Source organism: Lipophrys pholis (genome assembly GCF_963383615.2).
Source record: "Lipophrys pholis genome assembly, chromosome: 11".
NCBI lineage: Eukaryota > Metazoa > Chordata > Actinopteri > Blenniiformes > Blenniidae > Lipophrys > Lipophrys pholis.
The window spans coordinates 11,593,612-11,695,540 of NC_137631.1; the positions used below are offsets into that span (position 1 = coordinate 11,593,612).

General features: G+C 42.0%; 3 protein-coding genes and 1 long non-coding RNA gene across 6 annotated transcripts; all 4 read right to left on the bottom strand.

The window, feature by feature from the left end:
* Nucleotides 1–2,265: 2,265 nt before the first annotated feature.
* On the bottom strand, nt 2,266–4,386 carry cdkn1bb (cyclin dependent kinase inhibitor 1Bb). Its single transcript, XM_080475882.1, has 3 exons — nt 3,862–4,386; nt 3,536–3,663; nt 2,266–2,438 (listed from the first exon to the last, which is right to left on the bottom strand). Exons 1-2 carry the CDS (start codon nt 4,304–4,306, stop codon nt 3,548–3,550), a joined length of 561 nt encoding a protein of 186 aa, XP_080332008.1. The 5' UTR covers nt 4,307–4,386; the 3' UTR covers nt 2,266–2,438; nt 3,536–3,547.
* Nucleotides 4,387–5,571: 1,185 nt separating this feature from the next.
* yars2 (tyrosyl-tRNA synthetase 2, mitochondrial) lies at nt 5,572–10,513 on the bottom strand. 2 transcript variants are annotated; one of them, XM_080474960.1, is made up of 6 exons: nt 9,712–10,513; nt 8,088–8,255; nt 7,837–7,992; nt 7,581–7,751; nt 6,499–6,705; nt 6,329–6,416 (listed from the first exon to the last, which is right to left on the bottom strand). In XM_080474960.1, exons 1-5 carry the CDS (start codon nt 10,491–10,493, stop codon nt 6,546–6,548), a joined length of 1,437 nt encoding a protein of 478 aa, XP_080331086.1. In that variant the 5' UTR covers nt 10,494–10,513; the 3' UTR covers nt 6,329–6,416; nt 6,499–6,545. The 2 variants fall into 2 exon arrangements, with proteins under 2 accessions (XP_080331085.1, XP_080331086.1); XM_080474959.1 differs by having other exon boundaries at nt 5,572–6,705.
* A 1,174-nt stretch (nt 10,514–11,687) lies between these two features.
* Nucleotides 11,688–41,145, bottom strand: pparab (peroxisome proliferator-activated receptor alpha b). Its single transcript, XM_080474962.1, has 7 exons — nt 40,913–41,145; nt 30,145–30,393; nt 27,330–27,493; nt 23,721–23,859; nt 18,437–18,636; nt 15,652–16,105; nt 11,688–15,522 (listed from the first exon to the last, which is right to left on the bottom strand). The coding sequence occupies exons 2-7, from the start codon at nt 30,350–30,352 to the stop codon at nt 15,278–15,280; spliced, it is 1,410 nt and encodes a 469-aa protein (XP_080331088.1). The 5' UTR covers nt 30,353–30,393; nt 40,913–41,145; the 3' UTR covers nt 11,688–15,277.
* Nucleotides 41,146–50,508: 9,363 nt separating this feature from the next.
* Nucleotides 50,509–89,476, bottom strand: LOC308116946. Of its 2 annotated transcripts, XR_013935807.1 has the most exons (4): nt 89,132–89,464; nt 66,100–66,179; nt 59,326–59,414; nt 50,512–52,442 (listed from the first exon to the last, which is right to left on the bottom strand). It is a non-coding gene; the product is annotated as an uncharacterized lncRNA (long non-coding RNA). The 2 variants fall into 2 exon arrangements; XR_013935806.1 differs by lacking the exon at nt 59,326–59,414 and having other exon boundaries at nt 50,509–52,442; nt 89,132–89,476.
* Between the last annotated feature and the right edge of the window lie 12,453 nt (nt 89,477–101,929).

Consider the following 101,929-nt stretch of genomic DNA (forward strand, 5'->3'; position numbering starts at 1 on the left):
ACTTTTTTTTTTTTTGTCACTTATTTTCTACACTCCACTTACAAACTGAAAAATTTCAATAATTTCTTCTAAAGCCTATTGGGAGAGTTAGTCTCTGTTTAAATGGAATAATAAACACGACATCTGATGAAATATTCTAAAATGGTTAGTGCATTTTGGATTTTCATGACTTACAAAGATAATTGATAAAAACAGGCGTGACATATTTCAGCTTGTGTGTGACCAATCAAAAATATATATATAGAGCTGTGAATTAAACAATTTTTTTTACATTTGCACTTCAGAAATAGAATTAGAGCCTTTTAGATTATTATAAAAATTAAACTGCAAAGTCAGTTTTCACCAGGTGATACGTGAAAAAATATCACAATTTAAATTTTGCACCAGTTAGGAATTTTAGGCTGCTCTATGGCACATGTAATTTAGTGAGGATAGTGAGAACACACTCCTGAGGTGGGTGCATTTTAAAAATATATATGTGTGTGTTTTTTGGGGTTTTTTCCCCCCATAAGTTACTGAGGTGGATTCCATTCCCTTCGCTCCTTGTGATTAAATGACCAAGGTGTCGCTCGTCAACTTGGGTCAATTCCCTGGAGGAATCCTACAGAAGGTTTCAGAATAACTTTCCGATAAGCCCAAAATATAAAGTTTCAAAAAGTAGTGTGTATGTATGATTGTGGGAATGCAGGAGATGTAAATAGCAGCCACAAGTCAGAGAGATTTAATTTTCCTCATTTAATTGATTGCAACACAATTGTTTGACCACACATTACAAAATGCACATCAACATTTTTTTTAACAGGCTCAGTTTGCAACCTTATAAGAAAAAAAAAAAAAAAAAAAAAAAAAAAAAACCTACCAAAAATATGCTTGTACAAAATAAAACAATTATAAGTAAATGCCACTTTGGATAACCGTAATAAAAAAAAAACTTTTTTTTTTATTCTACATAAAAAAGGCTTACATAAATAAGTTAGTATAATTTCTCAGTGTTTTTACAAAAAAAAAAAAAAATAATTATGTACATAAGTACATTGCAAAGATTTACACAAATACACAGGCATAGTGACTGCATTTCTACCGAGACCAGCTGTTTTCTGTCTCCATCCAGGTGCACTCACACACACACACACACTCTCTCACTCACACACACCCGGGTGAACATAAACCACACTTCAGGCAAATAAAGAGGGGAGCTTTTAGATGCTCACAGTTGCATCCTCAGCAGGCTAACACTTTTTTTTTTTTAATTAAAAAAAAAAAAAAAAAAAAAAAAAAAAAAAAAAAAGCACAAATATCTGTGATATCACAAAGAAATTCAATGTGAAGTCAATTAAAGAGCACAGGCACACGCTGCCATCTGCATTGAAGCCACCGTGGATTTTGGTATTGTAGGACATTCAACCCCTGTGCAGAAAAGAAGAAGAGGAAAAAAAAAAAAAGGAGAGCACCCGGGCTCATTGAAAACATGAGGAATTCAAAGGGGAACACAACCTGTGCAGTTTGTATATGATCTTTTTCCTTCAATAAATGAGTACCTCACAACACCGCTATGATCACCTTCCAGGAATTAACTCACACACACCCAAACACACACACACATACACACACCCCGCTTACAAAATAAATATTGGCTGACTTAAAAAGTCCAAACAGAAATGTTACACTTCTTCCCGTGCGGATTTTCCCCATGACACATGAACGTATAGGAGAACTTGGGCCGGGTCACACTGGGGGGGTGGGGGGGGGGGGGGGGGGGGGGTGAAATCGCAGAAGGATGAGCTACATTTGTACCGTTCTTCACTGCCGAGTGAGGAAGATGACGAAGTGAAGACACACACACTGCTGAGAAACTGTAGGAAGCCGTGAATTCTTTTGATTTAGATGTTGCAATTAGGGACTGTGACAACATCACGCTGCTTTTGAGAAGAGAAAATGAAACAAAAAAAAAATAAAAAATAAAAAACAGGAACAGCATTTTGGAAAACATGTCTCAAACTACACTGCAATTCTTCAAGTCAAATCAAAATTCACACTTTCTTTTACATAAAGGATTTGTTTTGTTTTTTTAAATCATGTTTTTATGTGCTACATATGGAGAGAAATATAATATATATATTTATATATATATTTATTTACACACAGGTAGTATAAAAAAAAGAAAAAAAAAAAAAAAGAAAAAGGAGCAAAAAAGGAAATCAAATAATTGCACACTGCTACATTGACTGCTTTTCGAGGCAGTAACTTTTAATTGAGTGCCACAACTTTAGTGTTTCTATTCAGTGCTTCAACAGCGTCCTCCCCAGTCTTCAGGAGAGTTGATATGTTTCTGATGCTGTGTGGATCCTCTTCCTCCAAATTCAGCCAACACTGAGGTCTTCTCCCCCCCATCATGGTAAGAAGAAGGGGTGGTGGTGGGGGGGGATTCATCTTCTGCTCTGTGGGATGTGCACATATAAAACAAAGAGGTTAGCAGAAATTTAAATCTGGAGAAAATTTTTTTAAAAATGAATGCTGCGGGTCATCTGATGAAAAAACAAAGCAGAATCAAAAGGTCTGCTGTGTTCCTTCTTATTTTGACCCGGACAGATGGCACACACCTGCCTCCCAAAATGGTTAAACAATAACAAAATTGTAGCCATTTAATTTGCAGTGGAGAAAACAACCAGCAGGCACCGTCTTGTAAGAAATCACAAAAAACTTTCTTCAACTTAAAATCAAGCAGAGCTTAATACATACAAGCATTCGGCTTGATAATTCAAATGCTATCAGGACTTCTCTCCTCCTCGGAGAGCTGCAGGCTCACACTTCACTGGAGGGACAAATGTATGTGTTGTAACCTTAGTGTGCAGTGTGACACACACACACACACACACACACACACACACACACACACACACACACACACACACACACACACACACACACACACACACACACACACACACACACACACACACACACACACACACACACACACACACACACACACACACACACACACACACACACACACACACACACACACACACACACACACACACACACACACACACACGGACCAGCCCCTTCCCGTCTGTGCTGTCTCCGTGGTGAGGGCAGTGGCTGCTGACGTGTTACTACTACACTGTTCACCGCTTGTTGTTTACACTTTTCAGACGGAAACTCGCAGCGGCTGCAAATACGCACAGCGCACTCCTAGTGTCCCCCTGTCCTCCCAAAGTCAATCCACCCAAGCGACATCGAGAGCGATCCGAGAGCAACATTGCGAGGGAAAAGCCCAGTTTACCCCGCTTTTACTCCCGAGACTAAATGAATGAGACTGACAGCACGACTCCGATGGGAACGCCTGTGGGTTTATTGCGCACAAAATTAAAAGGGGGTTGCTTGTTTAAAAATGTACAGCTGTCTGCTTTCTAACGCACAAGAAAGTAACGAGCTCTTAATTTGTAGCGTATAACCCGATAAGGGTAAACATCCTGGTGGTTACATAAGACAGAGTAGTGCAGAAAAAACAAAACAACCCTTTTCTTACCGTTTGGCGTCCTCACGTCGGTCTCTTGGGGCTGCTCTTTCTGGGTGTGTGTTCTGCCGAGTGGCTCAGGCTTGGACAGTTAATCTCATCCGAGCTGGTGTGTGACCTCTTACTTTGGGCCGAGAGGTCTGTGAAAGGACACATCATTTTACAACTAAATCCGACAGAGAATAAACACATCACCGCGAGCCGTCTGTGCGCAATAGTGCTCGAGCCCGTTTGTTAAAAATGCCACTAGTGTTGGGGCTGCTGCACGAGCTTTCAGTGAAGGAGAGCCGACAGAAAATTCGGCGAAAAAAGTGAGTTAGTGGTTGAAGGTTCGTTACCGTGACACGCAGGTCGTTTCCTCATCCCGGTGCACTGCTCCGTGCACTCCATCGGACCCTCGGACCTGTCGGCGTCTTCGCCCGGGGTCACCACCAGCACACAGCTATGATTCCCGTTTAGATCCACATTGTTATTCCCGGCGGAGCAGACGCCTTTCTCCCTCCGCGGCAGCCGGCTGTAGAAATCCGGGACGTCCTTGCAGTCCACTATTTCCCAGTCGAGCCTGCCGTTGTTTAGCGGCGTGTGATTGGCGAAGTCGAAGCCCCACTTGGCGGAAGCGGCGTCCTCCAGCTCCCGCAAGTGTCCCTTTAAATCCCTCTTTAACTCTTCATGATCCACCGAGCCGAAGAGGCTCCTGCAGGCTGACGGCTTCGGGTGCTCCGACACCCGGGGCTCCGTGCGCTCCAGCGTCGGGCTCCCGTTGGAAAGTCGAACATCTGACATTTTTCCCCTTCCGAAGAAAGACGCGATTTTCTCAAGCGGCCGGGAGCGTCCAGTTTTCACGAGAGATAAAGCCCCCAATACCACTTAAAAAAAAAACAACAACACAAATACCCCCCCCCCCCAAAAAAAAAGAAAAAAAAAAGAAAAGAAAAAAGCCTGAAGGAAAAGAACGGCTTTCTCCTCCTCGACGCGCGGATCCAAGACGAGCGTAAAACGGCTTTAAGCCATGCAGACGGTGCTTGGACACGCTAACGGCCGCGGCGCGCGACGGGGCGAGCGGAGTCTCCGCGGACCATCAAAACAAAGTGCTCGGGAACTGCAGCCGCTCTGTCACTTTGCTCCCGGAGTAAGAGAAACTGCGGACAAACCTGCTCAGTACCCAATATGGCGATTGAGAGATGTAGTGAGGATTGAGAGGGGAGGACGCCCGAGGAGGGGGGTGGGGGTGGGCAACATGATTGACACGCCGAGCTATTTAAACGCAGAGGAGGCCGCTCATTGGTCGGAACTCCTAAGGCCCGCCCACTTCTTAAGGTAGACCAGTTAAATAACAGCGGTCACCGTGGAGGGAATGGTCTTCAACAGGAACAAATTTATAGATATCATTGAAAAGTTTAGTCATTCCTTGCTACACTTATACAATATAAACTAAATCGATTTTTTTAACCTTAATACATCAGCAATATTTTATATACTGTATGCTTGGTTCTCATGATCTATAGACCGAGATATTGGAGTTTACATTTTAATTAGAACTATGGAGGGGAAATAACCGATTCAATTGTATTTAATTTTCCAATATGTACTCCTATGTAACTGTACACAGCTGGGTTTCACTTCTGATTAAATGTTTTGGATTTCTCAATTAATGAGCCCACTAAAACATTATGACTTAAACAAAGCCAATAAAAACAGGAAAAGATGCCGGTAAGACGATTACTAGCAGGTAATTAAATACGAAACTTGCATATATGAAAAGCAAATAAAACTATACGTGTGTGCTTCATTTAAAAGATCCTTCTTTTCCTAAATGAGTTTTCAAGCACAGTTTTAAGCAATTCTCTACACTTGTGTAGTCCATTTTTTCCTGCCAATTAAATTGAAATATATGTAATACATTTCTGATATAACATAATGGCATGAAATTTAGGAGTCAAATTACTGTAGAATATGCAAATGTAACATTTGTAAAAAAATAAGCAAGTGAAATGTTTACCTCAATTAAATTAATTAATGAACATTCCACCTTAAAAAAAATGACATTTCAGTGTCAAAACTATTTAATTTAAACATAAAGTAACAAACGTTGTCAATGTGGAAATTGCGTATTTTTCAATATAATGTTTCCACCAATAATGTGGAGCTGCAAATGACAGTGAAAGTGAGGACACAGAAGAACAGAAGCCATCCGAGCAAAAAGAGAGGGAAAAGATGTACTGAAGGAAGAAAACTACACATTTAAAGTGGAAAATTGCAAAAAACGACAACAAAAAGTTAAAAAGAACACGAATGAGCAATACCTTGCAGGCTGAAACTGTTGTAAGAATTCTATTTCACACCACAGGTAAAAGTTAAATTTTTCTCACACAAAAAAAAAAATAAAAATAAACTCAAGAACAAATCCCCCAAAACCGTTATACACCTTAACAATAGGCAATCAACCAGCAAAATGTGCGTGCCTTGGGATTTATTAAACATTCCTTTCTCCACTTTATCACACGGTTTACACTTTCCACCACTGTGACAGAAGAAATAAACGGCCAGATTAAAACAGATGTTGACCTCACAATGTCCTCGGACTGAAAGGAACACAATTTGCTTTAAATAGAACTATAACCTGTTTGCGAGAAATGATGCAATTTAATTTTACAGTGAGCAATTATTTACTCTCAGGGTCACAGCAGGCTACGTGCTGCAGCTGAGCCGGGCTGAACGATGGAGCGCAGCTTGGGGCAAGGCTGCCCTCTAGTGTTCACTCTGGAAACTGTAGCAGCAGGACAAAGTAAGCGGAAAAGCGTCTTTACATAGAAATCACTTTAATAGCCGATGAACAGCATATCTGTACATGTACACATTTTCCCCACAACAACCAGCGGCAGTTCAGGCTGTGCTGAAAAAAATAAATAAATACAAAAATCCAGCTAAACATCCGTTCATCAACTCTGGGAGCTTGCTGCGGTGAAGCGGCCTACCTTCCAGGTCCCGTCACAGTTCAGTCCCCCGGCGTGGTGGGACGGCATCAGAGACTGAGCCACTTGATTATGTAGAAGTTCTTCTTGCCCACTCGGAGCAGCGTGAGTCCATTGGAGAGGATGTGCAGTTTGGGGACGAGTACCTGCTCTGGTTTGTCCACCCGCCTGTGGTTGATCCACACCGCTCCGTCTGAAACCATCTGATATCTGCGCGCCGACATTTAACACCGTCAGTCAGCACAGAGGACGACTGCTCAGTGGAAACGGCAACGAAACCACATCACAAGCAAAGTGCGGTCCACTTCTGTATCATGCCATGTGTTGGTTTTCTCTCTGCTCATAGCTGTTCCTCAGTTTTCCGTCTTGTGTGTTATTTGTATCATTATGCGTGGATGTAAAATGCTATTAACAAGGGGGTTTCTCCCTCTAAAGTATCACTAACGCACTAATATCAAGAGCATTTCACATCTATCCATAGATATAGAGCGTAAGCTCACAACCAGCGGGGTCATCTCTCACACCTTTGGGCCTGGAAATTTGTGACAATATTTCTTTGCAAACAACTAATATATAAATGATCTGTCAGTGATGACAAGATGACCAAATATGACACTACGATCACCAGCGTGTTTTAATGTGCTTTTCTGTGGCGTGTTCCACCCAATAGTTATCCTTCACTTCCTTTTGCCTGCATAACCGTTGGAGCTGCGGGTTTTGAAGTCAGCGACAGGGAAACCGAAGGGCTCAGGGCTTCTACAAGCATCTTTGTTTGTTTGTTCTTAACTTAGTTCAGGCTCATTTACAGTACATGCTTTAAAGCACTGCTGATGTACATCTGACACAAATATTGTCATATATTTCTTGTATGTAATGTTGCTGGCTCCCGTTCGAACTCATACAAGCTTTAAACAATTCTCTTTATCACACTACTTCCTTTTTAAATCAATATTCCCGAGGAAAAAAACAACTATGTGACGGATTTGACCGGACTACACAGCTCCTTTAACTGTCTTTGCTGGATGTACTTATTAAATGCGACATGAACGTGTGATGCTGGTGAAAGCGACACGGTGGCGCCTTACCCTCGGGGCCCTGCAGGGATGGCGTTGATGGTGCGACAGGCATCGATCACACTGGTCCCCGGTTCCAGCAGCATTTCATGGAAGGGGGCCTCCCTGAAGAGCTCCTGCAGCTCCTCGTCGCTCATTTCCTCCAGGGCCCGCACGCTGCTGTGATACAGCGCCTCGGTACACCTGCAACCACGGTGGCAAATATCACGGGTAAAGCCAGGCGCTCCACTGTGGTGTTGAGGACTGCTCGGTTTGGCACTGTCCGGACCTCTTGGCGCTCTCGAGGCCCTCCTTCCCGTGCACCAGCTTGGTCACTTCAGCCGCCAGTCGCTTGTGCGCCAGTCGTTTACCCGGATCCTCGCGTTGCTGCTCCATCAGCCGCTCCACCTCCGCCAGAGGCAGGAAGGTGAAGAGTTTCAGGAACCTGCAACAGTGTCCACACGACACACACCGTGTGTATTTCTGTGTGTGGGCCAGCCGGGAGGCTGCCGAGACGGCCCGCTCGTCGTCACCACGTACCTCTCCACGCTGGCGTCGGGCTGCCTCAGAAAGAACTGGTAGAGCTCAAAGGGGGAGGTTCGGTCTCTGTTGAGCCACACGGCGTTGCCGGCCGTTTTCCCCAGTTTGTCCCCGGCGGAGCTGGTGACCAGGGGGACCGTCAGGCCGAACACCTCCTCGCCGCTCACTCTGGAGAGACAGGAGGAGTTCACGCTCACATCGCAGGGATGCATTAAAGCAAAACAAAACAGCCTGGTCCTGCTGAATACTAGGCAAATGTATTAAGTTGAGTTTGTGTGCTACATGTTTCAGGATACTTGCTTTTCAGTGAGAATGAGAATAACCTCACAAAACTAGTGGTCCCATTGTTTACCATTTTTTTTAAATCCCAACATGAAAACCAACTCAATAAAGAGCTGATTACCTCCATCCTGGAGTCGCATTAATACACAGGGAACACAACCAAGCAGACATGAAGGCCTTTGGCAGCTGAATTGTACCGTTTTCCCAGCAGGTCATCGCCATTCTTATGAGTTATTGCTGATAAATTGCAGGAAACATCGATGAGATTTTTTATCTTGTTAGAAGTGACATAATGTCACTTTAGCAAACATTACCCGATTCTTCAACCTGCACTTTAGGAATAGTTTTAAAACTGGTTCTTGATAAAAAAAAAAAAAACCTTACATGTAGTAGATTGCATTAGAGATGCAAACATTTATCATCGGATCTTTTCAGTCAGCTATCCCCCCCCCCAAAGAAAGTGAACTATTCCTTTGACGCTGTATATATTCACACAGGATAAAGGGACATTCTCAGATTTCTCAGTGAGGTCTGGAAAGTAAAATGTGATTCTTCAGACATTAGTTTTAATAAGTGTTGAGCAGACATTACTGATTGGCGTCACCATGCACAACACACAAAGTGTCTTAAAACTATTCAGAATATCTGATATGTGCATATTTGGAATAGTGGTTTGAGAGGATGAAGCCTCCCTCTCAAGCCTGTTGTTTGGACTGTCAAGCAGCCTTCTCAATATTCTTTCTTGTGTTTTCTTGGGATATTTTGGGCTCTTAGAATCCATGTACAATAAAAGAAGCATGACTCCTCTTGTATACTTGCTGTGTCTGGTAAGCTCTTCTGTTATATATGATCAAATAGGGATCCCCTTACAGTTACACATAAAAAAAAAAGACTTATTTTTATGCATGTCTAATACACCAACAGACAATAATAACGTTTGTTCTAACACAATAGTTTTAGTCTCTACTCTTTTTTTTTAAAGGAAATCCAAAGCTGGGACAATGTATTATTGATATCCAGATGTCTTTCTGCTGCGCCTCCAAGTGTGTAGATGTTTGATTGTATAGCGCCTTCATCATGTTTGTTAAAGTAGTCATCCTCTCCCTCCCCTCACTGGACTATGACACATAACCCATCCATAGGACTTTCTATTATTGTCTATTTAGGATTTATTCTCTATGAGTCTCTTCCTATCACCTTTTGCTTTTAATGCTGCCACTTTGGCCAGGCCTTACTTGTAAAACACATCATTTGATCTCAGTCAACCTTGTGTGGTGAGGGAATCCTCCCACATACAGGGGAGGAACCGCTGCAGTGCAGAACAAGCTGTCGGGACATTTACTTGTGAATGTACTCATGTCCAGACATCAGATTGCCCAGCTGGTCGGTGCCTCCGAGCTGGATCTTGCAGCCGTATATTTGGTGGAGGTGGTGGAAGTCATAAGCTTGGAAGAGCTGGTAGGTGAACTCGGTGAGGCTCATACCGTCCGCGCTCCTGAGCCGGGACTGCACGCTGTGGCGGCTCAGCATGGTGCCCATCCGGAGGTGCCTCCCCGCCTCGGACAGAAAGTCCACCACTCCCCAGCTCTTGTACCAGCTCAGGTTGTTCAGGACGGTCACCGTGCCCAGCCGCCTGGAGCCGTCGTGGAAGTTCAGCTCGTGGTTGGTGACGATCCTCTCGATGCTCTCCCGGATGCCGCGGGTGTTCGCCTCCGCGGTGTCCGCGCACAGCCGCTCCCGCTCGCTCGTCTTCCCGCTCGGGTCCCCGATCTGCGCCGTGGCGCCTCCGAGCAGAGCGATGACATCGTGCCCGGCGCTCCGGAAGTGCAGCAGGCCGATGAGGGCGAGCAGGTTGCCCACATGGAGGCTGTCGGCCGAGGGGTCGAAGCCGCAGTACACCGTCTGAGCGCCGGACAGGAGCAGCCGGGGGAGCCGGTCCTGCGCCGCGTCGTCCGGAAACGAGTCCTTCAGAATGCCGCGTTTGTTCAGAGAGAGGAGCAGTCCGCTCTGTGCAGGAGAAGAACTGTGGAACTCAGACGTGAGGTTAATATTCCTTCTCCTGAGAAGCCTAAGGAGTCCATGCCGCGAAGCACAGCGACATGTCCTCACCATGGACGCCGCCATGTTTGACAATGTGACCAGGCGGAGGAGGAGCCTGGGAGGCCGGCGGGGTCACAGCGCCCTCTGGCGATCACCAGTGGGGTCACAGCGGAGGTCCAGCTCGCTCTACGAGGTTTGAAGAGTCCCAGTTGGGTTACAGCGCCCCCCAGCGGCCTCTTGTGGGGTTACAGCGCCCTCTAGCGGGACAGCTCTCACTATGGCTGTTTTGCAGGCTCAACAGGAATAACAGGAAGCCAGGCTGAAGACATGTCCCAGAGGCCAGAGTCCTCGAAAAGCCAAATTTTGCCTCCTTATAATCTGCATTCTTTTAGAATATTGACCAGAGGCCTCAACTCAAGATCTAATAAGTGTTAAATATATGCTGGTTTGTATGAACAATCCTCCATGTGTTTGTACAAATGATGTCACAGTGCTGGCAGTTGTGTTGTTATTTCACAGCAACAATAGATTTAATCAAGTCATTTAAAGGTGGCAATATGTCCTCGAAGATAAATGTGCTTTTTTTGCGGCACAATATTAGGACAGGGTAACTTAAAGTGGCAATTAAAACTATAATAGTATTTCTAAGTGGCTTGTGACTTAATATTTGCAGTTACTATTGAAGTAACTAAACTACGTTTAAAATAATTAACTCGTGTGAGATCAATTACAAGGTTTTGAGTCCCTGAACGAATCATTACAGTGCTGACAGCTCAGCTTATGTGTCACCGTAATATTACAACAATAGCAGCCTGATGCAAGAGTTAAAAGTAGCACTCAAGGATTTCTTCCAACTAACTCCTGTAGTTGTTTAATTTTCAGTAACTAGTAATCTTTTGAAGACGTAGGCCTAATTAATAACTCCAATGGAGAGTTTTCACTTATAGACACAACATTTTCTATGAGGCATGTTGTGTCTACAAATAGTGCAATAATTTAGCCAATTAAATTCAAGTAAACAGTTGTTACCCAACTCAGAATATACCAGAGGTGAGTTTTAGGTTAACCATTTAACTGAAATGTAGATGTTTGTGGGACCTTGAGATTAAACCGGAATACATGGAAGAAACATGTATACTCTCAGAGAGAATATGCAAACTCCACACAGAAAGCCATCGAACCGGGGATCTTCTCGCAGTGAGGTGAGAATGGTAATCACCATTTCACCGTGTGGTTGTAACAAAATTCCAGACTAAAATGGGCCCAAAACGTGGATTTTAAAATAATTTTATTTTCAAATCCATTCAATGTCAATCTGTTTCATTCTTTAAATGACTAAATATACATTCATCAAACATTTACAGTATTGTTATCAAGCCACAGTACACATGAACAACATCCAAGGACAGTCTCTGCATCTTTGCATTACACTATAGCCACAAAAACAAATTCCCTAAATTTAGGAACGGGGAAAAACAAAAAAAAAAAATCAAATACCTATTTCCTATAACTGTTGCCCCTCCGGTAACACATTTCTGTGACTTCTGCAAAATGAAAATGAAACTCAAAATGAATTACTACCGTTGGTGTTTGTGTGCTGTAAGGCAGAACACTACAATCTCACTCCAGAGAGACGAGGATGGAGAAGGAAAAACAGTACTTCTCTATAATCCTGAGCTAGTTCAACAAAGGAAGACTAAGATTCCCTGATACAAGTTAAAAAGTCCCTTGTAAATTCACAAAACAGACACTCTTAAACAGTAAGTCACAAATTCACACGACTCCACTTCCAGCCTTGCACTACTGTTTAAACCCTTTTTAGTTTTGTTTTTTGCAGAGAAAAATCTGTCATTGGTGAAATGGTACTGGAGCTGCAATAGAAATCTTGAGCATTATTCTGTTCTTTACATAGGATATTTTCCTCAATCGGAACAGTAACACCATTTCATTTCTGTGGGACTGTAATGTGTCACAAGTCTCATTTGTTTTGTTTTTTTGAATCTCTGGTATTTTACAAGGCATTTCCACACAGTAAGGCACACAATGTTTGTGGTTCTCTCCCCCCCCCCCCCCCCCCCCAAGCAACTCCGGGCTCTCGGACACCCAGGAACTTGTGAGGCAAAAAAACAAAAAATAAAATTGAGCTGCGCCGGATGAGTTCTGCGGGCGGTTCCGACATTCAGTGACAAACAGAACAAGTAGAGGCAGCTCGAACGTCAGTAATCTACTCATGGCGTAAGAAATGTTTGGTGAGTTTTAGCAGCGAGTGAGAAGTGAAAGAGTTAAATTATGACAAAGTCAGGGTTACCAAAAAAATTATCAAAACTTACTGCATGTGCATTACTGCGTCAGCTTTACTCTAATAGCATGTGGTGGCAAATTGTAAGTGCATTTTGCCTAAATTAACTAACAAAGATGCATTGTGTATGCAAAAAACATCCTTATTGTGTTTGTTCAGTAAGATGAGGCAGCTATGGAACACGTTTCGATAACCATGATGAATCTCTATGCATATATTACCCTATTTATTTGTTTTCTAGTGTGACACCTGAGAGACGAGTATAATAAGAGGAGATCGGTATTGTATTGTCAGTGCTGGGCGATCACTTCTCATGTATTACATGCTTTTCATAGTATTCAAGGGTCACCGAGGTCAGGTGTTAATTAACCACCTGAAGTTGTGTGCCATTGCTGCCCGGCACACTGTGTGTATAGTTTGTTTAAATCACGAGAGCTTAATTTCAAAAACATCAGCGGAGTAACAGCTGAAAGTAAAGTGAGCGGATATTACAGCCTTGATCTTTCTCCATCTAAACAAAGCAGTCAAAGGAATGTCCCCAGTGGGATTTGGATGTATGGATATTCAGTTTGCCCTGTTACACCTTAAGTCTATTTACACAGCACTCGTCAACAGAACTGTGCCTTTTTAAAAAAACAAAAAAAAACAAAACAAAAAAAAATTTGATTTAGTCATACATATAGATTGTAGTATAAAAATATGATCCAATTCAATTTAAACAAGTGGTATTTAAGAAAAACACAGTAAATAACTACACATACCTCAAAACATGTTTAACATTTAAAGTATTTACCAAACTCAGGGATACAAAAGTTGATCATCATTAGTACCTTGTATACCTCAAAAGTTAAACATTGGGGCAAGCAGTCAAATGCATTGATTTCTGCTATATACAGGAACTACATTTATACAATGTAAGGTCAATATAAACACACACAACCCTTCGCTGAGAACTGACTCAATTATGCCATGATGATTTGAGGACATTTTGGTTGGATAAGATGGGAAATACATTCTTTCACACGTTCGCATGTTATCCAAGCTATTAGACATGAATGTTTCCATAAGTTCCTGATCAGGATTCCCTTACAGCAAGTCATCTGCTCAGCATGATCATTTTAATACAAAAGGCAGAGTGATTTTAAAAGAACGATGCAGGAGGGGCCTTTTCACACATCAAGTCATTTTCATTACCAGATGGAAAACAAGCAACAAAACAAAAATCCATAGAATGGAAATATATTTGATCTTACCCACCAGGCAGACTGAGGTAAAATTCCATTGGCTCATGTGATTTTTAAAGAAACTACCAGACCAAAACAGAACAATTCTTTACCCAAATAACAAAAGGTCACACACCACGGCTGCTTCGAGTGGGAAAAAAAACAAAAAACTGAACAAATCATTTGTCGCATTTGTTGTGCAGACTATGAAATTGACTAAATTGTTGATAAAACAGGACTGATGAGGAGAAAAAGAATCAGCTTGAGCCAATCTCAACAAATCGTCCTGTAGTGTGGCTTCGCTTGGTGTTACCTCCTGAATGTGAAACAGGACGGAGTGCCGAATATCTGTGCTCGTGTTGAAGAAGTGGGCCTTGGACAGAGGATGTAAAAGTGTCATACAAACAGAACGGGGTTGCTTGTGCTTCACATGTGCACTGTGGTTGTGGTTGAGTGTGTGTGTCTGTGTGTGTGTGTGAATGACAGAACTTCACCTGCAGTCGTTTCAGTCTTCGTATCAAGATACTGCAAACCTTTTTGTTCCACGTGTAAACGTACTATTGTCTTTACAATTTGTGGACAGATCACGTGCTAAGTGTTGATGAATTTGTTAGAAAAATAATATGAGCATTTTTTTTCCTGTATTGTTAAGAAATATGGCTTTGAAGATATATACAGTACAATTAAACGATATAGTTCAGGAGCCCGGAGACACCCCAGATGTGAAAAAAAATAAAAATAAAAAAAAGAGCTGGTGCATTGATAACATTGCCTGCAATCTTTAACTGAATTAGCAGAAGCTGCCTTGCTTTACAACGGTAGTTGCGGTGCTACCACTGAAGTCGTTCAGGTAATATGGCTCTTTGACTTCAGCATTATTAAAAAAAAAAAAAAAAAAGAAATCTAATCAAACATACAGCTGGAGTGGTAATTATCAAGCTCACTTTGCCTCCTCTTTTGAAGGTCAGGATGACCAGAGAGGTCGTCTCGGGAGCTTCAAATGAGCATTTAGAGTTTGGTCAGAGATTGCATACACTAGTGGCTGGACGGGGGCTTGATCAGCTGTATCATCACATTGGAGTATATGTGATTGGATTCTGGCTGGGAGGGTCCACACCACTGGGTGAAGAGCACTGTGTGTGTTAACCCGAGAAAACCTGTGGCGTCCTGCCACGGCCTCTTGTGCAGACGACAAGCCAAAGCTAACTCCTGGTGCATCTTGGGGGTCCCGTGGTTCACCCCTAGCTTATGGAGGCCAGGGACTTCTCCTCTTGTTGTGTCCCTGACAGAAAAAAAAAACCAGATGGGTTGAAGAGTCCCTCCCCTTGGTGATTGCTCCACATGTCTCAGTACATGTCTCTGTAGATCTCCTGCAGCAGCGGGTGCAGCGAGGTGTCCTCTGTCTTTTTGATCTCCTGCACCAGCTGTGCGTGCTCGGTGACAAGCTGCCTGAGGTCGGCCAGTTTCTGCAGCAGTTTGGGGAAGAGGAACGCGTCGTCGGGATAGTTGGCCAGCAGATGGAGCTGGAGGACCTGCACAATGTTCTCCTGCATGGCCTCAATATGTGCCACATTCACCAGGCCTGGTCGGTCTACTCACAGAGGAAACAAGGGCAAATAAAAAATAAAAATAGTTATGGCAATATCAACTCATGGCACCTTTAATGTAAAGATATTCACTGCAAAAAGTATAAATCATCATATTTTCCCGGCAACCTCACCTCCACAGCAGATGATGGCAGCTACGAACAGAGCCAGGTCACTGTCGTCCAGCTCCAGTGCATTAAACTTCATGGCGAACTGGAACTTGGGCTCCATCATGTCACTGAAGGGTCGCCGCAGGCTCTTGAGGAATTCCCGAGTGATGAAGCCGGCGCCGTACGCTACAAGAAGCCCGTCCTTGTTCATGCTGGAGGCCAGCATGGCGAAGAGGGCTTCATACACTCCGTATTTTAAAAGTGTCACCTGGTCGTTGAGGTCCAGACTGGAGAAGCCGGGGACGGACTTTGCGAACTCCGTGAGCTCCGTGACGGTTTCCACCGACGTGCACTGGCAGCAGTGGAAAATCCGAACTTCGGCCTCCCTGTCCTTCAGCATTCCCGCAGAACCGACCATCTTGGCCACCAGCGTCTGCTCTGCCAGCTGGAGGGTCTCCATGTCGTGGATGACAAAAGGCTATGGACAGCAGAGAGTAAAGACCGTCCTGTGAGCCCAAAGTGTCTGCTTAACAAAATATGTTTCCCAGTTGGGATGCAACACAGGCAGAAGAGTGTGTCCTGTGATGTGGGCCTACATAAATAAACTGGACCGCACTTCACGTGCATAAATATGGAAAAGCTGAATCAGCAAACCTCCTTATATAAATAACTGCTTGAGTTTGGTGTTTACGCCTCATCGTTGCGCAGAGAGAAGACTCAGGCTGAGGCTCTTATTGTCACCGGAATGGTTAAACACTGACACAGTCGCTCCACCTTGACAATGGTGCGACACAATCACGACTGTAAATCACAACACGACAGAATAAATCCAAGAGGAAATGACGGCTTCGGAGACAGGAAGGAAGAGGCCCATAAAAGCTAACTTGACAGAGACTCTTGGGCGTACACACAGAGGCACAAAGGAGAAGTTGGGTTTTAGCTGCGTCACTCTTCCCACTGTGGAGAAGGGACATGATGAGCAGATACACCTGCTGCTTCAAGTCATATGAGAGCTCTGACTCATGAGAGCTGCTCTAATTGTAGGCTGGAGATTTGAGCAGAGGAATGGGCGACACGACGCCGAGCCGTTTCATTCTGTACTTGTGCTTCAGTCTGAGGTAAAAGCGTCGAGAGAAGCACAAGGCGAGTCTGACCGTGACTAAAAGCAAAACTACCTTTGCATTCGAGCGCAGGGCGGCAAAATAACAGGCAGCCCACAGGAGAGTAAACTTCATTTACTCGAGGAACTTCGAATTTGCTGCACATCTGGTGACACCACAACAGTGTGGGTTCATGTCAGGCCACATTGTTTCCCTGGATAACAGCATTCCTTTTCCATTTACATTGGCAGCCGTTCCTCACTCTTGCTGTAAAACCAGTGAGGCAGCATTTTCATGTGATTTTACAGTTTTTTTTTTACTTTACATGTTGGAGTGATTTTTATTCTGATGCGACATTCCTGGACAGCAGATTTAAATAATAAAGTCACCAGCTACTAAAGGGAGTTAGTGTCTGTAGGTTTGTTACGTGACATAAATGAACATTTCCATTATATAGTTAAAAAAAAAGTAGTAATCCACAGTTTTTAGTCTTTGTTGCGGTTTGAGTCTTGTTCTTTGATATTTTCACTTTTTATGAGACATAACGTTTGCTTTGCTTGCTTCCATGTTTCAGTTTTGCTTTAGTTTTATAAATGTGTTTATTATTCCCATCATCAATACTAATATTAGATTTTGCATTTACTTTGCAAGCAAAAGTAAAGCCCCTTTTTTTATGTGCAGTTCAAATGAACTTGGTGTCCCCGTCTTCCCTTACTCATCATTATTCATGCCCCCCCCCCCCCCAGACAGAAAGACAAGAACTCTTATTGAAATAATTTTAAATAACTCTCCTCCAGTACCATCAAGCATGCCAAACCACCTGTTGCTCCGTCACAGAGTGTATCCGAGTATTGATGGGTTCTATTGATGCCTGCAGTGTGACAGCAGTGTTTAGTGGTTGGATATATTGGTAAGCAAGTTAAAGAATAAAAAATAGAAAAAAACCCACCATGTAGCTTCTTCGCCCCTTATTTTACCTTTCTAACCTATCAGAGTAAACCACATCACACTAAAAGTAAGAGGGAATCAAACTACATGTACATTTCCAAGTCAGCAATTTCCAGTGGTTGATAAAGACTTCCATCTTCAGAGACGAATCCACATTGAACATGGATTTGCACTTGGGCCGACCTGCCCCCTTTTGACCTTTTTCACACCTACACACATCCATCCGTGGAATTCACAACACCCTTGACCTTCCTCTCCTTGACCCCAGTTTTTTTTTTTTTTTTTTCCAACAGATGAAACGAAAGCACAAGGGACTCAACGGAGCGGGGACGCTTTTGGTGGGACTGGGGACGAGTGACGGAAAGAAAAGAGCAATGGAAGGAAACCGGCGGTGAGGGGAGGTGTGATGGGCTCACACACTGGCCCTTTATATCACTTTTGTGCAAACAGACGTTTCCTTGTCCTGCTTGTGTGTTGGCTTGTGCAGTGCTGATTGAGCAAGTTATTTCTGTCACGGGCTGGCTGCAAATAATCTGCAAAGTGCTGGCTGCCAGGTCATATTGAGACACTGGTCTGATTGCGCTTCTTAAATGTGTTTCGAATTGGATTAAAATCGGCCCTTTGGGAAGGAAGTCATTTCATAGTTGCAAGAAAATTAATGACTTTGGCCCGTGAGGAAACCGGTGATAAAAAGAGCCACACAAATGCAGTCCACACACAGCACCTTTCACTCACCAACCCACAACTCTTAGTCAACATACAGGGGTGCTGGTCTTGCCCGTGAGGACAGTTCGAGCCTTGGCCTTATTCATGCTGAAGTTCTTGAGGTAGGCCTCGTAAATCTGCCTGGCCAGGGTCTTCTGGTCTGCGACATGGGGATCCTCCACCTCTCGTTCCCCCGTCACCATCTCCGCCTTTAGCTTGAGCTTTTCAGACTGGGGCATCCTACCAAAGCGGATGGCTGTACAGAGGAGACAAAGAGTTCGATTGGTTACACTTTGTGATGGTTCAAAACTGTGGCTAGAGGATACAGACGGGTTTCAAACATCAAATCATCGATATCATTGTCACACACAACAGACAGGGACTCAACAAAGCATAAATAAAATAGCTCTTTGATGCCGTCTTCACATCTAATCAAGCAAAGGGGGCAGGACAACACACCAACACGTCTAAACAGGAGGAGCGTGTTTACACTGAGGGTTTGAAAAAACAAGTCAAGAACTCTAGAACTAGAGTCACCTTCTGCTCACACCTGACTATCATCTAGTTTATTCCATTTGAATTTAAGTGCCACTTTTGATCCCAGTGAACATGCCGGAAGGGCAGGTCTAGTTTTCAACCTCCTCTGCTCCTATTGGTCAAAGCAAACCAATTCTAAATAAATTCACACCGTGAATGTGTCAAAACGTCCTTATTTTGACTGAAACCCAAACAGAAAGAGGTGTCATGCTGTGGGGAACAGTCATGTAAGTAGCAGAAGTACGTTCTTGATGACATTTCCTGTTGCATTTCACTGTGTAATAAAGAGATCATGTATGCTCTCCAACAAACGCTTGCTTTACTTAAGCGTGGACAAGTAATCAGGATTAAACAGCAGCGCTAAGGACTGAATCGCTTCCTATTTGCTTTGGTTTTAGTAGCATTTGGCAAATAACCTTCTTAGGCCTTGTGGATTCTGGGGGTGAAGCTGACATCGATATTGTGACACAAATAGACTGTGGAGTGATACGCCCACACATCTAATGAAAACTAGAGTGAAGGTGTAGCCTGCAGACCGGAAGAGCACACTTAGTGAAGACACAATTTCAGTGCAATGAAAAATATAAAATAAGGAAAGGAGATGTTCCCAACAATATTAAGTAAACCATTCATAAAAAGCTTGTGCCAAGTGAAATATGCGAGAACAGAAGTGCAAAAAGTACTAAATGGGTTACACATCATTTTTCCCTGCTCACCGTCTTCCCACCCAAAGCTTATTTGTCTTGGTAAGACTTTGCTAAAGTATTTTGAATGACAAATCCTTAAATTCTTAATCAGGCAATATCAATCAATACCACATTGAGCACATTTAGTCTGTGCATGAACGTCTCACAACTGATCATATGCCGATATTAACATATATGGCATTACAAAGGAGACCAAAACGGAAAGGAGTGATGCGAGTTCATAGAACAGTCAACCCAACGTCAGATTTGCTTTTCAGCTTCTTTAAACTTTTGTTTCATGAACATGATTTAGTTACTCGGCCTTGCGTCATTCCTCAGACCATGAGACTCGAACTGAAAATAAATCTGCTGAGGATGATGCAAGAATGACCAGAAATTCAGTGCAATATCTTCTCAGCACACCTCCAGTTTTGTGATGCATCGTTGGCACTTTATCACCGTTTTAAATGTGTGCTTCTATACCTTTTATTGTGTGGCTTTATGCCTTTATTGTTCTTGTGTTTTTTTAAAAGCCTAAGTCAAGCCTTTTGCAGGAAGAGTTCATTCTTGTAGGGGCCTATGGGGTGTATTTCTGAATGAAAATAATACAATATCTAATCTATCTTTACAAAAAATAGAGGATTTGCCCACAAAATACAATCAGAACTGAACTATCACAATCTATAGCAGAGCAAATAATAAAGAACATCAGAAATACACACAAAGGTGTTTTTTTTTTTTTTTTAAAGTTGCTTTCAAGTTATGAAAATGCTGGAAATTTGTCTGGCAGTAAAAGCATTTTTTTTAAAAAACGAACCACATGGAAGAATAAACTCAAAATGAAGAAAACGCGAAAATAAACAGAATCTGTGTTCGACCATTTCCGAACAAGCCATTGGAGTGAAACGCTCTTCAACAATATACAAGAGTTGTTTTTCTACGAGAAGACGCTGGCATCTCCCAGACAGCCTGATCCCTTTTGACTAATGAGATTAGAAGTGAACTGTTTTTAACCCCGCCTCGCCAGTTAATATGGGAATAAGTGCTGCGCTTGCGGAGGCGCACGCATACATACACACCCGCCAAAGGTCTGCGGTAATGAGACCATAAAAGTATAAAAGAAAATGATTTCCCGTTTTGCAAGCAGCCACCCACTGATGAAACACTTCCAGCCACAGTGAGCAGGACTGTGCAGGGACGCAATCCGGAGCCAGCAGACAGCATGAGGGGCCTATTAGATTATTGCTCACAAAGTGGATGGATGATCTGAAGCTGGTAAAGCTCCACAGCGGGCGCCTGGGCAGAAGCCAAGTCTAATTAAGATGGAAGGAAGTGATTGATGGTAAGCTGAGGCATAAGTCCGATTCCAAAGAGCCGGCGTGAAGGGATAAAGTGTGTGACTCAAGTGGGGAAGGGAGCTAAAGGTGGGCAGGGGACAGTCCGTCGAATCATCTGAATCATTATATTTGTGGTTTGCTTTTAATGTCTGTAAAAGTATGAAAAGTGCTATATAAATAAACTTTGATTTGATCTGTCTACCAATGCTGTCCTCCAGATGCAACACTTACTTTTTAAAGGCTTTTGTCACCTTGTCCCAACTTTTTTTGAAATGCGTCAACCCCATCAAATGGTAAAAAAGCCATATACTTAGATGAAATGGTAAAAAAAAAAAATTACAAATCCAACTTTAAACATGTGATCAGTTTTTTATAATCTATTGTGAATCAAATAGGAGTCCGTGAAGATTTCCAGCATCCTCTTTTTGTTTGACACACTGTTGGACCCTTTTTGGAAAGAGGCTTACAATTAAGACTTAAATCTGGACTCTAAATGAAACTACAGGATTTAACTAAAACAATTCACAAACACATCTTCACATGGAAGACATACGATTACATGATCATATTAAACATGTTGGGACTGCTAAAGATTTACAGTGCGCTACGTAGTTGAAGTCCATTTACCATAAAGCTCAATGCTGAATGTAAGAAAATCTCCAAAAAACCATTTATGTTAGAAGCTTCAGGTTTGATTATTCTTTAAAATGGAAATCAATTATCAGTCGATACAAACAAAGGGGCGACTTCCCAAAACGAGCAGTGATATCTTATCCCACAGGATCTCAAACGATGAGGTTTCACGGCTCTCCGATGTCCTTCCTCCCGCTCTAGTTACATTTAGGTCCATGAAACTCAATCCATGCGTACTGTAAGAGGAAGGGCAGTGGACAGAAATGTGCCTACCAAAGTGCTTTAAGGTGATCATGGAAATCCAGGCTATGCCTTAAGGAAGCATTGGAGATGCTTTCAGATCGGTTCAGCCTCTACATCCACAAGTTCACCAACCAAAACCAAGCAGTGTCTGCACCGTGTGTACAGGCTCCAGGGAAACTCACCAACTGACCTTTCTGACCCCGCTGGCAGGAATACACTGACAGGTCACACACGGCCGTACACACATGCTGACAAGCATGTTATCTCCGTCTGTCAATCGGGGCACTGACCCTGGCCGACGGTCAGCGTGTCATGCTGTATATTTGCCCAACGAAAAGTCTTCATCCCGATCTCATACACGTCTCGGCCTCTCAAAGAAAGCCCGATTCAATTCAATGTCAGACTTTTTTTTGGAAGGTCTATCCCATGTGTGGCTAAATCTCATTGTCAGGCGAGTCTGTGAGAAACTGAAAAACAAGCATGTGTCGGTTTAATATTTTATATATGTTTTTTTTGACTTGGCTTCATGATCTACCTTAAGAAGGGGTGTCAGACAATAGACCACTTTATTCAGCCACAGCCAGAAGAAACCCAGAGTACCTCTCTGGGTGAGTGGATTGACAGTACTATGATCTGTGAAACTGCATTTTTGAACATGCTGCTATCTCAAGGTCAGCGGTCTTTCTCAAGTCTACATATTGTTTCTTCATGTTCATCTGTTATCACCTATTCTGGGCTGTGAACCTTGTCATGCCCGGATGATTAACCCGTGTGGACTGATTGGAGTGAAATGACAAGAGGAGAGCACAACAGTGGTCAACGCTCTCTGGTTTGTTATTAGTTTGAAAGAGGTGTAACATGGTCAGGCGCATAATTGCATTTTATCCATCCAAGCATAGGACAAAAATAGCTAAACTGATTATGCCAGAAGGAGAAGGCAGTCAACAAAATAGATCGGCTAAGAAAGAATCCTAAAAACAAAACTTGAGATTAAACAAATCACACAAATAATGAAGGAAATAAAACACATTATAAAAGGGCTTGGTTTTTGCTCAAATGATTTCTGTGCATGTGTGGATTTCTCCAGGTACTCCAGTTTTCCTCCATGATCCAAAAACATGCATTCAATTGTGAGGGTCGGCTCCTCTGCTTGCCCCGTGATGGGTGTGTCCTGCCTTCAAGCCCTGATCAGATCCAGTGCACTGAAGGTGCATAAAGCCATACAGAAGTTGGATGGCATAGTGAAGCTCAACCTTCTTACACCTTCCCCTCATCACTTTTACTGAAGCCTTCCAACTCGTACAATGCACACAAGGCTACACGTGTTGGCTTTGCCTTAAACATTACAACAAAGACACCCAAAAATTCTTAGCTAAAAATTATCATTGTTGCAGCTTCATGTGAATTATTTTGATCTTTAAATATGAGCCAGCCAGTATATCGGAGCTGCACATGCTGCAAACCATGAATACTAGTGAGCTGGAAACATAGTCAGGTGGACTGACCCACAGTGTCATGTGATTTATTTTCCTGTTCACATATCTGAATCAAATATGGGCGAGTGGGTTCATGACACAGAAACTGCCACTACACTGGTTACCGATACCGCTGACCTTTTTCCGTATGTATATTTCGATATGAATATTCAGTACATTTCGCCAATTGTATATTTTGGAGAAGACTTACGATCCGTGTTTCTTTGGTGACTTGTCTTAACATGCAACTTAAGTGACCAACTCTGATAAGGGGGCCTTTTTGTTCTAATGGTGTGTGTGTGTGTGTGTGTGTGTGTGTGTGTGTGTGTGTGTGTGTGTGTGTGTGTGTGTGTGTGTGTGTGTGTGTGTGTGTGTGTGTGTGTGTGTGTGGCATAGCCTGAACCTGCTGTGCTCTGTGGATGTACTCACCATTGTGGGACATTCCCACCGAGAGGCACTTCTGGAAGCGGCAGTATTGGCACTTGTTACGATTCTTTTTTTGGATTTTGCAGCGGCGCTCACACTTGTCGTACTCCAGTTTCAGACGAATGGTCCGCCGGAAAAAACCCTGGACAAGAGAAAAGGAAAAAAAATGAATTAGCCGTAATGTTTAGGAGGTTGGTTTATTACTTTCTATATCTGCACTCAGAAGAATTACAAGTATAGATACTTTCTCGCTAAGGACACTGTCAGGCCTCTTTACTTCATTCGCAGATTTTTTAAAATTTACCTCATATTTTAACATATGTGCCTTTCCTTGTCCCGAAATCAATGATTCTTTAGGAAATGTTGTGGCTTCAAAGCATTACAACAAATTTCATCCAAAATCAATGTGACAATTAGTGACTGGTGACTTGAACTGAAACGAGCACACAATTCAGACAATGTATTATATTTAAATTCTATTTGAGTAAAAATATATGCAAAGTAGTTCCATTTACTTTTTTCCACACATAAGTATCTGTCAGGTAATTTAAAATCTTTTAAATTATACATTTGATTAAAATATAAATTTTTAGAGTTGAATATATTGTAACTGCAATGAAGACACATTAAAGCCATGAATTAACCGGTAGTGCAAAGTCATAATAGTCCAATACCTTTTAAATTGCTGACAGATCCCCACAACCGTTAAGAACATTTTACTATAAACTTCTTAATTTGATTTCAACCAAAATATGAGACGAAATCTGTACAATCTTTGGTTTGATAGCAGGAGTTTCACTCTTGCTGAGTAACAGTAGATACTCATAAAAAGATCAAAAAGCCTCTCCCAAAAATCTGAAAGACACATTCAGAAAAAACCTACTGTTAAAGTAAATGGCAAATGGAAAAGGAGCTCTTGTTCATGCACATACAGATACACTGACTGATATCAGATACATGGTTTCACCATCAGATTCGGGTTGCTTGCTTGCTCAACCTTGACGAAAAAGAAACGTTGAACTTTATTGAGGGACAAACGGACCCGGTGGCCTGTCTGTGGCTGGCTGCAGGGTAGAAAATGATCCAGGGAATTGCCTAATAATGGCATTTAGCGAAAAGCCAAATTTATTTCTGGCCAAAACTTTCACCTCCTTTGCAGGAAAAAATAAATAAAATCATCCAAACAACCCAAATGTGAATCTGACAGGCACACTCTTATACAATGTCACATTAGATTGGACTGCAGACATGTTTCCACCATGTGAGTGTGTTAAGTAACTGTGGGGGACTTTCACCCACTAACCCCTCACCTGACAAGCATGAAACAAGGTTGACAGAGCATAAATTCAGTGTCCTTACAAGAGGCGTTATGCCAAAGACGTTTGTGTGATGATATGGTAAAGTGTTATTGCAACGTCATGACAGAGGTGTGTGTGTGTGTGTGTGTGTGTGTGTGTCCAGTTTCCTATTAAAAGTGAAAGATGTGACACATGAATAAACAAATCTCTACGACAGGTGGAACATTGTTTTTGTTCTTTTGACATGTGAAACATGAATTGATTGCTTGAATCTGCTGCTCACAAGGATATTACACACTATACGAATCCAGCATTTGCTTTAGTAAAGGAAAATGTGAGTTACACTCCTATATGAATTTTTTGGTGTTCAACTATTGTTTGTATAAGATTAGCAATAGGTACAGTGTTTTTTCCCCCCCCAAACTTTAACTTTGATTATATTATTCTGTCACGGATATTCAGAATTCAATACATCCGTACAACAACATTATGAACAGACCGCTTTCCATGATCATAACATTTGTTCTAATATTTCTGAATTCTTTGAAGGAAATAACCTCGTTAGTTATTGGCAAAAATCAATAAAATCTTTATTTCTAATCATTTCTACACGGCATGAATGCCATTAAATGCTCAGGTCCACAAGCACCGACATTGACACACGTCTGAGCAGACCCTCCACAATGCACGCCGGATTGAAACAAAGTGCAGAGTTTGACATTACATTTGACTAACGTGATCATAAACCAAATTGCTGTTCTTAATATTTAGTTGCAGATCCTTTGCATTAAGTGACAGCAGGAAATCCGGAACCCACAGACATCAGGTTTGGTTCCTGCTGAAGAAATGTCTCAGCAAGTGAACTGCATGATTCACTGGATCGACATGGGCACTGGAGAACAATGCACTTCTTTGCCTTAAAGAGCCTTTTAAAAAGTTATTTCAGGTCACCGTCCATCCACACCACTAAATCCTGCCAATGATTTCTAAAGCATTTGGCTGGAAAGAGGAGATAATATTGTGCCAAGCATTTCAGTACTTTGTCAGCAGTCGCATTGGCAGCCACAGATGCAGTATATACACCTCTGATTTCTCCAAATAGTGAGTTTCATAACACACAGCCTCCAGTGGACAAAGGATTTCCAAAAAGGAAACTCTAGGGAAAACAACTCGGTGCTTTCTTCATAAGATCATGACGATACCACTGACGTCATTCTCCCAGTTGTCATTGCATATCCACTTCAATGCTCTACCACTAACTAATGTATATGTCAAAAGATGCAGAGTCACACTCCCTGTCGTGGCTCATATAATCACTTCCAGTCAGGTGATTAACAATGTAAGGATATTGACTTTTCTTCTGCTTAACTAGCTGCTCTTTTCTTATCGAGATCTGTACAAAACGGTCCTGAATATTGATACACCCAATAGGAAAAAATAAATCAACATGACACAATGACAGAAACATGCGTAGCGTTTCCGTATATTTTTATTTTTCATTTATGCAAGAAAAATTATGAAATTGAACAGGTTTAATCACAACGGTCATTTTAACGCAGCACTTCATAGTCAAAAGTGCATCTCCAAACATACAAAGTAAAGTTATCTTTGTCCTCTGGTGCTTCTTAAAAACAACCTTGGGTTGTTCTTCAACATGACTTGTAAACCATTAACTGATAGATCACTGATTGACCACATGTGAAGGCCAAGTCTGGCATTTCTGATGCTTATAGGAGCATGAATTTGTCACAATACCCACACCTCTAGTTTTGACCCAGCATGCGTCACTGTTTTTAATGTAATATATATATATATATATATGTGTGCTGGTATTATTTTGGAAAATGGTTAATGTTCACTCAGCGGGATCTTTGTGCTTCTTGGCTTTTGTGGGAATAAATGTGGGTGATATTGGTACCATACTAGCATATACTGACATTACAACTCGTCAGAGAGTGGCTATATTGGGTAATGCAATGAGTTCAGACAAGAGCAAAGTTTTCCGTTTCTAATGCGTGTAAACCAGCTCTTGATACAAGAGTAGATTAGGAGGGACGTTCACAAAATGATCGACATCTCAACTCTCCATTCTCTTGTAGCAGAGAGAGAATCCAGGGGCAAATAAGCTGTTTAGAAACTTGTGCTTGAAACACTGACAAAAGGTCCCTTATTTGACTGCAATTTATGTCCTCCGATGCCACAAATGGCATTGATTAAATAATTATTGTGCATTTAATAACGCAAGAACCACAAATCACACACAACATGGACTCAATCGATACAGTGAATTTACAATGTGTAATGTTGGGCATACCTTGCAGCCCTCACAGGCGTGGACGCCGTAGTGGTATCCGGAGGCTCGGTCAGCACACACTCGACACTCCAGATGGAGCGATGAAGAGGACGGTGAGAACTCATCCTGGCTCGCTTGCAGCCCGTAAACAACTGACGATGGGCTGGACGCTGGCGTCAGGGCATCTACGAAACACAAGCATGTGGGGGATTAAATGGAGCATTGCGACACGTGCGATTACTGAATGAACAGTGTGAATTGGTATACTTGTGTTTGAGGAGTAACATCCAACATTGGTCTACTTGATTTGCCCACTAAACAGTGAAGGAGGCTGATGATCAGATGATATAGAGGAATCTCAATTGTAATGGCATAATTTTTAAGTTTAAATGTCTGATTTTGTCATTATCATATTTCCCAAAAAAGAAAAAAAGAAAAAAAAGAAAATCCTCCATAAATGCTCCATCATCCCAATATGTTTGATTCCCTTTTGTCTCTAAAAGATATAGGGGGGATATTTTGGGGTGAAAAAAAGAAAAGAAAAAGTGTATTCAACAATAGATAAAAATGTGATATAATAAAAATAAACAAATGCGATAAGATAAACGTAATAGTCCCGAAAAGAATTTCCTTTGGACTAGTTTAAAAGGGAAAAGAAACTAAGATGCTACTCATGGATAATTTGTACACAATGCACATACAGACCGAGGCTAAATCAATCCAGCAACCTTAAAATGTCCAAACACTGCATTATAAACCATTGTAATAATGAAATAAACATTTTATTTTATGATGATTAGGCAACAAGGATCTGAAAATGTTAAATAAACATAGAATTCAGAATGTATGTCTGTTAAATGTAGGGCATATTTAGTGTTTCAGGGCTGTTTGATAAAGAAAGAGTAGAGTTTGGCTTCTCTGCCCAAATATAGACACTGTGCTTCTGAGATGTTAGCATGAGGTCTGTGGTCTGCTGCCTGTCACAAGTATAACAGTGCTATGCAGCAGTATAATTCATCTGCTTTACAGATGACAAGTCATAGGGTTTCCAGATGGCTGCCGACTTTTTTCTTTCAATCATCTAATCAATCAATCCCAGTGCCTGGCTGCCTCGGCACAACCCTGTGGTACCACCCCAACATGACCAGGAAGAAGAATCCACACCACCACCACAAGGCTGGAATAAGAAATATGTACATTTGAAAAATTTACAAAATAAGAATGGTATAAAAACATCATTACACTTCAGCCAATGGGGGGGACCTTTAAACCAGTGTCATGCGGGTCCGTCTTCCGGTCTTTGTCAACATATGTAGATAGTGGATTTCTCTGGCTGACACACAGAAGCAAATTTATGCTTCATTTCCAGTCCCAAAAAAAACTGACAGGCGAGGTTTTTGAGATGAGGAAATCCTATTTTTGTTGTATTCTTTATGTATGGAAAGAAACCAAGATCAGATTTAAAAATGACACAGTGACAACTATTTGTAATGGGTTTAATAGTAATGCCAATACATTTGATATACATTTCTCGCTCTGACCCTCAGGACTGATAATTAAAACTTAGACATTAAATGTATGTCATAAAACCTTAGAGGCAACTGAAAACAGCATCAACTGGTGTTAAGTCACCAGCAGACATGGGAATGTATTGTTGTGTCGCTGTGCAAGTTGATACCATATCACCTGATGACATCTCCAAGTGGCAGCATGTACTGTACAGAGCTTGTTCTACCTTCTGATGGAGGTGTTAACATTTCTTAGTACCCAAATAGCACGAATGAAATGGTACAAAACAGTGGCAAGTTTGCGGTCTAAGTAAGACCGCATGGTTCAGGAGAGAGATGCCAAAACAAGGATAAGCAGTGTTTAGCTGCATTTCTGTATAGTACAAGTGCACGTTTCAACTGAATGTGGAGAAGAAACGCATGGTCGCATTGCTTGTTCTCCGGTCTCTCACTGTCCCTGCACTCCTAAACACACATAAACCTCAAACACCCTCTCACTGACTTTTCCATGACATCACCAAACATCTCTGCGATGCCTCTCTGCACTCCTCTTTCCTTTTTCCTCCTGCCATGAAATCCCCGTGGGCTCACATCCTCTGTTGTTCAGCGAAATGTTTATCTTTCAGGACTGTTCACAGGTTTCACAGCTTCTTTGTCTGTTGCATAATTTTGGCGTGGCACTAAATTTACGAGACATCCATTTCTATTCAGGAGGGAACACAGCAGCAGAGTGGAAGTTTCCTTAGAGGTTGTGCATGGTGGCTAAGGAATGTGTGAATTCCTCATTGGATATGGGGTGAGGAGAAAGGTTTGAGGGAGGAAAGAGATTTGAAACTAGGGGGTGCACCGACACGGCTCCAAAATGTGAGAATATCGGTCAAACATGGAGCCAAAAGTGTGCCAAATGCAGCAAATTCGACATGTTGGCTCTCCATTACCGGGCAAACACAGAGACTTTAGAGTAGGGGTGTCAAATATATGGCTGGGGGACCCCAAGAAAAGTTAGTCTGCAGTTCTTGTTGAGACATACTGATCAATCCAAGGGTTATTGTCATCAAAAAGTGGTCTTACACGTCTTATACCGTCAGAGTAAAGACGAGGGATTGTAGTACAGTTAAGGAGAAGGGGTTGTATAAGCCAAAGAGTATGTCCACATACATTCAGTTGGAGTTGGGATTATAAGGCTAAACTCGAGGGTCCCTGATCTGTCAACAAAAGCAAGGGCAAGGAGATTACACTGAGCTTCAAGGTACACTAAATGTATGAAACGAGAGAGTGGGATCAAACCCCACCTCACAAGATAATTACTGCATTATTTTGGTGTTTACCCAGGATGGTTGAACCTTCAGAGCCATTACTGGAAGACTGGTATTCAGGGACGTCAAAGGAGCTGAGGGCATCGTCGTCTATGGACTGCGAGATGTCCTGGAGCTCCTCCATGCCGCCTATGAAATCATCTTCAGCACAGAGGGGACTGTCCAGCATGGAGTCTTCCAGGGAAGAAGGGGAATAGTAGTGGCTCTCCATGTCGACCATTATGGTGGAGGAGCGAGCGGGCGGCACTCTCACTCATCAGACTGAAAAACAAGAATGGGGGGAGGATGGGGAAAAACTGAGGTCAGAGGGGTGATATGGAAACATCGACAGACACAGAAAGACAACAACACTTTAAAGGTCACCTCCACCTGCAATCATTCAACCTGTGCCTTGCTTTGCACAAGTCACCATGGAGTGACGCTTAATGTGTTCACCATCTTCTTTTAGCTAAGTGCATTTGCTTTGAACACTTTAAAAGATTTAAGTATCTAAATGCAACATTAGAGAATGAATGCATGCAAAATATATCACTGCAAGTAATTAAATTGTTGTGAAGACATGAAACAACACATAAACCACATTTTGGTACAGACTTTTTTGAACATGAACAAATATCTCAATTGATTTGGTAAATGTTGAACATGTATATAAAAGCTAAGTCAGAATATTACCAAAGTTTCTTCTCCTCTGGTGGCTTTTACAAAATAATAGGTCCAATATTGATTGTATAATCATCATAGAATTGAACAGAACTTCTTTGTAGTGTCGCTCCACACAGACAAGAACTCACAAGAATAAATCGAGGTTAAAAATATGAATAGGACAGAATTATATTCAAATAACATTAAATAGTAATATGTATATACAGGATATATTGTCGTACAGATAGTCCAGCTTAAGCTGAACATTTATGACTGAGACTTCTGAAGGGTGAATGGTTACAGCGACAGGTGAAGAGCGTGGGTCAGCAGGCCTCGGAGGAATGACACACGTGTAGTATCTTATAACACAACACAGAATCCCCCACTCCTCCAAGTTGTTCACTCCAAAAGCAGTAACCTTATCCTCACAAACCTCAGAGCGCTGCAAAAGGAGAACGACAGGGGGAACAGAGTGAGGCACAGACGGGAGGGGACAAATGTAGGTCACTGGCCTGGCTAAGACGGTGCTGCATGTGGGAAAACAAGGCCTGGGGTCAGCTTGAGGAGACAATATTGGCTAGTACACATTAGATGGATGACATTTTGCTGAATTGCACACTTGGATCTGGGTGGAGCTCCCAGGTACTCACAAAAGTGCGGTAGCTGAAGGGACAGGTCTGATATTTACATTCGATCTGGGTCAATCTTCAGTAAGCTCTCCATCAGGCCCATAAGAACATCAAACACAAGGTGAGAGTGGGACAAGCGAGGCTATAGGACCGCAGGACAGCAGCTGCTGGTTTTTCTCACCATTCCTCACCTGACCACATGACTGGCTTTGCTTTAACCTTAACTTGCCCTGCTCGAAGCAATGCACTGCAAGTTATTTGAGGAGAGAGTGAGGGAGTACACGAAAAGTTTCCATCCTCAACACACCCAGTGACTCTATTTAAAAGCTCTAATGACAGAAATGAATAGCGTGCCTGTGACGCAGCTACAAACTCATTGGCATATAACCTTATTTTCTGGGCGCGATCAGAAAATAAACATCAACGTTAAACACAAACGATATTATGCTACCGTTATTAAATAATCTCCCTGATAGTTGCAGCTTATCTGCTCAAGTAGCGCGACAAGAAGTTGATGCTAATTCCAAAGCTTGAAGGTGATGACCTCACAGCATGCCCAGTAATAACGCCTGCAAAGATAAAAAAACAAAAAAAACAATCCATAACAACAACAAGGCTACAAAATGTGATGCAAAGTCCAGCCACGTGGGATGATTATGATAAATGTGATGCGGCTGGAAAATGAGTATGTATTATTTTTATGGAAATATTGAAGGAAACTGTAGCCTGGCTGCATGGTATGCATAAACACATGATGTTAAAATACCTGCACTTACTCATTACAAACTGGGACCTTTTGAAGATATTAGTAGTTTGATCGGTATTTGTCCATTGGCCAGTACAAGTCTTGGTTAGGAATGATGGCGGCTTACAAAAATAAACAGGACTGCATTCGCGTGGAGCAACAGCTTTGTCTTCCTGATAGTAAAGGCTGCGTAGATTCCCACCTGCTAAAAACACGACCAGAAAAGAGGCTTGGCATGTCAGCAGGCAGCGTCGCTGAGCTACTCACTCTACAATACACTCGTAATTGTGAATGGAGGCAGTGTTAGCTCTGCTAGGACAAAGTATACCTCTTTAGCATTCAGCCTCTAGCTCCTGACCCTGGGGTCTTCCTTTAGAGGACATCCTGTTCATACTCTCACTTCAATCAACCCTGTCTCATTACAATACTTACTGGAGAGGGGAAATTGGGCTTTTTCGCAACAGTTCACTGACATATCAGCTCTCTGTGAATGTAGAATATATGTCAGCCTGCAGGTTTGTTCTTGTCGGAAGATTTGTAGCTATAAATATCAATTAAATCTTTAGTCTGAAGTGGACTAGATAAGGTTTTGTGTAAACATTCAAAACATGCAGGACTTTTTATTTAAGTCACACACAAGTCCTTTACTGAACCCGTGACCTCCCAACCGGCAGCCCTGAGGTGGTGGACCGAGCGAACCTCATGTTGCCACCAACATAAATGAGAATGTAAACATGCAGAGCTGATTAGCAGCAGACCGCAGAGGTCTAGTAGGACGAGATAAAGAAAGATGGAGAGCGGCAGACAATGGGGGGGTGGAGAGGAATGTCAGTTAGGCTACATTACAGAGTCTTTATCAGTAATGTGTGAGACAGGGTGAGCAACGGAGCCCTGCAGGAAAGAAAATGGTGAATCTTATAGTGCAACAGCCAGCTTTTGTCTCCCAGGTCAAGACCTTGCTCATGCTCACTCAACCGAGCCTAATGAGGCATTGCACGTACTCAGTGGAAGATGAGCAAGGTCATACTTATTTGTGTGTTCTAGCCAAAGGTTGATGAAAGGGCTCCAAAGGCAATGTATGGGGGTTATGCTAGAAAGAAAGAAAGGAAAAAAAAAAAAAAGACCGCCAGCCACCAGGGTCGCCATGACAATACCATGGCAATGCTGACACACTTTGAAGTCACAAGTGGAGGGCGGACAACAGGCTTGTTAAGACAGCTACAGGCTACTATCACTGGGATTCAGGCGCTTGTTAAAATCAATAAATCCCATTATGGTTTGCAGAGGGAAAAAAAATAAAAAATAAATAGGTTAAATATGTATTAGCAGTCTCTACCAGTGACCACATGACTAGATGTTCGAATGGATCATAAATAATCCATACCGTCCTATAGATTCAGCAAGAGAAAGATCACCCTGCCCCCCACTTTACACTGAGAGAAGATCCACTTTAACAGACAGGCCATGAGACAGCGAGCAAGATCTGGCTGAAAAATATAAACATGCTCTGAATGTGACCTAGTCACGTAGATAACTTCCTATTTTAACCACTGTAAAGGGTATGGAACTGCAGGAAGTCAGTTCAGACAGCCAAGTGAGAACTACAAGAAATGCAATTGCATTGATTGTTAAAGTTGGAGCGACAGCAGTGAAACCCATCGTTATTTCAATTACATGAGCTGATCCAGTGACATATTTCCCAATTCACATACCATTACTACAGTTGAGCACTGAAAAGCTTTAATCATGCAGGCTTCAACTAAAGGGACATTAAATAAAGACTTCAAAACCCTCGAAGAAATATGACAACCAGCATGAAAGATAGTGATGAAACATAAACACTGATAACATTGGCAGCAGACCAAGAAATCAACGGTGTGTAAGGGCTTGTCTGGTGAAGGTGTGTAAAATGACAATACTGACAACACTGTAGTATTGCCAGACACAGCAAGCCGGACCACGGCAATGAAAACAGGTAGAACAGATGATAAAATCGTTCATCAGGTTGCTGCTTTTCAAAAACATTCATTCAAGGTTGAAGAGTCAATCAAGTAGTAACTCAAGCACTCCCATCTTACCTTCATCATCCAACAACCTGCAGTCTTCCATTCAATATCACATCAAGACCTTTCTTTGAATTTGTATGACCATATACTGCATGTGTGAGTGTTTGATAGAGAGACTGTGGGTTAATGTTTAATCCCCTCATCTTGTGGCCTGACAGCTGATAGACCTGTAAGAAAAAAGAGCTCTGGGGGGGCATAATGGTGGTCAAAGAGAGGGAATATGGGCTGATGGGGCCGTCCTGTCTGTCTCTCCCATTTGTTTGAAGAGTTCCTTGCATGAGCTCAGCCACGACCGTGCCTACAGTGTAAACACTCGTGTGCGCCCTTATCACTCGGGGCTGATATGCTGGCCGGCACCTCTTATCGTTATGGAGATTGACCAAAGTGCAAGCCGGAGATGTGATTGACATTGGACTTTAGCTGTAGCCTGTGACAGATGGACCAAATATGAGCGAGCACATTGCTTTATTCCCAGGTCACTTTTGCATAATATGATTTTAGCAGCTCAACTTGAAATCATTTGGGGTATTTAGATTATTTTTGAGGATTGATTTCAAATGCATGTCATTAGGTTTAGGGCTTTTACGAGCAATACTCTAACTTTTCTACTGATCTCTGTTGAAATGATCCACATACACTCATTGTGATCGCCTGCTGTATTGCATCCCTTCTGTAAATAGTAGGATTGCAACTTGTACTTTGATGTGTATTTTTAAGGTTGTTGTACTGGATGTCATATTTAGCATCCACTGTGATGTTGTGTTGAGTCATAAAAATGGGCAGTTGCATAAACCTCAGTGAACCTTGATCCCTGAACTGACAGCGTGTTCGGAGTCAGAACTTTACATGTTTATGCAGTCTGACAAGAGGCAGGGGCAAACAATGCGAGCAGACGGTGGGAGCAAAAGGGTGCAATGTGACAGTGTGTCAGGTTACCTCAAAGTTCTGTGGTGACCCGACCCTTCACGCAGCCTGTTTATAGCACAGCATTACGTGATGGAAAGTGTGCCTCGGCGTGTGTTGTGGTGACAAAAGAAGCACCAGAGAATGTATGGGAAGATTCTCATACACACAAAAGACAAAAACAGTCTGAAGAGAGCTCAAAACCACAGGTACAAACAGCTGCAGTAAATCGCACAAGATGTAAACAGAATGTTGTGACCCGAGTGCTATATGCTCACTGTCAAATTAAAGAACCAAAAAGTAATGTTCAGGAAGCACTTGTTTTTGATTCCCTATTGCTTAGAATTGGGCTGATTGTATCAGTGAGGTTGCCTGAGGTTAGAGGGAGAAATGACAAGACTGCTGCATTACTCTGGCTTGTGATACAGCCACAGCTTTACCAGGTACTCCGGGGTGTCAGATGTATAACCAGCTGAACCAATATCAGCCTCGAGCCTCACGGTTACCAGCTGTTAAAATTCCTCAATATCCAGCAACACTGTCCTTAAGCAACGCCTCCATTCTGTGCCAAACACTGGCTCCTGGATGCAACTTTGTATTTATCTCCAGAGTAGTTGCAAGAGTGAAGCAGAAAATAATTTCACAATTTCCCTACAGGAGAGCCAAATGATCCTTTCAGGGTGGGGAAACTGCTCCAGTCTTTTCTAGCAGCTCTCATCTCTTCAGGGTGTAGGTCTGAGGTAAAAGCACAGCAAATTGAGACTTGACAAGGTGGACCGCCTCGAGAGCCGCTTGATAAGTAAATGGACATGTTCATCACTTCTGCAGTCTCAAAGTGCTTTATCCAGTCAGCTACAGTCACACACTTGTGGCAATGGCTGCCACGCAAAAGGGAAGACTTCCACTGAGAGCAACGTGGACGCATGGTCACAGTTTGACATGGCGAGGTGGGAGATCAAACAACCAACATTTGAATTTGGAATTGGAGGCACAGCAACCACACAAAGTAAAACGTTTTGACGGCAGGAATTATTTTAATTATGTTCAAGATATGCCAATAAAATGGTTGAATCCAAATAAGAGAACTTAATATATATTTTGTTTTGGCTTCATTTTTGTGGTCATATTTACAATCTAGTGACGACAAGCAGTTTTATCTCCACTGGAATGAGCCACCAAAAAGAACAGTCCTTAAACGTTTGCATATTATTCTTTTGGCTTGAAGCTACTCAATTTAGCGAAAAATGCTTTAAAGGGTATCATATAGAATCATTTGGTGAGCGGTGGTTATACTTAACTTCGTTGCTACTCATTGTCGTGCATTATGTCTATAATTCAGATTGAAAACATAACTAAAGCAGTAAGTCATAAAACATTTGCAATGTTGGATTTGCTCATCGTTTAGATTCACTGCCATAAGCAATTGTTTCCTTCAGTCATAGCTATTGCATTGCTGCAATGCTTGGTCTATTACCATTCATAAAACATGATGGAATTCATTATTTCAGTGAGCCTGTGAGTGAGTGCATTTGGGGTTAGGGACCCCACACAGGGGGCTCCTTTATAGGAAAACTTTTCTGTCGTGCTGTTATGGGCCAAAAGTGTCACTCCTTTGAGGGAGTTTCTGTAGAGATGAAAAACAATAGAGTGGGAAGTGCCTGAGTGAAGAAATCATAAAAAAAACTAAGATGAGAACAAGAAGAACCTGGAAGCAATTCACTTTGCTCAGCTGTGTGTATCCCATTTCATTTTCCAGCAAGGTCCTGAAGGCCCGAGTTCCCCCTTTCTGGCTGCCAAACCAGTCCACATGTTTGTGGGGAGGCACGGTGACAGAACAACACTGATTTGCTACTGTAGCAGGATCGGAGCACGCAACAATCGACCAGAACGTACCGTTTGACCGGTTCCAAGGAACGTGTAAGCAGGAGCTGGTATTAGCAACTCATAATGGAGAAGTTGCCTTGAATGGATACGTGCGTTGATTTCACTTCACACTAACAAAAATACAATCTAGATTTTTCCTGCAATCTACACCGCCTATGTAAAGTAATGTGATTCTGCCAATGATCATTGAGCCCCAAAAGAGTTAGAAGAATTAGGTCAATGTAACCAAACAAGCAAACTTTTCTTCTGAAACTATCGTCTTCTATCCATCTTCTCTCCTGCTATTGACAAATCCAAATAGACTTTGTTTTCTCAGGTCAGCCGTGATCAACATGAGCTGGTCACAGCTGACATGGGACGACAGACCAACACAGGCCTAGCGTCTAACTGGGAATCATCACTGGCTGAGCTAATGGATTGAACTAAAAAAAATAGTGGACTTTGTCGGTGATAAATTACAATGAGCGTGTAGATAAGGCCACAATTAGATCATTGATGAGGATTGCTACATGCCCCAGTTATTTCACACAAGAACAAGTCCTCACTGTCAACTAGAAGTTGTCAACTCGAAGTTGACAGTGAGTAGCTCATCTTTCAACGGCGAGACAGTCTTCAACAGCAATAACAATGTTGACGTGAGACAACACTCACATTGGTGGACATCAGAGATAATTCTTTGTGAAACGAGTCAAGGCCTCCTGTCACGTCCGCTCATGGTTCGACACACACATTGAGCTTACGCAGCATCTCTCTCTGATCATTAGCACAGACAATCTCCTGTTTAGAGCTGCTTACTTTAAGTCTGGCTGGAAGGCCACAATCCTATTCAACCCAGAAGGACTTTACCATAAAGAAGGCTCAGGAGGAGAAGACCCGGCTCAGATGAAGGTCAAACCTGCCCGATGGAGTATAGATGTTGCGAAACAAACAGACAACAGAAGTGACAACAAACCGCCAGGGTATACAATGCTAAAACCCCATTTACACACACACAACAAAAAAAAAAAAGAAAAGAAAAGCAATACGAGGCCAAAAGGCTTGTTGTCGGTGTGCTATTACAGGTACAAGTACAGGGGAGAGGGTGAAATTTGATTCTGATGTGTAGTTTGAATAACTGAGCACTTATCAGACCTTAAATCTCGTCAGCAGTCTGTAATATGAGAAGGCATTTTACAACTCTGGAAAAAATGTTGATTGAATTGTTGATAAATTACATGAGAAGGTGGCAGTAAATGCCATCGGAATTCCTTGAGCCACTCTGTGTTGGAAAAAGTTGTATATACGAGTATGTGTGGCCACTTAGTCTGTAGTATGTATATATTCTAAGCGTTGACAAAACATCAGGTTTGGAACTTAATATGAATTAAGAAGAAATTACATCCTGCAGGTGAGAGGGGGCTGTATGAGCCTGTGGAAATGGACTCCCTCACGAGGTTCAAACTAATGGAAACAAAACAAAACATAAACTCTGGTTAAGACCTCAGACAGTCACTTCCACTGCGGTCCCATTACCTGTGGTCACGGGACGTGAAAGATGGGTCAGTGGAACTTTGCTGCGTGCACTAAAACATATGTAAAATACATCTCGTCATTGACTGTTCAGCTTGGAGCAAAACCTGAAAGTCCTGTTTGAGGAGTTGAGGGGAGTCAAACTCTGCCTCTCTGCTCCGTGAATGCAGGAGCTTATTACAGGTCTCAGATTCCTTTAGACAAAACTACTGAGAGTGCAGCAGCTAAGCTTGGCAAGGACTCACAATGACAAGAAAACAAAACTAAACTAAACAAAGGAAGGACAAGTTCTTCATGGGGAATGTAAAGAAGCACAGTGTGCTTTTGCAGGGGCAGTTATAGCAGTTTGCTTCAAAACTGCATTCTCTCACTAACCAATGTGTGAGATATTAGAACAATGCAGAGCGTGGATTGGATTACACTGGTTCAAATGAATTAGAATTAGCGGCACCACATGCGGACAAAACAATCCAGTCAAGCTAAATGAAAAACACAGTTTAGAAAATGACAAGAAACACCTTGAATGTGTGAATATATATATATATATATATATTCACACATATATATATATATAAACTCACCCACTCATGTATGTGCATTCTAGAAAATGTTTGCATGTACTATTTGATCAAAGTTTATGTTGCAGATTTATTTTTCAGATGAAATGATTTAGTTTTGCACTTACAAGGGGGAAAAACAACACAATCCCATCAACTGGCTTTACTTTGTTTATGTCAGTCGGTGAGGAACCAAAACAATAATCTCACCGGCTTTATGCAATCACAGATGAATTTTTAACCAGGCTAACCACAATGATAAGAATAGTAAAAAGCGGTTATGAGTGTGGACCTTTGAGCCATAGATAAATGTTAAACCAATACACATAAAGTCTGGCATAAAGAGAAGCTCCTGGAGTTCGACTCACTTTAAGACCCCATGTTTTAGGGAGTGGCATTCTATTTAGAGCCACCTTTAGGGAAGTTGTTATCAAAGTGCTAAAACACCAAATGCCACTTTCCAATCATGCACATTGAATAACCCTGGGAAATATACAAACCTTCAGTTATAATGGAGATGACAGTCGCTTCTCTTGTTGCGCAATAGCTACTAATAGAGGAAACATATTGGGTTTTATGCTTGTGGTTTCAGGTGTCTTGGCCCCCCATCACTGAGTCCAAGATATGAGGTGTTACTATAAAAGGGGCCCACTATTACTTCACTTCAGCACCCTACATCATTTAGGTCAATGGTCAAACAATATCAGTATTGTTGGAGAGCTGAGAACAAGTCGTAAGTCACAGCAAAAATTAATGTGGAGACAAAAAATCCTTTTTAAAACACAGCTTGTGTTGATCAGGTTTAACAAAACAACACAAAACACTATTAACTTGACGTATAGATATCCATGACGCTTACCCTGAAGTAACTTTATTCTGTCTGAAGAAAAATTAACTCAAATACTGCTTTTAAACCTTGAAATCTCTACTAAGAACAAGTACAATTTGAATCAAGAATCAAAATCCTTGATCATCATTTTTGTAGCTTATATATTTTTTTTACCAGTGTCATTTTGTGAACTCTATTGTTCACCTAAGACATGCGCTCCAAACATACAAGTTGATGAGAAATACGTCTTTTATCTTATTGTTGTTTCTTCTGCATTTTCTAAACGCTTCATAGGCCCAGTCTACACACTCAGATGTGCCGCTCATCCCACAAATGCATGACCATTTAAAATGGAAAACAAAATCCAACAGTGTAAGATTTAATGCAACAAAGAAATGATCTTTTTTTGTGCATGGTCAGATATTTAATACAGACAAGCCGACTTTTACTTGTTAATGAGAAAGCTGTAACTTGGGTACCATTTCCTCCTAAGTGCCATGCAGGTGGATCAAACCACCAGAGCACCTCATCCACTCCAGAGCTCACTGAATCATGCGCTTTTCTTTTCTTTTTTCTTCTTTCCTGTTTCCTGTGTTTTACTTAGCACATTTTACCATAACTGTCAGTGTCACCGGCAGGGCAGAGTCTTCCATATTAACAAGCAACGCTCAGGAAGCCTCTTCTGGAGTACAGAAGTGACCGAACCAGCCAGAAAAACGCCTTTGTGCACAGTATGGCTCACTAATGAGAGCTTACATCACTGGTGTGATGAACGAGCACCTCTCGAGCTGCGCAGGCGTGCCAACAGCAAACAGATAAGCCATACCATAACAAAAGCTTCAGTAATTCCTGGAGGGATCCCTCCATAATGTGCTTGCAGACGAGAACCATGCACGTGACAGACGCCTGTGATATGCAGCTATCGCTGCACAACAAAAAAAAACAAAAAAACAACAACATTCCCTCACAGATAGTCCCAGCTGCTGCTGCAGCAGGAGGAGGATGAGAGCGTTTACCTTACTGCTTTTAACGCCGTCAGGAGCCGCCATGGAGAGAGAGATGAAGCGGGCGGTGCAGGGAGCGAGCGCGCAGCGCGGTGGCTGAGAGGAATAGTCCGCGACCACTGGCCGCGTCCTCGTGAGCGTCTTTCTTTTCCTCGCAGCGCCGCTGCTGTCAAAAATCCCCCACCACGTCCATACAAAGCAGGGCCATGGTGCTGCTCACACCCGCAGGAAGTGAGCTCATGACTGACAGCTGGCCCGGAGAAAGCGCACACCCCCCCCGACACACCTATGGTTTCAGCGAATAGCGAGCGCGCAGCAGGAGAAGGACGCCCCCACTCAGAAGGAGCGGGGGGGGGGGGGAGTAACCTTCTTCCTTTATAAACCCTCTGCAATGCTTAAACAAACAATGCACAACTCAAACAGAAACAGGGACACAGGTCTGGTTATGGAAAGACGGTTTAAATACAAGTGGAGCTCGTGGTTTAGAAGTTGGCAAATCCAGCACGTCACGCTGTCCTCACACGACCCTCTGCAAGTCGTCCAAGTTTCCTCCAGGCTCACAGGCTCTGCACAACTAAGACTTTATTTGGAACATACGCAACCATACACATGTAGCAGAGATAGGAGTTTATGTGTGCGTGAAAAGGTGTATTATAATTAAGGATGTTTCAAATGTTGTGTGTTGCTGAGCAAATTGAGTAAAGAGGTAATCAGAGTAGGAGCTGTCATGTTATTTGGGCCTGTGAGCAGGCCGGACTGTTTTAAGAAAATCCAGAGTATCCAGTAGCTCCACAGTGAACACCTTCACATAGACATCCATCCAGTTTTTTTTAATTTTTTACCTTCTCTGATTTTGTCACTTTGTCACTTTATTATAATGTTGCTCCATATTTTCAGGAAATTCTGTTGTTTTTGAAGCACGCTGTATTCTTTAAATTACACTTGAGTCCAGTTTACCTTTGTGAGATGATGTGTTTGTTTAACAAAGTAAAAGGAGGTAAACTCTGTCGAAAAGCTGTTCAGTGCAGAAATACTGAAAAACTCCAAATACAGTGTAATTCTAACTAAGAGAATGAAATGTAAATAATATTTTCACTCAAAAACTTTAGATAGAGATCCATCTTTTGCATTTCACTATATTTTAAACATTTATCGTGCATTTAATTATCCTGCAACATCAGTTGTTGCTACAGCTATTGAATTGTGGTTTATGCTGATTTGAAATGTTATCGTTTGTATTTATATGTACTGCTGTGAAATCATAAATTCAGTCATTTCTGATGTAAAGAAATATCAGTGCCAGTGTCGACAGAATTAATCTTGTAACACTTTTGGCTTTAAAGGTGACTGTGAACCTCATTGTTCTGCTCTCTAGAATGGACCTTGATGCAGACTTGGAAGGTTTTGTGGCCTGACATCATTCTGTTACTGAAAGAGGAAGGCATTGAACTCGGGGAGGGTTCCTTCAACACCCCATCTGACGATGAACCAGATCTTGATCCTGAACCTGAACCCACTGACCACGGTCCAACTTCAGGATACAGTTAGGGAATGAAGACGGGGGCAACTCCTCAAATGTTTGAGTGGCAAACTCCCACCAGGTTCCAGGTTCAGCTAATAAAACCTCAGTGTATTTTATATGTTCTGGTTATGATTTATTACTCATGTTTGGAAGCTGGCTTGTCTTTATGTGTCCGTGCGTGTACTAAATAACGTGTTGCCATCCATTGTTCACTGCAAAAGAAATATTAAACTATGTTTTTGAAGAATTCACTGAAACCCTTTCATCATGTGATCCACTGTGGTTTCTCCAAAAAGGATCAAGCAAAACAAACATTCTTATTAACATGGTGCTTGAGGAAGATGTGTTTTTCTTTATGTTGCATTCTCTGCATCTCAGCACACAGACAAGACTGAGACCCCGCAGGTGTTTGTCCCTCTGCTGAATCTCACCAGTGAGGCCCCCCCACCCCCCCCCGACAAACAGGCCGGCAGCCTCCATGAACCTTTGGGAGACCCAGCCAGATGTTTTCAGCTCCTGCAGCCAGTGTCATTGAGTCCTCCACAGACCCGGGACGTGCCTGTTTCTCAATCGGACGGCTCCTGCCTAATGTATTATCCAGTGTATAACTCTTATCCAGCCATGTCTCAGCCCTTCTGCACTGCACTGACTCATCCTAAGGTTCAGTTCAGTTCATTTCAGAGGACTTGCAGGAAATCGCCTGTGTTGGAGCAGCGCAGTGCATTTCCTTACTACAGAGCCGCTGTCGCCATGAACTTTTCCAAATAAATAAAAATGAACAGAATTCAGTACCATCCTATCATCATTTGTTTTCACTCCGACAGTACGAGGAGCATCAATGCAGCATTATTTTATTCTCTTAATTTTTTGTTTAAATCTGATGATTTTTTTTATGCTTAATGGCACAAACAAAATTCCACAACAGTGGATACACACTCATTTCTGGTTTTGCTTCTCCTTGGAGAAAGCAGATTGGACTATTTCTGCTAAGATTTGTTCCTTCAGTGATCACTGAAGACGTTTCACCATCTACTGCCCTGTTGTTATCTGAATTTACATACATACATACATACATACATACATACATACATACATACATACATACATACATACATACATACATACATACATACATACATACATACATACATACATACATACATACATACAAGTGTGTGCTGAAACACAAACAACAGAAGCAGTGAATAAATAGAAGTGTAGAATAAACTAAAATATTACAGCTACATCATCCTATCGTCAAGATCAAATATTACTATTTGTTGCATCCATTGTAAGAAGTTTTAGTTGTGCTAACTTACTTTCCTTTGTTGGAAAATGAAGAAAAAACTATTTTAAGAATGTGTTAAGGTGAAGGTTGGACGAGCTTTTGATTTTAGGCTGTAAAAGTGTTGATACACTTTGATTCAGATTAAATGTGTGGCACGCATTATTTATCATGTGTGAAACGCTCGTGTGTTTAAACACAAGCAGTTTATGGGCCATTACGCTCCGAGCTACCTGATGCTAGGGGCTTGTGTTTTGAAGGAAAGTCAAATGAAAATTGACAAGGCATTCGTACTCCTGGCTGGTTGATACAGGTTTTATTATTGTGTGGCAATAGCACTCTGTCCCACACTAACTTATATAATATATATATAAATAACTACCGGAGTATCTCTGGCCGTGCTTCTGTCGTCGCTGATGAAGCCATTACTGGACTTTATAGCTACAACCTTTCGCAGGTTGGTTTAATGTTTTCTAACTGAAAAACAAATGAGACTCCCGATTGCTCTGAAAGATGATAATGTGCATCTATTTAGTGTTAAATGTACAGCACAGCATTTCGTAGGAGGACAGACAGAAGGATTTCAAGAAAAAGCTTCCCACTATTCAGAAAGTTTAGACAAAGAACAACTTCAGGTAAGTTCAAAAGAAAATTGCAAGTTACTGCAACTTATGGTGGTTAATGGAAATAATCCCTTTTAAGCACACAAAAACAAAAAATGGTTAGTTTTTGTAAGCCGAGGTAAGTTAGTGTAACGGAAGTAAGATTTTTATACATTTCTGCAACTCATGGTAAGCTGACCAAAAGTTGAGTTTTCAAATTAATACAGCATGAAATTGTAAGTAAGCTCAACTTACAGTTAAGTGAACAACAATTAGAAGTTAGAGCGTGTGTGTGTGTGTGTGTGTGTGTGTGTGTGTATCTTGTCTCTGCCTTGTTACAGAGCTTCTTAATTTGAAGCTTCCTCTTACACATGTATGAAGAATATTCCTGATTCACTTTAAATAAGGACTTAATAGTTTTGTCTGAAAAGTACAAGTTTCCATGTTACTGTTCAGTCTGAATATCGGATCACGGATAGTTGTCAAATATAAAGTGAGTTGACAAAACCATGTTTAAAATGTAGACACACAGGGACACTACAGATCATCTGAAAACCACAGAGCTACCAAAAGTTTGTGCTTTTTTCGAGTTGATTTTTAGAAGCTCTGGCAACAAAGTATAATTCATGGGGCCAATAGTGAGTTCACTGTTTTAATTGTGTGCAAGAGAAATCAGTACTTTTTAGCATGACCACTGCACAGCTGGAGAAAATATTGCAATCCACAGTGTCCCTGTGCCAACTTATGAGGATTTACAGTCAAACTATTGCAGAAAACTGTCTGATGTGGACACGGTCCTGTTTTCCCAGCACTTGCCAGATGCTGAGTGTGCAGCCCTGTTTGTCAGCTGCATCTCCCCACTCTCCTGTTTCCTCACCTCGTTCCCCCACCAAGCTCCCCATCACACATCTTACCCGGGGACGGGGACGGGGACGGGGGGGGGGGGGGGGGGGGTCGCTGTGCAGCTTGGCCTGCCGCCTGGAAGCAGATGCCGGCTGTTCTGCATATGTCCTGCAATAAGACTTTGCAACTTTTATGCTGATCTGTCATTTTGAGGATGTTCACCCAGATGCAAAATCTGCCAGTTGATTTATACTCTGGAAAATGGCTAGTTCATGAGTGTAGAGGCACGTGAAAAAAATTATTATTATTCAGATTCTATTCATTTCTGTTTAATTAAACCTGTTAACACAGTGTTTAAGTTCAACGTCTATTGAGGAAGTGGTTTCAGTCTCAAGTCTTCACTGATCAAACTCAAATCAAAAGGGCCACAAGTTATTTGTTAGATTGTTTGCATGTTTTGTGAACTGTTGCCCGTCGCTGTGAGTTTGCGGGGTTGTTGTTCACGTTGTTTGACCCGTGATGGACTGGAGACCTGTTGCTCTGTTTGCATCCATAGACAGGACTATTCCTGGCAAAACAAAGAGTGACACTGCGTGAGCCAGTTAAATTTAAAACACAGTCCAGATCCGCATTCATGGGATCTCCGTTTACAATCCTGCATCTACAGATGATTCTCTAATGCGCAACCACACCAGTTATCACCTCGAGTACACCAAGGTCCTCCCTGACTTCTGATTATTTTTCTTCGTGAGGAGGACATGGAGAGTTATTAGGCTCAGATTGGGATACGGCTCGTTGCACCGTGACTCAAGACAGAAGGCAGAAACTCTCTCGGCGGTAAAGGGCCTCGGTCAAGACTTTCTGTCTGTACTGCAGCTGGTTTCATAATTAAGGGGAAAAGTTGGAAAAGCTTTCCACTTCGTGATAATATAATGACAACTGCTCCATTTGCTTGCAACATCCCTGCTCTCGGCTTGAACCTGTGGCTGTAATAAAACAAACCGTGGAGAAGCAGCAACGTGATGAGGTAATTCATGGTTATGAAAAAGAACTCATCCTCAGAGTTTAAACAAAGTGGAAAACTCAGCACTCCGCATTAAAATTCATGGCTATTCATATTTTCTGGTGCTGTTGTCTTGAACCATATTAGAGTTTAATGGATACTATATATCAGTGTTGGACAGATTTTCTTTTCTGGGGCACAAAGCAGCAGGAAAAATCAAGAGATCAGGGGATACCTTATCCAAGGATGAAGAAATGATGGGAAGGATAAGAGGTAGTGGTGAATAAAATTGATTTAAATCTATTAAAACATCAAATTTTAAGAACTGAATTTATAGAATGTGTAATACGGCTCAACTGAAATTAAAAAAACGAGCATTCATGTAAAACAGTCATGCCAGTTCAGTCCATATATCAAATTACCAAATGGATTTAATGATTATAAAATATGGTATTCTTCAAAAAAAAAAAAAATGGTTCAAGCTCTTTAAAACCCCTGTTGATGTCTTATGCTGTAAAAATGTAATCATGATGATCTTATATTATTATTTTGCACTAGAAGACAGAAAAAGACTTATTTCGTTACCCTCATGTCTTCAGTTATAAATACACTGTCTTTTAATAAAGAAGTCCCAGCTGACCCTAAAGATGAGGGTCAATTCAATGACCCACTGAAGTAAAGAATTGGGTCAGAGTAGTTAGTAGAACCGCAGACAGTCCTCTGCCGCCCCCTGCTGGTGATAAACCGCAGCTGGGGAGTACTTGCGTTTTCAATTCAACTTCCTGACAGAAACTTAAAAGGTTCAATCTGCAAGGTTTCACGTTACCACAAAAAACTGTAAAGACGTCTTTATTATGCCAACTACAAAACACATCGTCTTCTACAACTTGGCATGTTACGTCCTCTGAAGTCAGTTTTGTTCACATGAATTTCCCCTTTTTTGTTTTGTTCATTTAACCGTCTCAATAACACGGGAAACCCTGGAAATGTTGAGCTCAATATGACAAGGAGGGAGCTTTAATGCTCATGGATTTGAAGTGATTGAGTATAGTTGCCACCCATCATCCATTTTTACTCACCATTCCCGGGTAGCAGGGCACTGAAGCCGATGACACCCTGGACAGGTTGCCAGTCTGTCACAGTGGAAAGTCTTTTGCCACTGCCTCATCTCGTCTGCTTTAAGAACCTATGGTCTGACTTGAACTTTCTCATCCATAACCTTGCCGTGGTGTGGTGCCCCGCCATTGTAACTCAGTGATGTCTGATCACGTGGCGTCTAATATTTTAGACGTCTTCCTGCTTCACTTGAATCAAATGTTTCTATCATAATTGTTCTCCTCACAACAACAATGGGCCGTAAGATTAGATTCATGTCTGTGGCTGGAGATCTACTGACTTTCCAGTTGTTCCAGGTCTGTCCACCCTGCCGTCATGTGCTCCTCCTTCCCTCCCTCTAAATGTGTCGCCTGCTCCTTGTCAAGTTCCCCTTTGTGTTTAGAAACAGTGGATGTTCCCAGGCTGTCCTCTGGGCCAGCTTCTCTGAGAAAACCCCTGTCTAGTGTCACCTCATCTATTATTGACCTCAGGTTGAACTCCGGGTGTGAGTTTTTAATCATCTCTCTTGTTCTTCTGCTCACTGATCTCACGCCAAACCCCTGCTGCTGAATATTTAGCATTAAAATGTGCCTTCGCTGCACTACTGAGTCATGCATTTGAGTCCTCTGCCTGCCCTTGTGTCAAACGTACTATGTTATGTTAGTATTTCTACCACTTTGGTTTCTGGTGAGTAGCTTATGAACCAGATAATAAACTGGACACTAAATGAGGAGGTCATGTTACCATCTGTATAAAGATAGTGAATCGACTCACTAATGTTCTACACAGTAGCCTAAATAATAAAGAGATGTCAATATGAATCCTGTGTTTTATATAATCTCTACCCCTGGTTGCATTTTTTTATTTTATTTTATTACTATGACGTTTTAAAGTAAATTCCACACAATTTCATTACGAGTAGGTTCTTTTTAACGACGGATGCATATAATCAAACATCACTGAATGTTTTTCTATTATTTTAACTGAACACTAACTGATTAATTCAGAAAATAATCTTTATATAAGATGATAATCAAAGCAGTAACTAAACGCATCCATCAAGTACAAAGAGAATCAAGGAGAATATAATAACGTTCGAATGGGTAAATAGAATATTGATAGTATCCACTAGGTGGCGCATTCACCTCATCTGGAACAGTAAGAGCCCACAACGCTGGAAATAACTTATATTAGTGATCACTTTCATCAAATGTGATCCATTCCACAAGTAGCAAATGAATGCAGATGAATAAGTAACTATAGAACCAGATTATTTAATCTCCTTGCCCTACATTTTCCAACTGAACGTTGCATTTAATCATCACCATGTCACAGACTTATGTAGCTGAATCTATTTCCAACCAGGCTTAGCTTTTCTTCATTTCAGCAAATGCAAACGGCACAGTGGTTTATTTGCGGGGCCTGCCCACACAGAGGCTTCAATCCCATCCACTTACATTTGATCAATAACACTATTCCATTTATACAGCTGTGACATCATCCGAAGGCTCAGAAAAGCACGACTCTGAGCACTGCCGTTTCCTGCATCCTGGCAACTTGTGAGAAAACAACAGAAAATCATTGAATTCTGACTCATATCTTTCAGAAAGCATTTTATTATGTAATTTTTGCATGATGGGAGCGGCGTAAAGAAATCCATCCCATGGTGGATGTCCGAGGAATTCCACTGTGTTTTTGGGTGAGATGAAGGATGGAAGACGGCCTTTAGAGATGCGACCCCAGAGACAGGATGCACACAGAGCCATTGTCTCATCAGGCTTAGTATGCAGCTCCGTTTCCTCCATCCCCATGGCCAAGGCTCAAATCAATTCAATATGGTGGCTGGCGGGGGACAGCCACATGTTGGGTGCAGCCCACATACAAATACACCAAACGGTGGTCCAGACACAGAGGATACAGTAGACGGACTTCTTCCCACGCTACCATGTTACGGTTTTCTTCTCTTCTCGTGATGTGCTGTTCAATAGTTCCTTTCCTTGTGTAACAGACATTTCCTGAATGTGTATCCAGCTCAGCATGTTTAATGATGACTTAAATGTGGAAACCTATTACAGAACGAACAAACCGAGACAATGCAAATATGTACAGTCAGGATAGTTTTACTATTCATATTTGGCAAGCTAAACTGAAATATCGTTAAAAAAAAGAAAAACAGGCATCTTAGACATGCATAGGACTAACGCTTGTGTGACTGTAAAAATGCAGGGGTGAGAGAGGGCTCTCACTGTAAGTGACAACGCCAAGCCTGACCTTGATATGAGATACTGGGCTGCAGTCTCAGACAGTGAGGCATGTCTGATGGCCAAGTTGGCCTAATACTGGCTGGCAATCACCTTGATATCCGTGTGTGTGTGTGTGTGTGTGTGTGTGTGTGTGTGTGTGTGTGTGTGTGTGTGTGTGTGTGTGTGTGTGTGTGTGTGTGTGTGTGTGTGTACACATATGTGTGTGTCTTTGTACTTCTGGCTGGGACTAGAATACTGTAACCATCATCTGTTGCCGTATGAATCACGCTGTAGCCTGGGAGGTGAGACAGTGTCATGGCTCGGGTTCTTCTTTCCATCTGCTCGGCTCCGGGGTTTGAGGACGTGTCGAGGCTGCAGGCTGATCCAATAACTGAATGGAGGTAGTAAACTTGGGTATTTTTAGATATGTTTCCAACATTTTTTTCTCCTCCAACAATTCAGAATGCAAGGAACTAAATGTTTCGCTGTTTGACACGAGCAGGGCAAATAGGTGAAGTGTTAAGAACTGATGCAAAGTGATTTGTTTGGTGTGTGACTGAATTGACGCTTACAGGATTTCACGGCAAGAAAGCTGTGTGCAGTATGTACACATGCTTATATAAAGAAATTATAGAAAAATGATCAGTGTTTCAAGTTATTCCTACACATGTAAACCTATAAATCAATACAATTTAAGCATTTTAAAATAAGTTGGCTTAGTGTATATTTGATTGTTATGAATTATGATTAAAAATATATTTTAAAAAAATTGCATCGTGTCAGAAATACGCAATAAAAGGAAGCTTCACCATTTAAAAAAAAATTAAGGAAGGAACTACCTTTTTATAGTATGACTTCCTTTTATTTTCTTACAGCAAACACTTCTGCACAATACACTGCACATACACCAGTTGCTGCCAGCTGTTAAAAGAAACAGCCTCAAAGCTCGAAACAAGTGATGCAGGAATTTGAAGAAAGTTACAAAAACCAAAAAAAACCACACATGGACAGATGAACTGATTCAACATCGGGTATCTTTATTGGTGTTTGAAACAGAAAATACAAATCAAACACAAAAGCGACTTTACCTGCTGCTTCTCTCTGTTGTTATGGGATGATTGTGAACCCTGGTATTGCAGGTAAACTGTTCAATACTCAAGCTGCCTCCCCTGTCGTCTGTGTGTTGAAGTATTGCTGCCCTTCAGGGAAGGCAGTAGGTTGTATAGTTATCGCCTGATTGGGCAAAATCACTACCCTGAAACCACACAACCTACTACCTCACCCCGTGCGAACATCAGAAAGATCCAACAGGTTGGCACACTTGGAAGTGAATTCAGGAGTTTTATTGTAAACAGGCCATCAAGACAATACAGAAATAACTGGAAAAAAATTAAATAAAAAGAAGTTAAACATTTCATTTATCATGTGATGTTCAATTCCAAACAGCTACAATCCTAAAAAAATTGCTCCAAATGAGCTTCTACCTCAGCAGCAAACAGGTACTTTCCAGTGTTGTGATGTGGATCCAGACGCTCCAACAATGGCATCTGATGACATTACAGCCACTTCAGGAAAGACAGTAAGTTGTATAGTTATCTGACAGGAAGGGTATGACCCTAAAACTATACAACCTACTACCTCACCCCAAAGGACAGTCTTTTAAAACAAAAGTCCTTTCAGGTCGCAGTTCATGCAGGTAATCCGCTTTGACACACCTGGCTGAATGCAAAACAGCAGCAAAGCACAAACACGCTGCACTCTCCTCCGGGACGCTTCGCCTCTGCGACTGCAGCCCGGGTGCTTTCAGGACATATTATGATTACTCCGAGGTCTCCTAGGTCACTGTTCCAGCGACAGGGAGAATTCAAATGACCCAACGAGGAACACATGTTCCAAACAAATTGCAAACCCAAGACATTTTCATATTCAAATTGAACCTGTAACTGGGTTAAAAGCACTTTATTTGTTTCATAACACCTATGAACCTTTTAAAATCAAGTGTGTGTAACGTGACCACTAACACTTTAATAGACAATTGACCACATTGGGTAACAATGGTAAACTAACAGTGGTACATTTAAAGAAATACCATACTATATGAAAAAAAATGTTCGGCTAATTATTGAGCTATGTGTTACTTTTGTAGAATTACTTATAATAGCATAAACATAATGTTTGACCTCTTTGCTCGAGCAAAGCATTTCCTCTATCAAGTTAGTGTTTCTGATTGGTATATTTATCTTAAAACATTGCTAAACACTTTGCTGGAACTTCCTAATACAGCTACTCCAAAAGAGTACAGATAAACATACAACCAATAAGTCATTTTTGTGTATTTGTTTGTAAATAATACAATGTACTGCAAGACAGCAGTACTTAACAATGAATAGGCAATCTCTACGGCTGAATGAATGCCATTGAGAGGATATTTATTTGACTAAAAATGGTGACATATGTTCGATTTGGTCAGTTTTACACCATTTTCATTGTATAATTATGGTTTATCTCCATACTGACTTTGAAGGTCTTAAGTGTCTGATAACAGGTTTCCTTGAGAAATAAGCAAATAAACTGACTGTTTTTGAAAATATGAAATTATTCACTTTAAAGAATCGGCAACAAAAAAGGAACTTCTATCATCTTGAGAATGAGCGACACGATAATCTGTGCTGTTTCTGCCTTCCGAGCACAATTTCTGAGAGGAGAGCGTTAACATTACTGACCAGTGCTGGGAGTGGGCGAGTTCAAGCCAGCTCATATCCTGGCACACATGTGTGGAGCAGAGGGCCGCAGCTGCTGCCTCTGTTAATGTTTCTCACCTGCTCTGCAACATGCAGTGAGGAGGAGGAGGAGGAGGAGGAGGAGGAGGAGGAGGAGGAGGAGGGAAGGGGGCCCGGGCATATTGCCTTCCTCCATCACGGTTCCAGCAGCATGTCAGGTAGCTTCCATCTGAAAAAAAGAAAAGACGGAAAAAAAAACGTTAAAAAAAAAAAAAAAACACACGGGGGAAAAAGATCTGTTACTTCGGCAACAAAGGAAATGGAGAACTAGTGAAATAGCCCGACCTGATGAGTTTTACATTTTGAAATTTGAAGGATAATTTGCAAATACCTCGGTGACAGACAGTTTGCTTAAGAGACATAAACGTTTCTGGATGGAAACATACTCTCCGGTAATTACTTTCAGTATTCATGCATGAAATTCTATATGTCTCATAATGTGTGTCAGGACAAAAGCATTAATCTCACTCACATACAATATGCACAAGTGAAGACGTTTAAGAACAGGCTTTTGGCTACATTTACCTTTGCTTTAACAGGCGATATTGCGAAAGGCACAACAGCGCACAGACAAATCACCGAAGAATACAGAACAGTATGTCTTAATCTGGGAGGCCCCATTGTGACTGCTCAGTAGTGAGTCTGAGGCTCCCTGCATTATTCAGCGCTGCCTTACTTACACCATGGCGCTGTGGATTGTGAGCATGTGCAGACACACACCCGTACCGAGGAACAGACACACGTGGAGCACATGAAGACTTTAGAGATTGAATATTAATCAAAACTAATAGAATTTCACGCTATGATAATCACAATGAAAAAGCACATTTTCGAGTGAAAATATCCAAACTTGAAATTGTTTTTCTTTTTCCCCTCAGAAATTGCTTTATCATAATCAAGCATTTGTTTGGTAATATTGCACAAAGGTTATAAAGATTATAAGGGTTTTAAGCAGTGCATGTGCCGCATGTGCTCGTAACAGTCCCGGCGTAAACACCCCCCCCCCCCCTCATTGTGTAGTCCTGAGAAAACGCTCAGCGGTGTGGGGCCCCAGAGTTCATAAGACAGGGTCAAGGAACACTGTCCTCACAGTATGCTGACTGGACACACAATCTAATATAGTGTATGGCTCTGGGGTCATGACCAATAGAATGCATGTCCAGGAAAGCTATTGCTTTCAAGTGAAGCCATTCGCCATCATCCAGTGACAGGGAAATATTCTCACTGAAACCCACACACAGTTTCACACAGTTACGTAGTTCAATCTATAAACGTCTCCTTTATTAAGAGAGTATCGCCCTGAAAACTCAGCCTTCTTGGAAGTGTGCAAACTCAGCAGGCATTCCTTCGCTTGAAAGCAAAGTGTGTGTAACTGATACGCCGCTTCAGGATCACACCTCCATTAGCTCTTTAGAGTGGCTGTGGTGCAAAGTCTTGCTTTCCACACCTCATCGTCCCGTAACGTCACACAAACACATGCTCGCACTGTAGGGCGTGGACACGGGCGTGCATGAACACACACACACACACACACACACACACACACACACACACACACACACACACACACACACACACACACACACACACACACACACACACACACACACACACACACACACACACACACACACACACACACACACACACACACACACACACACACACAGACAAACTCCCCTACCCTCACATCCATTTAGAACATTTATTTCATTTTGGACAGTGTTGGGAGGAAGGTACATGTGCACTGTGTGAAAAGTCCCTTTTATTCAATCCCATTTGAGTCAAAGTGCTAACGTGTCCATCAATAAATACTGAAACTGAATTCAGCTGCAGTGATAGCAAAGTGCTGAAACCTCGTAACCAGATCTTTGAGGTTGTGGTGGTCTGTGGTCAGTCAGTGGATGTATAATTCAGGAAAAGTAGAAACTTTTACATGGTGTGTAACCTGACATCTTCATTATTTCTTTCTATTTTTGTGTTGTGCTTTGGCAGTGTAATTTAAGTCATTTTATGTAAATGTATTGCCCAATGGTGTACAAATGTTGCTGGATTGTGGGAAAGCATATGTTTAAAATATTTAGAAGAATATTTCATTCAGATGAGGATATTTGTTAATATCTGAGGTTACAATGTGAGAATGCAGCTATCGAGTACATTGCTAGGTATTTGTACGATCTACTGAACATCTTGAACTTTGTCTCAGATATTTGCAAAAAGCAGAGTGCCAAAAATGAACAACTCTGCAATGATATAGGTATGGGATTGGATTGACTCCCTCTTAATGGTATCACAGACACAGTTGTACTTTACTTTCATGGTCTTGTATAAACTATCTATGAAGGTAAAGTTTTGAACTGGCATTATTGCGGAGGAAAAAAAACGGCAAATCATTTTCAGTACAAAAATTTAGTGCCATATGATTAGTTATCAATTTTTTTTATTTGTTTTTTTTAAACTTGTAACACCCCTCACATTTATATCTTTCCCGAGCCTCGCCAAAATGGATGGCTTTGGCATGACAAAACCTTCTGGATTCTTTGTGGTCAAGTCTTGCAGCCTTACACAAACAGACTATATGTGCTCATTATGAGACTTCATGAGTTTGCTTACACAAGGGAATGGGTCAGGAGTACCTGCTTCTCCCATCTGTGCATTAGCATAAGCTACAAGAAAAGTGGTGTCTGGGCGCAGACAGGAGGGATCCGGTGAGACATGGCAGAGCATTTATAAAGGGAAACATAGCTACCGTGCCCCCCTACGCCACCCCCTCAGGGTAGCGCAGCAGGCATGACCCATCTATTTATACCAGGGCCAAGGGGCAGGCGGCGGCAGGAGGAAGGGGGGGGGGGGGGGGGGGGGGGGGGGGGACGGGGGCGAGGGAAGAGGAGAGACTGCATGGGCAGGTCCTGTTACACATGCCAGGGGGAATGGCTGGGGCAGGCCACAGGGGGATTCTGCTCAAAGTCAGACAGGTTGACCTCACTGTCACCTCCGCATGAGGCAGACAATGAACTTGCAGACCTCGAGTGAGTGTGTTGCAAATGTATGGGTGCATGTAAAAAGGTGTGTAAAATGTACAGTATGTAACTGGATTTTAAGCGTGTGACGCCCTGCATTAATGCGCGCGCATGTTGAGTGTGTCGGTACTGATCGGACATGTGTACGCACATGTGATGGAGTGTGCCCCGCACTCACGCCCGTGCACATAATATGTGGGTCTGCATGTCAGACTACAAGATGAACTGCCCCCACTCACCCGCCCTCCACCCCTCCACCCCTCCACCCCTCCACCCCTACGTCCCTGTGCAGAGCCATAAATATGCCAGGTGAAGAGGGCTAGACTAGGTGGACTGGGCTAATCCCAGCGAGGCCTTGCAGCCCCATCTTTAGAGGTAAAGAAACTGACCCCAATCATTGTAATGACAGGGCACGCAGCAGGAGTCGCCCAGACCACTCAGCCCAACGCTGCCAGCTGCTTCTCGTCTCCATCGCACGCAGTCACATGTGTGCGGAGGAACCTAGCTACATTTGCATGCTTAAGTACACAAGCTGCAGGACACGGCGCAGTCTGCACCAACTGTGCTTGTTTATGTGAGGTGTCAGTTTCAACTTCAAAAAGATACATGGCAACAGTTTCAACCACTTTGCACATTTACACTCAGGGTTTTCTGAGCCTATTCTGTGCATAAAAGAAGGAAAAAAAAAAGCTCGAACTGAACTAAAGAGATGATTAAACTGAGGCCACTTACCATTTTAATAAGACATTTTATTATTATTCATTCTACTTTTTTCTTTTTGGCAATTGGTTTAAAAGTGAAAATTGCACTTCAGACAATCTTTGGTTTCACCTCGTATATCATTTTCTTGAGCCAGAAGTATATTTATGCAAAGAAACCTGCATACAGTGGGCTGCTGTCATTCAGTCTTTGGGGTGATGAGGTAAATGATTTTTTGATAAGAATGTGATCAAGGACACAGAAACACTCAAACAGCCTAAAATGTACCCATGTCACAAAAGGTTTCCAGGTGAAGTGCAAAAAAAGCAATTACGGACTTAAGACTTTGACAGACTTCTCCTACAAAGCATAATGTCAATAGTCATCTCAAAAAATTTGTATGAATATTTCCATATGTAAAAAAAAAAAGAAGAAAAAAAAGTCCTAGCCGTTGTGCCGCCACACTGATGGAAATGTGCTCTGCCATGTGGCTGCTGGTGACCTATAAGGCCTTCATCATTAGAGGAAGTCTATAGTCTTGACACGTCTGCATGCCCCGCTCAGCTCTGGCCTGCCTGCAGGGCCCCTTTCAAGCGTGGGCAGTGCCCCATCGAGATGCATCTGTCGCCAGCTATATTTAGAGGGTGGGACAAATACCTTTCTCCCTGGATATGAACTTCAGCTGACAGACAGAGGGCCAGAGCTGGCAGACAGGGATCTGTACAGTTTGTAACCTTGAAGAGCTTGTTACCTCCAGGCTACAGCTGGGTGTAGTCAGACTCACTTCTGTGGTTAGCAGTCAGATCTCGCCAGAGTTAGCACTGGAAGGCCTGATTTGGCTGCCAGCACGAGGGGGTAATATACATTAATAAACTCTGATAAAGAGGTTTAATACATTTTCTCCTGTGGTTTACTGAAGAAGATTGAATGAATCCTTTTCAAATAGCACTACATTTCTGTCTATAAGCATTTGAGTGTGTGACAGAACCATCAAGGCAGCCAGTGTGTGATATGTGGCCATGTTGCATGGCCATCTGCTCTATATAACCATAAACAAACGCAGGCAGGCCAGCTTCACAGTATCATTTCCAAGAGGTCCACGGTTGGTAAATGTATTCATGCTTTGGTCTCTGGGTAGATGCTGTAGAGATATGCCCCAGAAACAGGCCACACTTATGCAATAGCATTCATAATTCATTCCACAAACACAATATGGAGGCCACTCTGTCCCATATGCAAACACATGGCCAGATTAAGGGGTGAGTAGCCAAAGGGGACAGAGTGCATTCTGAACTGTTAGCGAAGCCACTGACTGCCTGTCTCAATGAGAGCTTGTCTGTGACAGGCCTAAATAGGCCAGGTTTTACTGCTGGAGGCACCTCTGCTATATTTTACACCTAGTGTCTAAATCAGATACACAGCAGCTAAGAGACACACTGATACAGTAAGAGAGCTTATCCAGCATCCCCTCAGGCCATAAACACATACCGTACCCAGATAGACACTCATGCTGTGGTTTTTTTTTTTTTTTTTTTTAAGGAACCCAGTCACTGGGTTTGACCCTGGGGTGAAAATAATGAACTCCAGATACTGTACTGTATACTGGACTTTCATGAGTAGTCCATAAGTATTTTTTTTTATTATTATATACCTTCTCACATATTCAAATATAAATTACACCATTTGTACTACTTTGCAACTTTTAACGTCATAAGTCATTATCGTGTACATATTCATATTCAAACATTTTGATCGGCATAGCTGTCGCTAATGTGTTTATTCTTTAAACAGGTAAAATTCTTGCTTCATATCCACACATGGATAAAGGATTTAGGAGACATACATAAGCCATGCACTCAATGTAACAGTAGCTGTGGTTGTAAATAGTCATTAAAAAAATAATATTCACATGCTGATTTCTTCTAAAATCGGGGAAAATTAAGCAAAAGCATCAATAACTCATAGATACTTGCACACTGGGGACTTTGTGATGACTAAAAACAAAAACATATATAGAACAAGAAGGCCAAATACTTCACACATACAACTCACCAGGTGTGAAAGTGTGATGATTTCATCTTTCATTTTTTAAAGATTTCTATTGAGACTAAATGACACAATGACAGGCAATCAGTTATCTAATTGTCTGACAGAATATGCTGAAATCCAGGATGAGTTTGTGTGTCAGGTAGTTTGAGCAATGGGCCACAGAGGGAAAAACAGCAACGGACACCTTCAGAAAACTGGATACAGTATCTGTGGTCTTGGGGTCAGACGAGATGAGGACTTTAATAACATCTGCACATGTAATCAAATGCCTGGGGCATAGCAGATTCCAGAGCCGCAGACAGCTAGTTACTGCAGCTCCAGGTTGTAGGGTGGGGTCTGGGGTTACTAAGTGCAAATGTTACAGGCACTGCTGGGGTTGTTGAGGCCACAGCGCATAGTGCAGTGGCAGGGTGGAGGCAGGTACAAACGCAGAGAACACGGCTTTACCTACACACACAGGCTCTGAGGAACTCGGAGCTGGACTGACAAAACGTGGATGGGGAGTGATTGAGCTGTGGCCTCTGCCAGCACATTTACCCCCATGAAAAAGAGGTATTTACAATGTCCACCCAAGGTCAGCTCTTTGAGAAGAGCTGGGAGAGGTCCAGAGGGGAGGCTGTTTGTTTTTAAGTGGCCAGTCAGTAATAACTCAAGCATCTCTCTGGAAGAATAAGACAGTTGGAGCACAGCTTTTCTCCCAAACCAATCACTCGTCTTAGTTTTGTTTGCCCCTCAACACAGCACCCACTTTTCCTTTCCCACTTTACTCCGTCCCTCTCATCCGGCTACCTGACTACTTTGGCAGAGATACACAAAATGGCGGCGGGGAGCTGAAAGCTGGAAGGCACAGAGTGGAAGCCATTTTCTAACAGATTGAGGACCAGGCACAGAGAGGAAAGACTTTCACCGCACTTGGTGGACAGTCAAGACCAGGCGGAGAGTGTTTTCTGTGCATGTGCACTGCAGATTATGTTTTTTTTTTTTTTTTTTTTAATGTACTGCACTAATAAGCCACTGGGACCACTTGGCCTTTCAAATGGGATAAAGGCACAATATCCAGCTATTACGATTTCATCTAATGGAGACTTACATTATACAATAACTCCCACAAAGAGAGAGAAAATAGATACAGACAAAGTAGTTACACGCGTGTAATGAATGAAACCTATGCGGCATCTAATTATAGACACTATCTCATTAAATGAAATGCAAGACAATACAATAGCACCGAAATACATCATTAAATAAGAGCAGATTAGATTTGAAATACATTACAGTACTTACAATGCTGCTGTGAACGCCAGTCTGTCTGTCCATGATTTCACTTGTTGACTAAATTGTTAGTGCCTGCGGCTAAAACCCCGTCTTACTGCCTACAATAAGGGAGAGAGACAGAGAGAGAACAGAGAGTGAGAACTGTGGAGTCGAAGCGATAGACAACTCACATCCACAGAAACAGAGAGAAAGAGAAAACAATAGAGAGAAGCAGAACCAGGGAGTGTGATCAGTTAGAGAGACAGCAGCAGGCAGCAGAGGGCTGCAGGGTCTTTCCTCTGTAGCCTGTTTACTAATAAGCTCGCCCCACAGTTTTGCCTGGCCAAGGAAACTCATTAGTGGAACATGTAACACACCGCACCCTCTCTGCTGGCCTGTACAATGGCCAACTCATACTGCTGCATCCTCACCCAACACCAACACACAAGCTCCGCCGTGGCCTTGGCCTTGCCCAGTAGCACCCACTCGCTGCATACGTGTACACAATTTGGCATGCTGCGCTACTGAAAGCACACGGTGTCATGTGCGTGGGTGAGGTGGTGCATCTGCGTGTACTTGCGAGGATAATAAGTGATTTTCTGCACATGCGGCACAGTATGTTGGGTTCATGCGTGAGGGCATGTACACGCTGCGTAGCGATCATGCACGAGGCGACGCTTAACATGTGCCGGTGTTTCCCAATGTGTGCAAGCGCGTAGGCCTGTGATGCCAGAACAAGCATGAGGCGGTGGAACGGGACAAAGCAAGGGAGCGGTGGTTAGTTAATCCTCATTTGTAAAATCTAAGATTGAAAAAAAAAAAAAAAAAGTGCCGAAAGTTAAAAAGGTATGAGACTGTTGTCCTCTAGCAAACCAAGGAGGACACTGCCAATTAAAGGCCTCCACTCACTGCGGTGGCGGCTGCTGAAGGGCGATAATTCTGTACACGGATGCTAATTGCAGCGCGGGACATGGCCTTGCCGGTGAAGGGTCTTTTATATATTGTTTCTAACGTTTGTAATTACAGTGCAGTGCCTTGGACCGCTGCCAGCACATGTTTATGGGCTCATGAGTAACCCAACTCCCCCAGCCCATGGAGGGAGATTCATGTCCGAGCTGTGCACTCACTGCACTCTGTGTGTGAGTGTGGGTGTGTTGTTTGTGTGTATATACATGTTGATGACTCATGAAGCCTGGGCGAGTATGAGCAGAGGGGATAGTCTCCACTATATTAGTATACAGCTCACAGACAGCTGCAAGAATTCTTAAAAAACAAAACAAAACAAAAAAACTACCTTCTTTTTAAAGACCGATCTTTATTACAATATATTTTCATACTGAAGATTTGAAGTGCTCCTCTTGGAAAAGAAACTCATATTGAATTTGACCATAAATCCTGTTCCTTCACCATAACGCGAGCCTGTAGGCAAGGAAACCTGAGCATAGAAGCATGGCCGCAGTGGTGTACTACACACTAGAAGTCAAAAGTGCACCGAAATGAGTCAGAAAAATATAACCTCAACAAGTACCTTTCGCTTCACGAATCCAATATAATACAGCCCAGTATGGAGGATCTTTATGAAAATGACAAAGTGGAGGTAAAGTGAGAGAAGGGATTTACAGTATTTTGATAGTTGGAAGACTTGCAGGAGAGGCCTTTCGACACTTCCAATTTTACCTCTGAGTGGAACAATGTTGCTGATTCTGCACTTTAACTCTGACTAAATTGCCTTGGCGACAGCGGAGGCCAAAAGCTGAAGAAATATATGAGTGTTGGAGAAGAAAAAAGTTGAGTGGGTGCAGCGCAGTGTTATCTGGAATATCGCTTTGCCTGGCAGGTACATAAAACAAGTATCTGTTCTGACGACCTGCACGGAGACACACGCACACGCCATGCTGCAGACCAGAAAGTCTCAAGAAAAACCTCATATTGACTACTTGGAGTCGTCAAAAAAAGCAAAGAAAAGCTCGCTTCTACCTAAACTGTGGCCAGGTAAGAATAAATCAACCAGACTTGCTTGCAAAAAGTCGCTTAAACGGTCAGTTTTTAACAGTGAAACTCTAGCTGCACGGCCAAAGAACGTCCCTGCATAAATAAACACGGTGACCTCCGCCAAAGAGCCCATGATGTAAAGCACCCATGTGAAAGTTGCACAGGTCTTGTTTCAGAATGAAGGAAAAGAGGGATAGGTACGGGGGAGGAAAATCTACATCATTTGTCACCCCCTGAAACTCTCTCCCAGTCCAATATTATGTCGTTATGACTGCGCTCACCGTCTCTATGGAGTTGCTGTGGTTTTGTGGATAAATTACATGTGACACTCCCAGCTGACATCCTGATTAACACAGGGGAGAATAAAATGGCCAGTACTCAGTAGTCAGCGGAGTAATGGACTAATGGCTTCCATGTATGGTGAGAGGGGTGAGGAAAAGCAGCTTTGGAGACGTGTGTGTGTGTGTGTGTGTGTGTGTGTGTGTGTGTGTGTGTGTGTGTGTGTGTGTGTGTGTGTGTGTGTGTGTGTGTGTGTGTGTGTGTGTGTGTGTGTGTGTGTGTGTGTGTGTGTGTGTGTGTGTGTGTGTGTGTGTGTGTATGTAAGTGCATCAGCATATGTGCCTGTGACTGTCTCATTTATACCTTTTTTAGGCTTTTGTGCAGTAAATTTCACACTTGCACACTTTAAAAAAAAGCATGCACACAGCATATACGCATATCTATCGATGTCCCTACCCCATCTTCTCTTTCCTCCGGTCTCAGGCCTATTTTCTACTGTAAATCCTGTATGAGTGTGCCAGCACAGCCTGTAGTGGCCACTGTAGATTCACTCATCTGCTCCTCCACATTCACAGTACACGAGGGCAACAGGGAGGCTGCCCAGCTTCTGCTGCAGAGATCTGGCTGTATTGAACTGACAAGAGATTTGAACCTGTATTTTGAACTGACGAACAATTGCAAACTAAAAGCCTCAGAGCAGATGCTGCTGTGCTCGACACAAGTTTGGTTAAAAGACAACTGCATAACAGGGTTTTGTAAAATTCAATGCTGGGCTGTCAAAGAACGCTACGTTCAGTCCAGCTCAATTTCCTTCCAGCTTCTGAAAGCTGGCTCCAAAGTGATCATTCAAGCTGGAATTATTACAAATATATAAAAAAAAAAATGTAATGCTATAAAATAGCATATATAAGTATATTTTTCTACTTTTTCATATTGTCCATGTTGTGTATCCATGAAGTCCTTTTTGGTAAAGAAAAGTAAAAGCATGACTGCATGTGTGAAGCAAAATGTCAAATAATTCTTCTATTTTTTGGGAAAAGTGAATGTAATCATATTAAGGCTACAAAAACACTTGTTTTCTCTAAAGAAATGTACAAATCCATGAATGCATCAGACTCAAAGGGTCATATATATACCGCCTGGATGGTGATGTACTGCCTATCACTGACAGTGACAGGCTGCCAGAGAACTCAGACATACAATATAGGTTTCATTATGTTGAGTGTCTCAGTTTTATTGTACTTAAAACAACATGCTGATGGCACTTTAGTGCAGAAATAAAAGCAGCTTCATTATGATGGCAGAAAACTGTATTTACAGTGAGTGCTGACTTGGCCCCCGTTCACCACAGCAATCTGGATTTCATACTAGCCAGCAGAAAAATTGGATGGAATTCACAACATCACAGCTAGCTCATAAATGAAACAAAATCACACGATCTTAAATGCCAATTTACCCACTTTACAAATGAAACCGTGTATTGGAGTCTTATTGATGTGCAGTATTGTTGAGTATTGGACTGGTGTGTGCACACAAAATGCATTAGCCACAGAGTGCAGTATGTGAATTGTGTTGCTATGCTGTGACTCTCAAGTTCGAGATCACAATAAGTTGTTAGTGTTTAATTTAACGTGTAAAGAAACAATGTTAAACCCCCAAAACATTCCATTCACAACTATCATTTTGACTGGTCATTGTGAGAAAAAAACAAAACACAAAAAAGGCAGAGTGTTAGAAGGAATACATACAGTAAGTCAGAACAATGTGAGCCTTAAAAAATATAAACGCTGATTGATAGATAAATGAGCCAATACCTGTCCAATTTTTAGATTATATTATATTCAATGAGCTGAACTAAACTGACTTTCTATTATTAAGCGAAACTGAGAAAAAAAGGGGACTTGAAAGCAAAATACATTCGCCACAATTTGTTATTATGTTCAGCATGAGGACATAAAGAGGAGAAAGTCTTCAATTCTGACAACTGAAAAATTACTAAATATCTAAAAATATCATAAAAAATTTTAAGATAATTAAAGCAATGTCAAAGTGAACCTCCATCACCAGAAAATTAATATAAGTTAAATTAACAAATGCTCCTATAAGCTAAACACACCAATTCATCAACGATTGGAGGACACACACACACACACACGCACGCACGCACGCACGCACGCACGCACGCACGCACGCACGCACGCACGCACGCACGCACGCACGCACACACACACACACACACACACACACACACACACACACACACACAGACCTTTACATTTGTATCTCAGAGAATTTAAAGAAAACATTTGAGCATAATTTCGAGCATTTTATCTATTCCCCTCTCTACACACTACAAATTGTGTTCACGTGAAACTCTAATAATAATAATAATAATAATAATAATAATAATAATAATAATAATAAAAGACTAATAAAAATGTGTATTTATTTTCCTGTTTACACCGTTGAGGAATAACCTCACACGGTGCACCATTTTAGTACTTTTTGTTGTTCAAGTGGCGAAAATATTTATTGTGATTGCATTTTTTTCTATGAGGATGTGATAGTTAACTTTTATTGAAATTTATTCCAAGAAAAATATAAACTTAAAACAGGAATTCCACATAAATGTTTGATTTTCCCATTCAAGCTCAAGTTCAAGGTCACAGTCACATTCAAGTTTGGGAGCTTGCTCCCCTAGCTGTGACCTGCAGCTTAACTTCACTCTGCGTTTTCACTTCACCCATAAAAAGCACTGCAGTTTCCAACAACACAAAAACCCACCCCATATCTAATAATTCGGAATTAATTTCAACTATTCACTTCTGAATCGATGTAAATGAACAATTCCGTTTGAAAGAACAATTTCATGAAAACTGAGACGACAGGAAACCAGAAAATATGTTTAGGAAATCTGTTGGCTTCTGTGAAACGTTATTAACAGTCAACAATCAGGAGAAGTGGACTAAAATACACACACAGTTGAGTACGTGTGTGTGTGTGTGTGTGTGTGTGTGTGTGTGTGTGTGTGTGTGTGTGTGTGTGTTGGCTTTGCTGTGTCGCTGCAGCAAAGCTGAAGTTTGCCCCTGTGCTCAGCATGCCTTGCTGTGGGTTGTGCCACGCTGCTGTATTGGTCAGGTATACTCTAACAGAAAGAGAAAATAGCGAAAAGCTGTACCACCACCCTGCCATCTGCCTCTCAACATGCAACCTTCCCCTGGACTCCTGCCATCCACTGCCAGAAAGGCCTCAGGGGTGGAGTATCGGGATCCTCTGCCAGCCAGAACCATGTGTCCACAGCTAGTTGGGCATCTTAAAAATCATATGAATGAACTCAAATCAAATGGACGCAAGTATTGAAAACCTCAATCTTTAATTATGAAAAAGCCTTTGGGTGATATCAGCTCAACCTTCGAAAAATGTGTCTTTTGCATAAACTAGGAGCAATGAGCTCACATCTCAGAAACATTAAGCACATCGGAAACAAAATACTGCAACTTGGAAATGAAAGATTTTTAAAAATCAGTGGTCATAAATGTAAAAGAAATACGACAAAATATATTTAGAAATATTCCTTAATAGAGTCTATACAACACATTTGATCAATTTCACCTATTCTAATAAAGTTAATCACCAAAAACCTGATTAAAGCAAAATGACCTTGTGAAAACAAAAAATACAAATAATCTGAATCAGGCTTTTCCCTTCATTTAACTGAAATAAACACATGATTCGATATGCATCAATATAATTGCAAAATCCGGCTCAGAGAAGTCTGTGCACTGCTTTTCCCCCGAAAAAAATTAAAGATAATCCATCACCAGTACAAAATCCAGGGTACAAAGTATAAGCATACACCAACTGAAACTTGCACATGATATAATAACGAGAATAACTCATTTCTAAATACCTCACACATAACAATACGGCTGTTTGATTTATTCTCCGTTTGGTCGTGTTCGATATAAACTTGTGAAGTACGACCGCGAAACCTCAAATTTTGAATAAAGCTGAACTTTTTCATGAACGAGTGAATTGAAATTTGGCTCTGGGCCACGCGCCTTAGAAGACTAATTTGATCAAAACGATCAGAACATCACGTACTTCCCTTCACACGGTGCAGGCTAAGTCCGGACCGCATCACTCCTATGAAATACCTCCACAACTGTGGCCTTACACTCACTCACTCACTGATAACCACGAAGGATCATCTTAGCAATTCGAGTGCTTTTGCTTCTGCCATTGGAACATAAGAAAATAGATTCCAGGCACTAAAGATGAAAGTTACACACAAACACTTTGAGATTTAGAGGAATTGTCGGCGTCGCGTTAATATGTGCTACCGCAATTGCTCCCATGCTTCAGGAGGGTTTTTGGATTCGGATGTATAAATGCGCGCTCAGGTGAGAGGAAACTTTGTGTAAGAACCTCCAATGACTGTTTATTCGGGGCGAACCAAAAAAAGTAAACACACAAATACACTTTCATCGAAACCAGGCAAGCATTACGCACATCAGAACAGATATTACTCACCCGCTTTCCTGGGGAAAAATGTGGCAAACGTCCGGCCAGGACACGGATTTCGGCAGCTCTCCTCGCTCTGATCCACATCTCTGTCAAGAAGAGGAGAAAGCCATAAGCTCCCTTTTGGCGCTTCCTGCGAGACCCGGCGATTTCCATTCAGACGGTCCCGCTCGCAGCCGTGCCTCAGCCCCCAGCCCCAGCCTGGGCGCCCGGGGTTGGCCTCTCTTCCAGGCTCTCTCCCTCTTTCAGACGCAGTCTGAGCCTTGAGCTCGGGGGGCTGCACGGCTTGCCTGCCACCAGCTGGGTCCAGGCCTGGCGAGGCCTGAAACAATAGGAGGCCATGAGGCTGTCTGCAAGGCTCCAGCTAAGCCCGTCTGCTAGTTAACAAGTCTTTGAATGAGGAATGTTAGCAAACAGACAAACAGCATGTCTGATGCATGCAAATAGCACAACCCTGTCCAGTCACAGGCTTGGCTGAGCACATGAATTATTCAGCAGTCTATATGTTGCTCTGCCACATTACTACCTCCCTCGTCCCAAGTGAAATGCCTTCACTGGAGTGAAGTGTGGCAAAGTGTTCAGACCTCGTTACCAGCAGCTTCCGTCACTTCACAAGTTTTAATACTTCACGCCATCATGCGATGGCAACACAAACTGGTCAGCGGGCGGCATGACATACAAGAGCGACTTGTGGTATTTTGCTGCGAGAACTTATAATTCCACAAATGCGAAAAAGAAAAAAAAAAGAAGAAACTAAATGTTTCTTATTGCCTTTCAATGTCATTTGTTTGCGGTTGGCACCTGTCCCAGAAAGAGCTCCGGCTCAGCACACCACTCAAACCCCTGTTAGGAGAGCAAGTCAGTGTGAGAGAGACAACAAGGGTGAGCGGGAGACTCTGAGAGACAGCGCAGGAGAGGACATGAGAGGAACTCGAAGGAGAAACACAGAGGAAAGACAACCAAGGTGCGGTACTTTGCGGCGGCTGCCGGCTCCTATCACGTACATTTTGTTAAAACACGCATATGTGCTCAGATCAGACACTGGCCACATTCACTGGTTGTCATCTGTAGTGATCGTCCGGAACCACGAGCAGGTTACCCGTCAGAAATGGCGCCCTGGCACTCCAGGTAGAACGAGGCCCCGTCGTATGGAGAAACGTCACCTTGGCGAATTCCCGTCCGAAAAAGCAAGAAACTAAATAAACACGAGTGGAAAACCCGGTCGGTGGAGGGGAAAATGAGGAAGATGCGGCGCATTTTTAGAAAATGAAATTAAGAAAAAAGGGAAGAGACGGCACCAAAATCCACAGTGATGCAAAAATCAATGCACTGAAAGTACAAAAAAGGCTCCTAAAAGGCAACTTGTTGCCAGGTTCTGCAAAGCTGCTGTGCAGCTAGTTGGAGGCAGAGGGTTAAAATCCAGCTAGTAGTGAGTGAAAAAAAAAAAAAGCTCCGGTCTTTGGAAGGGCGGGCTGTGGGGAGGCCCATGACTGTAGAAATAGCAGCAGACTTTTTTTTTTTCTTTTTCTTTTTCTTTTTTTCCTCCCCCCCACCACCACCACCACCACCACCACCCTCGCAGAGCTTAAGTCTCCCCCTTGCGTGTGGCTGGAGCAGAAAGAGGGGAGCAACCGAAACAGAGGGAGAGGAAAAAGAAGAGAGAGGACGAGAGGAGGAGACAGCGAGCGCAATAGTGAAGGGGAGAAAAGCTCTGCTGATGATGAAATAGGAGGTGCAGCGGAACGCGCGAACCAGTCACTTTTTCATCACATGTCCAACACGGCAAGGAACTGTATTTGCACTGGGGAGCAGGGGAGGAGGAGGGAGGAGGAGGGAGGAAGCAAGAGATGGGTGGGAGACGGAGGAGCGAGAGAGAGAGAGAGAGAGAGAGAGAGCGAGTGGGAGGGTGGAAAGGACTAAATGTGGGAGGGGTGGAGGAAGAAGAATGACACAGAAATCCACTCCTCCCAGTAATGCGCAGACGCAGTGCTCACACTCACATGCCATAGTGGGATACACTATACAGTACCTCGGCAACTATATCAACTCGTGAAAAGGGAAAGAGAGGGGGGGAAATGGAGAAACACACACACACACACACACACACACACACACACACACACACACACACACACAGTGTTTGAGGAAGGACTGCTCCGCTGAAGGATCCTTGAAATATGCAACATTTCTGAGAGCTCGTTGAATTATTAACTTTATCTCTCTCTGTAGTGGAGCTCCTGTCCTTTCCAAAGAATTGGAAGAACACACACACACCGCGAGGAGCACACGCTCTTGGAGTGCATTAACTCTTCAGCATGCCACAGTGACTAGCGTGAACACACACACACACACACACACACACACACACACACACACACACACACACACACACACACACACACACACGGGGAAGCATAGACAGTGTTAATTTCTGTAACATGTGGCTAAGAAAGCACAGCCAGGACGGACGCTCCTCCTTTGCTCCCGGCTCTGTCACAAAGCGAGCCAAACGCCGAAGCTGAACCCTCACAGCTATTTTGGCGCGGCGTCAAAAGGCTGATAAGCATTTTTGGGTGAGACGCCGCTGCTTTTCCTCGAGGAAAAACAGCTGCCACTAACTGGGTGTTCGACATTCAACAGTTTGGGTTTAAAAAAATAAATAAAAATGAGTGCGACCTCCAATAAGAGATGCTGATTTGTCCTGTTTGAAGCGGAGAGGGAGAGAAAGAAAACATGAAGATCTGCACAGTTTGAGCAAAAATTCACGCGCCGATTTACATGAGGAGTAAGCGAGCCGGAGGGGGAACTGGGGGGGGGGGGGGGGGGGGTGGGGGTGGACCTGAACAGCAGGGCTGTTTCCACCATCTTAGATTGTATTGATCATTCTTTGCTCCCACACAGGCGAGCTCTCTTTCTCTCCCTGTCTGTCCCTCCCTCTCTCTTTCTGTCTGTTCTGCCACCTTCTCCGCTCGGCGAGCAGCGTTTGGCTTTTTCCATTTGTGGCAGATTACTGTACGCTATTGTACAACAACTTCCTGCCTCTTCTGGCTCTGCTTCTGAAAAAACTGCAGACGCAGAGCTCGTTGGCTTCAACTTTTTCCCCCCTCGGCCTTGAACTGCGGGACCTCTAGAAGGAAAGAAAAGACGGAAGGGGACGTGCAAAGTGTTTCTGTTACTGAGGAACCATATTTCATTTCTGCTTTATAAACCGCTGAGATTTAAAGAGGGCGAGAGGGGGACTACATGCCTAAGAGAAACATAGAGAGAGACAGGGAAAAAAAAAAAAAAAAAAAAAAAAAAAAAAAAAGGTGGGGGTTCAACTTTTTTCTTACCTACTCTGTGAAAACTTTCTGTTGGTTTTGGAGGGCGCCGCATTATTAGTGGGGCTGGGGCTCACGCAAATTTGTCTAACATGGCTGCTACTGCTTCAGGCTGCGCAGTTTGTGAGGGCTGCTTTCATAGCACGGCCACCACCCTGTTCCTCTCTGGCTCTCTCTTCCTCTCTCCACGCAGACTGGACTCTGCATGTACAAAAGAAAACCACTGGAGCCCTGCTGCACTCTCCTTGTTACTCGACAGGTTTCAGTAAAAAAAAAAAAAAAAAAAAAAAAAAAATCGCAGGTGGTCAGAAATGATGTGCCGGTGGCGAGATTAAAAAATGCAAACATTAATTCAACTTGGATGTGTTGGATCCAATGCGTCCACACTGGCAGGAGCTATTAGAACGAGTGCAGCTGTACGTCACATCTCGCCATGCATTTTAGCCAATTGAGGAGCCCATGACTTCATCGTGGCTTCAATGTATAAAGTTTTCATGCATGTTAGCGGACCTTATTTGGGAATAATCTGAATTATATTAGATTCGATTTAGTTGTTACAGTGCTTCCTTTTTCTTGCTGAGTGTGCATGAAACACAGCACATTTAAGGATGAAGTTTTACTTTTGTGTCGGCAGCAAATTTTATTTACTATTCGTCCGAGCTATCTGGAGTGCTTCACAATTATTAATTAATGTTGGTCTATTTTAGGAACAAGTACAAAGGAATTTTAAAAATGCGTTCGTGGGATACATCTCCCCGGAAATGACAAATAAAATCAGTTTTGACTTATTTTCACACCGATTATTTATTCAGTATAGCATCATAAAATGACTTTCTCATTCATATGAAATGCAAGAACGGTTCTTCAATGTGCAGACTTGAAAGATAATGGCTGAGAAAACGAGAGGTTTTTTTTGAAGCAGTGTGAGGCTGATACGTCTGTGTGATACCAAATCAGTCAATCACTCCCATTGATACTGTGATGTGGAACAAAATGGCAGAGGCGGCGCCATGTGAGACACTCTCCTCGATATCATCCGGCTGTAATCTGGAATTCTGGTGTTTCGTTATTGTTTTATTTTAACGTCTTTTAAGGTTCTTGCAAAGCAATTTGACTGCCTGTCTGAACGGTGCTATGGAAAGAAACTCAACTGGTCTATAATTGTTCAAAAGAAAACCATTTGTAAACCAGACATGTTTGTTAGTTTTAGTATAAAACATCAGATGACAACTGACTTTATTTGCCTATAAAATTATACAACTCGTATTATAATATCTCAAAGAGGGATTAGATGCAATTTGAATGGATGAAATATACATGTGTTTGCAATCTTAGTGCTGTACATTGTGAATAGAGTCTAATGAAAACCGCTCCAATTCTTTACTCTAAGTTAATTTATGGATATTGAAGACTTAAATAAACTGTTATTCTCAGTGTTCCTGACCTATAAGTACCTGCGCTGTTGTCTTTTGAAGTCAGGGCAACAAACTAAACACATAAAGACATTTGTCAGCGCTTGTGTAAACACTGGAAGACTTCAACCGAGTGCACAGGATGAGGACAGACTACAAAGACGCTGTTTTTGTGGCGACTCCTTTTTCGCGCTGCAGGAAGCAACGAAGAGAGTGAAGGGGAACCGCAGTGTGCAGGAGATCCACACACACACAAACAACGTGTGGCACTGGAGCATTTGCAAACATCAAGGAGGCATTAGGAAGTTTGAAGGAGGGGAGTGAGAGAGGGCTGCGCTCTGCGCTTACTCAGCAACCGCCGCTACATCAACATCTTGGACATGATATGTAGCGCGTGAGGACACAGGGATTCTTTAATGGACTTATACAAGGAAGATGAAAGCAAACCACAAAGTATCCCTCCGATGCGAGGGAAGACTTTATTCGCTCCAGGAGCAGAAGCCGAGTCTGTGAGGTGGTCTTGCTTAAGCCCTGCACGTGTCTAAACAACTTCTCTATTACACCCGAGACCTCTGAGGGCACTCCCCATCGAGCAGGGAACAAAGGCCATGACCCCGGGGTCAAAAGAGTTACATGGGAGGCCAAGCGGGCCCATTGACTGTTCCTCTGCTGTTTGCTTTAAGAAGGTAAAGATTACCAACACATTAACTAATGCCGATTAGGGGGTTATCCCTCAAGGGACCGAGGTCCCAGGGCAAGCACATCACTTCGTATTAACACAACCTGACCTTTGACCCAACCAGTCACCTTAGGCAGCCAAGTGTGACCACCACTTTCTGCTCAGACACAAACACAGACACACGGACACAGAGGCAGGCGTGAGGAAAGAGGGAGTGTCACTGCAAGGTGCAGCACAGACATTTGTCTGGAGGAGTATGAACAAAAAAAAGTCAGTATTTAAACTACACAGTATGGGAATAACAATCAACTCCGACTCAGAAATCAAGCTTGTATGACTTGCATCAGCTGTCCGACTGCTGAAATTTTCTGCAGCACAATTTTGAATAAAAAGAAAAAAAAGAAAAAGAAAAGAAAAAACAAGCAGTTTTCATCTAAAAATAACATGGGCAACTGAAGTTTCTAAAATGGTTGCACGTGTAATAAAGTTCTCATCTTAAAATGGTGGAAATGAGACATGCGCAGTTCTCATGTTTAATATAATTTGAAAAAAGTTCCTCAGATAATGTCCCGAATATTACAAAGCAAAAAAAAAAAAAAGGGGGGGTGGGGCATTTCTTCACAGGTTCATCCTGCGTAATTCAAACATTACTTTTGCATCAATAGAGAGGTAAAAGCAAACTGTAGTGCTCTGCTAATTTAACCCTCCGAGCCCAGAAAGTACAAGCTGGGAATAGCTCATTAAGTTTTTTAATTGCTTTTAAAATAATTTGGATCTCGTTCTGACATGGAAAAAATGGGGATATTAATTTCATGGAAATTGAATAATAATGGGGGATTTCTTTCCTGCAACATTTATCTAAAGAGAAGGTTTAATTCCTATTTTTCCACAGGTTGTTTTAAAGTAATAAAAGTAGATATTACACATATTGTTTGGTCGACAGTGGAATTTAATTTTGATAATTTTTTTCTATGTTGATTTTATAAGAATGAAAAGGCTAATTTAGAAGTTTCGAGTGCTATCTAACAAATAAAAATCAATCAACAAGAAAATTATTTTCACAAGAACAAATACTCGACAACTGATTTTATAAATTGCGAAATACATCGCTTATGTTATTCTTCCTTTTAAGTTAGATTGATTACATGGAGGATGTGTCGGTAAAATACTAGAAATTCCCATTTGTTTAACAAATGTTCGGTAAGGTGTCAACATTTTAATTATAGAAACTTTCCTTCAGCAAAATAAGTAGAATTCCAGCGTAGTACATATAGAACTTCCGTATAGGTGATTACAAGATATATTTACATTTCCTTGTGTTAAAACTTTTTTTTTTTTTTTTTTAAGAATTTCATTAATTGCTTAAAACTACCAATAATAAATAGAAAATTACTCTGACATTCATGCAGCTGTTACATGAACATTAAAGACAAATTTTTTTCATATTATAGACACAAGTTCCATTTTCAAACTCAAATCTTTTACTCGATTAAAAAAAAAAAAGCATTAGTATTAATACATACAACATGTTATCTGCACCCGAATCACTTTTTTCTCGTCTTTCACATATTTCAAAACATAATACATTTCCAATTTATCACTAAGAAATGCAACAGACATTTAGGCGATGACCTGTTTAACAAAACTTTAGTTCTGGTAACTTTTCCTGAAATGTCAAATGATTCACATCTCAAGGCTTCACAAATATGAAGTTTTAGAAGAAACAAGCTGTTTTTGACCGAATCATGAATGAAAGTTGTGGATGGATACACCTGAACGAGAAGAAATACGTTTTTTGAAGGCAGGAATGGGCTCACCTTGTTGTTTCTCCCAGGACGCTGACGGAAGAAGAAGAGGAGGGAGAGAGAGAGAGAGAGAGAGAGAGAGAGAGAGAGAGAGAGAGAGAGAGAGAGAGAGAGAGAGGAAAAAGAGCAGAGGGAGAGCTTCTCCTGGGAACAGGCTGGAAATTACGGGACCTATTCGATATCAGACCTCGGAGTGGACAACCTATCCTAGGAGGGACGCGCCCTAACTGTAACTAACAAGCAGGCTACTTTTGGCAGCCCCTCGACATCGAGACACATTTTACTGGATCAGGGCCACGGTCGTATGGCAGCACTAAACCAGGGCAGCTCAGGCAAAACAAATCCACATTAAACTACCATCACCTCCATACTGTATATTACATTTTGATAACAATACATTAGAATGGCACTGATGGAGAATTAAAACTGACTTGTAAACACTTTGCATCACAGATGCTGTAAAAGAAATTAAATTAAGATTTCTTTACAAAATGCATTAAGACGTAAAGAGGGTAGGTGAGACGTTATAACGTGGTGCTCGCTTGCTTTTTTGAAGCAATCTATTTTCACAAGACCAAAATGAAGCTCTGATATATTCTGGTTTTCTGCTTTCTGTCCTTTTATTTAAATCACAAGTTCAGCCTATAATTTAAAAGTGCACGATTGCAAAATCCGGCACAAAAACAATTTGGATGAAAAGTAAAAGTTCATTTTCTACACTAAAGCATAGTTTATTGATTCATTTTTATATTTAAAAAAAAACAAAAGTGTAATAGAGAGAAAAAGCTGAAAAGTCTGAAAATCATCTGGCGTGAGCTGAACGGTACTGCGAACACACTGATCTGCAGCACCCAGTTAACTGAGGTGCCAGGGACAAATTCTCCAAAGTCAATGACACGTGCTAATAAAAAAAGTAAATTCTCCTTCTCCGTGCACTTGACTAGCTGTGTCGGGCTTCTACATACCTGCACTCTCCCTTTGCAGTGGATGAAAACTGAACCCCCCCCCCCCCCCCCCCCCCCCGAGGGCTACTAAAAACCTGCTGGCCATTTTGTTTTATTCTTCCTCATCACTAAGCCAGGAGTGCACACAGCCCTGGCATTTTAGGGGCCACGCCACACTGCCTGTATATCTGCGCCGCGGGGCTGCAAGGAGTCCGACCGCCCGAGCCATATGCACTCAGTGTTTCAGCCGCCTCGACAAGCACTTTGCACATGCTGTGATGTTTTCTTACACACTCTTTTAGCATTCTTGCTCCACTGAGAGACGCAAAACATGCACCCGATGCACAATATCGTTTTTTATAAACATGCTCTCCTACCCGGTGCCTTCTGCTGAGCTTTCCAGTGAATCACTGCACAGCACTTTCGTCCAACTCATTGCCACACTAAACATTTGCTCTCGATGAAGAAAAAAAAGAGCTTCACTCAGAAAACAAGTAAATGAGGAAACATTACGGTTCCCATCTCTGCAGCGCAATTTAATGAGCTTCATATTTCCATTTCTGCAGGAGTGCACATACCTGACGCTGATTTAAAAGTGGCATGGAGAATATTACTGATTAGGTCAAATTCCACGAGACTATAATTGATATGCATAATGTTATTAGCAGGATATTTATCTGTGTAACGCTATACAGGACAGCTGCTTAAACAAAAGTTGCACTGCATCAGTTTTCTGCTGGGAATTTAGAGGCTCTTTCGATTTCTGCAAAATATAACCTTTTTCAAAAGAGCAAACTAATATGTTATTGAGGATACATATGGAGTCGTGGGTTGTCAAACTGCATGCGTTTAAGTAGTGTTTATTAGTTTGTCATATGGAGTCATTACCTTAAAAATGACCTTTCACGATGCATTAATGAGGACTGCTTCTTATGCACTTTAAGGACAAATGCACAGTGTCTTCAAGTGGACAGAGCGTGTCCAGTATCTGTGACTCATTCTGTTACTTTGCATTAAAACAGAGTAGCAAGTGCAAGACAGTACAGCTTGATCCTCTGAGGACAAGCACGTTACACCAAGTGTTGCCTCCAGACTGTGGGTACGGACACTGTGGGTCCAGTACATTACAATTTCTGCAGCATATTGTACTACTGATGTCATACTTATTTCAATATTTTATTTAGGTCAAATACCCCCACTATATTTTCACTGGAATTGTCAAAATAAAGTAATTTCAGCTAAGTATACAAAAAAAATATTGTGGTTTCTGTCATATATTCACGTTATTATGAGTCTTAATGGTCCACCCATCTCCACCATCACCGCTGGTCTAAAGGTGTCGACAGTATGCCGGGGAAACTGCGGCATGACAGCCTCTGACCTCTCGCATGGGCTAAGAGAGGCAGAGGGTCATGCAGAGGACATGGTGGTGAAGGCAGAAGTCAATCTTATCCTTCCGTTCCGCCACAGGCCTGTGTGCAGCGACAGCAAGATGAGCTCGCGGGCTTTCCAAAATCCACACTCGTTTGGCTGGGAGCAAGGCATCAGGGCCGTGTCTGTTTCAAAGGAAATGCTGAGGAAAGCGTATTTTGTGGCAGCACCCGTGCACTTGACAGGGTGTATTAGCCTGCCTCTGTGTTTTACACTGTCCCCACCCTGACTCAATATCCCTCAACACCAATATCTGTCATCTTCACCGGCCAAAATGGCGCGTAGCCCACTTGTCTCCCAATTGTTGGTGAATTCTACCTTGTCTTGCCTCGGTGCGGGTTCTCACGTGTGAAGACAATTTTTTTGCCATTATCTCCACACATTACAAATACCCCTGGCTCTGCTGAGCAGCATGAGGCTGGGGGGTTAAAAGGCAGGAGGCACTCAAATGAGAGGGAGAGAGAAAAGCTTCAGCTCTCGGACTGCTGTCAATTGAGCCTGTGCCTCTGTAATGGGGTGTGGGGGGGGGGGGGGGGGGGGGGGGGTGGATGATAACCTGGCACAGAACCAACCACTAATGCCCCTTAAATGTCAGACACTGCAGAAAGGAAGAGAGACAGCAAAAAAGGAGAGCACATTCATATTTCAGCATGGCAGATGCTATAATGTGATGCTGCTGTGAGAGCACATGAGGACCCCAGAAGAGAGAAAGAGGAGGCAGACAGAGTTACAGGGGTAAATGAAAAAGACAAAAAAAAAAAGAAGGGATTTTGGTGTAGTGATGGAAGCAGCCCCATCTGACGGTTGTCTCTGTTTAACAAAGTTCAGAGTAGATCTCTCTCCCTCTCTCTCTCCCTCTCTCGCCCTCTCCGCAGACGAAAATCTGGCGTGGTGGGGGTCGGGGGACGGGGGCTTGAGTCTGGTGTTGGGGGTGGGGTTGGACTGCTGGAGAGAGTGATTTTTTTTTTCCAGCGGGGTGAAAGGCGGACGGTCATGTGTGCAGAGCTCATGACAAAAGGCCCTTTTATGTGCAGCGTATGCAGATAGAGGAGGCTCCTTTGTGCACAGATGGAGATCCCATGCCTGGGTCTGCCTGCGGCAGAGAGGGAAGGGAGGGCGGAGAGGAGAGAAGAGTGTTGGTGAAGGGAAGAGAGGGGAGGGAGGGGTGTCTCTGGCACTGAGTGCCATCACTGTGTCTGATGGGGGATGGGGCACGGAAAAGGAGAACCAAGCTGTCCTGGCCCTGCCAGGTTCATACATTAGGAAGGAGGGGCCACAAGTCGAGCTGAGAGGATACAGGCACTGGTAACTCAAGAGGGGAACCACAGAGTGAGTCCTCTAATGGTCCAACAAGTGGACCAGAGTAAAAAAAAGAAAATCCCAGACGTTCAGTCAAACAAGTGTAGAGTTCAAATAAGTACAAGAAATTATGTAAAACTTATCTGATACTAATGAAAGCTTATAAGCTTAGACAAGCTTAACCTACTTCTTTTTAATAGTATCACATGCCCCCAACAGGTTAAACACCCAAACATAAGCATTGCTCGACCACAGCTGTAGCTTTGACGAGGTGAAAATGATCGGGTAAACAATCAAGGTTGGAAAAGAACATCCACTTTCAAGTTCAGGTTCAACTGCGTTCGCCGAAACAGATGCCTCTGTCGGCACTTTTATCGTTGAGCTGTTAAGGATGTAATCTGCCCGTGTCTGGATGAGAGTGTTAAATACTGAAAGTGTCCTCATGCCACCTCTCCCCTCTGCGCCGAGGTGACTCCCACTGACATCCCGTCTGCTGACAAGACGTCACATCCTTTTAAAACTCCCCCCGATCGGGACATCATAACACTCAATCCCTGGTGCAGCTCTCCCAGATGGACAGCAAACCTCCGTAATAACAGTCACGATAACCGCGTGTCATCATTTAGAAAACTGCTGAGTTGATCATTTTCAAATGTAGAATTAAAAAAGTGGAGAAAAGAAGTGCCGAGTTTGCTTTGGGAGGGATCTGCCAGGGGATCCATTAACAAACATGCCTGATAGCTAATGAGTTAATCTTAGCTAACTAGTGAACTAATTAACTCGCTGTAGTCTGCTTGTTAGCAGGACCCGGGGAATCAGCAGTTTCCCACCCCCACCATAGCACAATTTCATGGCCTTGAAAAAACTCATGACTTTGTGTTTTTTTTGACAATGGTGGTCAATCACGTTATAAACTAAGGCTCCTTAAGAGGTCATAACTCACGGAAAGCCTGAGATAACCTTCTTGGTTCGAAACGGCAAAATACTTTGTGCTTTATGTTGAGCATGCACTACAAAATTGGCATTAAATTGTTTTTGTTTTGGGATCCACAGTGGGGCCGCGGCGGTGAGCGCTCTCTCGCCTCACAGCGAGAAGGTCGTGGGTTCAAGTACAGCCCGGGGCCTTTAGATATGGAGATTGTATGTTCTCCTTGTGTGTGCGTGGGGTTTCCTCCAGGTACTACAGTTTCCTCCCACAGTCCAAAAACATTCATGTGAGGTCAATTGGTGACGTTAAGGTTGCCCCGAGGTGTGATTGTGAGCATGTGTGGTTGTTTGTCTATGTGTGTTTGCCCTGTGACAGACTGGTGGCGGGTCCAGTATGTCCGTAACCTGCTCTCGCCCACAGTAAGCTGGGATCGGCACCAGCGCCCCGTGACGCTGAACAGAATCAGTGGTAGAGAGGATGGATGGATGGATGGATTGGTGGATGGATGGATGGGATCCACAGTCAGAATGACTCATGTGCTACAGGTACTAAAGAGAAATTTTGAAGAAACAAACTAGGTTTTATGTGACACACATCCAAAAAGAGCATCTATTCAATTAGCAGGGAGCAATTTTATAGCCTGACTGTTGACTGTTAACGGGTGTAAACCACAGTTCTACACTAGGGTCCGAGATCCCACTGTGGGGGTCGCCACAGATCAAAAGGGGGAATGAGATTATGTCTACACTGGAGTTTTACATAGAAGTATATAAGAAACTTTCTCAGTGCTCCAACCCTTGTATTGTCACAAACGTACATGCAACAATATTCAGAATAGAATAGAATAGAATAGAATAGAATAGAATAGAATAGAATAGAATAGAATAGAATAGAATACGTTGACTCACCTAATCCACAAATAAAATGTGATGAATAAAAAAAAACATTAACCATCAAATCCTGACTACAGTTCATGTCATGCTGTGGTTCAGACCCCATCAGTCATTTTGCAAAGTTAATATTAACCCCACTACAAACCACAATAGCAATATTTTCTGAACAATATCCATAAGTTACATTTATATTGAAGAACTGGGAAAGCCATCAGAGTATGCTAAATTTGTAAAAAAGCCATAACCTTTCAGAAAATCAGAAAAAAAGAAAACTTGAGCTGTTTGACATTATTGAAATGTACAGCATCTCAGCTGCTGTATATTGTATGTTTGCATCATACCCAATGAGAAATATACAACACGTGCCTGGCTTTTCTTTCATCCAACCTACCAGAAGGCCATGAATGAAAGGCTGTCATTTCACCTTGCCCTTCCTCCTCTATCTGAATCCCCATGCTGTACTTGGTGAAAACGGATTTATTTTGCTCAAAATCAAAAGGCAAAAGGAGATAGAGAGGTATGCTTGCCTGCAATAGGGAGTACCAATTCTAATAGTACTTAAACGAAATTAACAACAATAAAAGTATGAAGACATGTATAAAAAAATAACACTCGGCTAGTTCACAGTGGGTGAGAAAACCTACTTTACCATTCCCTTTTAGTTTCTGGACTTGAGTTCATTCTCTAAATGAAATCAATACATGAAAGTATCTTGGCTTGGATTCGTTTGACCCGCTTATGTCTTGCAGTAGATCTAATATATTACACCTTCTTGAGCCAGGAGACATTCGCAAAATATTCAAACTGTAAAACAGAGACCAGAGAACGATGGAGATGACAGTGAGGAGGAAAACTGCAGCAGGTTCAGTATCCGTCTGTCTCAATTGACCTGTAAAATCATTGAGACTGAAACGAATGCGAATAGTGCTGACTGGCTTGCACCAAAAAACTCCTGAAGGCTTTTCCAATGAACTCACTGTCACAATGGTGGAGTGCCCGGAGCAGGGTGAATATATGGCCCGCACTCTGAATGGCACAATGTGGGAGTGAGCCAAAGGAGGGAGCAAGGAAATGAAGGCTTTAGAGCCTCCGGGCTGCTCTACCTCTGCGTTAAGCTGAGAGTTGGCTGCCTCCAAAGCACAAAGCTGACCAACACTACCGTCCTGTGGTTGGCAATGCTAAGCCCACACTGCCCCGTACACTGAGCATGTGCTCAGCATCATCGTGAGATCAGAAATCCTCAATTACAAATGTCGGCATTACGCACCAAACATGTACAAAGAGTAGCAATGATGGTATTAAAAAGCAAAAATGAATGGTTTATTAAGGTTGTTGTTTCTTTTTTAAATTATCATTAGAAGTTGTAATTTTTGGTTAAAAGCAAGTTTAAAATGTAATATTGGTCAAAGCTGCTGAGATCTTAGAAGTCAGATCTTTTATTTTCATAAATATTTATAGTATGTAACTGTTGCACTAATGGCTTTCCACTAAAGTTTGTAATATAGCTCATTTTAATTTTACACAGACAATGAATCTTGTTTTTAAAATGTGCTTCAGTATGTCAGTGACCCCTGACCCTCACATTTCCATCCTGCTGACAGATTATCACTTGTAGGGTTAAGAAAGAAAAACATGTTTTTTTTAAAGTAATATTGAACAACTCCTGCAATAAAACCCTACTTGAAGATAATACTAAGATAAATAGTGTTCAAGTTGTTGTCCTCTTGCATGTTTTCATGGTGTTGAAGAGATTAAAGGTTACATTCCAGAAACACTGTGTCACTGAGCAGAAAACAAAGAAAGAAAGCTTTTAATAGACGGTGAAATGTGAATGGAGTTTCGTCTATAAAGCTTAATTCACTGCTTTAGCACACATGCTTCCTCCCACACAAAGACACACACTGGCATGTAAAGGTGTCACACACCACTGGGAGCAACTTGGGCATCCAGCCCATAGACACCATGTTTACAGGGATCGGACCATAAACGTTTGGATACCGCTCCACCAACTGATCCCAGCATATCACGGCTTGTTACATTCGATAAACTAAATAGAAACTTGTAAATGCAATGCCACATTTGTCTTTCAAAACCGTCCCATAAAAATGTATTCAGCCTCGTTATTCTCCAACCAAGTTCCAGCTAAACACTGCTCTGCAGTCGGTATGGTTTGATAATGGGAGTTTAATTGAATAAATTCATGTTAATCGGTGATTTTCAGTTTAGTACTGCACCATATTAAATGTTTCTCGAGTCAAAATCGATGCTTAATAAAAAAAAAAAAAGTGAGACATTTATTATTAGACTTTGCATTCGGGGTGCGTTTGAAACGGCGCGGCCACATTTCCACGTCTGAGGAATGCCTCGCCGGTGTCTCTTTAAGAGAAGGCCGAGCCTACAGCTGTGAGAGCTCCCTGCGTCAGCGCTCCGCTTACGTCCACTTTCAAACTTCCTTTTCAGCCCTTGCAAAGATTTTCAGAGGCGCTCACTGGATGCTGGCAGGCACTTTCACCGGCAGCCAAACTTCCCAGCATGCCTTGTGGCGGTGCGAGCTTTGTTCGCAAAGTTAACTGTGAAGTTACTTGGCACGACAGGAGATACGACTTCATCTCGCTTTGCATCGATCAGGTTGACGCACCATCCTATATTACACTGTCAGAACAAAGTCTTTAATTATGGCCATCAATATCTGAAGCGTCTCACGAAACCTTTGAAGTGTATTTACAATGCTAAGGCTGCAGCTGGGGGAAAAAAACTGTTAACTCTGCTAATAAGTGGTTATCGCTGACATATAATAACATTTTATACCATACGTCTTCTTTCATCATGTCACCACAAAAACTAAATAAATAAATTATCACTGGCCTAAAAAGGAACATCTTCAATCACACTGCCCAACGTCTACTTTTTTTTTTGTTGCAGATGCATCATCAAAGCCACTTAGTGACTTCAAATGGAGCCTATTTTCTAAGACGCACAACTAAATTACATTTAATCCTAATGCCATGGAAACGGTTGCAAGCTTTTGCAATAAAGTGGATATTAGAGCTTACTTTGGATGACATGCCAGGGACAGTGCAGGCTGCCTGCAGCATCTGGTGGACACCTGCAAGACTGCAAGTCACTGGAGAGAATAAGAGAGGCCTTTGTGATTTTGCTAAGTCACAAAAACATCTGAGCCAGAACACACAGAGCTTCAGCTCCCACAGCCAACTCCGCCGCCGTGCGGGGCTTCTAGCCTGAGCATACGACCACGGAACCAAATCAGCATAAATAACAATGAACAGTGAGCGAACTGCAATAAAAATGTCATCGCCAATCTGGGCAGGCAGACAAGATCCAGCTCTCAAGGTAGGTGGCAGAAGAAGTCCTACAAACATTTTCAATTGTTTGCAAGGTCGCGGACACAGAGAGAATGAGCCAGAATGACACAAGAACTTTAACTTTAATGGCAAACCTGGATTAAAAAAAAAAAAAAACCCTGAATAATCCTTCTCAAACATTCACAGAGGTAACCAAGTCACACCGTAACTAATGTTGCTTGCGGTCATAGCCGGAAGTCACAAGGCTGGGCGACCTCATTCCCATTAAGAATTCCAGAAAATCACATCAGTTTAATCTATATAACAATGAAGCTCTAAAAGTAGAGATGGAGTCAGAGAAGGTTTGGTGGTAATTCAGTTATAATTAATATTAAGGTGCAGATTTGTATTGTCGGGTATTTATAATAATAAAAAGAGTTCATCTTTTACAGGTGCATCAGAACAAAATTACAATACCATAAAATAAAGCAATGTTTTGTCGGTGATTTATTACAGCTTAGGAACTAAAACATTCAGCATTCATTTGTTGTTGTTTTGTCTTTAATAAAAGGCCGAAATTAATGCCTCTTATTGAAAAAAATTAAACATCTGATTTCATGAAATATTGTTTTCTTTTTAGAAACTACATTTTTTTATTAGCTATAATTCTAATGAATAAAGCATAAAGCCCTTGAAAGATTAGGCAAATAAGTCATATAACATTTGATGAGTCTAAAAGTTGACTTTGAGTTGAATTATTATAAAAGAATTCTCTTTTCAATAGCATTCTCTTTTTTTCGGTTTGTTGGTATTAATGTACCCTTATTAACATGAGATGATGGTTTGCATGTTTTTACTTTAAATGGTATAAAAATGACAGTCTATTAATAAAGTTGTCTTGACATAGTTTATCAAAGATTGTGCGATTCTAAAATCGAACTATTCAGAAGACTACAAAGTTGGAAAAAAAAAACGTTTCAAAAACGTAAAAACTAGCCTGTATTTTGATATTATTGATTTCTATTGATGTCTATTTGTGTTGATGTTTTTTTTGTGTGAATGAAGAGTGCTTAAAATACATTCAGTCTGATGTCTTGCTCTGTTAAGGCAAACACACACACACACACACACATACACACACACAAAGTCAGCACATGTTTACAAATCCAAATTCATAGCTGGTAATAAAATCTTCAGCTCTGAATGAGAACTGATTCAACATGTGTGTACAACTGAAGCACTGCAGACCTGTATCAGGTGAACATTGCGAGCTCTTTCATTTATGAGAGCTAATCACTACAAGTGAACCTGATCACAGAGGGACAGTCACTGACACCAGAACAATTACGTTGTACGGTTCTAATCCCTCTCACTGCACTTAGGACAGTTTTAAAGGCCACTGGGGCGCACTGTGGAGCGCTCTTAACTGTTAGGGTGCAGTCTGGTCCATTTTACAGTCACTGGGGCACAGGCCTGATTGTTAAGACCAGGGAAAGTAATCCCTGGAGTCAGGCCACTAAACCTGCTCTGTCTCCGTAACCATGGCAGCAGACAGGTAGTGTCTGGGTCACAGGGCAAACATGGCCAGGCTTCAACACTGGCTGCTGGTTAATAAAGAAGTGGCCTGGTGTGAATGCACAACCATAATCAAATGCACGTTTGTACACACACACACACACACAAACACACACACACGCACGCACGCACGCACGCACGCACGCACGCACGCACGCACGCACGCACGCACGCACGCACGCACGCACGCACGCACGCACGCACACACACACACACACAGGTGAAAGTTACCGGCTGACCTGAGAACTGATAGGACCACAGAACGGTGCTGGATTTCACTTAATCAAATGTATCATTACAGGACATCCAACATGCTGGTTAATTAATACCACGACTGAGGAGCTAGAGGATGGTGAAAGTGCAGGGAATGTTTTTTTGGACTTTTTTAGAAAAGATACAGAACTGCTACTGGACTTCCTTTTGTCTGAGAAATGTAAAAAAAAAAAAAGTTTGTGCTTCATGCATTTCCATCAGTTTGAAGGACATCAAACTGCAGCCAGAATGTGGGAAGAAAAACTTCAGAAGTTAAATAAGAACAAAAAACTCATGTATTTAAACAAAACATAAAAAAAAAAAGTTTTGATGTGAGATTTTCTGGATTAGCCCTTTAAAACTCAAACAATTTGTTGGCTTCTGTTCTGCGCAAAATACCCTTGAAGTCCCATCATCTGTGGAGTCTTTGCCTTTATTTGTTTACCAGTTTGTCTGTGTGGCATGAAGTGGAAAAGTCCCAGCATTTGAAATGTAGTGACGTAAAAAAAATGATTAAGGTATTTTGTAATTCATTTGGTTGTTTAGTCCTGCTTCATTTTCAAGGGCAACATTATTTTAGATTTGAGATTAGCACATTGTTTTATGCCGTTCGTGGTGGATCGTTTTGAGGTTCTGTCATTTTCCTGGAAATTTTCAAATCTTGCCTTGTGTAATAATTATTCTAGGGAATCAATTTCTGTCTTTGAAGTAAAGGATAAAATGATTTTGTCCCGAGATTGAGGGAATTGTCCAGTGAAAATTGTCGTCTTTACCAAAAAAAAAAAAAAAGAAAAAAAAAAAGCTCAAACGATGGTCTGGTCTGTCTTGCCCTTTCGAAAGAAACACATGCTCTCCTCTGGCCTTTTCAGCTCTCCCTCTCCCTTTTCAGTTGCTATGAGACCCTCCAGCTGAAGCCGAGGCTTCCACAATTCATTACTGGAGGAACAAAAGCCAAAGCACTGGACAAAGCAAGGCAGGCCAACTCAAACCAGCTCCCACTTAACACACACATCACACCTCTGAGTGCTCCGCTGACATACAAATGGCCAATTCAAGGCCTCTTCTTTTCCGTTTTTTTTTTTTTATTTGTGTTTTACATCGACGGAGGTATATAGATGAAGAAAACACCCAAGATGCACATCAAGAAGTCAAAGCCCAGCTCAGACTTTTATTAAGGTCGAAAACATTTGAAAAGGTATTTAAATGTACACAGAAATGTACCATGTGTTTATTACTTGTGTACAATGTAAGATGCAGTTTTTAAACGACTTCATGACACCGCGCCCCCCCCCCCCCCCCAAAAAAAAGGCTGGGTGGGCTACAAAGCAACCATCCGCGCAGCATCACCTGTCTCTGGCTCCCCTCCAGCTCTGCCTCGCCAAATCATGAAACATCTCTTTTCTCTGCAACCAATCAGATTTCAATCTCTGGCTGTTCTCATGCAAGAGCAAGAAAGAGGAAAGCCAATGAGAAATGGCCCTCCTCCTTCCCCTTGTATCCTACACACGACAATCACCATCTGAGAAATGCCAACAGACAGGCAATCAGTCATTGTAATTAGGCTTGCTTCCATTCCCAAGCCTTCATAATTCAGACTGGAGCTGGAGGATAAAGGTAGTGAGAGCCCAGCTGCCGGCTGCCACGGCCCACCACTGGCTCACCCAAACCTCAACACAGGCCACTCCCTCTCCCAACTGCTCCCTCTGATAGGGGGGGGGGGGGGGGTAGTGGTTGGGCAGAATTATAAGGGGCTGGCTGACTACAAAATTACTCTCCCCCAACCCCACCTCACTCCCACTTTCTTTTCACTGCACTGAAGAGTTGTTGTTTTTTTTCCACACTGCATGAAAGCAGCCATGCTCCACTAAGAAGAAGGCTGTTTAAAAGAGGAAGGGTCCCAATTTAAGCACGTTAAATTATTCTCCGTCTGCATATTTACATGAAGTGCAAAGTGAATAGAGGTGTATTGTCCAGCTTCTTCTTATGCGTATTCCCGGGCTCCCAGGTGTGTTCCCAGGTGTGAGGGACACTGGATTTACAGTACCGACATGAGCCTCTCTTTTCTCTTTGGAAATCACATCTAAACAGGAAGCTACAGCAGTATTTTTTAATTTTTTTTTGTGTGTAAGATTTATTTTATTTGCTTACAGACTGTGGTTGACTCAGAAACTGGCTTTGCCTGTTGTATAGGACCTGAAGTTTTCTTGGCAGTCAAATGAAGAACTGCAAGTTCAGCCAAAATAGACAATAAAGCAGAATGGAGAAACATGCCAAATTGCTAGGGCAATTCAGTCCAGAGGCTCATTTTTCCAAAATGATTCACACTGGAAAGAAAAGCATTTCCCTGTCCTTGGATGAACTTAGTGTGCTCTCTGTCAGCTTTACAAGGAAGCGATGGGGGAGGAGAGGGAGGGAGGATGCGTGCACGCACGCACACACACACACACACACACACACACACACACACACACACACACACACACACACACACACACACACACACACGGTCGCACAGCCATGGCTGCAGATTCTATGCACACACTGGGATTAGGTAATGCACATAAAAGCTCCAAACACAGACACACATACAAACAAGCAATGCTCTAAAAGACATTTTCAAAGTCACAGGGGAAAAAACACATGCGTGGAGTCCCAAATCGGAAAAGTCGACAGGGGTAAGTGCCATTTTCCATGTACTGCACTCTACAGTGTACACTAACAGCTTGTACCCTACAGGACGGACAGCATTTTTCGCATTTACTTGGTTTTCAGTGTAGTAGCAATACAACTGGGGAATGAGGAAGGACTACAAGCAAGTTCTGCATCAGTCAGCAGTAGTCCCGAGGATGGTTTATTGGCTTGTCTGGCTCAGCCGCCTGACAGTGTTCACCTGCTCATTCTTCCCACTGCAGGATGGAGGTCAACAGTCTGCTGCAGCTGCGCCAAAACTAAACCTGAAACCTATTACTCACTGCCCGTGTATCACCAACAAAGGCTACCTTAAAAAAAAATAAAAAATGCTGGCCCTCAATGAAAAACGCACAACATTTTGAAATAAATACAGCAACATAAAAAAACTATGTTGAAAGCCGAAAATACACCGTCCCTATAACGCAGGCCTTTGTGTGTGGACACAAAAGGATCTGGAAAAAATCCTTGTGTGAAGTTCACTTTGTAATAATGCAGTTAAGTCTCACAAGAGATTTGGATTCTGTGCCTCATAAACATGCAGCATTAGACTAAAAGAAAAGTTGAAAGTCTTTCGAATGATGACACTTAACATTTAATGCCACCATAACCGTTCTGGTATTAACACCGGTGGATATTAGTGCAGCTGTTCTGTGGGACACCCGTGCCATGCTGCACATATGACCTCGGATCAAACTAAAACCAATGAAAAAATATTGAGACTTCCATTTGGAGGCACCAGACACAAACATCCACTGCAATAGAAAGTTATGAAGGTTGCTGGTTTTATTTTTACTGTCAGTCTAAGTCACTGTGTCTGTTCTGCCATTGTCTGTGAGCTGCTTCGCGCTCGCCACTAATCTTTAAAAGCTGCTGTAAATTAAAGATTCGCCCAGCATGCATTTATTGAACTCACCTGCAAAACATTAACCAAAGTGCTACAAACAAAAAAAGATACAGATCAAAAAGCAAACAAAAAGCAGAACAAAACAAAACGCAAAAACTCTCTCACATACACACTTGTATACACTTGGGCTGAGACGCGAATGTGTTTGGACATTATAGGGACGATTAAAAAGCCTGTGCTGTCACTGATAATAGAAATAATATAAGTACATGCAGTACATAAAAGATGTACATTATCAGGAAAAATATACTCAGAATTTAAATAATTAAAAAAAATTTTAAAGTATGTTGAGGGCACCTGATTAAATGATGTTTGAGTAATGAATTGTTTTGTTTTTTTGTAATTCAAAGCATGACACAGTGCAAGAACTGTTACTGGATCACTTCATCAGTAACATTTCTCTATTCCAAAACTGTGAATAATGAAACGTTTTCATGGAGGATATAAAAGTCATTATCAACATGCTGCAGTTGTTTCTGTTTTGCAGAGACACTGTAAAAGCCCCACAGTCTGATTATAGGCAGCCTTTAGCAGCAGGCCATCACATTAGATTGATTTCGGTGCTACAACTATAAAAGGGGTCACAAGCAACACAATCACACTTCTCATGTAGAACAATCAGGCCACTGAAGAAGAAAAAAAAAGTGTGTAACAAATTGACTGCTGAGCTCACGCATTTGACTTTTTATTAATGTTTTTTTCGCTAGGATATAGTATGCCAGCTGACATACACACTTGTAGTATCATTGGCCCTAAAATAGTACGAGGGATCAATATAAAGTCGCATTTTACATCATCCTTACTACTTTTATTGTCTATTATATGCTTAAAATGTCTTACAGAGTGTGCTTTCTAGGTGCAACTCATATGAAGTAAATTATATTTCTAACCTACCACATTGATTCAGTTCATGCTTGAACTGCTTCTATATCTACCCTCCATGGTCAGTCTAAAACAACGATCAAATTAAAAGTGATCAAATATTGTTTCAATCCTGTCTGATACTTTCCCCATCAATATTTAACAGCGTCTGTAGTCTAACTTAGTAAAATAGCCCATCTGTACTTGAGCTTTGTTAGCCCTCACCAGCAGTGCACATTAACACTGAAAGGTGAAGCCACACGAGAAATGCTGACAATGCTTACAAAAACCGAACACGAACTATAGAGAGCGACTATGCAAGTAACTTACTTATACATCACAACTTGCTTTCAGTTCAAGCGGCTATGTGCAACAACAAAAAAATTCCACTTGAGCGATCTAAAAAATTAAAAAGAGACATTAAATGTGATGATCTCTAACCAATTATTTGTGTCCCAGTGTTTTTTGTTTTTTTAGTTTTTTCTTTGTTTTGTTTTTTCCAAACTGTGACTTTAAAGAAAAAATGACCAAACGTGCCTACAAGTCTCCACAGAGTACAAACAAACTACACCTCCCACAATAATTACAGTATCATGGTCATCATATTCCCAAGGCTAATCTGTCAAAATGTCCAATTATTCGTCACGATGTCGATTAATTTGATCTTTTATTATTTTTTTTTTTTTTAATATTGAGTCACGACATTTTAAACGCGTGCAGCAGGAGGAAAGAAAAAGCGACTTACCACAACAACGCACCATGTGCTGCTCAGCTGGAAGACTCCTTTTATGCGTCCAAAGCGCAACAGGCAAAGAGAGGAAACCCTCAAACAAAGTGCCACATTCAGGCTTCCCTCTCCGCAGCTTCTGCCTGCTGACGGTCTTTCTTCTGTTCTGTTCTTTTGTAAAGGAGCTGACAGCTAAAAGAAAAAAGAAAAAAAGGAAGAAGAAGAAGAAGAAGAAGAAATTTATGGAATAATTGTGTCACCGCTGCTGTTCGCGTAATAATTGAAATAGATGAGAAAGTGGCGATCCGCCGGGTTATAATCTGCGCGGCGCTCTGACGGCTGTCGTGAGGACAGGCTTAACACACACACACACACACACACACACACACACACACACACACACACACACACACACACACACACACACACACACACACACACCGGTGAAAGCCTCTCATCTGGCTCATCCGATGCTCTGCGCGCGCTCTGTCCCCAACATCTCCGCACGGAAGCGTCACTGCAACACAACTTGTTATCGCAAATGACACTGAGGGAGTGACGGAGGGCTGGGGGGGGGGGGGGGGGGGGGGGGGGGGGGGTGCTGTGTGGACTTCGCAGACAATCGGGAAGCACCAAAAAAATGTTTATCTGGCTGTGCTCTATTTTCTGCAACTTGTTTCTGCGCAGGATTTGGATCGTTGGTCACAGAGTTTGATGGTGGTGTGAGGCTATGGTGCCTCCGCAGGGTGAGTTGTGTCATCTGGTCAGTTGAGAAGGAGCTAATATTTGACACTGGATGAGTGATCCATAACACACATCTGCTCTACTGAGAATGTTAGGCACTGACCTACAGTGCAAGGTGCGGGGAGGGAAGTTATGCAGGGTTTTCTTCACGAGGTGACCATAGAGCTGTAATAATAATAATAATAATAATAATAGTATTCTCAATAGCATGCAGAGCTAATAATAATGCAAAATGGATGGAAACAATACTGAGGGTTGCAGTTTCTTACTACACTTTATGACTGATAAATCGACCAAGAGAAAAGTTGATGTCAAATAAGAGTTGTTTCATTCTTCATCGTAATCTTTGAAAGCACCCGGTTATCTAAAGCACTTGTGTCAAGCATGCAGTATTGTTTAAGAAGACAAACACCTGCAAAGAATTCACATTGAACAAAATCTATTGTGAAGGGTGATTTTATCCGAGCCATATTTACAACTGACTCTGGTTTGCACACTTTATTTGCAGCCCAACACGATTTCATAAAACTATATATTAGGAAAAACACTTGGGCTCAGATTCCTTTTTCTCAGCATGATTTTATTTATTTTAAGGATAAAACTAATAATATTATTAAAACAAAATGTTATCGCAGCCTTTACTGTAAATTCAATGGAGACAAACTCATAAAATAAGCACTACTGTAAAACCACATGTTTATACTTACGCAGTTACTCACTATATTGAATTACTTTCTGTGTGTTTTAATAATGAAACATCAAGTAGCATGAAAATATCCATTATTTTTATTGCATGTAGATCCCAACAGCAATTAACGACAACTGGAAAAACAAAGTTAATACCTGGCATGACATATGTCCAGATGAGAGTTGGAGGGGCTTCATGTTTTTTGAGGCTCTATTGAAAACCCTAGTAACATGCAATGCAAGTCGCATGCAAGCTCCCTCACAACAATAATACATGAATATATTTATTTCCATCTGCATTTGTCAGGAGATTTTGGAATGAACACATTCTCTTTTGTCAGCAGTCAAGCACCCGGCTTCCTCTGTGCAGTGTGCACTTGAGCAGTCGAGTAATTCCCGCCGCAATCGTCAGACAGACTGAGTGGCCTCCTCAGAGATGTCTGAATGGTGACTTGAGCTCCCACTCAGAATAGCTCACTCTCACTGTATCCTGAGTTGCACCTGTTGCACGAACTGCTTCAAAATACCAGACATGACAGACAATAAACAGGCTGCGCTGACTTTTGAGCCCCGGCCACACACACACACACACACACACACACACACACACACACACACACACACACACACACGCACACACACACGCACACGCACACGCACACGCACACGCACACGCACACGCACACGCACACACAAAATTTGCCCAGCAACATGTTTTACTCCAAAGCCAAGCCACTTAGGCCTCCTGATAGTGAGCGTACACCACCTCTCACGTTGAGGTGACATTAATGATCGTTTTGATCCCGGTGCACCGCCGGCGCAAGCAACACGACCCTGTTGACCCCCATGCTGCATAGAGACAAGGGTAATGAGATTAGCCGTGCATGAGTGTGACCGTCGTTTGTGACGTGTCCTCTCCAGATTGTGCGTGCAAAGCTTTTCAGGCTCTGCAGTTCATGTGACAGAATCACTGCCGTTAAGGGAGCGTGGATTACTGGGCGGGGTGACTGAGTTCACAGGCCGGTGTGCTGAGGGCAAGAGTTAGGCAGCGTGAGCCTGGGCCAGAGGAAATGACATAAAATACCAGGGATTTCTGATCATTTTCAGAAATGGAATACCTGGTAAGTTCTGTTTGAATGCACTCGGGTAAATAATTCACCTTTCATGCCCTGTGATTCATCTGTCTTTGTATCAATCCTTTAAAAGAACTTGAACTTGATGATTGTAATTTCACTGAAAGCCCCACAAGGACATTATTTGTTGTTTGTCTGTTCTGCGTTCTGAGAATCCAACATGTCTGCCCTGTCTTTTGTTGTCCTGGAGGATCCTCTTGACTCCTGTAATGTAAAGTAATTCTGCCATGTTTCTTTGTTTTGATTTGACCATATAAGCTAACAGGTTAAGAAGCAAACTTTTTGTTGAATTTTTAAAATATCAATTTCAGGTATAATCAATGTGACTTCAGAGTTGATGCGTTTGACTAGTCATTCATAGACAACAAGAAAAAAAACCACATCATCGGCATATCGTTGTCAAAAGGTTTAGTTACTTAGATAAACCCATTGAAATATATAATCTCAAAGTCAAGAGGGTTTCAATATGATACAAGAACGATTTTAAAATGAGTGGCAGAGACAACAAACACAAACAACACAGTAGAAGAAGATTAAGAACAAAAAAACACTAAAGTAAATACAGCGTGACACTGTTGTCAAATACAGAGAAATTCAGAAGCGTGAGTCTGTCTCGAGGTAGGAAGACGAAAGCTAAGTAAACATATCAGATGTTGAAGCAGCTTGTGTGCAAGTTGTTTTCTTAACCTGGGAACGTTTGAGAAAGAGCTGGACAGTTATGAGTAACAGGTAGTAGATATGGTTGCAAATAAGGAGGATAATTAAAGTGTTTACAATTGAGGTAAATCCGAGGACTGTATCTTCTTGTGTGTAAGGATGGTATTAGTATTTGTGGTTTAAATGTAAACAAAATAATCCGGAGATATTGTGAATGGTTTGCAAAATGTTCTGAATCCTAATCGCATCATGTGGTCGAGCCATATGCTGGTCAGAGGTTGGAGCAGTTGCTAGCCAGAGGGCAAGTACAGGCCACTGACACAGGCTGCACATGGAAAGTCTTTGGAAACACAGAGGTTTTGCCTTCAACAGCCACCGTCTGTCTGATCCAGACATGACCCCAAAGACAAAGGCATGAGTATGATTCTGTTTGTCAAATCAAATGACTGCTATCAACTTGATGCGCAGCCATTTCGGAGAGACTTCTGGTCATCCTCAATGCAATGATTCACCACATGTTCACTATGTCTGCGATCCTATATCTTAGATTCAGCTTTGTTTTGCCACTGGGCATCAGAGACTGTATTTTGTGCACCAGGCAGCCCTTAGATTGTGCATCATTTCATCATAAGGGCATGTCACCAGGGTGTGACAAAAGAGAGATAAAAAAGAATTTATTAGTGCATGCAGCACGAAATGCTTGGCTTATTACAATAAGTGGATCTTTTGCAGATGCTTCAATCCAATTGAGTGCTCAAAGAATTTCTCATTCTTATTATTTTTTTCATTTGGTTATGTCCTATTCTCATTTTCAGCCCTTCAAAAACACTTTGTAAAATGTATCCTACCTCAATTTATCATATTGATCTCAAGACACAAATCACTTGACTATTTCAGGGATGTTCTTTCTTTCTCACGCACACACACACACACGCACACACACACACACACACACACACACACACACACACACACACACACACACACACACACACACACACACACACACACACACACACACACACACACACACACACACTCTCTTTGGTGGTACATGTAGTAAATTAGAAGTACATATAACAATGGTATGCCATATGCAGAAATCATAACCGACCTATATATATATATATATATATATATATATATATATATATATTTTTTTTTTTTTTTTTTTATAATTAAGTTTCTTCTAACTTGTTGTAGTATGCAATTAATGTACTTATATAATTGCTACTAATATCAGTGCCAGACTATGGTTGCAAAGCCTTTTTCATCGGTCAACAAATGGAATTTATTGCCCATACATCAGCCTTGAGAACAACATATTGTATTTTGAGAATACTGTGCTGTATTCAGCAGAATGTGTTTGTTTGTTTTTTACACCAGATCTAGACCACCCCCCCCCCCCCCCCCCCCAGCTCACCCAGCATAATATGCCATGGCCACAACCTCTGTTTACATTTCTTTTGTACTTTTCTTCATACAATAAATCTCTTCTGCTGCTGAATCAGGAGTCGAGACATAACAGGCACCTAAGTCAAACCAACTTGATATTTACATGGAGTGGTTATGAGTTATTTTTCTGCAAATGGGTAAAGCATTGAGGTTGCCCACAAATTCTGTTGTGACGTTTTGCATGAATGCTCCTTGACCCCAGACTGTCTGGAGGCCCTTTGCACACTAAGCCATGCTTACATGTAAACAGTGTTTTCCTCGAGTCCTCGCTCTGCAGCTTTAGAATGAGGCCACTTTACACAAAGAGATCATTCTCACTGGTGTTTGGACTCAATTTCTGCTTGATATTTGTAGCAGAGACTTTCACTTGCTTTGTAAAAAAAGAGAACGGGGCTACAATTTTGCATGGAGAGTGCATTAGTTAGTGAATTAAACACGGCAAGGAAAAACACTTGAATGTTTGATCTCGGTTGTTTCTTGGTGCCCAGACCACCAACTTCACAGGCACGGCATCCCAGAAAATGCCGTGTGAAATCCAACAAGGTTGTAAACTAAAATTGGCACTGGATACACTCTGTTGTCAGTGACTAACTTTCTTTTTTTTTTTTTTTTCCTCATTCTGCCTTTTGCTAGTTGTGAACTTCCTCGGCTACCTCCTCAGAAAAACATGTTCATTAAATTCCCAGCAGGATTCCCTACGTGGGCTTCACCCTGTCATTGACAGGCTCATGAATGACTCAATATGCGTCTGGATTTGTAACCTGCAAGGGCTCAAAGGAAAAAGTCGAGGAGACAATAGCAACTGAGGCAGAGTCTTCAGTCTAAACAAAATCTCATTGTTCATGTTGTCCACATTTAAGGGGTTAGACATTCCCTCAAACACCCCCACCCTGCAACACCCCCAGGACCTCAGTTTGCTGTCCCACCCCAGCCTCTGTGCCTCACCCACTCTCAGTGCTGTTAGTGAGGCCGGTAATTAAACAGGGTGCCTCTCAGTTTCTGCAGCTCCATGGGGGGAGTAACACTATGAAACGTCCAGACGGCAGCTGATGAGGGATTATCTGCCGGGAGAGGCATGGCATACTCCCCACCATAATCTTCAATTAATTCAGTTCATGGTGATACGTTCGGTGGACCTGACACTCCCTTTCCCACGGCTTCCTCATAAACACCACACCGGTGTACTGAAGTTGTACTTGCACAGCCTTGTAGGCTACTTAATATTTACATATTTGGCTCAGAATCTCCATAGCTGGTTTTGTGAATTTCTGATTGAATATTGTAGCATTGTGGCTCTAGGTGTTTTGAAATTTCATGAATGTTGTCCTTGGGATTGTGTCTCAACTGACTTAATTAAATTGACTGACACCTTTCCCTGTTTCATTGTCAGTTTAGATCCTACCATAAAAAGAAGACCTCCCAGACCTCTGTCTTTCTTCTGCCCTTTTTTTAATTCCTTTCGAAACTAATGATGAGGACAAAACCACATCAGGTGAAGGACAGTAGAGGTTCTGGTAAGTATTTCACTTTTGCAACTGTTTTGCATCTGATGTCCAGCCATTGACACTGCTAAAAATACCAATGGCTTATGGAGGAGTCTGGAATATTAATTGTGCCTTTGCTATGAAGTGTTTTGCAGCTCTTACATGTCAGAAATGCAAACCAAATGCATGATCATGATTAAAAAAAACTAATAAATCTCAGGGTTTAAACTGTTGAACAACCCAGCGCCTGTTTTTACAATCCATTGAAACCATATCTATCTAAGGTTTTCATTTTTTTTGTCTCTACACTTGCATTCCCCATAGAGAGCACAGAGACAGTGCCCATCAAATTAACAATTGACAGTCTTTTAAATGTAGATTTATTGCACTGTAGTGTTTGAGCTCTCCTCTTTTCAATGTCTCCAGTACAAAAGATCATTGAATTCCTTTTAAAGTTTGTTCAGGGGTTTGATACCTTTGGCCCCCTTTTAAACATTTTCACTATTACTTAGTAGCTGCACCACTTGTGGAGTGAGACAAGGTTCACCTCGAGGTCCTGTATCGTGCAAAAATACAAAAAGCTGTCTGGAATGTGCTACACTGAAGACAGATGACGACTGGGATTCTGTAATCTGGAATGACAGGGTAAATGGTTGTGGAAACAATGCCCTCAAAACTGTACAGCATTGCAAATGTGAGTACAAAGAAACAATGCCTACAGTGAAACATGGAGGAGACTGTGTCCTTCTGTACAGATGCATGAGTCCTGCCGGTGTTGAAGAACTGGGTTTGATCGATAGTGTGATATCATGAGTTTACATGTGTGATGCTGGATTTTAAAACTAAGGATGCTGTGCTTTTTTCCAACACGACAAAGTCTTTTTACGGCCATGCATGTCTCCAGATCCGAACCCAATTGAACACCTATGTAGTACTGTGAAGAAACTACCGGTAGTTGTATGGAGATACAACATCCACTCTCTAAAAAAAAGGTTGTTCTCGAAGAATGGAAAAATATAGATGTCGCAACATGCTGTTATTATTATTATTATTATTATTATTATTATTATTATTATTATTATTATTATTATTATTATTATTATTTTTCAGACCTACAACTACAAACAAGAATATATTGTCTTGCAATGCTAATTCAAACATTACCTGTCAACCATTTAACCATTCAATATGTTTGTCATTTTCATCTGTTCATTAATTTTATTCTAAAGACGTCACATGGTCTGATTAGCCTATGCTGCAGAAAATGAGATACAATTAAAAGAAATCGTACAAGATATAATTGATTAGGAACAAAGAGAAATGACACGTGGAAAAGACATAAGCAACCTACCAGTCTCAGTGAATGTGGCTCATGTTTCAAGTTATTTTGCGGCAGTTACCTTAGACTCTCTGAGGTGAAGTCTCATAAAAAGGAATACTTCATTAGCACTCTTCTAGTCCTGCTTCATTTACAGTTTGTCTCGAATTACAGGAGAGGAAACCTGCTAATTACTTTGACTGAAAGATGTTTTCAAAAGCTCACTTTGACTTCTTTAAACACAGTTCAGTGGATTGATGAAACACAATACGTCTGTGAATACATGTTGGAAGTGCCGCAGCTTTAGTTGTTCATAGACACTATAGTAACTTGGGTTGAAGCAGGAAAAGGCAAAGAGCAGATCTTCCTGCATTTAAAATCTTAAAAATATTAATGAGTTTTTCCCTTTCAAACATCAAATTAGAGACTTTTTGCTTCTTATTTATTCCTATAATTGATCTAAGCTCTAAGAACCTATATACTCGGTGGAAACACTAGCATGCACATGGAAAATCCTTCAAGAAGATTTTTTTCCCAAAGAATTCAATTTTCTTTTTTAAAGAAATCACATTTCTAGTAATTAATCTTTCATCAGATGTATTTGGTTCAGGAGTCGTGCATGTTGAAGTGAAATTGAGTCTTTATTAAATGAGCAGCAGTGTTTGGAGAGAAATCCTATATTTTTATTGAAGTAGATCTCAGGGCTTTAACATTCGGATTGGCTCTGGCTCTACATGTCAGTCTCAACAGCGTGATGCAGAGAGACTGTTAATATGTCACAAAATGCCGTGTTTTTGCACAAAACTACAATGCAATAAAGATGTGTAAATCAATCTTGTCAGTTTTCATGTTATATGATCCACTTATTAAAAACGTACCAAGTCAGCCTTTTTCTAAATGTCTGTCTGCGCCATCATCTTTTATTTTACATTCATACACTCAGACACTCGTACAGACATAATACATATATACTGTACCTGCATACGTGTTTATACATAGATACATACATACATACATACATAAAAGCATTCATAGACATATACAAACCTGTGCATTAGTTTCTTTATTTCTTTATTTCTCTACTATCTATGTATCTCTGCTTGCCAAAAGCAAACTATTATATACATATTAGAAGCCACTGACATACAACCATAAAGTGAGGCATACATGCCACTGCGAATTAAAGCTTGTTCAGTGTGGCTACATAAGGACGTATTCTTTAAAACTAGACATGCACTGTTATTCCTTGACAAAAACGACTAAAATGTCTGAGGCATATACACTGTGGAATTCCCACAAAACTAATACTCATTTTTACAAGATCTTGTGCAAACCGTTCAGCTGGTGGTTCAGATTAATGTGCTGGAGAAGTTCATGTTCCGCTATAATAGAAGGGTTGAAAACCACAGAGACACCCATAGGGCGAGTCACATTCATGTGGAGAAGGGTCATGTCAGGTAAACTACTCACGTGGCCTCCCTTGTCAATTCAGGCCGGCCACTTCACCCTATTGTTGTTGACAAAAGCGCGGCCCATATGTCATGTTTCGCAAGAAACTCATCCTGACACTTTGACGCAAGGCCAGAAATGCTGTCACACAACCAAGGCATGGGACTCCCCCCCAGTTTACCTGTGACCTGCTTTTTCAGGACAAGCCTGAGAGGATGTGCACACGCTGCTTAGTGTATTTGTAGGCGTGTGCTTGTGGTCCTTGTTTGTTTTTCCTCGGAGCACAGTGATAGGCTTAGATAGGCTGGCAGACGTGCCTTAACAAGATGTGGGGCAGGCCTTGATAGCGCACCCAGATGAGCCCTCTATTTTCGGTCATGAGACTTCATGAACTCGCTCACCCCAGCCAGTGCAAATGAAAAGCAGTTGGCTGCACATTCAAGCACCAAAACCTAGCAGGAACCTCATTTTTGTCGGTGTATTCATTCAAATACATGCGGCATGAATAAAACAGTGGCCCAAGGACACATACCTGTGAATGTTGCATTCATTATATGTGTTTATGCTTTATCTACCTGAAGCTTGTGTTTGTAACCCTGTTTTAGATGCCACATGCAAAAAATTCTATCTCTAACCCATTTTCTGTTGATCCACAGTCATGTCAGACATTTTACGGGGGTCTATCTATTGGATGTTTTTTTTTTTTTTTTCCCCTGTTGCTCTTTAAAAAGTTTGTTTGCTGTTGCAGAGACACCGTGGGGTCATCTCTGCAACCCTGCCACAGTTCTTTTACTCAGCACAGCATATGTTATCCATCTCATGTTGTCATGAACTGTCAGACGCTGCCATGATGAACGCTGCTCGTCCGTTCGTGAAACGATTGTGCCGGCCTGACACTTTAAGAGACGTTGATCTAACTAATGGTCAAGACTTGCGGATTCATCACGGAACAGCATCGTTTCCCGTACAGTAAATGACCTCAAAGCACTTACAGCATGAAGTAATCAACGCTGGTAACTGCACAATACAAATACTGTACATCTCTGCCCCCCCCCTCGCACGTCACTCCCAGAGATAACAAACACGCATTGTCCTTGTGCAAGGCCAGAACAATCTCTGTCTTTGTGAAGGAATGCTTCGAGGTCGGGCAAGGTCAAGGATCTTTACGAACTACAGGACTGTAAAAAAGGCACATATGTGTTGGGAGGAAAACAGGACATACTTGACATGTAGGCTATTTACAGAATCACTTCCAGTGTGTTTCACTGTGAATTCCGAGCAACCATATGAAATCAGGCTTTTTGTTGTTTTTTTTTTTTTTTGCATTTTAATGTTCCTAAGTCTAATCAGACTATCCTTAGCCTGTCTGGCAGGAAGCTCTGCTCAGGATATTTCTGCATAAAGACAGTTTTATTTATCCTTGCACCACTCTTTCACTCACTATTTATACAGGCTGAATCAGCATACTGGCCCTTCTGGTGCAAAGGCATCGCCAGAGACTTGTCTCGGTCACTGTTAGAGCGCTGTTTGCCCCAATGTCAGAGCTGGATGCGGCAGGATGTGTGGGAAACACGTTCAAATTCAAATTCTCTGAAATAAGAAGAATCCACAACAACAGAATAAAAGTGAGAAGTTGAGATTGGATGGATTTAAGGAGAAACGAGAGCAATACATTTAGAAGAAAGAGAGAAAAGAAGAAGATGCTTAAAAATTCAAAAAGTCTTTATATATTTCATTTTCTGGTGTTGCTATATGAGCAGAACAATAGCAAAGCTGTGGTCCAGGACCTTATTATAAAGCCCTTAAATTGCACTAGTTGGAACAAATTGTTGCTTTTATGATTTATGATTGAGGCAATTGTTTCTCAATAAAATCAAGTGAGAAGGCGTAGCTAGTAAAGTGTTGATAACTTGCAGTGTTTGTACTAAATCTCATCTCGTCTCGATTCTGCCAAATGGGTAAAATGACAGCATAATAAAGCAGCAAAAAGCGATGAACGCACACCCATTGCACACACTAGAATGCGGTGAACGATGAGGTTTGGTGCACGTCAGAGTGCAATGGAAATGTGGGCAAACAATAGTACATGAAAGTATCAAAAATGTAAAATTTTTGATTCACTGTCTGCAGAGATTCCACACTCCCCCGCCCCTCAGCAAAATCTCAAGTCACAACTGCTATGTCAATCACCCTGTTTCATATTTCTCAGCGGGGCACCAGTGTGGGCCTGCAGCTCACTGCAGGACCTGTGTGACTGTCAGACCTGACACATCAAAGATCAGAGGGCCGCCACGGACACCCCCTTTTGACAAAAAGTCAAAATTTTCACCGTGAATCCTCATCCACCTATTTCACACTCACAACACAACATTTAAAGCAGGGGCATTCAACTCCGGGCCTCGAGGACCGATGTCCTGCATGTTTTAGGTCTCTCCAAGCTTCAGCACACCTCAGTCCAATGTTGATGTCATAATCAAGCTTGGAAAAAAAAAGCTCAATAACGAGCCCTTTATTGCATTCAGGTGTGTTGGAACTTGAAGAGAACCCGGAGAGGCCCGGAATCGAATTCCCCTGATATAAGGTTAATATGGCCAAGTTGTTAATAATAACACATACAATTGTAAAACATTATCTTTCCTGTTGCCAGCATGTAGCGCTATGTCTGTGAATGCAGATTCGCATATGGATTTGATCAAGAGAGGTATTTGATCAAGCATGTAAAGTTTTAGCCCATTGCAACACAGCAAATGCATCAGTTCCTGTTTCGTGGCAAATATCATGTTTTTGTTGCAATTTTTACACTTTGCATGGTCGTCCTGTGGTGACTTTTGGCAGTAGGTTTGTTTCATCCTGCTCTAAAGCCTGAACCGACCTAGAATTATGTCAGAGCTCAAACATTCAAAACTAAAAGATAACCTCAAAACCTGGTCTGAGCGGTGAACTTTCTCCGACATAAAGACTACAGAGTGTTACACATGATGAAATATATAACACCAGATTACATTTTAATCTTGTACAACAACTAAACACGAAGCGATGAAAAGACACCAGAGTAAGTATGCGTGCATGCAAATATCACTCAATGAACTTTTCGCTGACCCGTGTGATTAGAGGGAAGCTTGAGCAGGGAAGTTTACTTCTCAGAGCTGACAATTTTACGGCTGTGGGGTCTTGATCTGTTAAGGTGTTAATTTGTTTAGGGGCTCAGAAGAGGACTTATTCAAGGTATTTGAAAACACACACACACAGACACACGCTCGCACGCACGCACGCACGCACACACGCACACATGCACACACTTAAATATCTCTTTACTTTGATCAAGTGATATTGAGATTGCAATACTCAGCAGCATTATTGCACATAGCTTGTATACCTAATACTGTGCATCCCACAAAATTCACCTTAGCATGTATTTTTAAGGTAACATATGGTCATGCTTTATGGCTAAAATAAACATAGGCACGTTTGTTCAACATGTCAATCAAACTGCCCCCTGCCAATCATTAAAACGTTTCCTCCTGTGCTTTGATGTGATTGGATGAATTAAGGGGGGGGGGGGGGGGGGGGGGGGGGGGCGGGCTGTGAGCTACAGAAGCTGGCCCCAGTGCCTATAGGTTTGTTTTGTTTCAGCGACTAGAAGAATCCTGACAAGGTGTTCCATTATTGGGGGTTTTCGCTTCCCTAACTTAAACTTTGATTGGGTCAAGAAACCCCTCTAAGAAACCCTGGATTTGCCACCTGTTTTTGCAGGTAAAATTTAAATACACATCCTTAATGTCAGACATATAACTTGGAGGAATGTTTACAGCGGGCTCTCTAGGGAAATCATTTAAAACCCTGTAAAGTTCTGTGATTAGATGTGTTCACACTCAGGTTCATCAGGGCT

Coding starts and splice junctions, on each gene's coding strand:
- cdkn1bb (XM_080475882.1), bottom strand. CDS start 4,306: ATGTCAGATGTTCGACTTTCCAACGGGAGCCCGACGCTGGAGCGCACG. Junction 3,664..3,861: donor GAAACGACCTGCGTGTCACG/GTAACGAACCTT, acceptor GTCCTTTCACAG/ACCTCTCGGCCCAAAGTAAG.
- yars2 (XM_080474959.1), bottom strand. CDS start 10,493: ATGGCGGCGTCCATGGTGAGGACATGTCGCTGTGCTTCGCGGCATGGA. Junction 7,993..8,087: donor CCCGACGCCAGCGTGGAGAG/GTACGTGGTGAC, acceptor ACACTGTTGCAG/GTTCCTGAAACTCTTCACCT. Junction 7,752..7,836: donor GGCCTCGAGAGCGCCAAGAG/GTCCGGACAGTG, acceptor CCGTGGTTGCAG/GTGTACCGAGGCGCTGTATC.
- pparab (XM_080474962.1), bottom strand. CDS start 30,352: ATGGTCGACATGGAGAGCCACTACTATTCCCCTTCTTCCCTGGAAGAC. Junction 18,637..23,720: donor GGTGGGAATGTCCCACAATG/GTGAGTACATCC, acceptor TCCTCTGTACAG/CCATCCGCTTTGGTAGGATG. Junction 16,106..18,436: donor CGGGCAAGACCAGCACCCCT/GTATGTTGACTA, acceptor TGCTGTCCATAG/CCTTTTGTCATCCACGACAT.